This window comes from Ixodes scapularis, unplaced genomic scaffold (genome assembly GCF_016920785.2).
Source record: "Ixodes scapularis isolate PalLabHiFi unplaced genomic scaffold, ASM1692078v2 PGA_scaffold2__306_contigs__length_199485367, whole genome shotgun sequence".
In the NCBI taxonomy this organism is placed as follows: domain Eukaryota; kingdom Metazoa; phylum Arthropoda; class Arachnida; order Ixodida; family Ixodidae; genus Ixodes; species Ixodes scapularis.
In genome coordinates, this window is record NW_024609857.1 from 156,406,972 (window position 1) to 156,551,150 (window position 144,179).

Consider the following 144,179-nt stretch of genomic DNA (forward strand, 5'->3'; position numbering starts at 1 on the left):
CTATTCATGGGATACTACAACGAAATTTCGGCGCTCGGTTTTTGGTCTAAAAGTGTTCAAAAAAGCAGTATCACATCGAAAACAACAATATCTTGTTAAAAAAGTCACGAAAATAAATTTTAAAACGAATTGAACGATTAGCAAAGAACACCTGGTGGATGTCGGCAACGCCTCGCTTGTAATGCCCTTCTAGGAACCTTGACAGCTAGTGACGGTGAGTGTCTCGCCTCCGGCCACGACGAGAGAAGAGGGGACGGAGGAACTCCCCTCCTCCCGGGTATTCCTTTTGTGTGTCCCAGAAGTCGCTATTGTCCTCTACAAGATTATAGAAGATTAACCCGTCATTGAAAATTCGTACAAAAGCAGCCACTTCGGTGGCGGGAACGACTAGGCCATCCTCTCGACATCAGCATCGCCGTAGCTTTGCTCGTCCCGAGACGAACTACGTCACGATTGCGTCGGATATCACGTGGTCTCCGCTAGCTGTTCTGCGAGCGCTTGCCAGAGTGGGCCGTTTATAACGAAAAATAGAGCCACCAGTCTCAAAATACAAACGTGCGATTGTCATTTACAGATATTGTGGTTCATATTCAACCTAGTTTTGAACATGGCGGGAATATTTCAAATTTCGTTGAAGTATCTCTTTAAAGGTACCAATTGTAGGCTTAAATATACAACCCCCCGGCGACCGGTTTGTGCAGTTCTTACGGTGGTAGCAAAACGCCGGCTGAGGAATTGATCAATAAACGGAACCATTCATGCAAGTTCAGGACAAGCTGATGTTTCGTTTTGCTTGCATTTTTATTACTCGCAGGTATAAACACTCGAATTCAAGATTTTGCATTTAAAAAGCTTTCAATTCGTAGTATATAAAACAGCATGTCGAATTAACAGAGGTGGCACTCCCAGCAAACTTGGGACGTGCGCCAGCGTTGACGATTTCAGTGTATCGGGTTGGGTCCTTTTGCTGAGGGAAGCACTATATGAACCGCTCAACCTTGGAGACATGTTGGGCGTCATAGAGTCTTAACAGGCGTAAGAATTGACTAGAAGTGTTGTGAACATGTCAAATTTGAGTTTGACCAGGTGCGATCTTTTCGAAAGTTCGACGAAATTTCTACTGAAATTCATTCAGCTCGTATGCGCATGAGCAGAAAGTGAGAACAAGTTGATGCACCTTGCAGAAAAGAGCGAATAACTAAATAAATAATAAAACAATAGTTTTGATATTTACCTTGTAAGTAATAACATCACAACATGGCGCGCTGCTCCAAGCAAACCGTTGCTAGGCCGTTGCTCTGGACAAATGCATGGGAGCTCGACACGAGGTTAGAATTTGTCTAATAAAAAGGGGAATAAGTTTCCGTAAGCATGGTGTCTTCTCTATATCGAACTATTATTACTTTTTCTTTTTTCTTAGTCCTATAAAGCGATCATAGAAACCCACAGTATAGTTTTACAACCGTTTTTTTTTTTGCCAGCAGACAACGTGATGACTTTGCGGGTCCAATGGTTCTTTCTGATGAAGCACGCGACTGCGTTGCGTTAGGTTGATGACGACCAAGTTTATTTTCTCGGAAACAAAGTAGAGAGCTGGGCTAGCTGGTGGAACATAGCGGTCTGAGATAGCGGTCTCATCGAAGGACGGTTTGCAGTGAGGGACTTGCAGGTGCAAACCGTCCTTCGATAATACCGCTTTCTTAGGAAAGCGCCGAGATAAGGTGACAAAAAAAAAAAAGATATCTCATAATCTGAAAAAAAAAAAAGTAGGAGGCCGGTATGGCATCCCGGTTGTCCTTTCCGCCCCCCAGAGAATGAGTCACATTTGCTCGGTGGTCAACTCGAAAGCAGAGGGGCTGCCAAAAAACAGTTGTAGCTAAGAGCATGCCAAACCGTAATGTGCCTTGTACCTCGGATGTCGTATACAAGATACCCCTCTTTTGTGGGAAGGTATTTATTGGAGAAACCGGTAGATGCTTAAACGGCAGGCTCAGGTAGCACGACTATTCGCTGAGAGCTACGGTCCGCGGTAATCTATCGGTGCACTGCGGGACTTGCAAGTGCAAACCGTCCTTCGACGAGGCCGTTATCTTCGAAAAACACCGAGATAAGGTTTCGAGAAAAGTGACAGAGGCGTTTAACATTGTTAATTGCGGAGGGCAATCTGTCAGCATTTCATTGGTGTCGCTATCGAAAAAAGAAATGATTTTTTTTTACTATAACTGGGGGAAAACTGGGGGGAGGGGGGGGGGGGGGTAGCGATGCCCTGATCGATGATGTCCCTTTGTGACGAGACAGTTTGTGTGGCGCTTGCGTGATTGAGTGTGCCTTTTATGCTTTTCTGGTTTCTGTTTTCCCTATTAAACATTTAGTTGCGAGTCAGCGCTCGTCCTGTGTTGTGTGTTCTTTCTCGCAGTCTTCGTTGTTACGCGTTGTTACACTTACGCCATGTTATACTTCTCGGAGACAGCTTTCTGTGCTATTTTGGAAGCGCAAGAGTGCCCGGGCACAGCCTTGATCGACTCTCAAGTTACTCGAGTTAGCGCGCGGACTCTTGCGGAAGAGGCATCGATATCTCAGTGAGTAGGGTGAAAACAGAATGTCATCTTGAAAGTATCATAAATTACGATGACGACGTGAAGTGTATCAGCGTCAAAGTGCAGGCCAGCACGCGCTTTAAGTTATTATTACTGCACAGAAAGGGCTTCAGTGATCATTTGTGTGACCAAACAATCTGCCCGTAACATATGTCAACTTACCTGATGCTCGGCAAACTTGATGGTCGATGTTACATCGCGCTAAAAAAACTGTCGCTCCAGCTCATACACACACACACACACGCGCACGCACATGCACACACACACACACGCGCACAGGCACACGCACACGCACACGCACACGCACGCACGCACGCACGCACGCACGCACGCACGCACGCACGCACGCACGCACGCACGCACGCACACACACACACACGCGCACAGGCACACGCACACGCACACGCACACGCACGCACGCACGCACGCACGCACGCACGCACGCACGCACGCACGCACGCACGCACGCACGCACGCACGCACGCACGCACGCACGCACGCAGAGAGCGTTTTTTTTGTGTCTGGAATTTTGAGCGACAGTTTTTCGAGTTCGAGGGCGCTGTAACGTGAACCATCATGAACAACCAACGTCAAATCTGAAGTTCTATCGGCAAACATCTGTAGTGTGTAAGTGTGAAAACGAGGCTTCCTAAATCTATTTTTAGACGTTTAAATCCCACGACCGTTTTTGAACCAACGTTCTTACAGAACGAAATCCAATCCTATGTATTCCTCCATAACCACACCCCTAGAAACGGTTTGTGTGGAGCGGTGATGTCGAACTTACAATGTCCATTACATAAATATTAGTTTTCATATTCTGACACTTATAATACTTAAACTACTTCATAAATATAATACTTAAACTACTTCATAAATATAATACTTAAACTACTTCATAAATATAATACTTAAACTACTTCATAAATATAATACTTAAACTACTTCATAAATTTTTTTTCTTTCTAATATTTGACATTTGGAGTAAAAGACGAACTACATCAAGCTTTGCAAAAGTTTGAAGGTTTTCCGATCCTGCCAATCCTCAGGTCCGGCAAAAGTTTACCACATCCCCAGAGGCAGCTTTCACCAGTGCCTGCAATCAGATACCGATACTGCTGCTATGGGTGAGTGCTCGTGAGAAGCCCAGGCCTAAAGTCACGTGTGCATCTGAGAAGGTTGAAGGGTGGGCGACGGCGATTGTAAGTGGAGGGCTGTGAAGAGGAGGTGGCCGTAGGGGGGGGGGGGGGGGTGGGGAGAAAGAGATAACGATGACGTTAAAAGCGGGGAGAGGCGCGTTGTCTGGGATCCAGCTTGCCTTTAGATAGACGGAGTTTAGGAAAGGACTCGAGGGGTGTTTTTCGTGCTTGGCGGACACTGGATTCGGGTGTTTCTCACCGTGAATGTTTTATTTCGGCCGTTTATGTGACTACGGCTGATACCTGTTTGAGGTAGCTGGGAAGCTTCGGGTTTATTGAATGAGTTGCTGGTGTGTTTGCTCTTTGGTGAACTCTTTCATGTTGCGGGAACTCCAGAAGTGAGCTAGGTCCCGAGTAACTTGTCTAAGCATTACGAGACTTGCCTGCGGTTGGAGTCGGTAATTACCAATTTTTTCACCAGAACTGTTTCATTTTCTTAAACTATTTTTTAACAAATGAGGGTGAAGTTTGCAGAAGAAATTTAAAATTTGTGAATGTACGAATACTAATATTACGAAACATTGTGCATTACCTTATGTATACAACAAATGTATATTGATACATATTTATTTTTGTCACCTGCTCCATAACCGTTTGTTATAAATAGCAATTTTAATGATGTCTTGTTCTTTTGTAACACAAGCTGATAAGCCTCCCACGTTTTCCAGACCATGACAACCAGTGGAATGATGATTGTGCTGGCCCTTGCTGTGGCTTTTACTGAAGGTACGTGACCCAAAAATATTTTTTTTTTCTGATAGGAAATAATATTTTAGACATGAATTACAATAATTCATACTGAGCTGTTACCACTTCTGTACGGCTGATTGTGCAATACTAACTGGTCAGGGTGTGTATTACTGCTATACATCTTTGCTCAACGAAAAAATAAAATCTGCTATACTTAAAAAAAGAATATTTAAAACAATATCTTAAAGCCCATCCTTATATTCAAGTCACAATCTCTTAGTGGTGTTGCTCAGGATTTTATAACATAACATATATGAGCTATCAAGACTATCTCACGCACTTGGACATCTTTCTAGTATATCTATCATTCGGAGAGCGTCGCACTAGCCAGCTAGGCTGAAACACAGGATTCGTGCTCAAATCAATTACCAACCGTCGGATACGCCCACACGAGTGCGCACACTCAGTGCCTGTGCTGGCCGGAACATTTATTTTTCAAAATTCAGCCACACTATGCAAGGCCAAGGGTTGATCTCTCCACTAAGCGTCTTACCTTCACTCTTAGGTACGCGTTGAGTTCTGTCAATTTTAGAACGACTCCATCACACGTTCATTCAAGTCGCCATCCTAGGCATCTTAACAAATGTGTAAAACGAATGCCGCGGAAAGAGTGACAACGCTCCTCGGCATCTCATCTGCATATGAAGGCTCTGAATCTGCAGTATCAATGAACTTTAGGTATATGTTTTATCTGCACCTTAACGTCAATCGCCATTTCTTTAAGGTTTCGCAAATGATTGTTGTGCGCGCGTTTCGCGGAGAGTAAATCTTTCCGGAAGCCGCATATCTTCCCCCTTGAGCTTCCACCCGAACGCAGAAGAGATATCGCACGAAGTGACACAGAAGCATGCGACGAGAAGATAATTATACAAGGAGACACGGCGGCTGAGCCGGAGGCAGTGAGATAATCTGGAATGACCCTCAATGTAAATGCTGCATACAGTTTCCAGAGCTGAATGTGAGCCGAGAGGATAGTGCACACAAAAAGAACACGTTGATACCGAAGTATGAGGGCTTTTCACATTACTTATGACGTAACTTTGGTGAACATAATTTTGCTGAATTTACTTACCGCACACATCAAACGTTAGATGAGCATGTAAACGTCATGCTCAGTAACCTAGCGCTGCAAGACGTATTTGGTTTCTCTCATTGTATCCTACTCCTACCTTAAATCGCCAATAGCGTCTTTACAGTGCACTTGACGGCGGGACAATACGCACAAAGGACCGTTTATAAGGCGAGGGAATGCCTGACGGGCAGAGCATAAGGCCCGCTAGAAGAAGCCTACTTCGCGGTAAGCCACAGTATAGCGTTCTATTGCATCAAGAGGAAGTCATGAATAGTTACGAATAAATGACACAAGATGGCGGAGGGAACATACCATTTCCCGGTTGCCAGGCTTCCAACCGTGGTTGCTAGAATTTCAGCATACTGAGAAGCCTGCCAAACTGTCCCAGTAAAAGCAGCTTGCACGCTCAAAATAAAAAAAAAAAAACAACTTCGGTCGTAAAAAAAAAATATATGTAGGGGTTTCCCAGATTTTTCTGTTCATGTTTTTCTCTTGTAAGGGGTACGGACTACCTATGTGTATCAATATATAAAACAAAACTGACTCCTCACCGGTGATAGTGTTTCTCTTGGAAACCCTTTTCGGCAAAGAATGAACTAGCATGTCGTTCACCAAACATTGATATACACTGCGTGTAATTTCAGGTCTGATGGAACCGATTTTTACAGCGGAGCTGTTAATAGCTAGTTTCCCCAGTACCATGTCCGCCAGCAAACAAATAATGACACAAAACTCTTGACAGCTACCGCCTTCTATAAGCGACGGCGGCAACTAGACAACCGGCTTGCCGATTGTCTGGTTGCCACCGTCGCTTGTAGATTGCGGCAACCTTTCCAGCCTTTCCACTCTGGCTTGCCGACTTGCGGCAGGCCATTTCTTCATTCCCACCATAGAAAAGCCTCGCTGGTCTTCCTCCTTCACCAGAGTGCAAACGCTGAAAGTTTTTTACTTCCTAACCTTACATGATAATACGAATGTCTAATGCCTGAGTCCCACTAGAATGACAGACAGAAACAACCAACACCGAGAAGCCCAAAGCACGTGCAGCACGCACACGAGGCTTGCACCGTCTCAATGCTCGCTAAAGGCCGCCTGCCAGACTTGAGATTCTGCAATACAGAAGAGCCTCCTCACCCTGAAGGAGAAGGAAACAGGCAAAAATGAAGAGGATATAGAAGGGGGAAAGGGGGAAGCGAGGCAAAAGTGGAAAGCGAGACCTGATCGTCGATCTTTAAGTAAGCACGAGCGATGGGAAGCTTGGAAAATATACATTTGCGTGCTCGCTGCACATGCTTGGGGCTTTTCGGTGTTGGTTGTTTCTGTCTGTCGCGCTGGTGGGACTCGGGTTTAATTATTACGGTGAAGGCGACAGTGCTAACGACGATGCCAGAGTTCAGTTAGGTTAACTGTGATTACGCTAGGTTAGGTTACGTACACTTACACGGAGCTGTAGATAAGGTAAGGAAATGAGAATATCTAAGATTTGGTTAATTTAGATTACCCAAAATTGGATTAGGTTTTCATAGAGGTTAACTAAGATTAGAGTTGTTTAGATTACGTAAGACTACGTTCGGCTAGACTAGTTTAGGTTTGACTAGATAACTATAAGTTATGGATATCTTATGTGACGTAAGCTTATGGAAGATTAGGTTATAATATCTGTAATTGGGATATGTTAGATAAGGTGGCGTAAAGTTTGGTTTGTCTAGTTGTTAAGATTATGTTAGCTTATGCTACCTACGGTTATGCTAGATTTGACTGGAAAGTGCGATTAGTAGAAGTCAAGTTGTACAACATAGAACTAGGCAATCCACAACAACAACAAGAAAAGCTCCCTCCGCGTGCTCATACACCATGCATAAGTTATATTCCTACTACTTCCATTCTTGAGATTAACAAGCGTTGTATACAGGAGTACATTCGCGTACTCTGAGGTGCTCGCAAAATAACCCCACGCCGGCAATCGTACTTCACTGGCTGCACCGTCTCTCGATAGCACAAACGTACAAGACGCCCTCCAAAGGCGGACTGACATCCAGGTGAACTCACGTCAATACGGTGATTTTTCATCTATTCGGTGGCTATTTAGGAGCTGAGGTGACGTTTGTGCGCTGCCCCAACGGAGCCCTGTGCCCGGACCGCACCACCTGCTGCCTCCAGAACAGCGGACAGTATGGCTGCTGTCCGTACCAGTTTGCCGTGTGCTGCAGCGATCACCTGCACTGCTGCCCGGAAGGATACCACTGCAACATGTCTAACGGGACCTGCCTCCAGATAAGCACAACCACCAAGAAGGTCGAGACACTGCTGACGCCTATGGTACTCTCACAGCAGCTGGGTCCCAACGCGCCAGCGGGTGAGTGCCTTTTGAAGTGGTATCGTCGTATGAAAACCCTGCACAACCCTAGCTTGCTAGTGTTGATGTCGGTTGCATCATAGCAGGGCCATGGGTGAGGGTGTCATTCGTATGCGCGGCGGCATCTTAGGGAAAGTGATGCAGTTCCCCCAACGAAGAGGTGCATGAATGAAAAATTCTTTTCACAATACCTTCGCCACGTGTCCATTGCACACCATTCCCCTATCGGTAGAAACTGAGGAAGAGCAGAAGATGGAAGCGCGCGGTGGACGCCAGTGCACCCACCAGCCAGCTGCCCTTGTTGCTTCTCACTGTTAGAACGCATTTTCACGCGGACGCCAAACGTCGAACGCCGGCGTCCTCCGTTTGAACGTGTTTGGAGGGTAAGTGGAAGCGCGCGGTCTGCGGCCTCTAATAAATCGATGAGAAGCTAGTCTCCTCCTATAAAAGCGGTGCTTGTTCAAAGTGACTTTTGTGGCCAAATGTCCATTTTTGTTTCTTGGCCAACAAATTACCACTTCACAAACAAATGAGAAGCCCCGCCCACGAATGTGCCATACATTTGTGCAAAATTTAACTCGCTGGACTTGTTTCTTCAACAAGTTGGTTTCTGAATATGATCAGTCATCGTTGGCACATTGCAGTCGAAGACGTCCGGTGCCCCGATAGAAGTTTCTGCCGGGACGGGGAAACCTGCTGTATGTTTGGGGGTGGCTTCTACGACTGTTGTCCGTACCCTCACGCCGTGTGCTGCAGCGACCACGCGTCCTGTTGCCCGGAGGGCTACCGCTGTGAGGTGTCTACCCGCTCGTGTGTGGCCGGCAACTCAACGCTTCCCATGCTGAAGAAAATCGACACAATCCGAGAAAGCTCTTTAAAAGAACCCACCCCTGGTGAGGATATTCGTTTGATTTATCCCAGAACAACAACAAAAATATATCTATGGCATTTTCTTGGCAGCTTTATTTTTTTTAAAAGTGGGGTTGAAATTAACTTCATAAGTCAGGAATCTTTGACTTCACATGGCTGGTTTCGCATTGAAACGTTGCGACGAGTAAGATCAGCAAAGTATGGGAACCAAAGTTTCAGAGGTGAATCTGAGTGACGGAGTCAAACTTCAATGAATTCCGACAAGACTGAGGAATGCTATGCACCGCATACCGGAAGTGAGGTACCCGTGACAGTGATCTCTTTTTGAAGGCCTGGCCACTTCATGCTCGGAGCAGTGCCTCGTCAAGAAACAAAATACTACACGATCAAATCGGAAGAGTGGTTTTAGTTTCTCCTCGTCCAAATTCCTCACTGTTCAGAACGCCTGCCTGCTGCCTTAAAAGTAAGCATACAGATTAATTGTTATTATTCTAGGTCTCGTCACCAAGTCGGTTGGGCAATCGGTGAAAGAGAACGTTGCGGTCAGGTTCGAAACCGGCAACCATCGTTTAGGGCAAAAAGTAGAGAAGGAATGCTATAAGTGGGTGATTTCAGATAAAATCGACCAAAGGGTGGCTGGTCGACATTTTTAAATCAACTGATGTTTTTATATGACATTGTCTAGTGTCTGGTATAAACGAATCCACACTTAGTTTTGACCAGAAAAAAAATTTGGAGACAAGAAAAATCGTAAGGCAGGGAGAGGTGGACAGTTGCAATAACGCGCACTGATGGAGGGGGCAAGTTTGAAAGTGAATAATTAAAACAATAAAATTACGAGAATTTTAAAACTTTTTACAAACAAACTATGGGTACAACTTGCTTGTAATATAAAGAATATTTATTAAAAATTTATTTAGTTTTCTAAAAATTGCCAAACATGCCTGCTCGAACGACAAATGGCAAACTTTGGAAATCTGTATCTCATGAAATAATTTAATCATTATTACATAACTTGCAGACATTATTTTACTAATATATGGCTATTATTGAAAAAATAAATAAGGTATCTGAGTGACACAATAGTTACAATATATTTAGGCAAACATGGGAAAAAAATCAAACGAAGAAAAATTCCAATGCGAATAAAAAAAAAAACACCACCTTCGATTTTTTTAAAATTTGGGTACCCTGTGATACTCTATTTCGGCATTCATTTATATTAAAAACATGTTGCATCATTGCACTGTGAAAGAAGAAACAACTCCCCAAAGTAGGGTCCTTTTTCAAAGCCTACACTTAGCAGTGTCCTATACAAGAAGTGACTCTGAGTTCCAGTTTCATGAAACTTGCACAAATCTTTTATATACATTTATTCAGATGAGGTCATTGATAAAAAGAGCGATCGGTCACACAGTAAAAGGGAGGAGAAACTATATACAGCATTTTACATAAGCGTACAAAGTGGTATCATATTAGAGACTAATGATTTGAGAAAAGATGATGCAGTGTGAAGTTGTACCTTCCGGTATATTTTACATCTAGAGTAAAATAAATAACTTTACTTCCACACACAAAAACAAAGATATAATAGTAAGATATTTAGGTTGGCTGTGTATTTACGATTACAAACAATTTCAGGTGACGGATGCCATAGTGCCTAACTGGAGCAGCTTCGATGCTCTCGGTGTATGAATGAATCGTGGCAAGCCGATATATTTTATCCTGGTCGAGGATAACATTTTGGGATTTTTTTTTATAGTGATCAGATAAAAGTTATTAGTAACCACCAACAAAAACAGTAGGTTAAATACCCCGTGAAGAAAAATGTGATAAATAAGATGTCCCTGCATTCAAAATGAGCAGTCCTTGGGAAATCAAATTCGGCACTTTACGCTAAGGTTTTCCTCGCTGTACCCATTTAATAAAGTTGCTTCCAAGCAGATCCGACTGTCCGTGCTACATATACGTCACAGGTCCCTTCTGTTGATGACTTGCTGAGCCGCCACGCGTGCCAAGACTGAATGCCAGGGAAGGCGCGCAGCGTCAGCCACTCTTCTTTTTTTTGTTCACGATACCGAACAACCTCATTTTCGTCCAGATATACAAGATGCACGCCTTTCAGTTTCTTTGATAGAACGCTCACCATTGTCCTGGCCGTCTGAATTGCGCTTACTGAACGTTCTCTCAGTTGTTCAGCGTGGCCTGGTGCTTCACGAGTCCTCCAACTCCGTCACATGCATTTTTCCCATGTCCAGATGCAGAAAATAACCACTGGGCTTGTGGGCAATCGTCCTTTGCAAATTGGTGAAGCTGGTAGCGATTCTTGAAATGACTGGGGGCGCCGTCACTTACGTACGTCACGTACGAGTATACCGCAACGTTGTCTTCAACCCACTCCTTCACTTTTTCTAGAGCCAAGCAAGCGTGAGCGGCGTCGTGACACAGGTCCTCACTGATGATGGCAAAGCTGTTTGTAGATTTTCTTGTCGTCACTACACATGTAAATATCGAAACTTGTTTTTTTTTCCAGTGATATGCTTGCACTTCGTCAGGAAGCACGATGGTTCAGTTTTCAGCAAAGTCAAAATGAAAGACAATGCTCCCGCGTTGCAGGCACTGTTTTTCATCGTAGATCGCTTTACCTTGCGTTTGCCGGATATGGTTGTGAAGTAACCAACTTCCAACCGTCACTTTGATGACTTTTAGGAAAGCCGCAGGTTCCAAAGTTTTTTTCACAAGGTCGCCGGACTCCCATGTTGCAAGCACAATCTCTTCATCCTCCGGGATATCAAGTTCCTGGAGTGTAAGAAACTGGCCTTTTGGGCAGTGATCACAGTCTCCTTGAAGGCACAGTTCTGTTGCTGGGTCGCACAGAAATGCCGAGTTCATTTCACCAGTGTTGAATGTTGAGCCTGTAACGTTCTCTAGAGCGGCAATACAAAGATAATAATTGGCGCAGCGCACACAAACGCACACTTCCTGGTGTGGAATACATTGGACCCATCTAGGGCGCAACGAATAAAATTTCGTTAGCCCAACGCCGGAATCGGGATGCTTGTCTTTGTATACACGGAAGGCCTCTCGTATTGAGCGTGTCATGAAGCGCTTTGGCACGAACGTTTTCTCTCCGTTGAGCATGACAGAGATGACGTCCTTCTGGTTGGGACTTTGGCGCGAACGTTGTAGCTCGTCTTTCGTGAAGTACTCTAGGGCAGCAGACAGGTTCTCAGGGCTCACCTTGCACCTCGTGTAAGGATCCGGCTCATACCACACGCCATGCTTTTCCTTGAGTTTTCGGGATTTACTGATGAGGTACATTGACGCCTGTGGAATCATCTTTTGAACCTCATTCTTCGTCAGTGTTGACGGCAGGAGTGTAAGCAGTTGACAACGTTCCCGGAGAGAGGTGGCGGTTTCAAAGGCCTGCCGAAAGTTGTCCACCCACTCAGTGCATGTGGAGCATGTTGGTTCGGACGACCCCGACGGTGCGTCCCTGTCGTACGCAATACGTAGCCTTGAGCGTATATTCTTGACAGCAACCTGCTCCAGTTCTGTCTGCTTTCTCTTATAGAAAGCAGACAGAACTGTCTTTCTTTATATACAAAGACAAGCATCCCGATTCCGGCGTTGGGCTAACGAAATTTTATTCGTTGCGCCCTAGATGGGTCCAATGTATTCCACACCAGGAAGTGTGCGTTTGTGTGCGCTGCGCCAATTATTATCTTTGTATTTCCGCTCTAGAGAACGTTACAGGCTCAACATTCAACACTGGTGAAATGAACTCGGCATTTCTGTGCGACCCAGCAACAGAACTGTGCCTTCAAGGAGACTGTGATCACTGCCCAAAAGGCCAGTTTCTTACACTCCAGGAACTTGATATCCCGGAGGATGCTGCGATTTAGATCTTCAATTGCTTCTTCAGCTGGCACAAATATGTCAGGGCACTGCTCTGAGCTTCGCATCGAGATCTCCTTAGTGTTGTGCATGAAGCAATGGTAGCACAGGTAGTCCGTCGCACTCACTTTGGTGGAACAGTCAGGCGGAAGAATTTGCTTCAACGAGTTTAGGTCCAACTCGCCAACACTTCGAAAATTCCGCTGCTTTGGTATAGTCTTTTTGTGTTTGCAAAAGTAATCTGCACAAAACACTCGTTCGGAGCTCCAGGACGTCTTCATAATGTATACATAAATAATAGAAATTAAACCCCAACTGATGGCATATAATGGCCAAGTGAAAGAACTACTGGGTGCACAAGTGACAAGTCCGAGGCTGAGGAGCTCACTCACTGCAAACGTACATTTGAAAAGAGAGGTCACAACTGAGGCTGTCGGCAAAGCTTGATCAACGTCAAAGGAAGAAAGAGGGAAAGTCTCCAGACAAAAAATTGTGGTCAGCGGCCTTCGAAAAAGACTTTCCGGAATCGCACTGTCGTCCCTCCACGCGCTGATATGAAAGCACCCGAGCTTCTACCACGTGGTTCATGACACAGCCTGAGCCATGTCGGCGACCGGTTCGCGAGGGGTTGGCGGTGGGGTTACGTTGATGGTCACTCGGATTAGCCCTTGCTGTACTGAGCTACCGCCTGCAGTGCCTTATCGCCGGCTGGTTTCAACAACGAGAACACACACACCCTGTCTACACCAAAACTACAAGCGTTCACCGCACACGCGTCGCCGCCGGTTTTAAGCTTTTGTGAAATTGCTTTCTTTTGCCGCGGAGAACCGCCTTATCTTAACTACGCGCCTGAAATCCTTCCAGGCGGGCGTACACAATATCAAGCGTTTCGAGAAATGCCCGTGGAGTAGAACTATGGGAAAATTCGGAGCCCGCGATGTCGATATCGTCGCCGTTGTGTTAGTACGCCGTCGCGTACTGCAGTCCCCCGTTGGGGGAGGGGGGGGGGGGCGGTCTTACTACGATAACATGGCGACAGCGTTTACACTCTATGTATTTACGCGAGGCTCGAGTATTTGGGGATAATGCTGCCGGTTGGTGTGCCCCTTTGTGCCTGATATTATCGCCCGTGGCGCCAGCGAGTGAGATGGCGACAGGCATGACTGCTCAGTAAACAGGCGTCGGCGGCCATGTTTTGCTGGTTGAAGCGAACCCCCTTGTCCTTGACAGCGAGCGGGGAAATACGAAAAAAAGATTGTATCGGCCGTTTTGCCAGAACTAGCGACGAGTGTCGTCTGCGGTTTCCGGCAACTATTTTGCCATAATCGTGAGCTTAGCGAGGAAATGATTTTTGCTAGCCACAGAACACTACCACGCAGAAAGGGAATGCTTGAACATGTTTTTGTTCTGGATATATATCAGGGATATATATGAGAGAGAGAGAGAGAGAGAGAGATGAAGGTAGAGCGGAAGAGGGAATAGCATATAGTGTCGCAGGAGAATAAAGTAAACAAAGTTCCTAGTGGCCGATGGCTGCATGATCTTTTCTCGGATCACTAGTCCGTAATATGATACCTCTTTGTACACAGTAGTTTCTCCTTAATTTAAGTGTGTGAACGATTTCTTTAGTTATCATTGGCCTCATCTGAATAAAAATATATAAAAGACGTGTGTTGGTTTCATGAAACTGGAACTCAGAGTCGGTTCTTGTATAAAACACTGCTAAGTGTAGTCTTTGAAAAAGGACCCTACTTTGGGGAGTTGTATCTTCTTTCTCAATAAAATGATGCAACATGTTTTTAATGGAAATGAATGCCGAAATAGAGTATAACAGGTTACCTAAATTTAAAAAAAATCGAGGGTGGTGTTTTTTTTTTTATTCGCATCGGAATTTTTCTTTGTTTGATTTTTTTTTCCTGTTTGACCAAATATATTCTAACTATTGTATCACACAGATACCTTAGTTATTTTTTAAATATTAGCTATATATTAGTAGAATAATATCTGCAAATTATATCATAATGATTAAATTATTTCATGAGATACAGACCTCCAAAATTTGCCATTTGTCGTTCGAGCAGGCATGTTTGTCAATTTTTAGAAAAATAAATAAATCTTAAATAAATATGATTACTTTATATTACAAGCAAGCTATACCCATAGTTTGCGCCTAAAACGTATTAGAGTTCTCCTAATGTTATCGCTTTAGTTATTCACTCTCAAACGGGCCCCCTCCATCAGTGCGCGTTAATGCAACTGTCCACCACCTCATGCATTACGATTTTTCCTGTCCCCAAGTATTTTTTCTAGTCAAAACTAAGTTTGGATTCGTTCGTACCAGACACTAGACAATAACATATAAAAACATCAGTTGATTTGAAAATGTCGACTAGTAACCCTTTGGTCGATCTTATCTGAAATCACCCAAGTATATTTAATAGGTACTAAAGTTAAACAATCATATATTTATTTCTAAAAGATTTTGTTTTCCTTCAAAAATTAATCGCTTCCCTATATTGAACTGGGGAGTTTATATTTCAGATGACTGATTTATGACAATATATAGGTTTGGTCATCGTTGTGACTTTAACTGTTGCTACAACGGCTAGGTGGCGCAAGATTCCGCTAATTAGAGAAAGTATCCTTTACAGTTGCTTAATTATTTGTTAATATTTGATATATTTTCTAGCGACTACGACATCAAGTTCTATTCTAAAAAAGGCAAACCATTTTTTTTTGCTAAATTTTGTTTAGACGTTTATTTGACGCTTACAATAACTAGGATATGCGTTCACTGACGTCCCTACGTGCTAACTGTTTAGGCGAAAACACTAATACAACTAAGCAGAGTTAACCTACACAACTCCGTGCTACATCGAGGTTTCAGGTGTCTCGGTGCGGGCGCGGGCCGTCAATGTTGATTACATCTTCGTTCCCGACTTGGACAATGCTCAGAGCAAGTGCTTGTTATCGAGACTTTACTTCCACAAAAACGATCCCCAATTGCTTGCCGAGAGATGGATTCTTATCGAGGGTGTTATCGAGACTGGTGATACACGCTCCAGTTCCATCTTTGGGCCGTATTCGGTCACAATAGTCAGCAAGGTTTTCTGAGAGAGAAAACAAAACAAAACTCCGCTGTTACGTTCATAATTTCACTGCGGTAGTCAAGTATTTTGATACTTGCCCTCATCTGCTATTTGTCGTGTGTCCCTCTACGCAATTAATACTTCATAAAATTGCTGCATAATATTGTGTCATTTTGCATTTAACTTTGCTGGCGGGTTAAAATATCTTGCAAACCATGCCCTACTAGAAGAAGGGGATTGAGTGCGCAAGAAAGAAATAATACGCTCCACCCTGCAATGGTGTTTTTGATCTTTTTAATCATAACAATCTCCACTAATACATTAACGGTAACAGTAACAACGGCTCAATAGGTTTCCCGTTGAAACGTGGAGCAGTGACCAGGATACCGCTATGCCAATGATAATTTTACAATAGAAGGCAGCGGAAGAGCAGCTGAAGAGAAATTGTGCAGTACACAGAAGAAAAAAAAAACGAGAAACACCAACCACAATTGAACGGGAATCATATGAAACTTTCGCCATAAACAAGAAAGTCATGTTGGGCCTGCTTGAAAACTATCAGGGTAAATTACAAAACCGGTACGCCGCACCACTTAAAAAAATGTGGCATAAAAATATCTATTCAGTGCTATCGCGCATTCAGTGCATTTGACGGACTGTCAAGTCTAGCTGTTTTATTAGTGTCGATGTTGCCGTGTTTCTGCGCACACGCGCGGTCTGCGGCCTCTAATAAACAGATGAGAAAATATTCTGCTTCTATACAAAAGGCCTTGTTTAAAGTGGCTTCGGTCGCCAGAGGTCCTTTTTGTTTCTTAGTCAACATGTTCCCACTTCACAAACAAACAAGAAGCACCGCCCCCAAATATGCCATGCCTTTGTGAAAAGTTTAACTCTCTGGAATTGTTTCTTCAACACGTTGATTTTTGAGTATGATCAACTCTCTCTGGCACATTGCAGGCGAAAGCATCCGGTGCCCAGATGGAAATTTCTGCCAAGACGGCCAAACCTGCTGTCTGCTTTCGGGAGGCCGGTACGGCTGTTGTCCGTACCCCCACGCCGTGTGCTGCAGCGACCACGCGTCCTGCTGCCCGGAGGGCTACCGCTGCAAGGTGTCTACCCGGTCGTGTGTGGCCGGCAACTCAACGCTTCCCATGCTGAAGAAAATCGACACAATCGGAGGCAGCCCTTTGAAAGAACCCGTTCCTGGTGAGGATATTAGTTTGATTAATTCCAGAACAAAAACAAAATATATCTTTGACGTTTCCGTGACAGCCTGCTTTATTCTAAGCGAGGTTGAAGTTAACTTCATAAATTAGGAATTTTTGATCGCACGTGGCTAGTTTCACATAAAAGCGTTGCGACGAGTAAGATCAGCAAATAGTTCGATCAAAACAAAATAGGCGCTTATCCCGCCACCGGAGCTACTCTTCAAGTACATGACTGCTCGAGGGCTTGCATGTTAGTATGGGGAAAAATTTTTCAGAAATCAGTCTGAGTGGCGGAGTCAAACTTTAATGAATTCAGACAAGAATGAGAAGCGCCATGCACCACATACCGAAATGGCGGTACGCGTATCAGTGACCTCTATTTGAAGGCCGGACCGCTTCATGTTTTGTGCAGTGCCTCGTCAAGAAACAAAATATTACACGACCAAATCAGAAGAGATATCGTCGACGCTCTCATCATCAGCTGGCTCATAGGGCAGCATACTGTCCAGCATGGTCGTGATCTTCTGACCATGTACAAAAAGAAAAGCTGTAAATCCAGTGGTCTCTTGAATCGCCGTGTTGTTTTGAGGTGAACGTGACGTAGGGCGACACCTTGTCCCACATCTTGTGCTCGACGTCGACGTACATAGAGATCATGTCGGCGATTGCCTTGTTGAGACGCTCCGTCAGCCCGCTGGTCTGCGCGTGGTACGCAGTGGCATGACGGTGGCTGGTGTGACTGAGCCGGAGGTTTTCTTGTGTCAGCCATGCCATGAACGATGATCCACGATCTGTAATAGGAACTTCGGGAGCGCCGTGTCGGAGGACAATGGGCTCGATGAAAAACTTGGCGACTTCAAAAGGAGTACCTGAAGGAAGGGCTTTCATTTTTGCGTACCGCATGAGATAATCTGTGGCAATGATTATACAGTGGTTTCCGACGTTGACTGCGGAAAAAAACCAAGTAGATTTATTCCGATCTGCTGGAAGGGTGCAGTTGGCGGAGGAATTGGCTGTAAGAGACCTGTCGGCCTCGTCGGAGGTTTTTGACGTCGCTGGCACTCGTGGCATGATCCTGTTTATAGGTTGACGATTTTGGGGAGCCCTGGGTCAGTAATACCTTTCCCCAATATGGGCAAGCGTCCGGCTGTAACTGAGGTGTCCGGACGTCAGGTCGTCGTGACATGCTTGAAAAATCTCCCCTCGAAGGTCGGTAGGGATTACCAGCAGCCACGGCGAGCTGTTGTATCCGAAGTTCTCTTTGTAGAGTACACCTTGTCTAATGGCAAAGGGCGGCAGGGCTCGTGAGAAAACACGTGGCATGGCACACCCGTAACCTCCCAGGTGCTCGATTAACGCGCGCAGCTCAGGATCGTCTCGTTGACGTCGTGCCCTGTCGTCGGTGGTCACTGCTCTTAGGAAGCACTCGTCGTCATCGTCGTCGCTGCATTCGGCATGAGTTAGCATACGTTTAAATGCGACGTTTTATTTAACCTGCTGAAGCCGTCAACACAAAGCGAGTCTCGAATAAAGTCAAGCGTTCAATACATTTCAGTCGAGAGGGTCCGTTGCCCGGACGGCAATTACTGCCAAGACGGCCAGACGTGTTGCCTTACCACGGTAGGCCGCTTCGGCTGCTGTCCTTACCCCCACGCCGAGTGCTGCAGCGATTACGCCAGCTGCTGCCCCGAGGGATACCGCTGCAAGGTGTCTACCCGGTCGTGTGTGGCCGGCAACTCAACGCTTCCCATGCTGAAGAAAATCGACACAATCGGAGGCAGCCCTTTGAAAGAACCCGTTCCTGGTGAGGATATTCGTTTGATTAATTCCAGAACAAAAACAAAATATATCTTTGACGTTTCCGTGACAGCCTGCTTTATTCTAAGCGAGGTTGAAGTTAACTTCATAAATTAGGAATTTTTGATCGCACGTGGCTAGTTTCACATAAAAGCGTTGCGACGAGTAAGATCAGCAAATAGTTCGATCAAAACAAAATAGGCGCTTATCCCGCCACCGGAGCTACTCTTCAAGTACATGACTGCTCTAGGGCTTGCATGTTAGTATGGGGAAAAATTTTTCAGAGATCAGTCTGAGTGGCGGAGTCAAACTTTAATGAATTCAGACAAGAATGAGAAGCGCCATGCACCACATACCGGAATGGCGGTACGCGTATCAGTGACCTCTATTTGAAGGCCGGACCGCTTCATGTTTTGTGCAGTGCCTCGTCAAGAAACAAAATATTACACGACCAAATCAGAAGTGATATCGTCGTCGCTCTCATCATCAGCTGGCTCATAGGGCAGCATACTGTCCAGCATGGTCGTGATCTTCTGACCATGTACAGAAAGAAAAGCTGTAAATCCAGTGGTCTCTTGAATCGCCGTGTTGTTTTGAGGTGAACGTGACGTAGGGCGACACCTTGTCCCACATCTTGTGCTCGACGTCGACGTACATAGAGATCATGTCGACGATTGCCTTGTTGAGACGCTCCGTCAGCCCGCTGGTCTGCGCGTGGTACGCAGTGGCATGACGGTGGCTGGTGTGACTGAGCCGGAGGTTTTCTTGTGTCAGCCATGCCATGAACGATGATCCACGATCTGTAATAGGAACTTCGGGAGCGCCGTGTCGGAGGACAATGGGCTCGATGAAAAACTTGGCGACTTCAAAAGGAGTACCTGAGGAAGGGCTTTCATTTTTGCTTACCGCATGAGATAATCTGTGGCAACGATTATACAGTGGTTTCCGACGTTGACTGCGGAAAAAAACCAAGTAGATTTATTCCGATCTGCTGGAAGGGTGCAGTTGGCGGAGGAATTGGCTGTAAGAGACCTGTCGGCCTCGTCGGAGGTTTTTGACGTCGCTGGCACTCGTGGCATGATCCTGTTTATAGGTTGACGATTTTGGGGAGCCCTGGGTCAGTAATACCTTTCCCCAATATGGGCAAGCGTCCGGCTGTAACTGAGGTGTCCGGACGTCAGGTCGTCGTGACATGCTTGAAAAATCTCCCCTCGAAGGTCGGTAGGGATTACCAGCCGCCACGGCGAGCTGTTGTATCCAAAGTTCTCTTTGTAGAGTACACCTTGTCTAATGGCAAAGGGCGGCAGGGCTCGTGAGAAAACACGCGGCATGGCACACCCGTAACCTCCCAGGTGCTCGATTAACGCGCGCAGCTCAGGATCGTCTCGTTGACGTCGTGCCCTGTCGTCGGTGGTCACTGCTCTTAGGAAGCACTCGTCGTCATCGTCGTCGCTGCATTCGGCATGAGTTAGCATACGTTTAAATGCGATGTTTTATTTAACCTGCTGAAGCCGTCAACACAAAGCGAGTCTCGAATAAAGTCAAGCGTTCAATACATTTCAGTCGAGAGGGTCCGTTGCCCGGACGGCAATTACTGCCAAGACGGCCAGACGTGTTGCCTTACCACGGGAGGCCGCTTCGGCTGCTGTCCTTACCCCCACGCCGAGTGCTGCAGCGACCACGCCAGCTGCTGCCCCGAGGGATACCGCTGCCAGCTGTCCACCCACTCTTGCATCCTTGGCAACTCGACGGTGGCCATGTTGAAGAAGATCAGCACGTTCAGCGATAGCCCAGCTTCTGGTGAGGCGACAGTGCAATATTCTTTCCTTGAAGCGGCGCGCGTAATAGTTTCTGTAAACACATACTCCTGTGCCGTGATGAATATGGTGACACCTGGCGATTGTGACGTAATGTTAGACAACACGGAAAAGTCAGGGAATAGGTGATTTTCAAAAGTCAGAACCAACTAGGGTCCATCACAGAGGCTCAATGATTTTTGCTCTGATAGCCATAACTGAACAAATAAATCGCACAATTCACGCTTCTTTTACATGTTGAATAAAATGTGACGTAATAAACGCCTTAGAAATGAAGCCCTTTTACGGTCTATTTGAAAATAATGCGAATTGGCGTGCGCACCTAACACCAACAAGCTGGTAAGTCTATAACTGACATAGTACTCAATTACAAGAGACTGTATACAATTGATGGACTTACCTTTGGTTGGTGTCGTTTGCGCATGCCACTTTTCAATTTTTTTCGGATCCACCATAAGAGAACGTAATAAAAAAAAAAGTCTACAAATAATTTGCGAAATTAAAAGAAAAGAATCATGGGAACATGTTGAGGTTTAGTTACACGCTTTTGAAGTGCTCGCATTGTTCGTGAAAGAAGTTCAAATACTGAAATAACGCCATGACGAAGGCTCCTGCAAAGTGTTACCTGTTTTAGATATTTACATTAGAAAATTAAGTTTGAAGCCGCCTGCACGTGCGGTCTGTATAACACTGAACATAGCATGATTATTTTAGCAGTCACTTCTCCGTCATTTTTCCGCCACCTCCTCCCTGCTCTCATACACGTTCAGTTTTTGTTGTGTAAAAAATCTTTGCGGTACCGCCATTAGAGTGGCATCAATCTTTGGCTTAAGGCTCTGTATAACATGCTTCATGATAATTTTTAACTGTCTTAACCGATACGCTGAAATCAACCAAGCTATATTTTTTCTCTTAATAATGGTTCCAATGCTTTTGTTGTCAAAACACATGTTCTTGTTTCATTAATTCACGAGCGACCATGACAGGTTTTTACGTGAGAGACTCATGTCAGCGCTCGGGGTGGGCAAGAGTATTCTCTGCCCAAACTCCACGAATCAGCGATTTCTAAAAATAAATGTCCATTCTCCGAGCAACAAACACCCTGTCATTGCCTATCTATCATTGCGGCAAACTCCCCCATTGGCCACGAGCCCGACCGAAATTCGTCACTGTGATCGGCGTTCCACGATTGGCCAAACTCTTCAGTAGCATTCTTTCTGCTCTTCACGACGGAAATGACAGCAACGTCAGACTCTCGACTCCGACGGCGTTGATTAAGGAAAGGGATGACTATAGGCACACGACATAGATCTTGTCGCTCTCTACTAATAATATTGGTCGTGACGTGAGAGATAGAAAGTATAAGAGGGTACCACTGAAACAGCTAGTCACCAATATAGGGTCAGAACCCTATCGTCAAATATACTGGATATGGTGCTGTCTACGCACCCGAGCGTTATATTACCCATAACCTACCTACCCGGTATAAGTGAGCATTCAGTCTTCCACTTTGCACTACGTATTCTACTTGTAACTCAAAAGCTGGTGTAAAACTATTCGTGATTACACCAGGGGCCCTAAACTCGTGAAACACAAAGTTGGAGCTGAAAGTTCGCGGAGCGCGCCGATTGGATGTTGGCGAGAAAAGCGCCAAGTCATCGTCATGATTGTCCAATCGGTGCGCTCCCTCAACTTCGGCTCCAACTTCGTGTTTCACGAGTTTAGGGCCCCAGAGCTAACTTTTCTTCAATTAACTTGGCCCTGTCCAAGTTCCTTGACGATTCTTTGCCCGCTTTTTAGAGCGCTCCGTAGAGTCTAATTGGATTTTGTTTAAAAACTGTTAAAATGTTGATTAAAACATGCATACCATCTAGGAAAATTCGAGGCAATGCTAACGCACCTTGGTTTAGCGCTAACCTCCGGCGGCTATGAAACAGAAAGAAAAGACTGTTTCGCACTGCCAGGCGGCTGTCCTCTGAAGGACGCTGGACAGCGTACCATAATGCAAATAATGAGTACACAGCAACTATTAGTGAAACTAAGTCGCATTTTTTTAAAATTGTACCCTGCCTACCACGTTAGCGAATAATCCTAAACAATTCTGAAGTATCGTCAATTCTAACATTAGTCTAGCATTGTTCTGCGTTATTTTGATTGCGTATAGATATTTCAATTCTCGAAAGTTCTACTGCATTAAACTATGTTTTAGGATGTCCTTCGCGGCTTCAATGTTAATCCATGTCCAGCATTGCCCGTCCATACCTTTCTGCCAATGGACCCTGTAACCATAGGCGCGATTGGTGTCGCTGGCGTTATTGATAATATGAAACTTTCATCTGGTGCCGGAATCAAATGAATTAACACCAAGTTCTTAAAAAATTGTAATATGTATTGATTCATAACCTTCTCAACTATCTATGTGCAATCTCTTAACTTGGGTACAGTCCCAAGCGATTGGGAAGTTGGGAAGGTGGTTCCTATACATAAATCTGGTGAAAAGCATAACTCATTCAATTATCGACCAATTTCTTTAACAAGTGTGCCATGTAAATTCTCGAAGACATAACCTACTCGCAGTTAACTTTCTTGAATCGAATGACTTTTTCACAAACTCGCAGCACGGCTTCCGGAAACATTCCTCATGTGAGACGCAACTAATATCATTCACGTACAATCTTCATCATTATCTTGATGATTATTGCGAAATTGATTGTGTTTTTCTTTTAATTTCTCCAATGCTTTTGACAAAGCTGCTTGGGAAAAGAGCGTGTTGGTTTAAGTCATGGATGAAGAAAGAATAAAACAATTAAAACAGGGACAACACCAACCACATCTTTCAACTAGTAACAGACGAGTAAACTTTCATCAGCGAGCAGCCGACTATTGGGCAGGAGATCGAACTATAGGTGGCGCTTTATTGAGGTTGTTGTCCCCACAGCCCGGTGTTTACTAACACAGCATAACAAAGAAATTGAACCTCTTCATGCACGGCCGGGACCCGAGCGCTTCGCTCTGACCAATGCTGGCCTTCGAATCGTCATCTTCGATATCACTGATGAAAAACAAACAAGAAAATTCGGTTTGTTGCCCCCACAGCTGAAGCGTACCGCTAGAGGCGTGACTGTTCGATCTCCTCCCCAATACCCAGGAAGAGAAGGGGGGAGAAGGGAAGATAAGAAACGCGAAGTGCAAGTCCGAGTGGTGGGCTTATCTCGGATTTCAGAAATTCAACCTCTGTTTTCTTCAGCAGGAGGGAAGGGTTTGACACGTTGTCTTTTGCTGTGGTCATGGCGAATGATTCTATGATTTCCCTGGCGAATCTGCTGTCATGCCCCCCCCCCCCCCCCCCCCCCCCCCAGGATTTTTGTTCCATCAAAGAGGGGATGACAACGCAAACACGAACGGGCATGTAAGACTATGGGATGATAAGAATCTGGAGAGGCCTTAGAAACTTCGTTTTGATGTTTGCGGAGTCTGTGATTGGTGCATCTGCCGGTCTGTCATATGTATTGATGACCGCAGCTCAAGGGGATGGAGTACACTTTCTTCTCTTTGCATGGAATGAATTTCTTTTCGCGTTTAACAGTGCAGCCAATCGGAATCCGGTTGTTGTTCACTTGTTGACAGAGTTGTTTAAGACGCGTGCGGCACGAGAAGACAACATTCGTGTCGAACTTTGAGGCGATGGATTTTATCCGGTGGGCGGAATTGTGTACGTAAGGAATGACGGCCATTCGGGCTTTCTTTTTTGTGGCTGGTGACTTCGATCAGTAATGGAAAGGATGATTCACGGGCCTGATCGCTAGTCACCAGCCACAAAAAAGAAAGTCCGGTTCGCCGTCATTCCTAAAGCCTTTAAGGGGCGTAATATGCCCCTTAAAGGGCGGTGCAACGATTTTTGTACTTTGAGCAAATACCGCTTAGAACGGATTGCTGACGTTAATGACCTCTGAAACACCCGTTCGTTTTCCACCACTCGCAATCGAAGTCGCAGAAGAAATTATAGAAGAACGAGAAGCGTTCACCGCCTCAACCATTGCCACCTGGAAGACAAGGCCTGCGCGTTTCCTCGTCTAAACGCCATCACTACTAGATAAACTCAGCGCCTCCTAGGTAGCCCGGATGAGCACCATCGTCTGCGACATCCCCTGCTTCAGTGGTCATGATTAAAGCCACTAAATAAGCTACGCTTCAGACTAACGACACAAAAGCCATCTTGGTACTTAAAATCATGGTTTCCAGTTATCTGAAGCTTTATCTGAAATCGCAGAAAACGCTTTTACGCACTCCAGAAATCTTCAAACAGTTCACGACAGAGGAACATAATATCACCTGAGCTTCCTAACACCGTATCTAAAGCTCAGGAAGTCGCATTTTTGAATTGTGACGATCGACAGTTTCGTCTACTTAGCACCGAGCACCAAGATGGAGCCGCCCAATGTCAGATCAGGGAACAGAGTGCCCCTATTCTAAGCGTAGCTCATTTAATTGCTCTAGTCATGCTCGGAAGGAGTTTAGATTAATAGGTTGCTAAGCCTGGCGATTTGGATGGTGTGGCGTGCACGTTGAAAATGAACTGCGGAACCTCGCTATCAACTCGTGCTCAGCAGCAGTCGCCTACACAGATATTGGCGACATGAGTGATCGCGTTCCCGCGGTCGGCCTGCCGCAATTGGCTGAATGCTGACTTGACGTCAGCAAAGAATTTCTCATCGAGAGAAATAAGTGTAATGTTAGAACTGCAATTTGGACGCTGTTCGCAGTGTTAGTTTCAGAGCGGAGCGATTTCAAGCTTCCACTATGCTCACTACAAACACCATCGAACTTGTTCTTCGCGAGGTACTGACGTCAGGAGAGGGAACTATAGGAGGGCGCCACCGAAACATCTCGCCGCCGATGGCCGCCAGTGAATGCGACGTAGCTGCGGCGTGGCCCACACTCTCGTCAAGCTTCGGGGTGTTTGCCGCTTGAGGCGGGTCGGGATCAACTAACGATGACGTCGTGTGCAGTCCTTGTTTTCTAGCTGGTATTGCTTCAACTCGCAGCCAGAATAGCCAGAATAAGCGGCCATGTGACCTGGAGCCGATTATATGCCGCCAATGTTTAGCATAGCCACGCGCTGAGGTTTGCAAAACTCAGGACACGCCTTAAATTCCAGACATTGTTAGGATTCAGCTTTTGGCGACGTGCGCGACCGAAAGCGTCGCTGTGGTCGGGCTTCCACGATTGGCCGAACGATGACTATGGCGTCAGAAAAGGATTTATCATCGACGGAAATAAGAGGAATGAAAGAACTTTAGTTTCGTGCGGTGTTGGCAGTGTTCCTTTGAGAGCGCAATGATTTCAAGCTTCCACCATGCTATTTACAAACACCATCGAACTTGTTGTTTGTAAGGTAATGACGTCACAAGGGGTAACCGTAGGAGGGCGACACTAAAACATCTCGCCGCTAATTGTTGTCATTGAGGCAATTGGGCACGAGCCAGTGCTCGAATGTTTGTTTACCTATTGACTATCGCGAGCCTAAAGGGCTGTTTATACTCCGACGTTGAGCGCAGGGAGCGCAGCGTAGCCCAGAACGCGCGCCTTTCATTGGCCGGCGACCAGGAACTCGATTTCTGCGACCAATTTGTATCAATGTGCGCTGCGCTACGCCGCTCCCGTCGACGTTTCGTTTAAGTATAAATGTACCTTAAATCGAGTGTTAACGCAACGCTCGGGTCCGATCTATCAGCAGCGTTGATATACCGTCACTGTGGGAACTATGCCCTACGTCATCAAGTTTTGCGAAGAGAGAAATTGACTCAAGACGCTCGCTTTTCTCCTTGAAGTTACACCGCAACAAGGGAGTTCCTTGGTCAGTGGCGTTGCGTCAGGGTGTGCGTGGGTCTCACGTGCTAGTAAGCTCGTGTAAAGTGAAAACATTTTAACTGAATATCGTTTCACCGCCCCTTTATTGACATGTATTTGACAAAAGGAAACATTGTAACTGGCTGATATTTTAATTTACCCGATTGATAAATGTTCTAAAATATTTACTACGTTATAATTATTCGTAATATTTGCTCTTACAAGCAAGCACACAGAAATAATGCACTCGCTTTTATCCATAGAAATGCATTACTGGAACTTAGTTTTCGACTGGTTGCTGCCTGTTTTAATTTACAACAGCACACTAGTGCCAGCTGAACCTCTAGTATACATTATAGTAACTCTATGGCTCCTACCCTAGACATCAGGACAATGATAATCATTTTCGAGCGACAGGTTTGCTGGTCTATGTGAAAAGCACGATAGAGCTTAGGGCCATCGGGCTCCTAATCCAACACCGTCAAACTTGTCAGCTTTACATTACTTTATTTTATTTGATGAAAAGATAATACATCTTACTAAACACGCTATAGTGGGCGTTTGTCCAATCATGTACCGTGATGATACATTTTGTCGCACACGTCATCATTGACTTTTTGCAAAGGGGGTGGGTGTAAAAACACGCGCAGCAGAACACAAGGATTGCACCACAGACTTTTCGCCCTTGAGGCAGAATAACATTTCGCTACCCAAACATACCAGCAACACAATTAGCACAACTTTCTTGCAACGAGCTGCAAAAGAAGCGATTACTTTAGACCATGCATTTTCTTTGAGCAAAATCATGGCCGACCGTTCGTTGCCAGTATACATTCCCATTGTTGTCGTCCACTTTCAATGCTCGCTGCAGGCAATACGGTGTCGTGTCCCGACGGCAGTTCCTGCCTCGACCAGCAGACCTGTTGTCAGTCGAAAAACGGGACATACGGCTGCTGTCCGCTTCCCGAAGCGGTCTGCTGCCCTGACCACGAGACGTGCTGTCCGAAAGGAACCGTTTGTGTCGAGGCAATCCAGGCGTGCCTTGGCCTCAACGAGATGTCGCCTATGCTGAAGAAAGTCCCAGCCTTCAGAACTGACAAGAAGCCTCGCCTCGGTACGTCGTGAGATCTTCCAGTCGATTGCTGACTCACCGTGCAGATGATGTCTCAAGAGTTAGTTGGGAATGCTGTATTTTAACTCGTTATTTCTCTCAAAATATGCAAAACGTTAGATTCCAATGCTCCCAGTAGCATATATAATAATATCTGGTCAAGAAGTCATAATCATTATGGCGCATGATTTAAATGTAGTTTAAGTTGCCCTTTGTATGTTCGTTCTGGCGAGTTGCAAAGGTGCGCCAAAAAGAGGAAAAGAACAGGCAGCTCAAAGAAGGAAACGCTTTCAAATATTTATTTATGGTGACCTTGCAGAAAATACGAATCACTATAGTCCCTGATATCTTAAGAAACGGGTCGCTTATCTTGTTAGTGCTTTTTGTTTCATGACTCGTTCGTTAGAGTTCTTATTGTGTAATGCCACAACTTCATTGGCTGAGACGCTAAAAAAAAAAAAAAACTCCTTTAAGCAGTTAGTGACTGCTTAAAGTGACTGCCACGTATTGATCAGACTACGCTGTTTTTTTTTTTAAATTTCGTAGGCTACATATAGTTAATATTTGTTACAGACCAACGTAAAATACTTGTTTTTGCAATCAATAGCAAGGGAATAGGTGTCTTAGTTGCACCAACTCTACCCCATTTCACCTTACGTGCGACCGCAGCGGATCCTACCACCATGCCGGCCAATCCAGCTCTGTGAACGTAGTACCTGATACGCTCTTTGCCTGTTACCGCGCCCTCTCTCCAAGGTCCACTAACTCTCCCACGGCCTTGGGTTGAGTTCGATGGCTTGTGTCATCCGCTGCGACCGGACGTAAGGTGGAACGGTGTTTTGAGATTTCCTCAACTGTATACTTATATGCTTTAAACTCTGAGTCTACAAAACTTTTTTGGGGAAAATAAAATCAGCTAAGAATGTGCAGTTTTTTGGGTTTACGTACTCAGCTGCAAATTGAACTCTTTTTGTTTTTGTTTTCATGCTTTGTTTTGCGCTGACGTGGCTGGCTGGCTTTACTACACCAGGCCTTTTTGATTGTAACACAACGACCCGTGTCCCATGCGTACTGTCAGCACCAAAAACTAGCAAAACGAAATTTTAGTGCTTCAAGTCCTTAAAGGGAGTAAGGCGTGGTTCAGCGAAGCACTGAAGAATAAGCTCGATTACATTTCTAGTGCACAGCTTCATCGAAAGAAGCTTGCCTTACAAACATTAGCCTGCCTTCTGTCAAGGGCAGCATTAGTAATGCAAGTATAGTCAGTGCGCACGCGATCTGGTGGAAATTGACCACGACGAATTTATCCCGAGACTTGGGTACAAAAAGGAAACAGTTATACGTAGTAGAAAAAGAAACAGGGAGACATAACGTCTGTGTTAGTGTCAAGCGAGCCCGAGGGAACCTAGCTAGGAGCATGCAATGTACACAGTTATGGTTTCGGTGGCGCCATCTCGTGATTCCTACCCGCAATATCATGACCAGAATTTTTCTAGTAGAGTGAGTTAGGCTAAGCATTTAGTGACGCAATGCGGAGAGCAAGTCCTCTGCTCCTTGCGCAGGAGTTGTTGTGACGGCAGAGCACTGATTGGCCTTAATTAAAAAAATAGTGGGTAGACCTCAATGCTAGATGCCTTGAGGTCTACCCACTATTGTTTTCAATCAGTCAATCAGAGCTCAACGTCGTTCTGACGTCACAACAACTCCTGCGAAAGAAGCAGACGACTTGCTCTCTGAATAGGCACATGATAGTTATTTTTCAGGAAAACCATCCACTGGGGACAGGGATCATGGGGAATGGTTGTAATCCTGGCTACTTAATAATAGTTTCGAACGACAAGATGGTTAAAGTGAATGAGAGCATAAGATACGCAAGGTGATTATTCGCACGAGACTTGCTTTGTGATTTGTTTTTTGGCGTGCTTATGGGCGGCGAAATCTCATTGGCTGCGGAGCAGTAATAAGATGATCTCGCCACGTGATGAGTTTCCGTCAGCGACTCTACGTAGTGTGTGTAAACACCACGGTGGAAGCTTGTAGTCATCGCGTTTTAACACCGTCAATGTTGGCCCTTTGAGGGTGTTAAACACGCATTAATTTAATTATCATCGTACAATCATTTCCCTCAATGAAACCAGACACAACAGCACCAAAAACGTGATATCGATTCATTGGCTATTCATAAAAGTTTGACTCCAAAGGTGTGTTTGGTTGGGCACGACGTCAGTAACTCCAGGGACCAATATCCCCCTGCCATCGACGGTATAATCGAAGCCCAGCATATTAAGCCCAAGAGAAGAAAGAGAGGTGACACGCCACTGGTCGACACGAAGGTATCTTGGGCTGCTGCAGGCCGAACCGTGCAGTGCCCATACCGCGAAGGGTCAGCACTTCATTTGTTGCCATTTTGAGCACGGCGTTTACTGCGAACGGCTACTTGCACTGTTTGCAAAAGAAGATATGCGAAGGCCCAGTTCTTGGTGACATAAAATAATCGAAACTCACGTCTGAAAACTGAGCGTCTATCACAATCAGGTTTTCTTTCAATTTGTGCGTAACAATGGGTAATAGCGATACTTCGAGGAACACATTTGAAACCCCACACCTAGTTGACCAGAAAAACTTAGCACACACATAGGCATTATTGTATGGTTTGGAACCTAGTAGTTTCGTATTTCATATTTGATGATGATGATGATAATCTAATCAGTATTTCATATTTGAAAACGAGCCGAAAGCTTTTTACGAAAATTATTGAATGATACGTTTGTACTACTTCAAGCCTCCACGAGAGTGCACTCTCTAGAGCTTATAGGGTAGATGAATGCATCGCGTAAAATACCTTTGTTTTAATAACAATCGGATAACAAAAACAATCAACGGAACGTTGGGAAATATGAGCAGCGGGCAGGCACAACAACCAACTTAGGAATGGCGCAGCTACTTCGTATGCTTAGCGACCAAATGCATGCCGTGTTTTGTGTTCAGTACAGCTTTTTATACAACTTACGGATACAGCGGAGTGCACCCTAAAAGAGTGATTTCGCACTAGCACTAGTGCCGTGAAATAGCACCAGTAAGAGATACTCGAATCTGTTCAATGAAAGCATCAAGGGAAGTACCGTCATCGCCAACTTTGTGCCTGCTGCAAGAAAGAGAATGTTTTCGCACCCCCGAGCTCAAACTTGCTTTAAGTTCTCCTAAAATTGACTAATAGAAGAGTTTATGATGACGCACAGAATGTTCTTAATGTAACTATATGCTTATTTCGCAAACTAAAAAGGTTAATATTAGACTTAATTAATTATTTAGCTAAAACACGTTTCATGCAATCCCTGACGTCCGCTGTGGCTCGCAGTTTGTACCCGAAAGAGTTCCTTTTTTTTTTTTTGTTGTTTTCCTCGTTACTTTGATCGCAAGTGCACCTCTGTTTTCTCGAGCCATAATTTTTCCGTTAGCAATCAACACAGATTTGTAGCCATTCTCTTTTGCGCACAACTTCGTTTTCCCAAAAAGTTGTCACAGTAACTTTGTAAGGCTTTCGCTAGAAAATACCCATTCATTCGCCAAAGCTCTTCATTTGAAGACTCAGAGGACTCTAACCGCTCTGTCCTCGAATCGGACAATGATGGGCGGGATTCTACCCTCCCTTGGGCTCAATCTATGTATTGCTTGTATATTCTCGCGTGACGAGACCGGTAGGTGCACCTTAGCAGGGAGCTGCTGGATGGTTTCCACAAGGTTCTCTAAAACGTTTAAGGAGATTCCGTGAGTTTCTACTTTTTGTTTAGTGCTGTTCAGTGGAACCTACCGTAGTCTTGAGCTTCTGGATCTACAATTCGCCCTTAGCAACCGTCTGTTCCAATTCAGTGGTCCTATTTTTTCAGTTAGTTTAATTCTTTGTCTCGAACATTTACCTTCTCCAAAAGTTAATGTTACTCTTTTCCTATCACTTCCAACGAGTGCTGTATGCCTTTCAGTTTTCTCCTGAATAGTCAGCTTTATTATTACGGCGTCATGTTCGTGAGACTGCTCATCGATGGCCTTCTCGATGTTATTCATTCGGTCTAAAACTTCAGTTAGTTTTTTGCTCATATCAAGGATATGTTATATCAAAACCGCAACAATCGGTTCTTCCACTGTTCCATCTGCGATACTAGGTTGGCTATCTTCCTTAAAGCCCCTCGTTGAAAATGTGAACTGTCTAGTTTCATGAAGCCTGCAGGTTTCACACTACCAAGCAGTCAAATCCTCTCTAGTCAGGGTCTTAAGAGTTGTCTTCATTACCCCGGCACACTTCCCTACATGATAACTAGCCTTACAGTAAACACACTTCATACTTGGTAGGGCTATCCGCAGATATTTACATGATACAAGTTAAGCATTCAACAAGCGGCATTTTGAATAAAGAAGCAGTCCAGTGAGGTGGCATACGGAGAAAAGCAAGAATGAGTACCTAAAGAGGCAAACGAAGAGACAGGGTTTCAACTTGCCTCACCCAACCCGCTGAACTGTGCTCCTCCGTAGACCGCTGCTTGCTTTTGCTGACCCCTAAGGACGACTACCGCAGCGAGCGCCTTCACATGAACCAAGCGCGCTTCATGAATCGATCGTATTTCGATATATTAGGTATGGTTTAACCGTGTGAAAACTGAATGTTCGTTTCGATAGTGGAGCTGATACGCTGCGATGTCTCATACACGCTGGTGCAACGCGCCGATCCTTGCTTGCTTTCCTCGTCTGCTGTCGATAATCCCAGCTAAATTTCTTTGGCCCTAAAAAAGGCAAAGGAAAAGATAGCGTTACAATTTGCCTCATGCGCTCCGCTGGACGGCCACCTTAGTCCAGGTCGCTTGAAAAGGCTGCTGGGGAAGCCTCCGCGTGGTCGGCCAGGGCGAGTTGGGCTTCGGCTCTGGGGCTAGCCGGCCAGTCGCTCCGTGATATGGGAGTGTGTGTGGGGAAGGCGGGGTGTAGAGCCCTGGGCATATCCGCGGAATACTCACGGATAATCCGTGGATATCCGGAGTAAACTGGCGGATGCGGATAAATACGGATCAGATCTGGCAGATTGCTGATCAGGTGCGGATGCCAGGGGCTGCGGATAGGGATCGGATGCGAATATCCGACGGTCCGGATCTACACTTTTGCCCAGGCGGCCCATAAACGCGAGTGACCGCACAGTGTAGAGGGATTAAGTGAGTGATACTGTGAAGTGCATCATCGAATGTAATGTGGGAGCAAACTACTCCTTTAGATAGCCAGTACCAACTGATGCCTCGTCATGCATTTGGGTAGCGGCTTGTGCCCAATCTTTGCGACGATGGGAAGAGTCGAAGCTTGATAATGCGTGGAACTCAACACGTGTTCTTTCTCTGTGCCAGTCCCCAGCGCGTGATTATGTTAAACATTGCCGGCATAGAATCGGGCTCCCGACACATGGCCGGTTGTTCTGGCTGCAAGTTAAAGAAAAGGTGATTGTTATAAACGCTGCTTGTCTTTTTTTATTTTTTGGGACTGGCATTGCGTGGAGAAAGGAACGAAAGCGTGTCTCATTGGTCAAGAATGCCAAGGAATAAGTTGAGGAGGCAATTACTAAAAAGACAAAAATTGTTGTGTCGTCACTTTAAAGTTGCCGTGCATCAATGTGTGGACTTCAGTCGATAATTGTGGGAGCCGTTCCCTGCCACGTCTGGATTAAAGAAATGAAAACCAATTTTGTGAGCGCGCGTTAATTATCTTTTAAAATCTGGAAAACAGTTGACATTTTCGGCGCTTCCCAACCACTCTCAACCCTTACAGTGTCTTCCGAGTCACGTACGCTGTGACGTGTTCCCGGGTTCAATAGGGAGTATCCGGTCGGGCTCTCAATCAGAGCCTTCAACTCACGGCCTCTGCCTGCGATTCACATGGCGAACTTGAAAATAGGCCTGACCAATATGGATAATGGCCGAGAGGGAAAGGGAGGGGGGAGGGAGGGGGAGGACGAACTGCTTGCCCTGCCGCAAAAAGGTTGGAAGTCGCGGTGACAAATTAAGAGTTCAAGGGAAACTCCTCCTACCTCTTTTCACATTAGCAGAGCAAACGCTGGGGAGGGGGAAACACCCTCTCCTGCGTTTGATCCATTAAAGTAGGAAGAAGTGACAGAACTTTCTCCTAAACTCTTAAGGCCCGTTCACACTCTTGCGACCTCTTAAACCTGGGTTCCTTAAAACTTCATAAATCAGAGAACACACTGGCGCCATCTGTTGGGAAGCAGTGTAAACTCGGCGGTCCGGCATATTTTTATTATTTCTCGAGCATTATCCTTTGTTTCTTGGCTCGAAAATCTTTTGTCAATTTTATAAACAAGCCTTTCTATGGGTATTACGCACATTTGACCTCGGAAATCCCGCAAAACCTTCGCTCTTGTGAAATGCAGTTCCAGGGTCACCGCATAGATGGCGCCACAATGCCAGTGTGTTTTCTCATTTTCAAAAAATTTAAGAAGTTTTAAGAGATCTCGTTTCTCTCAGTCGTACTCGGTCGCAAAGGAATCACAATGTCTCAAAAGAACGTGGCGGTTTCTTCACTTTTTAGGGTGAGATAAACACGGTAAAAATAACAGCTGCATTCCTTTCGAAGTTAAAGCTGTTGCATCGTTTCTTTAGTGCATGATGCCCGCATTTGCAGCCTTGGTGTTGGAGCTTGTACTTAACGCACTTCAGATTAACTGGCTGGAACATAAATTTTTTTCATCTTGAGATACAGGGGGCAATGTTGAGGCTGTCTATGTTTATGCGTTGCGACGACAAAGAACAAAACGAGAAATTTATATTGTTTAAGACGTTATTTGGACGAAAATGTTCGCTTTACCAAAAGTCCGGAAAAGGCTTTGTGGGGAAAAAAATTGCAGAGGAAAGCAGGATCATATCCCATTTTTAGTTAATTGTGTCCGGTCAAGTTAGATTAATTCTATCTACAAAACGATTAATTTGAAATACTTTAAATCTCTTTTAAACCTCTACGTCTTTATTGCATTGATGCCGCTTGCCAGCATTATTTAGGATATGTTTATTGTTTCACATATTGTTTTTTGAGCACCTCATTATTAGAGCGCCCAATGTTTTTTTAACTAATAAATAAAGAAAAATTCTACCGATAAACGTTCATCGAGAAAACAAACAAAACTCGAAAGTAGCTTCATCAGGCAAGCATACAAACCGTGCGTGAGGACGACAAGAAGAACGCTATTTTCTTTGACAAAACCGGCGTCGAATTTGTTCACTGCAGTGTCGGACGTGCAGTGCCCCGACGGAGGCAGTTGCCCCGACGGTCAGACATGCTGCCAGCTACAGGGCGGGAGCTACGGCTGCTGCCCCTACGAGAACGCCACTTGCTGCTCTGACGACGTGCACTGCTGCCCCAGCGGATACGAGTGCGACACGGCCACGGCTTCTTGCCTCAAGGGAGACATCTTCGCAGCGGCCTTGAGGAAGCTCCCGGCACGGAGACCACTGTCGCCGGCCGTGAACGACGCAAGGCGTATGTACAGCGATCTCATACAAACTTGGGCTTTTAAGGGACCATGAAACCATTATCTAACCTTCGCTACTCACTGCTTCAATCGGTGAGGTGGCGTCCATACAGCAAAATATGAATGTTAGCGGTGTGCTTATTCTAGGATAACATAACATGCTCAGATACCAGGGTGGCGATAGCAGGGTTGGGCATTATCGCGATACAAATGTATCGCGATAGTATTTTAGAGATACATTTTGTATCTGTATTTCTGTATCGCAATACATTTCATTCACCAGTACCTGTATTCCTGTATCGAAATACATTTGGAATGTTTCTTTGTATCGCGATACAATCAGGATGAAATGTATTTCGTTACATTTCTTGAGAAATACTCTCTCCCCACCCCACCGAAAAAAGAAACAAACCCGAACGCATATTTTCTTATTTGTTTTTACTTCTCAGGGCATCATGTTTGAAAAGATGCTGGGGCATTGCTGCTATGCTGACCAAGGTTTCTTCCGATTCTCCAAACTATTTTTCTATGCGTCCTCTTCTCTCTTTTGAGAAATGTTGCGTAGTCGGGGACTCGAACCAGGTGGCATGCCAGGAGTGGAGTTAGAGCATCTTCTGCCGCAGGTCCTTAGCTAGGGATTTCTTCAGTCATTGTTTGCTGGCATCCAATGTACGCTTATAAATGTATCTCTTGCCTTAGCGTACACATACACCCAGGCGGCAAAGCTGAGTCACACACAGTCCTTTGCAGCACGAGCCTGGCGGTGGTTGACTTGAAATAGTAGGATGACTCACGCAGTGAAGTTCAACACCTGATCAATTGCATCTGCGGCTGCGTCCTTAATATTGCACGGCTCAATGGTACATCATCAACCGACATGAACGTGACCCGCTGCTCTGGGGATCCGAAACCCAGGAAGGAGGCCAGACGTGGCCTCGCTATGCCGACCCAGACTTCGTACACCTGCGACTCGTCTCGAGCGCGCTGTTTCTCGGAGAGCTCGCCCTTGTGCCGGCAATATCAGGTCGCAATCCATGAGGTCTCTGTTTGGGTGATGCTAGGCCAAACTTGATGACTGAAATCCATGCGTCGGTGGCGGATGGTCTGCAGGAAGGACCTTCACAACAGGGATGCCATCGTATCTTTTTTTCAACCGTAACAGAAGATAAGACACGTATTCCAGGGTGCTTCAGGTGGTGCACTATTCTCAAAAATTCCAAATGACACTGCCTGCACGATCTTTTAACGAGGTAACCTACAACAAAAGTACCTATTGTACTTTCGTACAGCAGCGTGGTAAATTTTAATGTTCAAGGCCACACCTACAGATAAAGAATATAAATTTTTTCCACCGTGACGTCATGTGATCAATGTTGGCAGGGACGTCCTTATTGGAGAGGGGCGTGGTGACGTTTTGATGGGATTTTGGGTGACGTAGAATTTATTTAGAGGTCGAAGTCTTTTCGCATCCCTCGCCAGACAGACAGTATGTCAGGGAAGGGACCGCGGTCAGTCGTTGATGGAACGTTTTTTTGAGCCCATTGAAGACTCCTCGTCGTCCGAAGCCACTACCTTCAAGGCAAAGTGCCAAGCCTACGGGAAAGTAATTTCGGGGTAAAAAACTTCCACTTCAAACTTTAAGATTCATCTCAGTTGCCGTCTCTAACAGATGTGAAAATGTATTGCAGTATCAGTATTTCTGTATTTGTATCTCTGCCCTCCCTAAAATGTATTCCTGTATTTGTATTTCCAAATATTTTTTGCCTCTATTTAAAATGTAAAATGTAAAACGATACGTATCGGGATACATTTTTGCAGATGTATTTTAGTATCAATATTTTGGCTACTTTTTTTAATGTATCCCAGTATTTGTATTTCCAAATACATTTTTGAGTATTTCTGCCCAACCCTGGGCGATAGACTAACTAAATATCGGAGCATGTGCAGTTACAGTATAGATGGCGACGCGCTTTGACCAGCAGGGCGGGGCCACATTGGAGCCTGTTACTTTGCAGTGTGCGGCCATAGTTGGTGTGCGGAAACACAGTTTTTTTTTTTTTTTTAGCGAAGGTCAGAGAACATTTACAAAATGTAGCGCCGACGGGTACAGTCGGAAGGTTGAGGGGAACAGATAGCCCGCCCCCGAAAGGTCGAGGGCCAACGTTAGGTGTGAGGGTAGAAGGAGGGGGGGAGGGGGGAAAAGGAGGGTGGCTTAGTCAATTTTACAGAGAAGGAACCTCACGCTTTTTGCTTTGTCTAAACTTGCAGTTTTGCCAGGTCCACGTTCAACTTTGATGTCTTGATAGGACAATTTTAAGCTCTTACCTTATTTGATAACAAGAATCAAAATGCCAAAGCCCACCAACGTGGTGGCACTTTTCAGTTAAGCCAAACGAGCACGCATACTGCCGTTCCCGTTTCTCAATAGACGACATGAAACTTTTTGGTGGCCTGGTTTCACTCTGTGCGCGGCCATATTGGTAGCGCCAAATTTCTTGAGATTCGGTTTCTCAGCATTCCCGGGGCAGAGACGCACTGGAACTGATTCTGACTTTTTAACTTTATTGTTTTCTGACTTCTAAACACCCAACGCGAAGAAAGGACTAGGCCGGCACTCCGTTCAATTCTGAGGAGACTTTCAATTTATTTTTCGGCGCGAAGACGCATGAAGTTGTACTCTTTTGCAGTAGAGTTTTCCACGCCAGTACATCTGATTGGAGGAATGAGTGAGTAGACGCAAAGGCTATCTGTCTCCCTCCAATGGGAACGTACGTCGTCTGCTCCTCGCGTAGTATGTCGCGTTCGAACGGCGGGTAGGGGGCGATTGAATGTTAGTTTGTTTTTTTTCGCTATTACTGGTGAAAGTTTAAATTTGTGGAAAGCTCTGAGTGCCCGTAAAAGAAACTGTGCCCTGGGCCATATTTTTCAGGCGTTGCAAAGAGCTCAACTTGGCTTCAGATAGCGTCGACCTCAAAGAAAGTTTATGAATTTCGCTCCGGTTAATGAAGATTTTGAACCCTGGCAGAATGACAGCACTGGCTTTCCCAAAAATACCCCCCGAGTTCCTTCGCACTAAATAAAGTATTGTCCCGGCAGCAAAAAAAAAAAAAAAACCGTGAGATTTATTTGGCATTGCCGTTGTTGCTCTACCCGACGTCTGCAGCGTAGCTTTTTACCGCCGCCTTCATGGAAGTTTTAGCCGCTACAACGAACCCAAAGCCTGGGTATCGCTGCTTATACATCATGCCATAGCCTGGCAGTTCGAGTGCCCGGTCGTTCGGTCGGACAGTTGGAGCGCGAAAACCTGGTAGCAGAGAGCATTTCTAGTGTTCAGCACACAGCTTTTGCAGCGGCGAGGACCGGAAACATGGTTTTTAAACTCGACGAGAAAAGAAGCGGTAGCGCGAGGGGCACGGGCCGAAACCGAAACACACATCACTCGGGAGATGTGTGTTTCGGTGTCACGCCGCAGTGGGGCGCCCGTAGCATGCCTCTCCTCTCATCCGTTGTCTTCCGCTCTACCTTTTCACTTTCGGCTGCCGCGTCTCGTAGCGATCTGCCAGGTTTTGTCAATATACATGGTTTGCACTGACGTCACATCGCATAGTTTTGACCACCATGTAAGAGGAGGAGAGGGAAGCTGCTTTTCTAAGAGCTCCCCTCTTATCAGGATCCAGAAAAGAGGACCCTGATTGGAGGGGAGCTCCTTGCCCTCTCCTCTGGTGGGCATCGGAGCGCTCTTTGAACGACGTCACGTGCAACCCATCTATAGCGGAACAGGCACCTATCCAGGATTTGGAGGGGCATGACAAAATGCTGTATGAGAGGGGAGGGGGAGAGGAGGCCCCAGCGAAGTGGAAGATTTCGGCGGGGGCCCGGGCACCATGAAGAACACCAAAACCTAAAAACGCGAACAAATTTGGTGTGTTGTTTCTGGAACGTCGTAGAATGCTGCGCGTGCTTTATATTTTTGTAAGGAGCGCCAATTTTGGGGGTTTAGATGATGCCAGGTCGTTTGTAATTGAAACCACAAGTTCAAACTTACAAATTAAAAGAGTAACTAGTGAAATACAATCAAGAGTTTTCCATTATATCCAATATTATTCATTTTTCTAAATAGGTCCCTTGGAGGTAACTAATAGGTCATCCACGTTTTTTTTTTCTGTGCCGTGCTTGCCTTTTTGCAGGGGGGCGGGGACAAGTTTTATAACACCATGTATAAAAAATGAATCGCACTTTATTGTCATTTATTTAAGTCCCTACATATTATCCACCGTACACAAGAGAAACCCATTGAGCATAAAACTTACGCAGTGCAAAACCACGAAGCGCAAAGTATGGTAAACATCTTATAACAACAGTCTGGCATTCAGAACGGTAATAAAGTCCCCTACGTTGTTGCATATGTCTAAGAGACGACCAATCGACGTCATCACACCTATGGTGCAAGCCACGCCTGAGGCATAAGACTTGGCCCTCGCACCCGCAAGATGCAAGGGTCGAATGATGACAAATTCGTGGGCCATGTGCTTGAGACTCTTGAACTGGAGCCAGTAAAAGTAAAATATGCTTTAGGTCAGAACGCTTCAGCCATCTTGGCGTTTAAAATTATTGACGCCACTTTTGCGAAATTTCTGAGACCGCAGGAAGCAGTTTTTTTCCCCTGCAGAGGTGGCAAAACGCTCAACGACAAAGCAAAATGATATTGTCTGATTTTCCTAGCATGGTATGTTAAGCTCTTGGAGGGCGAATGTTTTAATTTTAACAATCTTCACTTTGCGTTCGCTCTAGCACAAAACTTACTGCACCCACGAGAAGATTGGGCAACAAAGTGCAGATACTTGAAGCGTAGCTTTGAAGTAGATTTACATGCGACATTAATCTGAATAAATACTTATCAGTGAGGCAAAGGCCATATGGAATAAGTATACACGGTTCCTTTTTTGGGGCTTTTAAGGGTGAAATGCCAATTATTTCGAATTCCTATTAGCCCATACGTACAACTGTGACATTTGTATACGGTAATACCTAACCTTTAACTGGCGTACACCTAAGGGCCTCGTAGTTTACTTGTAGTTGGCCATATACAGATGTTGTCGATCGGTAATTGCTTAGAAGGATCGTGTACTTAAAGAACACCCTTTAATTTCCGGAAATTTTTAGTTTTACTTTAAAATTAATATTTTGCAGTACCGGAATTGTTTGTAAGCTTCCAATGATATTCTTAAATAAATTTTTTGCAATGACCCACCCCTCGGTTTCGGCCCGTTTCACATGCTGAGATCCTGCTTGCGATATTTTTTATTTCAATAGAACCATCGCTTGTGGGGCAAAAAAAAAAAAAAAAAAAAAAGAACATTAAAATAACTACATTCCCGTGGGGTAGATTTTTACAAATCATCTAAATGCCCGCGTATTACAGCAATCGAGGTGCGTGCAAAGGACATCTTGACACATGCACGTGTGACCCGTCCCTGGCGATGTGCACGTCTTTTTTGGTGGTGGAATAGGACATTTTCATTCTGCATCTGGTTATTTTCAAACGCTTTTTCGGCCTGTGAGGTTTTTAAAAAAAATTGCGCTTGCAACTGCAAACGGCTGACACGAAGGCCCATGGATATTAGTTGCATGACACACTCGCCATTATTGCTTCAGAGTGGCCGGGCTGGACTGGAGAATGTCATATCGCCCGTGCGGTCAAAAAGACGTGCAGGCCACACTGACCGGGAGGGGGGGAGGGTCGTGTTTTTTTAAAGGCTTTAAAGGGGGCGTGCAACGATATTCCGTTGGCACGAGCTTACTTGCACCTGTGGGACACAGGCAAACTTGCACGCAATGCCACTGACCTCAATAACACACCAGCTCACTTGTGTCCTCAAGTTTTGTTCAGTAATACTACTACTACTATCACTACTACTAATGATAATAGTTATAATAATAATATCAGTTACAATAATATTAGTAATAGAAAATAAATATAATAAAACTATTGTTATTAAGGAATGCGGATGTGGCAGAGTTTATGTCCGACTGGTCAAAGTCAGCTAGTGCTTGTACGACCAGGTCCAGAATTATGATAGAAAAAACCACTTGCCAAATGCAACGAAAAAAAAAAAGACGTTTACAGCATTCAAATATTAGGCCCATATTGAAACAGCGTAGAGTTATTAGCAATGTTGGAGATGAAGTATACAATGAGGAACTAAGTAAAGGAAAACATACACACGCGCGCCCATTGCCACGTGGAGAGTGTTAGTATGAAGAGGAGTGTGCTTGCTCGAGATGGTGGATGAGATGAATTAGCATCTCATCCACCATTATTTTTATTTGAGAATAAAAACTCTCTCGCGCACACACACACACACACACATGCATGTTCACTCTACTACGACGCAGTCTTCAATAAAAAATCTTACAGACATGCTGTCAGACTGCCGCGATGCGGTCTTGAAAGTTCGGAGAGGTCTCTGTAAATAGTTACATTTCAACAAAGAAAAAAAAAACAGTTACAGTTAGAGGAAAGGAACCTGAAATTCGCGTGTTAACCAGGGAAAAAGAAGGAAATACAGACAGTACAAGGACAAAAAGAAACAAAGTAAGTTAGTTCATTTGAAATTCCGAATCCGTTACGTCATTGAGTATGCTCGTCTGCAAAAATGACAATAAACAAGGTGAAAATAACTGCTCAGACAGGTTTCCCATTGCAATCAAGATCGCTGTCACAACACATGAGAAAACATGGATCTAAGAGTTTCCTTTAGTGCTTTGTTTGAAATCAAGAAAAACAATAAATCTGCAATAGTATTCAATGTTGAAAGTTCACCAGCTCGCTTGCATCTTCTCCGTAATTTCGGTATTTCCAGTGTTTGGCACACAGAATGCGTACACACTTTCACTATAACAATGCTCTTGGAATTTGGAAACGGGGAACTGCTCGAAGCTCACGAAGTGGGGCGGATGTGATTTTAAACTCGCTCTCCCGGAAGTGTTTTCAGATGACGGTTTGTAGGAATAGAAAGAAAAACAACGGCAATTCGAGTGAGGCGAACAAGTTATCACTCTATGTGTGTTCTGTGCGATAAGCAACATCCTTTATTTAGGATACCTTTAAAATTGCAATCGGTCCTTGTGTATCATAAGAGAGGACAATTGACGAAGACAGTAATGCCATACCTCAGTATACTAGAGCACGCGTAATGTTTCTACTTACAGATAAGGAAACGAAACACTTTATATTGTACATCAGACAAGAAACGGTTCTGAACCGTTGACATAAGACATATCTGTGCTCGACGATAAATTGCAATCATTGTGAATGCTTAGGCACTGAACTGGGGAGTTTATATTTCAGATGACTGATTTGTGACAATATATAGGTTTGGTCATCGTTGTGACTTTAACTGTTGCTACAACGGCTAGGTCCCCCAAGATTCCGCTAATTAGAAAAAATATCCTTTAAAGTTGCTTAATTATTTGTTAATATTTGATATATTTTCTAGCGACTACGACATCAAGTTCTATACTAAAAAAAGGCAAACCATTTTCTTTTGCTAAATTTTGTTTAGACGTTTATTTGACGCTTACAATAACTAGGATATGCGTTCACTGACGTCCATACGTGCTAACTGTTTAGGCAAAACACTAATACAACTAAGCAGAGTTAACCTACACAAGTCCGCGCTACATCGAGGTTTCAGGTGTCTCGGTGCGGGCGCGGGCCGTCAATGTTGATTACATCTTCGTTCCCGACTTGGACAATGCTCAGAGCAAGTGCTGTTATCGAGACTTTACTTCCACAAAAACGATCCCCAATTGCTTTCCGAGAGATGGATTCTTATCGGGGGTGTAATCGAGACTGGTGATACACGCTCCAGTTCCATCTTTGGGCCGTATTCGGTCGCAATAGTCAGCAAGTTTTTCTGAGAGAGAAAACAAAACAAAACTCCGCTGTTATGTTCATAATTTCACTGCGGTAGTCGCGTATTTTGATACTTGCCCTCATCTGCTATTTGTCGTGTGTCCCTCTACGCAATTAATACTTCATAAAATTGCTGCCCAATATTGTGTCATTTTGCATTTAACTTTGCTGGCGGGTTAAAATATCTTGCAAACCATGACCTACTAGAAGAAGGGGATTGAGTGCGCAAGAAAGAAATAATACGCTCCACCCTGCAATGGTGTTTTTGATCTTTTTAATCATAACCATCTCCACTAATACATTAGCAGTAACAGTAACAACGGCTCAATAGGTTTCCCGTTGAAACGTGAAGCAGTGACCAGGATACCGCTATGCCAATGATAATTTTACAATAGAAGGCAGCGGAAAAGCAGCTGAAGAGAAATTGTGCAGTATACAGAAGAAAAAAAATGAAAGCCGTTTACAACTCCCTGTAACGCAGAATTAGAGCGCAGCTCTTGAGGAGGAGGAGGGAAGAACACTGGGAGGTAGGGTCAAGTGATCTCGGGTGGCGGGGGGTCACGTGACCTTGGGGGGTCACGTGACAATGCTGATGACGTCATCAGTGACGTCACTGATGACATCACTGACGACATCATCAGTGACGTCACTGATGACATCACTGGTGACGTCATCAGTGATGATGACGATGACGATGCGGATGCCGGTGACGTCACGTCATCAGTGATGATGACGATGCGGATGCCCGTGACGTCATCCGTGACGTCACTGATGACGTCATCAGTAGCGACCACGTCAGCGGGGGTCACGTGACCTCGGGGGGTCACGTGACCTTGGGAGGGGGGTCACGTGACCTGGGTAACCATCGTGACTCTCGTGAAGGTAACCCTAGTAACCCTCGTGAGGGTAACTCTCGTGACCCTCGTGAGGGTAACTCTCGTGACCCTCGTGAGGGTAACTCTCGTGACCCTCGTGAGGGTAACTCTCATAACCCTGGTGAGGGTAACTCTCATAACTCTCGTGACCCTCGTGAGGGTAACCCTTTTGAGGGTAACTAACACTAGTAACCGTCGTGAGGGTTACGAGGGTTACGTGGGTAACCCTCGTGAGAGTAACCCTTGTAACCCTCGTAACCCTCACAAGGGTTACGAGGGTTACTCGCGGTTACGCCGACGCCGACGGCGACGGCGACGGCGACGCCACTCAAGCCGTGAACGGGCGCCTAAAAGCTGCGCTCTAAAAAACCGAGAAACACCAACCACAATTGGACGGGGATCATATGAAACTTTCGCCATAAACAATGAAGTCATGTTGGACCTGCTTAAAAACTATCAGGGTAAATTACAAAACCGGTACGCCGCAACACTTAAAAAAATATGGCATAAAAGATATCTATTAAATGCTATCGCACATTCAGTGCATTTGACGGACTGTCAAGTCTAGCTGTTTTATTAGTGTCGATGTTGCTGTGTTTTTGCGCACACGCGCGGTCTGCGGCCTCTAATGAGCAGGTGACAAAATATTCTGCTTCTATACAAGCGGCCTTGTTTAAAGTGACTTCGGTCGCCAGAGGTCCTTTTTGTTTCTTAGTCAACATGTTCCCACTTCACAAACAAACAAGAAGCACCGCCCCCAAATATGCCATGCCTTTGTGAAAAATGTAACTCTCTGGAATTGCTTTCAACACGTTGATTTCTGAGTATGATCAACTATCTCTGGCACATTGCAGGCGAAAGCATCCGGTGCCCAGATGGAAATTTCTGCCAAGACGGCCAAACCTGCTGTCTGCTTTCGGGAGGCCGGTACGGCTGTTGTCCGTACCCTCACGCCGTGTGCTGCAGCGACCACGAGTCCTGCTGCCCGGAGGGCTACCGCTGCAAGGTGTCTACCCGGTCGTGTGTGGCCGGCAACTCAACGCTTCCCATGCTGAAGAAAATCGCCACAATCGGAGGCAGCCCTTTGAAAGAACCCGCTCCTGGTGAGGATATTCGTTTGATTAATTCCAGAACAAAAAGAAAAATATATCTTTGACGTTTCCGTGACAGCATTATTTATTCTAAGCGTGGTTGAAGTTAACTTCATAAATTAGGAATTTTTGATTGCACGTGGCTAGTTTCGCATAAAAGCGTTGCGAGTAAGATCAGCAAAGAGTTCGATCAATACAAAATAGGCGCTTATCCCGCCACCGGAGCTACTCTTCAAGTACATGACTGCTCGAGGGCTTGCATGTTAGTATGGGGGAAAAATTTTCAGAGATCAGTCTGAGTGGCGGAGTCAAACTTCAATGAATTCAGACAAGAATGAGAAGCGCTATGCACCACATACCGGAATGGCGGTACGCGTATCCGTGACCTCTATTTGAAGGCCGGACCGCTTCATGTTTTGTGCAGTGCCTCGTCAAGAAACAAAATATTACACGACCAAATCAGAAGAGATATCGTTGTCGCTCTCATCATCAGGTGGTTCATAGGGCAGCATACTGTCCAGCATGGTCGTGATCTTCTGACCATGTACAAAAAGAAAAGCTGTAAATCCAGTGGTCTCTTGAATCGCCGTGTTGTTTTGAGGCGAACGTGACGTGGGGCGACACCTCGTCCCACATCTTGTGCTCGACGTCGACGTACATAGAGATCATGTCGACGATTGCCTTGTTGAGACGCTCCGTCAGCCCGCTGGTCTGCGCGTGGTACGCAGTGGCATGACGGTGGCTGGTGTGACTGAGCCGGAGGTTTTCTTGTGTCAGCCATGCCATGAACGATGATCCACGATCTGTAATAGGAACTTCGGGAGCGCCGTGTCGGAGGACAATGGGCTCGATGAAAAACTTGGCGACTTCAAAAGGAGTACCTGAGGAAGGGCTTTCATTTTTGCGTACCGCATGAGATAATCTGTGGCAACGATTATACAGTGGTTTCCGACGTTGACTGCGGAAAAAAACCAAGTAGATTTATTCCGATCTGCTGGAAGGGTGCAGTGGGCGGAGGAATTGGCTGTAAGAGACCTGTCGGCCTCGTCGGAGGTTTTTGACGTCGCTGGCACTCGTGGCATGATCCTGTTTATAGGTTGACGATTTTGGGGAGCCCTGGGTCAGTAATACCTTTCCCCAATATGGGCAAGCGTCCGGCTGTAACTGAGGTGTCCGGACGTCAGGTCGTCGTGACATGCTTGAAAAATCTCCCCTCGAAGGTCGGTAGGGATTACCAGCCGCCACGGCGAGCTGTTGTATCCAAAGTTCTCTTTGTAGAGTACACCTTGTCTAATGGCAAAGGGCGGCAGGGCTCGTGAGAAAACACGTGGCATGGCACACCCGTAACCTCCCAGGTGCTCGATTAACGCGCGCAGCTCAGGATCGTCTCGTTGACGTCGTGCCCTGTCGTCGGTGGTCACTGCTCTTAGGAAGCACTCGTCGTCATCGTCGTCGCTGCATTCGGCATGAGTTAGCATACGTTTAAATGCGATGTTTTATTTAACCTGCTGAAGCCGTCAACACAAAGCGAGTCTCGAATAAAGTCAAGCGTTCAATACATTTCAGTCGAGAGGGTCCGTTGCCCGGACGGCAATTACTGCCAAGACGGCCAGACGTGTTGCCTTACCACGGGAGGCCGCTTCGGCTGCTGTCCTTACCCCCACGCCGAGTGCTGCAGCGACCACGCCAGCTGCTGCCCCGAGGGATACCGCTGCCAGCTGTCCACCCACTCTTGCATCCTTGGCAACTCGACGGTGGCCATGTTGAAGAAGATCAGCACGTTCAGCGATAGCCCAGCTTCTGGTGAGGCGACAGTGCAATATTCTTTCCTTGAAGCGGCGCGCGTAATAGTTTCTGTAAACACATACTCCTGTGCCGTGATGAATATGGTGACACCTGGCAATTGTGACGTAATGTTAGACAACACGGAAAAGTCAGGGAATAGGTGATTTTCAAAAGTCAGAACCAACTAGGGTCCATCACAGAGGCTCAATGATTTTTGCTCTGATAGCCATAACTGAACAAATAAATCGCACAATTCACGCTTCTTTTACATGTTGAATAAAATGTGACGTAATAAACGCCTTAGAAATGAAGCCCTTTTACGGTCTATTTGAAAATAATGCGAATTGGCGTGCGCACCTAACACCAACAAGCTGGTAAGTCTATAACTGACATAGTACTCAATTACAAGAGACTGTATACAATTGATGGACTTACCTTTGGTTGGTGTCGTTTGCGCATGCCACTTTTCAATTTTTTTCGGATCCACCATAAGAGAACGTAATAAAAAAAAAAGTCTACAAATAATTTGCGAAATTAAAAGAAAAGAATCATGGGAACATGTTGAGGTTTAGTTACACGCTTTTGAAGTGCTCGCATTGTTCGTGAAAGAAGTTCAAATACTGAAATAAGGTCATGACGAAGGCTCCTGCAAAGTGTTACCTGTTTTAGATATTTACATTAGAAAATTAAGTTTGAAGCCGCCTGCACGTGCGGTCTGTATAACACTGAACATAGCATGATTATTTTAGCAGTCACTTCTCCGTCATTTTTCCGCCACCTCCTCCCTGCTCTCATACACGTTCAGTTTTTGTTGTGTAAAAAATCTTTGCGGTACCGCCATTAGAGTGGCATCAATCTTTGGCTTAAGGCTCTGTATAACATGCTTCATGATAATTTTTAACTGTCTTAACCGATACGCTGAAATCAACCAAGCTATATTTTTTCTCTTAATAATGGTTCCAATGCTTTTGTTGTCAAAACACATGTTCTTGTTTCATTAATTCACGAGCGACCATGACAGGTTTTTACGTGAGAGACTCATGTCAGCGCTCGGGGTGGGCAAGAGTATTCTCTGCCCAAACTCCACGAATCAGCAATTTCTAAAAATAAATGTCCATTCTCCGAGCAACAAACACCCTGTCATTGCCTACCTATCATTGCGGCAAACTCCCCCATTGGCCAGGTGCCCGACCGAAATTCGTCACTGCGATCGGCGTTCCACGATTGGCCAAACTCTTCAGTAGCATTCTTTCTGCTCTTCACGACGGAAATAACAGCAACGTCAGACTCTCGACTCCGACGGCGTTGATTAAGGAAAGGGATGACTATAGGCACACGACATAGATCTTGTCGCTCTCTACTAATAATATTGGTCGTGACGTGAGAGATAGAAAGTATAAGAGGGTACCACTGAAACAGCTAGTCGCCAATATAGGGTCACAACCCTATCGTCAAATATACTGGATATGGTGCTGTCTACGCACCCGAGCGTTATATTACCCATAACCTACCTACCCGGTATAAGTGAGCATTCAGTCTTCCACTTTGCACTACGTATTCTACTTGTAACTCAAAAGCTGGTGTAAAACTATTCGTGATTACACCAGGGGCCCTAAACTCGTGAAACACAAAGTTGGAGCTGAAAGTTCGCGGAGCGCGCCGATTGGATGTTGGCGAGAAAAGCGCCAAGTCATCGTCATGATTGTCCAATCGGTGCGCTCCCTCAACTTCGGCCCCAACTTCGTGTTTCACGAGTTTAGGGCCCCAGAGCTAACTTTTCTTCAATTAACTTGGCCCTGTCAAAGTTCCTTGACGATTCTTTGCCCGCTTTTTAGAGCGCTCCGTAGAGTCTAATTGGATTTTGTTTAAAAACTGTTAAAATGTTGATTAAAACATGCATACCATCTAGGAAAATTCGAGGCAATGCTAACGCACCTTGGTTTAGCGCTAACCTCCGGCGGCTATGAAACAGGAAGAAAAGACTGTTTCGCACTACCAGGCGGCTGTCCTCTGAAGGACGCTGGACAGCGTACCATAATGCAAATAATGAGTACACAGCAACTATTAGTGAAACTAAGTCGCATTTTTTTTAAATTGTACCCTGCCTACCACGTTAGCGAATAATCCTAAACAATTCTGAAGTATCGTCAATTCTAACATTAGTCTAGCATTGTTCTGCGTTATTTTGATTGCGTATAGATATTTTAATTCTGGAAAGTTCTACTGCATTAAACTATGTTTTAGGATGTCCTTCGCGGCTTCAATGTTAATCCATGTCCAGCATTGCCCGTCCATACCTTTCTGCCAATGGACCCTGTAACCATAGGCGCGATTGGTGTCGCTGGCGTTATTGATAATATGAAACTTTCATCTGGTGCCGGAATCAAATGAATTAACACCAAGTTCTTAAAAAATTGTAATATGTATTGATTCATAACCTTCTCAACTATCTATGTGCAATCTCTTAACTTGGGTACAGTCCCAAGCGATTGGGAAGTTGGGAAGGTGGTTCCTATACATAAATCTGGTGAAAAGCATAACTCATTCAATTATCGACCAATTTCTTTAACAAGTGTGCCATGTAAATTCTCGAAGACATAACCTACTCGCAGTTAACTTTCTTGAATCGAATGACTTTTTCACAAACTCGCAGCACGGCTTCCGGAAACATTCCTCATGTGAGACGCAACTAATATCATTCACGTACAATCTTCATCATTATCTTGATGATTATTGCGAAATTGATTGTGTTTTTCTTTTAATTTCTCCAATGCTTTTGACAAAGCTGCTTGGGAGAAGAGCGTGTTGGTTTAAGTCATGGATGAAGAAAGAATAAAACAATTAAAACAGGGACAACACCAACCACATCTTTCAACTAGTAACAGACGAGTAAACTTTCATCAGCGAGCAGCCGACTATTGGGCAGGAGATCGAACTATAGGTGGCGCTTTATTGAGGTTGTTGTCCCCACAGCCCGGTGTTTACTAACACAGCATAACAAAGAAATTGAACCTCTTCATGCACGGCCGGGACCCGAGCGCTTCGCTCTGACCAATGCTGGCCTTCGAATCGTCATCTTCGATATCACTGATGAAAAACAAACAAGAAAATTCGGTTTGTTGCCCCCACAGCTGAAGCGTACCGCTAGAGGCGTGACTGTTCGATCTCCTCCCCAATACCCAGGAAGAGAAGGGGGGAGAAGGGAAGATAAGAAACGCGAAGTGCAAGTCAGAGTGGTGGGCTTATCTCGGATTTCAGAAATTCAACCTCTGTTTTCTTCAGCAGGAGGGAAGGGTTTGACACGTTGTTTTTTGCTGTGGTCATGGCGAATGATTCTATGATTTCCCTGGCGAATCTGCTGTCATGCCCCCCCCAGGATTTTTGTTCCATCAAAGAGGGGATGACAACGCAAACACGAACGGGCATGTAAGACTATGGGATGATAAGAATCTGGAGAGGCCTTAGAAACTTCGTTTTGATGTTTGCGGAGTCTGTGATTGGTGCATCTGCCGGTCTGTCATATGTATTGATGACCGCAGCTCAAGGGGATGGAGTACACTTTCTTCTCTTTGCATGTAATGAATTTCTTTTCGCGTTTAACAGTGCAGCCAATCGGAATCCGGTTGTTGTTCACTTGTTGACAGAGTTGTTTAAGACGCGTGCGGCACGAGAAGACAACATTCGTGTCGAACTTTGAGGCGATGGATTTTATCCGGTGGGCTGAATTGTGTACGTAAGGAATGACGGCCGTTCGGGCTTTCTTTTTTGTGGCTGGTGACTTCGATCAATAATGGAAAGGATGATTCACGGGCCTGATTGCTAGTCACCAGCCACAAAAAAGAAAGTCCGATTCGCCGTCATTCCTAAAGCCTTTAAGGGGTGTAATATGCCCCTTAAGGGGGCGATGCAACGATTTTTGTACTTTGAACAAATACCACTTAGAACGGATTGCTGACGTTAATGACCTCTGAAACACCCGTTCGTTTTCCACCACTCGCAATCGAAGTCGCAGAAGAAATTAAAGAAAAACGAGAAGCATTCACTGCCTCAACCGTTACCACCTGGAAGACAAGGCCTGCGCGTTTCCTCGTCTAAACGTCATCACTACTAGATCAAATCAGCGCCTCCTAGGTAGCCCGGATGAGCACCATCATCTGCGACACCCCCTGCTTCAGTGGTCATGATTAAAGCCACTAAATAAGCTACGCTTCAGACTAACGACACAAAAGCTATCTTGGTACTTAAAATCATGGTTTCCAGTTATCTGAAGCTTTATCTGAAATTGCAGAAAACGCTTTTACGTACTCCAGAAATGTTCAAACAGTTCACGACAGAGGAAAATAATATCACCTGAGTTTCCTAACACCGTATCTAAAGCTGAGGAAGTCGCATTTTTGAATTGTGACGATCGACAGTTTCGTCTACTTAGCACCGAGCACTTGGAGCCGCCCAATGTCAGATCAGAGAACAGAGTGCCCATATTCTAAGCGCAGCTCATTTAATTGCTCTAGTCATGCTCGGAAGGAGTTTAGATTAATAGGTTGCTAAGCCTGGCGATTTTGATGGTGTGGCGTGCACGTTGAAAATGAACTGTGGAACCTCGCTATCAACTCGTGCTCAGCAGCAGTCGCCTACACAGATATTGGCGACATGAGTGATCGCGTTGCTGCGGTCGGCCTGCCGCAATTGTCTGAATGCTGACTATGACGTCAGCAAAGAATTTCTCATCGAGAGAAATAAGTGTAATGTTAGAACTGCAATTTGGACGCTGTTCGCAGTGTTAGTTTCAGAGCGGAGCGATTTCAAGCTTCCACTATGCTCACTACAAACAGCATCGAACTTGTTCTTCGCGAGGTAGTGACGTCAGGAGAGGGAACTATAGGAGGGCGCCACCGAAACATCTCGCCGCCGATGGCCGCCAGTGGATGCGACGTAGCTGTGGCGAGGCCCACACTCTCGTCAAGCTTCGGGGTGTTTGCCGCTTGAGGCGGGTCGGGATCAACTAACGATGACGTCGTGTGCAGTCCTTGTCTTCTAGCTGGTATCGCCTCAACTCGCAGCCAGAAGAGCCAGAATAAGCGGCCATGTGACCTGGAGCCGATTATATGCCGCCAATGTTTAGCATAGCCACGCGCTGAGGTTTGCAAAGCTCAGGACACGCCTTAAATTCCAGACATTGTTAGGATTCAGCTATTGGCGACGTGCGCGACTGAAAGCGTCGCTGTGGTCGGCCTTCCACGATGGGCCGAACGCTCATTATGACGTCAGAAAAGGATTTATCATCGACGGAAATAAGAGGAATGAAAGAACTTTAGTTTTGACGGTGTTGGCAGTGTTCCTTTGAGAGCGCAATGATTTGAAGCTTCCACCATGCTATTTACAAACACCATCGAACTTGTTGTTTGTAAGGTAATGACGTCACAAGGGGGAACCGTAGGAGGGCGACACTAAAACATCTCGCCGCTAATTGTTGTCATTGAGGCAATTGGGCACGAGCCAGTGCTCGAATGTTTGTTTAACTATTGACTATCGCGAGCCTAAAGGGCTGTTTATACTCCGACGTTGAGCGCAGGGAACGCAGCGTAGCGCAGAACGCGCGCCTTTCATTGGCCGGCGACCAGGAACTCGATTTCTGCGACCAATCTGTATCAGTGTGCGCTGTGCTACGCCGCTCCCGTCGACGTTTCGTTGAAGTATAAATGTACCGTAAATCGAGTGCTAACGCAACGCTCGGGTCCGATCTACCAGCAGCGTTGATATACCGTCACTGTGGGAACTATGCCGACACTGCGACCCCCACCCTACGTCATCAAGTTTTGCGAAGAGAGAAATTGACACAAAACGCTCGCTTTTCTCCTTGAAGTTACACCGCAACAAGGGAGTTCCTTGGTCAGTGGCGTTGCGTCAGGGTGTGCGTGGGTCTCACGTGCTAGTAAGCTCGTGTAAAGGGAAAACATTTTAACTGAATATCGTTTCACCGCCCCTTTATCGACATGTATTTGACAAAAGGAAACACTGTAACTGGCTAATATTGTAATTTACCCGATTGATAAATGTTCTAAAATATTTACTACGTTATAATTATTCGTAATATTTGCTCTTACAAGCAAGCGCACAGAAAAAATGCACTCGCTTTTATCCGTAGAAATGCATTACCGGAACTTAGTTTTCGACTGGTTGCTGCCTGTTTCAATTTACGACAGCACACTAGTGCCAGCTGAACCTCTAGTATACATTATAGTAATTCTATGGTTCCTACCCGTGACATCAGGACAATGATAATCATTTCCGAGCGACAGGTTTGCTGGTCTGTGTGAAAAGCACGATAGAGCTTAGGGCCATCGGGCTCCTAATCCAACACCGTCAAACCTGTCAGCTTTACATTACTCTATTTTCTTTGATGAAAACATAATACATCTTACTAAACACGCTATAGTGGGCGTTTGACCAATCATGTACCGTGATGATACATTTTGTCGCACACGTCATCATTGACTTTTTGCAAAGGGGGTGGTTGTGAAAGCACGCGCCGCAGAATCCAAGGATTGCGCCACAGACTTTTTGCCCTTGAGGCAGAATAACATCCCGCTACCCAAACATACCAGCAACACAATTAGTACAACTTTCTTGCAACGGCCTGCAAAAGAAGCGATTACTTTAGACCATGCATTTTCTTTGAGCAAAATTATGGCCGACCGTTCGTTGCCAGTATACATTCCTATTGTTGTCGTCCACTTTCAATGCTCGCTGCAGGCAATATGGTGTCGTGTCCCGACGGCAGTTTCTGCCTCGACCAGCAGACCTGTTGTCAGTTCAAAAACGGGACATACGGCTGCTGTCCGCTTCCCGAGGCGGTCTGCTGCCCTGACCACAAGACGTGCTGTCCGAAAGGAAAAGTTTGTGTCCCGCTAATCCACGCGTGCCTTGGCCTCAACGAGATGTCACCTATGCTGAAGAAAGTCCCAGCCTTCAGAACTGACAGGAAGCCTCGCCTCGGTACGTCGTGTGATCTTCCAGTCGATTGCTGACTCACCGTGCAGATGATGACTCAAGAGTTAGTTGGGAATGCTATATTTTAACTCGGTATTTCTCTCAAAATATGCAAAACATTAGATTCCGATGCTCCCAGTAGCATATCTAATAATATCTGGTCAAGAAGTCATAATCATTATGGCGTATGATTTATATGTAGTTTAAGTTGCCCTTTGTATGTTCATTCTGGCGAGTTGCAAAGGTGCGCCAAAAAGAGGACAAGAACAGGCAGCTCAAAGAAGGGAAAGCTTTCAAATATTTATTTATGGTGACCTTGCAGAAAATACGAATCACGATAGTCCCTGACATCTTAAAAAACGGGTCGCTTATCTTGTTAGTGCTTTTTGTTTCATCACTCGTTCGTCAGAGTTCTTATTGTGTAATGCCACAAATCCATTGTGTGACTGCCACGTATTGATCAGACTACGCTCGTTTTTTTTTTTTTTTAATTTCGTAAGCTACATATAAATAATATTTATTACAGACCAACGTAAAATACTGATTTGAGCAATCGATAGCAAGCGAATATGTGCCTTAGTTGCTCTAACTCAACCCATTTCACCTTACGTGCGACCGCAGCGGATCCTACCACCATGCCAGCCAATCCAGCTCTGTGAACGTAGTACCTGATACGCTTTTTGCCTATTACCGCGCCTTCTCTCCAAGGTCAACTAACTCTCCCACGGCCTTGGGTTGACTTCGATGGCTTGTGTCATCCGCTGCGACCGGACGTAAGGTGGAACGGTGTTTTGAGATTTCCTGAACTGTATATCTATATGCTTTAAACTCTGAGTCTATCAAAACATTTCTGGGAAAATAAAATAAGCTAAAAATGTGCAGTTATTTTGCTTTACGAACTCAGCTGCAAATTGAACTTTTTTGTTTTTGTTTTAAATCTTTGTTTTGCGCTGACGTGGCTAGCTGGCTTTACTGCACCAGGCCTTTTTGATTGTAACAAAACGACCCGTATCCCATGAGTACGGTCAGCACCACAAACTAGCAAAACGAAATTTTAGTGCTTCACGTCCTTAAAGGGAGTCAGGCGTGGTTCAGCGAAGCACTGAGAAATAAGCTTGATTACATTTCTAGTGCACAGCTTCAACGAAAGAAGCTTGCCTTACAAACATTAGCCTGCCTTCTGTCAAGGGCAGCATTAGTAATGCAAGTATAGTCAGTGCGCACGCGATCTGGTGAAAATTGACCATGACAAATTTAACCCGAGACTTGGGTAGAAAAAGGAAAGAGTTATCAGTGGTAGAAAAAGAAACAGGAAGACACAACGTCGGTGTTAGGGTCAAGCGAACCTGAGGGAACCTAGCTATAGCTAGGTTCCCTCAGGTTCGCTTGACACTAACACCGACGTTGTGTCTTCCTGTTTCTTCGCTCATCGAAGAGAGAAATTGACACAAAACGCTCGCTTTTCTCCTTGAAGTTACACCGCAACAAGGGAGTTCCTTGGTCAGTGGCGTTGCGTCAGGGTGTGCGTGGGTCTCACGTGCTAGTAAGCTCGTGTAAAGGGAAAACATTTTAACTGAATATCGTTTCACCGCCCCTTTATCGACATGTATTTGACAAAAGGAAACACTGTAACTGGCTAATATTGTAATTTACCCGATTGATAAATGTTCTAAAATATTTACTACGTTATAATTATTCGTAATATTTGCTCTTACAAGCAAGCGCACAGAAAAAATGCACTCGCTTTTATCCGTAGAAATGCATTACCGGAACTTAGTTTTCGACTGGTTGCTGCCTGTTTCAATTTACGACAGCACACTAGTGCCAGCTGAACCTCTAGTATACATTATAGTAATTCTATGGTTCCTACCCGTGACATCAGGACAATGATAATCATTTGCGAGCGACAGGTTTGCTGGTCTGTGTGAAAAGCACGATAGAGCTTAGGGCCATCGGGCTCCTAATCCAACACCGTCAAACCTGTCAGCTTTACATTACTCTATTTTCTTTGATGAAAACATAATACATCTTACTAAACACGCTATAGTGGGCGTTTGACCAATCATGTACCGTGATGATACATTTTGTCGCACACGTCATCATTGACTTTTTGCAAAGGGGGTGGTTGTGAAAGCACGCGCTGCAGAATCCAAGGATTGCGCCACAGACTTTTTGCCCTTGAGGCAGAATAACATCCCGCTACCCAAACATACCAGCAACACAATTAGTACAACTTTCTTGCAACGGCCTGCAAAAGAAGCGATTACTTTAGACCATGCATTTTCTTTGAGCAAAATCATGGCCGACCGTTCGTTGCCAGTATACATTCCCATTGTTGTCGTCCACTTTCAATGCTCGCTGCAGGCAATACGGTGTCGTGTCCCGACGGCAGTTCCTGCCTCGACCAGCAGACCTGTTGTCAGTTCAAAAACGGGACATACGGCTGCTGTCCGCTTCCCGAGGCGGTCTGCTGCCCCGACCACAAGACGTGCTGTCCGAAAGGAAAAGTTTGTGTCGAGGCACTCCACGCGTGCCTTGGCCTCAACGAGATGTCACCTATGCTGAAGAAAGTCCCAGCCTTCAGAACTGACAAGAAGCCTCGCCTCGGTACGTCGTGAGATCTTCCAGTCGATTGCTGACTCACCGTGCAGATGATGACTCAAGAGTTAGTTGGGAATGCTATATTTTAACTCGGTATTTCTCTCAAAATATGCAAAACATTAGATTCCGATGCTCCCAGTAGCATATCGAATAATATCTGGTCAAGAAGTCGTAATCATTATGGCGTATGATTTAAATGTAGTTTAAGGTTGCCCTTTGTATGTTCATTCTGGCGAGTTGCAAGGGTGCGCCAAAAAGAGGACAAGAACAGGCAGCTCAAAGAAGGAAAAGCTGTCAAATATTTATTTATGGTGACCTTGCAGAAAATACAAACCACTATAGTCCCTGACATCTTAAAAAACGGGTCGCCTATCTTGTTAGTGTTTTTTGTTTCATCACTCATTCGTCAGAGTTCTTATTGTGTAATGCCACAAATCCATTGTGTGACTGCCACGTATTGATCAGACTACGCTCGTTTTTTTTTTAATTTCGTAAGCTACATATAAATAATATTTATTACAGACCAACGTAAAATACTGATTTGAGCAATCGATAGCAAGCGAATATGTGCCTTAGTTGCTCTAACTCAACCCATTTCACCTTACGTGCGACCGCAGCGGATCCTACCACCATGCCAGCCAATCCAGCTCTGTGAACGTAGTACCTGATACGCTCTTTGCCTGTTACCGCGCCTTCTCTCCAAGGTCAACTAACTCTCCCACGGCCTTGGGTTGACTTCGATGGCTTGTGTCATCCGCTGCGACCGGACGTAAGGTGGAACGGTGTTTTGAGATTTCCTGAACTGTATATCTATATGCTTTAAACTCTGAGTCTATCAAAACATTTCTGGGAAAATAAAATAAGCTAAAAATGTGCAGTTATTTTGCTTTACGAACTCAGCTGCAAATTGAACTTTTTTGTTTTTGTTTTAATTCTTTGTTTTGCGCTGACGTGGCTAGCTGGCTTTACTACACCAGGCCTTTTTGATTGTAACAAAACGACCCGTATCCCATGAGTACGGTCAGCACCACAAACTAGCAAAACGAAATTTTAGTGCTTCAAGTCCTTAAAGGGAGTCAGGCGTGGTTCAGCGAAGCACCGAGAAATAAGCTTGATTACATTTCTAGTGCACAACTTCAACAAAAGGAGCTTGACTTACAAACATTAGCCTGCCTTCTGTCAAGGGCAGCATTAGTAACGCAAGTATAGTCAGTGCGCACGCGATCTGGTGGAAATTGACCACGACGAATTTGTCCCGAGACTCGGGTACAAAAAGGAAACAGTTATACGTAGTAGAAAAAGAAACAGGGAGACATAACGTCTGTGTTAGTGTCAAGCGAACCTGAGGGAACCTAGCTAGGAGCATGTAATATACACAGTTATGGTTTCGGTGGCGCCACCTCGTGATTCCTACCCGCGATATCATGACCAGAATTTTTCTAGTAGAGTGAGTTAGGCTAAGCATTTAGTGACGGAATGCGGAGAGCAAGTCGTCTGCTTCTTGCTTAGGAGTTGTTGGGACGGCAGAGCGAAGCCGAGCACAGATTGGCCTTAATTTAATAAATAGTGGGTAGACCTCAATGCTAGATGCCTTGAGGTCTACCCACTATTGTTTTTAATCAGTCAATCAGCGCTCAACGTCGTTCTGACGTCACAACAACTCCTGCGCAAGAAGCAGACGACTTGCTCTCTGAATAGGCCCGTGATAGTTATTTTTCAGGAAAACTATCCACTTGGGACAGGGAAAATGAGGAATGGTTGTAATCCTGGCTACTTAATAATAGTTTCGGACGACAAGATGGTTAAAGTGAATGAGAGCATAAGATACGCAGGGTGATTATTCGCACGAGACTTGCTTTGTGATTTGTTTTTTGGCGTGCTTATGGGCGGCGAAATCTCATTGGCTGCGGAGCAGTAATAAGATGATCTCGCCACGTGATGAGTTTCCGTCAGCGACTCTACGTAGTGTGTGTAAACACCACGGTGGAAGCTTGTAGTCATCGCGTTTTAACACCGTCAATATTGGCACTTTGACGGTGTTAAACACGCATTAATTTCATTATCATCGTACAATCATTTCCCTCAATGAAAGCAGACACAACAGCACCAAAAATGTGATATCGATTCATTGGCTATTCCTAAAAGTCTGACTCCAAAGGTGTGTTTGGTCGGGCACGGCGTCAGTAACTCCAGGGACCAATATCCCCCTGCCATCGACGGTACAATCGAAGCACAGCATATTAAGCCCAGGAGAAGAAATAGACGTGACACGCCACAGGTCGACACGAAGGTATCTTGGGCCGCTGCAGGCCGAACTGTGCAGTGCCCATACCGCTAAACCGAGTGTGCGGCCAACGAGAGTTGCGGCGCGAAGGGTCAGAACTTCATTTGTTGCCATTTTCAGCACGGCGTTCAATGCGAACGACTACTTGCACTGTTTGCGAAAGAAGATATGCGAAGGCGCAGTTCTTGGTGACATAAAATAATCGAAGCTCACACCTGAAAACTGAGCATCTATCAGAATCAGGTTTTCTTTCAATTTGTGCGTAACAATGGGTAATAGCGATGCTACGAGGAATACATTTGAAACCCCATACCTAGTTGACCAGAAAAACCTCGCACACACATAGGCATTATTGTATGGTTTGGAACCTAATAGTTTCGTTTTTCATATTTGATGATGATGATGACAATCTAATCAGTATTTCATATTTGAGAATGAGCCGAAAGGTTTTACGAAAATTATTGAATGATACGTTTGTACTACTTCAAGCCTCCACAGAGTGCACTCTCTAGAGCTTATAGGGTAGATGAACGCATCGCGCAAAATATCTTGTTTTAAAAACAATCCGATAACGAAAGCAATCAACGGAACGTTGGTAAATATGAGCAGTGGGCAGGCACAACAACCAACTTAGGAATGGCGCAGCTACTTCGTATGCTCAGCGACCAAATGCATGCCGTGTTTCGTGTTCAGTACAGCGTTTCATACAACTTACGGATACAGCGGAGATCACCCTAAAAGAGTGATTTCGCACTAGCATACTTAAGCGCCGTGAAAAAGCACCAGTAAGAGATACTCGAATCTGTTCTATTAAAGCATCAAGGGAAGTACCGTCATCGCCAACTTTGTGCCTGCTGCAAGAAAGAGAATGTTTTCGCACCCCCGAGCTCAAACTTGCTTTAAGTTCTCCTAAAATTGACTAATTAAAGAGTTTATCATGACGTATAGAGTGTTCTTAATGTAACTATATGCTTATTTCGCAAACTAAAAAGGTTAATATTAGACTTAATTAATTATTTAGCTAAAACACATGTTTCATGCAATCCCTGACGTCCGCTGTGGCTCGCAGTTTGTACCCGAAAGTGTTCCTTTTTTTTTTTTCTTGTTTTCCTCGCCACTTTGATCGCAAGCGCACCTCTGTTTTCTCGAGCCATAATTTTTCCGTTAGCAATCAACAGAGATTTGTAGCCATTCTCTTTTGCGCACAACTTCGTTTTCCCAAATAGTTGTCACAGTAACTTTGTAAGGCTTCCGCTAGAGAATACCCATTCATTCGCCAAAGCTCTTCATTTGAAGACTCAGAGGACTCTAACCGCTCTGTCCTTGAATCGGACAATGATGGGCGGGATTCTACCCTTCCTTGGGCTCAATCTATGTATTGCTTGTATAATCTCGCGTGACGAGACCGGTAGGTGCACCTTAGCAGGGAGCTGCTGGATGGTTTCCACAAGGTTCTCTAAAACGTTTAAGGAGATTCCGTGAGTTTCTACTTTTTTTTTAGTGCTGTTCAGTGGAACCTACCGTAGTCTTGAGCTTCTGGATCTACAATTCGCCCTTAGCAACCGTCTGTTCCAATTCAGTGGTCCTATTTTTTCAGTTAGTTTAATTCTTTGTCTCGAACCTTTACCTTCTCCAAAAGTTAATGTTACTCTTTTCCTATCACTTCCAACGAGTGCTGTATGCCTTTCAGTTTTCTCCTGAATAGTCAGCTTTATTATTACGGCGTCATGTTCGTGAGACTGCTCATCGATGGCCTTCTCGATGTTATTCATTCGGTCTAAAACTTCAGTTAGTTTTTTGCTCATATCAAGGATATGTTATATCAAAACCGCAACAATCGGTTCTTCCACTGTTCCATCTGCGATACTAGGTTGGCTATCTTCCTTAAAGCCCCTCGTTGAAAATGTGAACTGTCTAGTTTCATGAAGCCTGCAGGTTTCACACTACCAAGCAGTCAAATCCTCTCTAGTCAGGGTCTTAAGAGTAGTCTTCATTACCCCGGCACACTTCCCTACATGATAACTAGCCTTACAGTAAACACACTTCATACTTGGTAGGGCTATCCGCAGATATTTACATGATACAAGTTAAGCGTTCAACAAGTGGCATTTTGAATAAAGAAGCAGTCCAGTGAGGTGGCATACGGAGAAAAGCAAGAATGAGTACCTAAAAAGGCAAACGAAGAGACAGGGTTTCAACTTGCCTCACCCAACCCGCTGAACTGTGCTCCTCCGTAGACCGCTGCTTGCTTTTGCTGACCCCTAAGGACGACTACCGCAGCGAGCGCCTTCACATGAACCAAGCGCGCTTCATGAATCGATCGTATTTCGATATATTAGGTATGGTTTAACCGTGTGAAAACTGAATGTTCGTTTCGATAGTGGAGCTGATACGCTGCGATGTCTCATACACGCTGGTGCAACGCGCCGATCCTTGCTTGCTTTCCTCGTCTGCTGTCGATAATTTCAGCTAAATTTCTTTGGCCCTAAAAAAGGCAAAGGAAAAGATAGCGTTACAATTTGCCTCGTGCGCTTCGCTGGACGGCCACCTTAGTCCAGGTCGCTTGAAAAGGCTGCTGGGGAAGCCTCCGGGTGATCGGCCAGGGCGAGTTGGGCTTCGGCTCTGGGGCTAGCCGGCCAGTCGCTCCGTGATATGGGAGTGTGTGTGGGGAAGGCGGGGAGTAGAGCCCTGGGCATATCCGCGGATTACTCACGGATCATCCGCGGATATCCGGAGTAAACTGGCGGATGCGGATAAATACGGATCAGATCTGGCAGATTGCTGATCAGGTGCGGATGCCAGGGGCTGCGGATAGGGATCGGATGCGAATATCCGACGGTCCGGATCTACACTTTTGCCCAAGCGGCCCATAAACGCGAGTGACCGCACAGTGTAGAGGGATTAAGTGAGTGATACTGTGAAGTGCATCATCGAATGTAATGTGGGAGCAAACTACTCCTTTAGATAGCCAGTACCAATGGATGCCTCGTCATGCATTTGGGTAGCGGCTTGTGCCCAATCTTTGCGACGATGGGAAGAGTCGAAGCTTGATAATGCGTGGAACTCAACACGTGTTCTTTCTCTGTGCCAGTCCCCAGCGCGTGATTATGTTAAACATTGCCGGCATAGAATCGGGCTCCCGACACATGGCCGGTTGCTCTGGCTGCAAGTTAAAGAAAAGGTGATTGTTATAAACGCTGTTTTTTGTGTTTTTTTTTTGGGGGGGGGGGGGGGGGGGGGACTGGCATTGCGTGGAGAAAGGAACGAAAGCGTGTCTCATTGGTCAAGAATGCCAAGGAATAAGTTTAGGAGGCAATTACTAAAAAGACAAAAATTGTTGTGTCGTCACTTTAAAGTTGCCGTGCATCAATGTGTGGACTTCAGTCGATAATTGTGGGAGCCGTTCCCTGCCACGTCTGGATTAAAGAAATGAAAACCAATTTTGTGAGCGCGCGTTAATTATCTTTTAAAATCTGGAAAACAGTTGACATTTTCGGCGCTTCCCAACCACTCTCAACCCTTACAGTGTCTTCCGAGTCACGTACGCAGTGACGTGTTCCCGGGTTCAATAGGGAGTATCCGGTCGGGCTCTCAATCAGAGCCTTCAACTCACGGCCTCTGCTTGCGATTCACATGGCGAACTTGAAAATCGGTCTGACCGATATGGATAAGGGCCGAGAGGGAAAGGGAGGGGGGAGGGCGAACTGCTTGCCCTGCTGCAAAAAGGTTGGAAGTCGCGGTGACAAATTAAGAGTTCAAGGGAAACTCCTCCTACCTCTTTTCACATTAGCAGAGCAAACGCTGGGGAGGGGGAAACAACCTCTCCTGCGTTTGATCCATTAAAGTAGGAAGAAGTGGCAGAACTTTCTCCTAAACTCTTAAGGCCCGTTCACACTCTTGCGACCTCTTAAACCTGGGTTCCTTAAAACTTCATAAATCAGAGAACACACTGGCGCCATCTGTTGGGATGCAGTGTAAACTCGGCGGTCCGGCATATTTCTTTTATTTCTCGAGCATTATCCTTTCTTTCTTGGCTCGAAAATCTTTTGTCAATTTTATAAACGAGCCTTTCTATGGGTATTACGCACATTTGACCTCGGAAATCCCGCAAAACCTTCGCTCTTGTGAAATGCAGTTCCAGGGTCACCGCATAGATGGCGCCACAATGCCAGTGTGTTCTCTCATTTTCAGAAAATTCAAGAAGTTTTAAGAGATCTCGTCTCTCTCAGTCGTACTCGGTCGCAAAGGAATCACAATGTCGCCAAAGAACGTGGCGGTTTCTTCACTTTTTAGGGTGAGATAAACACGGTAAAAATAACAGCTGCATTCCTTTCGAAGTTAAAGCTGTTGCATCGTTTCTTTAGTGCATGATGCCCGCATTTGCAGCCTTGGTGTTGGAGCTTGTACTTAACGCACTTCAGATTAACTGGCTGGAACATAAATTTTTTTCATCTTGAGATACAGGGGGCAATGTTGAGGCTGCCTATGTTTATGCGTTGCGACGACAAAGAACAAAACGAGAAATTTATATTGTTTAAGACGTTATTTGGACGAAAATGTTCGCTTTACCAAAAGTCCGGAAAAGGCTTTGTGGGGAAAAAAAATTGCAGAGGAAAGCAGGATCATATACCATTTTTTGTTAATTGTGTGCGGTCAAGTTAGATTAATTCTATCTACAAAACGATTAATTTGAAATACTTTAAATCTCTTTTAAACCTCTACGTCTTTATTGCGTTGATGCCGCTTGCCAGCATTATTTAGGATATGTTTATTGTTTCACATATTGTTTTTTGAGCACCTCATTATTAGAGCGCCCAATGTTTTTTTAACTAATAAATAAAGAAAAATTCAACCGATAAACGTTCATCGAGAAAACAAACAAAACTCGAAAGTAGCTTCATCAGGCAAGCATACAAACCGTGCGTGAGGACGACAAGAAGAACGCTGTTTTCTTTGACAAAACCGGCGTCGAATTTGTTCACTGCAGTGTCGGACGTGCAGTGCCCCGACGGAGGCAGTTGCCCTGACGGTCAGACATGCTGCCAGCTACAGGGCGGGAGCTACGGCTGCTGCCCCTACGAGAACGCCACTTGCTGCTCTGACGACGTGCACTGCTGCCCCAGCGGATACGAGTGCGACACGGCCACGGCTTCTTGCCACAAGGGAGACATCTTCGCAGCGGCCCTGAGGAAGCTCCCGGCACGGAGACCACTGTCGCCGGCCGTGAACGACGCAAGGCGTATGTACAGCGATCTCATACAAACTTGGGCTTTTAAGGGACCATGAAACCATTATCTAACCTTCGCTGCTCACTGCTTCAATCGGTGAGGTGGCGTCCATACAGCAAAATATGAATGTTAGCGGTGTGCTTATTCTAGGATAACATAACATGCTCAGATACCAGGGTGGCGAAAGCAGGGTTGGGCATTATCGCGATACAAATGTATCGCGATAGTATTTCAGAGATACATTTTGTATCTGTATTTCTGTATCGCGATACATTTCATTCACCAGTACCTGTATTCCTGTATCGAAATACATTTGGAATGTTTCTTTGTATCGCGATACAATCAGGATGAAATGTATTTCGTTACATTTCTTGAGAAATACTCTCTCCCCACCCCACCGATAAAAGAAACAAACCCGAACGCATATTTTTTTATTTGTTTTTACTTCTCAGGGCATCATGTTTGAAAAGATGCTGGGGCATTGTTGCTATGCTGACCAAGGTTTCCTCCGATTCTCCAAACTATTTTTCTATGCGTCCTCTTCTCTCTTTTGAGAAATGTTGCGTAGTCGGGGACTCGAACCAGGTGGCATGCCAGGAGTGGAGTTAGAGCATCTTCTGCCGTAGGTCCTTAGCTAGGGATTTCTTCAGTCATTGTTTGCTGGCATCCAATGTACGCTTATAAATGTATCTCTTGCCTTAGCGTACACATACACCCAGGCGGCAAAGCTGAGTCACACACAGTCCTTTGCAGCACGAGCCTGGCGGTGGTTGACTTGAAATAGTAGGATGACTCACGCAGTGAAGTTCAACACCTGATCAATTGCATCTGCGGCTGCGTCCGTAATATTGCACGGCTCAAGGGTACATCATCAGCCGACATGAAAGTGACCCGCTGCTCTGGGGATCCGAAACCCAGGAAGGAGGCTAGACGTGGCCTCGCTATGCCGACCCAGACTTCGTACACCTGCGACTCGTCTCGAGCGCGCTGTTTCTCGGAGAGCTCGCCCTTGTGCCGGCAATATCAGGTCGCAATCCATGAGGTCTCTGTTTGGGTGATGCTAGGCCAAACTTGATGACTGCAATCCATGCGTCGGTGGCGGATGGTCTGCAGGAAGGACCTTCACGACAGGGATGCCATCGTATCTTTTTTTCAACCGTAAGAGAAGATAAGACACGTATTCCAGGATGCTTCAGGTGGTGCACTATTCTCAAAAATTCTAAATGACACTGCCTGCACAATCTTTTAACGAGGTAACCTACAACGAAAGTACCTATTGTACTTTCGTACAGCAGCGTGGTAAATTTTAATGTTCAAGGCCACACCTACAGATAAAGAATATCAATTTTTTTTCCACCGTGACGTAATGTGATCAATGTTGGCAGGGACGTCCTTATTGGAGAGGGGCGTGGTGACGTTTTGATGGGATTTTGGGTGACGTAGAATTTATTTAGAGGTCGAAGTCTTTTCGCATCCCTCGCCAGACAGACAGTATGTCAGGGAAGGGACCGCGGTCAGTGGTTGATGGAACGTTTTTTTTGAGCCCATTGAAGACTCCTCGTCGTCCGAAGCCACTACCTTCAACGCAAAGTGCCAAGCCTACGGGAAAGTAATTTCGGGGTAAAAAACTTCCACTTCAAACTTTAAGCTTCATCTCAGTTGCCGTCTCTAACAAATGTGAAAAATGTATTGCAGTATCAGTATTTCTGTATTTGTATCTCTGCCCTCCCTAAAATGTATTCCTGTATTTTTATTTCCGAATACTTTTTGCCTCTATTTAAAATGTATTTCCGACACGTATCGCGATACATTTTTGCAGATATATTTTAGTATCAGTATTTTGGCTACTTTTTTAATGTATCCCAGTATTTGTATTTCCAAATACATTTTTGAGTATTTCTGCCCAACCCTGGGCGATAGACTAACTAAATATCGGAGCATGTGCAGTTACTGTATAGATCGCGACACGCTTTGACCAGCAGGGCGGGGCCACATTGGAGCCTGTTACTTTGCAGTGTGCGGCCATAGTTGGTGTGCGGAAACACTGTTTTTTTTTTTTTTTAGCGAAGGTCACAGAACATTTACAAAATGTAGCGCCGACGGGTACAGTCGGAAGGTTGAGGGGAACAGATAGCCCGCCCCCGAAAGGTCGAGGGCCAACGTAAGGTGGGAGGGTAGAAGGAGGGGGGGGGGGGGGGGGAAGGGGAGGGAGGCTCAGTCAATTTTACAGAGAAGGGACCTCACGCTTTTTGCTTTGTCTAAACTTGCAGTTTTGCCAGGTCCACGTTTAACTTTGATGTCTTGATAGGACAATTTTAAGCTCTTACCTTATTTGATAACAAGAATTAAAATGCCAAAGCCCACCAACGTGGTGGCACTTTTCAGTTAAGCCAAACGAGCAAGCATACTGCCGTTCCCGTTTCTCAAAAGACGACATGAAACTTTTTGGTGGCCTGGTTTCACTCTGTGCGCGGCCATATTGGTAGCGCCAAATTTCTCGAGATTCGCTTTCTCAGCATTCCCGGGGCAGAGACGCACTGCAACTGATTCTGACTTTCTAATTATATTATTTTCTGACTTCTAATCACCCAACGTGAAGAAAAGACTAGGCCGGCACTCCGTTCAATTCTGAGGAGACTTTCAATTTATTTTTCGGCGCGAAGACGCATGAAGTTGTACTCTTTTGCGGTAGAGTGTTCCACGCCAGTACATGCGATTGAATGTTAGTTTTTTTTTTTTCGCTATTACTGGTGAAAGTTTAAATTTGTGGAAAGCTCTGAGTGCCCGTAAAAGAAACTGTGCCCTGGGCCATATTTTTCAGGCGTTGCAAAGAGCTCAAATTGGCTTCAGATAGCGTCGACCTCAAAGAAAGTTTATGAAGGTCGCTCCGGTTAATGAAGATTTTGAATCCTGGCAGAATGAATTGGCTTTCCCAAAAAATACCCCCCGAGTTCCTTCGCACTAAATAAAATATTGTCCCGGCAGCAAAAAAAAAAAAAAAAAAAGCCGTGAGATTAATTTGGCATCGCCGTTGTTGCTCTACCCAACGTCTGCAGTGTAGCTTTTTACCGCCGCCTTCATGGAAGTTTTAGCCGCTACAACGAACCCAAAGCCTGGGTATCGCTGCTTATACATCATGCCATAGCCTGGCAGTTCGAGTGCCCGGTCGTTCGGTCGGACATTTGGAGCGCGAAAACCTGGTAGCAGAGAGCATTTCTAGTGTTCAGCACACAGCTTTTGTAGCGGGGAGGACCGGAAACATGGTTTTTAAACTCGACGAGAAAAGAAGCGGTAGCGCGAGGGGCACGGGCCGAAACCGAAACACACATCACTCGGGAGATGTGTGTTTCGGTGTCACGCCGCAGCGGGGCGCCCGTAGCATGCCTCTCCTCTCATCCGTTGTCTGCCGCTCTACCTTTTCACTTTCGGCTGCCGCGTCTCGTGGCGATCTGCCAGGCTTTGTCAGTATACATGGTTTGCACTGACGTCACATCGCATAGTTTTGACCACCATGTAAGAGGAGGAGAGGGAAGCTGCTTTTGTAAGAGCTCCCCTCTTATGAGGATCCAGAAAAGAGGACCCTGATTAGAGGGGAGCTCCTTCTTGCCCTCTCCTCTGGTTGGCATCGGAGCGCTCTTTGAACGACGTCACGTGCAACCCATGTATAGCGGAACAGGCACCTATCCAGGATTTGGAGGGGCACGACAAAATGCTGTATGAGAGGGGAGGGGGAGAGGAGGCCCCAGCGAAGTGGAAGATTTCGGCGGGGGCCCGGGCACCATGAAGAAAACCAAAACCTAAAAACGCGAACAAATTTGGTGTGTTGTTTCTGGAACGTCGTAGAATGCTGCGCGTGCTTTATATTTTTGTAAGGAGCGCCAATTTTGTGGGTTTAGATGATGCCAGGTCGTTTGTAATTGAAACCACAAGTTCAAACTTACAAATTAAAAGGGTAACTAGTGAAATCCAATCAAGAGTTTTTCATTTTATCCAATATTATTCATTTTTCTAAATAGGTCCCTTGGAGGTAACTAATAGGTCATCCACGTTTTTTTTTTAATGTGCCGTGCTTGCCTTTTTGCGGGGGGGACAAGTTTTATAACACCATGTATAAAAAATGAATCGCACTTTATTGTCATTTATTTAACACCCTACATATTATCCACCGTACACAAGAGAAACCCATTGAGCATAAAACTTACGCAGTGCAAAACCACGAAGCGCAAAGTATGGTAAACATCTTATAACAACAGTCTGGCATTCAGAACGGTAATAAAGTCCCCTACGTTGTTGCATATGTCTAAGAAACGACCAATCGACGTCATCACACCTATGGTGCAAGCCACCCCTGAGGCACAAGACTTGGCCCTCGCACCCGCAAGATGCAAGGCGGTCGAATGATGAGAAATTCGTGGGCCATGTGCTTGAGACTCTTGAACTAGAGCCAGTAAAAGTAAAATATGCTTTAGGACCAGAACGCTTCAGCCATCTTGGCGTTTAAAAGTATTGACGCCACTTTTGTGAAATTTCTGAGACCGCAGGAAGCAGTTTTTTCCCCTGCAGAGGTGGCAAAACGCTCAACGACAAAGCAAAATGATATTGTCTGATTTTCCTAGCATGGTATCTTAAGCTCTTGGAGGGCGAATGTTTTAATTTTAACAATCTTCAATTTGCGTTGGCTCTAGCACAAAAATGACTGCACCCACGAGAAGATTGGGCAACAAAGTGCTGATACTTGAAGCGTAGCTTTGAAGTCGATTTACATGCGACATTAATCTGAATAAATACTTATCAGTGAGGCAAAGGCCACATGGAATAAGTATACACGGTTCCTTTTTTGGGCTTTGAAGGGTAAAATGCCAATTATTTCGAATTCTTATTAGCCCATACGTGCAAGTGTCGCATTTTTATACGGTAATACCTAACCTTTGACTTACGTATACCTAAGGACCTCGTATTTTACTTGTAGTTGGCAATATACAGATGTTGTAGATCGGTAATTGCTTAGAAGGATGGTGTACTTAAAGGGCACCCTTTAATTTTTGGAAATTTTTAGTTTTACTTTAAAATTAATATTTTGCAGTACCGGAATTGTCTGTAAGCTTCCAATGATATTCTTAAATAAATTGTTTTGCAATGACCCACCTCTCGGTTTCGGTCCGTTTCACATGCTGAGATCCTGCTTGCGATATTTTTTATTTCAATAGAACCATCGCTTGTGGGGCAAAAAAGAAGAACATTAAAATAACTACATTCCCGTGGGGTAGATTTTTACAACTCATCTAAATGCTCGCGTATTACAGCAATCGAGGTGCGTGCAAAGAACATCTCGACACATGCACGTGTGGCCCGTCCCTGGCGATGTGCACGTCTTTTTTGGTGGTGGAATACGACATTTTCATTCTGCATCTGGTTATTTTCAAACGCTTTTTCGGCCTGTGAGGTTTTTAAAAAAATTGCGCTTGCAACTGGAAACGGCTGACACGAAGGCCCATGGATATTTGTTGCATGACACACTCGCCATTATTCCTTCAGAGTGGTCGGGCTGGACTGGAGAATGTCATATCGCCCGTGCGGTCAAAAAGACGTGCAGGCCACACTGACCGGGAGGGGGGGAGGGTCGTGTTTTTTTAAAGGCTTTAAAGGGGGCGTGCAACGATATTCCGTTGGCACAAGCTTACTTGCACCTGTGGGACACAGGCAAACTTGCACGCAATGCCACTGACCTCAATAACACACCAGCTCACTTGTGTCCTCAAGTTTTGTTCAGTAATACTACTACTACTATCGCTACTACTACTAATAATAGTTATAATAATTATATTAGTTACAATAATATTAGTAATAGAAAATAAATATAATAAAACTATTGTTATTGAGGAATGCGGATGCGGCAGAGTTTATGTCCGACTGGTCAAAGTCAGCTAGTGCTTGTACGACCAGGTCCAGAATTATTATAGAAAAAACAACTTATTAACTGTATTAATGAACAAGTCTTCAGCAAGAAAGTCGTAAACGTAGAAAAATCTTCGAACAGCAGTAGAGGCTTTAATACACGACGTTTCGGGAAGAGACTTCCCTTCTTCAAGTGTGCAGAAAATACAGTTGCAAAGCGCTTTTTGGAGAGACCAAAGGAGAGGAGGAGCATTGGAAAAAGCGAAAGAAAAAAGTCATGTATAATAGTACAAGTAAAAACACTTGAGCATGAAAAAACTACATTCCAACAAAACACATATAAAAAAGAAAAAAGAGAGAAGTGGTAGTTTTAAGGGTAACATGGTCGCGGCACTCGTTAGCGAAACCAAGAAAATACATTACAGGCAACGGCCTCCGTCACGTTAGAGTTAGAGCTCCACCAAATGCAACAAAAAAAAGACGTTTACAGCATTCAAATATTAGGCCCATACTGAAACAGCGTAGAGTTATTAGCAATGTTGGAGATGAAGTATACAATGAGGAACTAAGTAAAAGAAAACATACACACGCGCGCCCATTCCCACGTGGAAAGCGTTAGTATGAAGAGGAGTGTGCTTGCTGGAGATGGTGGATGAGATGAATTCGCATCTCATCCACCATTATTTTTATTTGAGAATAAAAACTCTCTCGCTCGCACACACACACACACATATGCATGTCCACTCTACTACGACGCAGTCTTCAATAAAAAAATCTTACAGACATGCTCTCAGACTGCCGCGATGCGGTCTTGAAAGTTCGGAGAGGTCTCTGTAAATAGTTACATTTCAACAAAGAAAAAAAAAAAACAGTTACAGTTAGAGGAAAGGAACCTCAAATTTGCGTGTTGACCAGAAAAAAAGAAGGAAAAACAGACAGTACAAGGACAAAAACATACAAAATAAGGTAGTTCATTTGAAATTCCGAATCCGTTACGTCATTGAGTATGCTCGTCTGCAAAAATGACAATAAACAAGGTGAAAATAACTGCTCAGACAGGTTTCCCATTGCAATCAAGATCGCTGTCACAACACATGAGAAAACATGGATCTAAGACTTTCCTTTAGTGCTTTGTTTGAAAAAAAAAACAATGAATCTGCAATAGTATTTCCAGTGTTTGGCACACAGAATGCGTACACACTTTCACTATAACAAGTTCTTGCTCTTGGGATTTGGAAACGGGGAACTGCTCGAAGCTCACGAAGTAGGGCGGATGTGATTTTAAACTCGCTCTCCCGAAAGTGTTTCCAGATGACGGTTTGTAGGAATAGAAAGAAAAACAACGGCAATTAGAGTGAGGCGAACAAGTTACCACTCTATGTGTGTTCTGTGCGATAAGCAACATCTTTTAGAATACCTCTCAAATTGCAATCGGTCCTTGTGTATCATAAGAGAGGACAATTGACGAAGACAGTAATGCCATACCTCAGTATACTAGAGCATGCGTAATGTTTCTACTTACAGATAAGGAAAGGAAACACTTTATATTGTACATCAGACAAAAAACAGTTCTGAACCGTTGACATAAGACACATCTGTGCTCGACGATAAATCGCAATCATTGTGAATGCTTAGGCACGTTATGAAGCTAACGTAATGGACAGGCTCAAAATTTGTGCATAGGCAAAGGGAGTCATAAAGAAAAAGTGAAGAAGACAAGTTGACGCCTTTCAGAAGACTGCAGAAACATAAAAGTTTAGTTTTAAAAACGTTCACTCGGAGCTTGTTTGTCGTTAAACAGTCCATCGGTTTTATCACGTCTGCCTGAAGTATTTTAACCGCACGTTGATATTAGAGATGTTGAGGAAATATAACAGTGTCGTCAGCGTATTCCAGTACCGTGGAACATGTGGTTACAGTTGGTGGATCATTGACGTAGGTGTTAAACAATAACGGTGATAGAATAAAGCCATATGGGGACCCCAGATGTCAAGCACATTTGGGGGTTGCAAGAATTGCACAGAAAAACAACCTGGGTACGATTCATGTGAAAATGCTTGAGCAATGAATGGAATGGCCTATGGAAGCCCATCCTATATAATTTATATAAACGTATGTCATAGCTCACAGTATCAAATGTCTTAGCTACGTCAATGAAGAGCGCATACATGTGCATACTTTTTTTTAAAAGAGTAATGCAAAGCGTCTGATAAATTTTCATAAAGATGAATGGTGCCTCGACCAGCAATAAACCCATATTGACTTGGCGAAATTACGGAGTGTTTGTCATGGACACCAGTCATAATAACAAAGATATGTGTCTCGAAAATCTGGGATATGCAAGAAAGGATTGAAATAGGTCTGTACGAAGAAACTTTCTCTAATACGCCACCCTTGAAAAAAAATTTTTTTTTTTTTTTTGACTGGCATTGCGTGGAGAAAGGAACCAAAGCGTGTCTAATTGGTCATGAATGCCAAGGAATAAGTTTAGGAGGAAATTACTAAAAGTACAAAAATTGTTGTATCATCACCTTAAAGTTGCCGAGCAACAATTTGTGGACTTCGGTCGAATAATTGCAGGAGCTCTTCCCGCTCGGGACTGGATTAAAGAACTGAAAACCAATTTTGCGAGCGCGCGTTAATTGTCTTTTAAAAACTGGAAAACAGTGGACATTTTGGACGCTTTCCAACCACTCTCAACTCTTACACTGTCTTCCGAGTCACGGACACAGTGACGTGTTCCCGGGTTCACTAGGGAGTATCCGGTCGGGCTCTCTCTCAGAGCCTTCAGCGCGCGCGGCCTCTGCTTGCGATTCACATGGCGAACGTGAAGATTGGTCTGACCGAGATGGATACGGGCCGAGAGGGAAAGAAGAGGGGCGGGAGGGTGAAGTGCTTGCCTTGCTGTAAGAAGGTCGAAAGTCTCTGCGACAGGTTAAGAGTTCAGGGGAAACTCCTCCCACCTCTTTCCACTTCAGCAGAGCAAACGCTGGGGAGGGGGAAACCTCCTCTCCTGCATTCGCTCCACTAAAGTGGAAAGGGGTGGGCGGAGTGTCTCCTAAACTCTTAACATATCATTGACTATAGTAGCACTGGGTTCAGGCCGTAGATGAGGCTCAAGGGAGGGATTTTTTTTATTTTTTTTTTACCTCTGGCAGATGGCGCCACTAAAACTATATGAAGTACCATTTTGTAGAGGATATGAGGCTTTTGACGCATTTATTCATGTTAAAGGGACAATTTTTATCAAATTTAGCATTATATTGAATATATAAATGGCACATCTTGCCTACATACTACAATGCACCCAGGTGTGTGCCACGGAATAGTTCTCATGGCCGCCACCTCGCGGCAGCCCATCGCGAAATATTTTCGTTTATTTGGTTTGCTATCACGCAACGGAATCACAATGTTTCAAAAGAATGTGGCGGTTTCTTCATCATTTTTGGTAAGATAAACAAGGTAAAAATAAGAGCTGCATTCCTTTCGAAGTTGTTGCATCGCCCCTTTTAATGCATAATGCCCGCATTTCAGCCTTGGTGTTGGAGCTTGCACTTAACGCGGTTGATGTGAACTGGTTGGATCATAAAAACTCTTCATCTTGAGACACAAGAGGCAACGTTGATGCAGCCTATGTTTATGCGTTGCGACGACAAAGAGCAAGACGAGAAATCTATATTGTTTTAAACGTTATTTGGACGAAAATGTTCGCTTTACCAAAAGTCCGGAAAAAGCTTTGTGGGGAAAAAACTTGTAGAGGAAGGCAGGATCATGTCGTACCATTTTTTCTTAATTTGTGTCCGGTCAAGTTAGATGAATTCTATCTAGAAAACGAGTTATTTGAAATACTTTGAATGTGTTTTGAACCTCTGTGTTTATTGCATTGATGCCGCTTGTCAGCGTTATTTAGGATATGTTTATTGTTTCACATATTGCTTTTTGAGCACCTCATTATTAGAGAGCCCAATATTTTTTTAACTAAGAAATAAAGAAAAATTCTACCGGTAAACGTTCATCGAGAAAACAAACAAACTCGAAAGTACCTTCATCAGGCAAGCATACAAACCGTGCGTGAGGATGACAAGAAGAACCCTGTTTCCTTTGACAAAACTCGCGTCGAATTTGTTCACTGCAGTGTCGGACGTGCAGTGCCCCGACGGAGGCAGTTGCCCCGACGGTCAGACGTGCTGCCAGCTACAGGGCGGGAGCTACGGCTGCTGCCCCTACGAGGATGCCACTTGCTGCTCCGACGACGTGCACTGCTGCCCCAGCGGATACGAGTGCGACACGGCCACGGCTTCTTGCCGCAAGGGAGACATCTTGGCAGCAGCCTTGAGAAAGCTTCCGGCAAGGAGACCACTGTCGCCGATCGTGAACGACGCAACGCGTACGTACTGCGATCTCCTACAAACATGGGCTTCAAAGGGACCATGAAACCATTATCTAACCTTCGCTGCACACTGCTTCAATCGGTGGGGTGGTGCCCATAGAGCAAAATATTAATGTTTGCGGTGTGCTTCTTCTAGAATAACATGACATGCTCAGATACCAGGGTTGCTTTGAGGGTGGTGATAGACTAAACTATCGGAGCACATGCAATTACTCTATAGGTGGCGACACGCTTTGACCAACAGGGCGGGTTCACATCGGAGCCTGCTGCTTTCCATTGTGGGGCCATAGTTGGTGCGTGGAGGAACTGTTTTTTAGCGAAGGTCGGAGTACATTGACCAAATCTAGCGCCGACGGGTACAGTCGGAAGATTGAGCTAATACATCCTAGAGCCACTGTATTGGTCCGTGTATTTAGCTGAAAAACATTAAGTACATCTAAGCTCATGACCCTGGAGGGGTCTTAAACTCACTTGATTGTGGAGGCCAGATAACCCACCCCCGAAAAGTCGAGGGCCAACGTAAGGTGGGAGGGTAGAAAGAAGGAGCAGGAGGCGAGGGAGGTTCAGTAACTTTTATAGAGGGACCTCACGCTTATTGTTTTGTGTAAACTCGCATGTCTTTATAGGACTCTTTTAAGCGCTTACCTGATGTGATGACAAGAATTAAAATGCCAACGCCCACCAACGTGCTGGCACGGTTTCGTTAAACCAAACGAGCAAGCATACTGCAGTTCCCGTTTCTCCATAGACAATATGCGGAACATTTTGGTAATCTGTCTGCGCTGTGTGCGCGGCCATATTGGTGGCGCCAAATTTTTTGAGTTTCCGTTCCTCATTATTTCCGGGCCAGAGACGCTTTGCCACTGATTGTGACTCGGCAACTTTATTTTTTACCGTCTTCCGATCACCCATCGTGAACAAAGGACTTGGCCTGCATTCCTTTCATTTATGAGGACAATTACATATTTTTTTCTTTGATGCGAAAACGCATGAAGTTTCACTCTTTAGCGGTAGAGTGCTCCATCCAATACATGCGATTCAAGGTTAGTTTTTTTTTAAAGTTATTACCTGTGAAATTTTTAATTGTTGGAGAGCTCAGAGTTCTCCTAAAAAAACTGTGCCGTGGGCAATATATTTGAGGCATTGCAAAAAGCTCAAATTTGTTTCAGATAGTATCGACCTCAAGCATAGTTGATGGATGTCGCGCCGATTAACGAAGATTTTTCAACCCTGGAAGAATGAAAGCATTAACTTTCCCCAAAACTACCCGCCGTGTCTCTTTGCACTAAAAAAATACTGTCCCCATCTGCAAAAAAAAAAAAAAAAAAAAAAATTTAGCACGTGAAATGAAGTTGGCATTGCCGGTGCTGCTCCACCCGACGTCTGCAGCGTAGCTTTTTGCCGCCACCGACATCGTAATTTTAGCCACTGCAAGCTACAGAATTCAAAGCGAGTCACCGCGATATCCGGGCTTCAAATGCCGCATGGCAATGAGTTCAAGGAGAAACGTGGCATCGCGGCATTCGAACCACGGTGACTCGAGTTTGCAGACTGCCATTGTATGCTGTATGAGCTGAGTGACCCCGGATTAAGGGGGGACTCACCCCCCATTTATTTGTAGCCTTTTCCTCATAAACGGTGCAGACTTTTCCAAGAAAAAAAAGAAACAATTTGTATGCTCGCAGCTACGAATGCAGGTCGGAAGCTCGGGGTGGGCCAGGGCCACGGGCTGTTCGCCGCCGACCTAGGCGAGCTAAATTTTGGTCGTCCGGCGTCCTTCACCACCAGGGGCACGAGCCATATAGGGGGCTATTCACTGGACGCCATATTTGAGGGCGCTGTTAAGAGCGCTTGCTCTGAACGAGGTGACGTTAATAGGCTGCCAGGACCGGCAATATGGATGGTGTAGAATGCACGTTGCAAAAGACCTGCGGAAGCTTGTCATCACCATGCGCTGAGAAGTCGCGTACACAGCAATGGCCGCCGGTGAATACACCCTGCAGTCTAAATGGCTCTGATTTCCGAGTGGCTCCGGTGTTGAAAGTTGGCACCACGTTCGAACCATTCAAACGTATTTTCTGAACACCTTAGTTGCTCATGTTACTGTGCGTTGGCAGTGCACTCGGGTTTTCAGCGTTCGCGAGTACGTCATTACTGTGCTGATGACGTCAATGACGTAACTGTTGCATTGTTACTATTTATTGGCTTTGGCGGCGTCCATGGATTCTTTGTTACATGGAATTTGGTTTCCGATGAACACGCGGCGGCGTGCTGTAATACATTTTCTGAGGGCGAATTTTGTTGTTAATTTTTGCTCCACTGAGTTCGGCAATTTTCTACAGTTTTGTTTTTCGCACACTTCTTAATTTTGTTTTAGAGTCACCATGCCTCGCTGTATATATTGCACCAAACGATAAAAACAAAAACAGTTCTAGCGTGTGTTAAGCCGTTGGCAAGGCACGCGACTGCCACGTGGAGAACGGCGTTCAAGCCCCTCTCGTCTCTGTTTTCTTTTTTCTTGACTTTTCATCTTTGCTCTTTTGAAAAGGTCAAGACCATTTTCTGCTGTCATTGCGCGTTATGGTTCGAAACGTCCACGAACGTGCATGTTGTATAAAAGCAGCGGTTACACGTTGCTTCAAGGCAGTCGCTCTTCCGTCCCCAACGCAAGAGACTCATTTCTCTTTAGGATTACAGGCTTGAGGTTGCCCATTTGTGTATATCTTTAGTTCTATATTCAACTATTATTTTCACCCGGTTCAATATAACGCTCTTTCTACCCGCTAGCGAAAGGGGGACAATTATTTTCATCGTCTTAAATGGAAAGTTTTCTCAAATTATCTCTACGGTACTAGCGGCGCTGTATGTTAACGTGGTCCAGGTCCCAAGGTTACATTAAGAAAAAAAAATAAAAGATTAATTCAGTTTTTGTTTTAAAGTGCCAGTCATGAATATTCACAGATTTTGAGGAATCTGCTTTTATTTCCGGAAGTTGTTTTTTTTTTTAGTGATAATGTCTTTATTGCCCTTCCAATTTACAGAACTCCTCGGTGAGAACAAATCGTTTACCTGGGTGTCTGCGTCTAAATACGTTTTCTAGCAAATTATACAATTTATTATCGAGCCATCCTAAACCTCGATCCACGCGATTGTGAGAACTTTGCTTCAACTGAGATATACGCCTATGCTTGCGGGCTCGCTTTGGACACAGATCTCAGCTCACTTGCCGAGCAAGTCCAGCACTTACTGCGTCACTTACAGCAGTCGTACACTTACGTGATAAAAAAAAGAAATATGTCACAATTGAAAATATTTGTAGTTTAAACATTCCGTGAAACATCTGCCTATTTAAAAAAAAAAAAAAAGCTTTTTTTTAAAAATAACTATTTGTGTGTTTGTGTTGCACCAAACGTACACATTGCACGCATGAACTAATCGCCAAATGTGACGTTTGCTTCGTGGGAGGCGAACGACCTCCCAAGCAAGGCCAATTTTATTTATTTATGCAATTAAACCTACATCACCATTATGACCTACATCGCCCTCACAGTGACACTAGAACTGAAATAAGAAATGATTACACCACAACAGCTTTTCAGTAAAAGGAAAAAAAAATACAAATACGAGCACCAAAAATATCAACGGAGGTTAATCTAGCAATGCCATGACTAAAACAGCAAGCTTTGCAGTGCCGTAAAAACGAGGTAGGAATGGCAGATACAATTTCAGCTGGAAGGTTATTCTACTCATCCGCTGTTCACGGGGAAAAAGTTTACTTCGATATTTATTATGGGCATGTATTCACGAACTTTATGAACTGTACATGGGACCTATAGGTTGGCTCTTGAATGCATTGTATTTTATTGAAGGAGTTTCTGCTATTAAATATGTTATCAACCAAGGACAGTCAAAGATATTTGCTTGACTACCAAAGGTTTTGGAATTATTAAAACGATGCGCTTGGGTGTTCCCAAACCGAAATCTTCTCATTTGCACGCAATATGTCAGTAGCTGACGGGAGAAATTTCTGCGACTCCCCAGCGACGAACCAAAAGTGTCCGGACGGGGCCCAGTGCGACGACGACCAGACGTGTTGTGAGCTCACCGACCACAGCTACGGCTGCTGTCCTTACAACCACGCCGTGTGCTGCCCCGACCTCGTCCATTGCTGCCCCGAGGGGTACACGTGTGACACGACCGAAATGACCTGCGTCCAAAGCACAAACCGCTCGTCGATCCCGCTGACAAGGCTCTCCCTTCGTTCCTCCCTCAACTCGGTCGAAGTTCAAGGTTAGTGCACAACACTCCCTACTTCTTTCCCCTTCTGCTTCACCTGAAAGGGGCGGTGCAGCGATTTTTGAACCTTATAATGAATACTTGACGTCTATGACATACGAAACACGCATTAGCGTTTTTACTGATTTATTGGTAGTCATAAAAAAATGAAAAAAAAACGACTAACGTTCTGCCCCTCAATTCGCAACTAGAACAAGCGGCCACGTGACCTGGAGCCGAATATATGCGGCCAATGTTTAGCATAGCCACGCGCTGGGGTCGGTAAAGCGCATGACACGTGTTGAGTTCCGGACAATGTTAGGACTCGGCTATTGTTGTCATTCAAGCGACTGGGCGCTAGCCACTAGCCGAATGCTTAGTTAACCACTGATTATCGCGAGCCTAAATCTAATGCTCAAGCTACGTTCGGGTGCAATCGATGAGCAGCATTCAAATATTGTCATTGTGGGACAATATATCGTCACTGGTAGACACCGCGACCACCAAAATACGTCAAATTATGCAAACGAAAGATTAAAAAAAAACGCTCGCTTTCATTTTTGAAAGTACACAGCATCAAAAAGATTTCTTGGTCAATGGCGCTGTGTGCGAGTACACTTGGTCCCACTATAGTCCGTTGCAACTCAACAAGGTGGAGCGAGGGAAAGGAAGGCCGGGTAGGAGGAAGCAGACGGAACGCGGGAGAGAGGAGGAGGTTCCCTCTCTCCTCTCCAGCGTTTCGTCTGCTTCCTCCTACCCGGCCTTCCATTCCTTCGCCCTACCTTCTTGAGCTGTAACTTACTATAGTGAAAGTAAGCTCGTGTAAAGTAAAAACAAAGCAAAACAAAAAAAACCACAACAAAGAAACAAAACAACATTACAACTTAATATTGTTGCCCGGTCTCTTCAAAGTAAACCTAAAGCGTCGCAATAACGCTTTTTCAAATGTTTAGCCCTTCAAAAGCGGTATTCACACGGGGTAGAAATCAAGTAAGGGTTATGAGTAAATTCAACAGCGTGCGCAATTCTTGCAGCCCAATTTAGTTGTTTTTCCCAATGACATTACCTCAGACGAATTTAGTGGGCTCTACATTTGACATCGATGCGATTAACGCCAAAAATTGTTTTGTGTCTAAATTGAGATTGTTTGTGCTACCCGATCATTCCTCCGTCCCTCCGCCGCAGAGTCCAGGCGGAGGGGCGTGATGCGCGTGCTAGTGATAAATCCCCGACAATTCTTCCTCGTGTGCATACAGCTTAACTGACTTACATAAGTATATCAATCACCAATAGAAAGTTAGAAGCAATCGCAAGGTGTCCAGAATATGACGCAAGTATATTGTGCGGTACGATATTGTATAAGTAAGGTTTCGGCTGCCTCTTTTTTACTCTAGAATTTCCTAGCACTGCCCGTGGCCGTTACACAAGGGGCTGAGGATTGGAAAATGCAAACAAGTTTTCCTTTGAACGCCACCGGGTTAAGAAGCTTAGATGACCAAAATGATTCACCGATTCTCCCTGGGACTTTTCAGATGAACATTGCTGTTTTGAGAAGTTAACGCCCCTAAATTTACGCTAAATTCTAAGCAGGCTTACTCAATTTACGGTATTCTTTAACGATAATGCTGCGGGGGCTGTCAAACTAAACAAGATTCGTAACTTCTTTCTTGTACAGTTTCTTCAACTAGAAACAGTCTTCTGAGCTATGTTAGATTGGGGCTAAGACAAAAAGCAGGCTTCTTTTTCTGAAACCTTTACAACGTTGGCACTGTTAGTAGTGAAGCTCGAGTGCCGGTATATCAGCAGGCAGTACTATTGATATGTTCGTGGTCTGGTTCCATATAGCCCCTTGTTAAAGGTAAACTTTACTTAAACAGATTGTCGTCCTCATGTAGTCGTACTGCAGTAATCCAGAGCTTTTTGTAGCAGTGCGTGCTAGTAAACTTTTTCATAATGTCAGCATACGCGATTTCTTTTTGTGCCCGGGCGCACTGGACCCAAGTAGCAAAAGTATTCGTCTCCACATCTAGACAGTGTTGACAGGTGCTGACATTAATTACCGGCCTGCTGTCGGCATATCTCTGGCTTGGAGCATTCAGTGCCCTCCTGATTTTACCCGTTGATTTTTAGCCGACAGTGGACACGAAAGCCGGCCCAATATGAGGTTCTCAGTATTTTCCGATATGAGCCCGGCATTGATTGCAGACTCAGAGCCATGAGTTGCTCCCATGCGGTATTGTGTACACGTAACTCGAAAAAAAAAAGTAAGCGTAAAAAATGCTCTAGGTTAAAAATATGCAATTATATTCTTAATCACTCGAGAAGAAAAGTAATTGGCTATTACTTTAAAAAATGTTAATATATTTTCGATTACTTCAGGTATTCAAAACGACAAATTTTTCTGCCAGTTTCCAAACTGGTCTTTCGTACTTTCCATTACAAGATTAGAGTCAAGAAATGATAAGCTGCTTATCTTTTTATTTCATCAATTTTGATGTGCCATCTCCTGCCATTAACTTAGTTCCAAGATTTTGTTTGGTAGAAAACTTGTAGAAACATAGGTCACCATTAGAAAAATGAGGGAAAAGTAGCAATAATTATAAGTATTTTTAGTATTTCGAAAGTAACAAAATTAATCTTGTGACTACTTTCTAAATATGTATTAAATTGATTACAATTTTACTTCAAAATGTGATCGATTTAAGTAATTATATTACTTGTTTTGAGTGACGTACAAGTCTGCTCCCAAGGCAGGTTACTTTCTTATTTCTAGAATATACCTTGTCCCCAACATCCTGATTTGACATCCGATCTGGTGTCTCTTTAAGCCCCCTTGGCTCTGTGTTCACCTAAACGTCGGTAATATTTGAAGGAAACAACAGTGAAAGGCGGAAAGAAGATGACTGAGCAATACTTCAAGCTCCAGAAACGCCTATTTTTATTTCAAACTCAGAAACCTTTTCTCATCGCGTCGATTTTCCATGGCGTGACTGAGAGTGACAGTCTCAAATTTATGCTTCCAAGCAAAGTACAGATTAATTGCTCACCTTTAGCCGATTAATTAGCCTTTTAATAGGCCTAATTCCTAGAAGATAGATTTGCTGAAAATCTCAGAAATTAAAAAAAAAAGCTTATAAACTTTGGAAACAAAAGTGCTTAAACTCGCTCAGATATGCATAAAAGTAAATTTAATGTAGCCCTTTTATTTCCTTCATTGGTTAATTTGACATATGTCAACATTTTGTGACTTGATGTTTAGTTGTGAAGAAGAGGACACAATGCACATAATTACTGATATCAAGTTGCCAGCCACTAATTGCTCTTTGTGTAAATTAAAGTTTTGAAATACGCGTTATTTTCCTAGAGTTATTGTAATTCAAAACACAACGAACTACTGAAAAAGAAAAGCAGCGCAGTGGTTTAATCTCAATCTCTTACTTAGGCAACGTAAACAAAAAACGACAACGCATAAAAATATTCTCCTGCAGGAAACTGGGCAGGAAAGTAAGAAATAAATGTTGGACATATTTTAGACACACTATATATGTAGATGTGCAGTAAAGGTTCCTAATTACTCATACGAAATTAATAGAGATTTATACCCTCCTCTGTTTTATCGTTTTCTATCTTCATCGTATTCCTTAATGTTTTTCTTTTGGAACTCTCTCCCTCTCTCTCTCTCTCTCTCTCTATATATATATATATATATATATATATATATATATATAACGGGCATGGTAGCGGGGGGCCAAAGTCGTGGGTATAACTGAAAAGAAACAAAAAACCTCGGTAAAAACATCAACAACGGACGACTTATTCTTCGACGTTTCGGCCGGAGTCCGGCCTTCGTCAGGAAGAACTTTTATAGATGAACGCGGTTGGTATTTATACAATGCTACCGTCAAGTCAAAGTTCGAAAAAAAAAAAAAGAAGGCAGGATGACGGTTGGAGTTTTCCTAAAAGCGGAGGGAGAGTTAGAGTCCGGATGGGCATACGTTTATACAATGCTACAGTCGGGTCCGAATTTCAAAAACGGTAATATGACGGGACGACGGAATGACTAAAACTCTAACTGTGATCCCACCGTTTTTTTTTTTTTTTTTTTTTTGAGTTTGGACTTGATCGTAGGATTGTATAACCGTCTGCCCATCCGGACTCTAACCCTCCCTCCGCTTTTAAAAAAACTCCAACCGTCATCCTGCCGTTTTTTGAAACTGGGACTCGACCGTAGCCTTGTATAAATACCACCCGCGTTCATCTGTAAAAGTCCTTCCTGACGAAGGCCGGACCCCGCCAAAACGCTTAAGAATAAACCGTCCGTTGTTGCTGTTTTCACCAAGGTCTTTTTTTCTTTTCAGTGATATATATATATATATATATATATATATATATATATATATATATATATATATATATACAGGGTGCGGCCGTAAAAACTTTCACATTTGGCACCCCTAGCAAAAATCGAGTTTAAAATATACATACCTGAAATTGGGCACACGAACGTCGTATATTCCAACGTTTTTTGCCTTTTTTTTTTTTCAGACGTCAACTCTGGAGTAGCGAATTATTAGAAAGATAACAAAAATGGCAGACGTGCGTTTCCTATGGCCTATACCTGCTCGTTCGCCGTCTGCTATCTGGTTCGCGACGCCGCTCCCAGGTGGCGCTCTGAACGCAAAAACGCGGGAAACGCCGCACGAAAAGCTGGTGTCGGGCGAGATAATCACGATAAAAAGTGATTTGAACGAAATATATAAACGATTGTTGAAATTACCTGTTTCCAGTCAAGTTCTGACAGATCGTCATGCAAGCAAGAAGACACTATGATGCGACGAGATCATTTATTTACAGCTGCTCGTCTTGTTGACAATTGCGGGTCGCTCTCGAAGACAGCACGCACCGCTTCAATTAGCTCCTCATTTTTCAGCAAGCTCTCACGTTCACTGACTGGATTCTTCTTTTTAAAGTCTTCTCCACTCACAAAACGATCCGCCCAACTCAAAACAGTCGGGCGTGAAAGGCGGGCGTTTATGAAATGCAGTGCGAAATTTTCGTTGTGCTGTGGCCACCGAGTTTCGCTCCACGTACCACTTGACTGCCTGGGTACACTCACTTGCCGAGTATTGCGGCATCGCAGGGCGGCGCGGAAAATATTTTGATAAAAACTGCAGAAGATAGTGCAACAAAAACAATAAATAGGAACAATCAAGATGCCTCAGCAGCGGCACTCTTGATTCCAAAGTTGAGCTTTCACCGGGAACGGACCCGCCAACAGATAAGCAGACGACAAAGGAAGACACACGTTCGCCTGCTTTAGAACATATTTTCATTAAACGAGGGCGTCCGCCAGTTTCTAAATTTCAAGTAAAAGGGCATAATTGTTCACATATTTCGGTAAAATCAATTTTTATCGTGATTATCTCGCCCGACACAAGCCTTTCGTGCGGCGTTTCCCGCGTTTGTGCGTTCAGTGCGCCATCTGGGAGCGGCGTCGCGAATTAGATAGCAGACGGCGAACGGGCGGGTATAGGCCATAGGAAATGCACGTCTGTCATTTTTGTTATTTTTCTAATAATTCGCTACTACAGAGTTGACGCCTGAAAAAAATAGGCAAAAAACTTTGGAATAAAGGACGTCCGTGTGCCCAATTTCAGGTATATACGTTTGAAAATCATTTTTTGCTATTCGTGCCAAATGTGAAAGTTTTTACGGCCGCACCCTGTATATATGGGTCGTTTCATCTCAACTCAGGCACGAATTTGGGGTCGAATTTTTAATATTGACGAAAAAAGATATGTGTTTTGGGAAAAACCTTTCTGTGACGGGGAGTGCAAACCGCAAGTTCGGGCGATTTTTCGTTCTCGAGCTATGGACATTTTAAGCAACCTAGGCGCAAACTGACCTTTCTCTTGCCTGTCGGAGGTGTCATTTTTCACTCCTTTCAACTTTTTGCGTTTTTTTTTTTGATAGTGCAATGTAACACTTTTTGGCCGCTCTTAGAATAGCGACAATTTATGGTCAATAATTGTATCGTGATTATTTATCTTCAGTTTTGTTTTAAATATTGTCAAAGTGTCTCCCTTTGACAATATTTGTCAAAGTTTGACCGGCCCTTCCGTGTGACCTATTTGAAGTATCGTAACATATCTAGTATTTTCGGAAGGCTGCGAGTATACTCTTTCTATTGATGAGAAATTTAACGTTGTGGGTAAAAAAGAAAAGGCAGCTTATTCTCGTAAAGCAAGGACTATTTCAACATTTCTGCAAATTGGAGGTCGATTTTCTAAAAAAAAAATACACTTTTTATTTGGCTGATTTTTTTTCTCTAGCTAGCTATTGCAGTGCTTTATAAGGTAATATAAATAGAAAATCTAATATTTTGTTTGTGTGGCAGCTATAAAAGCTTGAAATTTGATTTTGTTTGACTGTTTTGTCACTAAATCAACTTAGTTGCAAAAATACACTAATTCAAAATTGGCGCCTCTTATTTTTAATATATACCTGTGAACAGACTTATTCTCTAATAAATAATGTTAACGCGATTAGTTACATAAAATATATTTATGAAAATTTGCCAATATGACGTTTTTGGAGGATATTTGTCCAAGTTTACCAGCTCCTCCGTGTGACCTATATGAGGTGTCTTAGCATATTTAGTATTTTCAGAAAGCTCAGAGTATACTCCTACTAATGATAACAAATTTGATGTTGCGTGTAAAGAAGAAAGGGCAGTATTTTTTCGTAAAGCAAGGACTTTTTAAAAAATTCTGCGAATTGGAGGTCGATTTTTTAAAGAGTCTACCTTTTATTTGGCTAATTGTTTTTTCTAGCCACCGATTGCAGTAATTTATAAAGTAAAGTGAACAGAAAATGTAATATTTTGTTTGTATGGCGGCTATAAAAGCTCACATTTTGGTTTTTGTTCACGTGTCGCCCAGTAATACAAGTGACTCACAGAAATACACAAACTCATAATTAACGCCTCTGAAATTTTTAGTAGCTACCTGTAAATTCCTTTAATAAACGAAGATGCAGACGGCGAGTTATGCTGATAAAGTGTTTATTTCATAATATCTTTAATGGTTGTTTTCTAATTGTCAAACCGCCTCTCTGCAACAATATTTGACGAAGTTCAGCAAGCTGTGCTGTGTGACCTAATCAATATATTTTTATGATCTTTACATCGCCGTAAAGCTCCAATTAAGCTCTTTCTTTTCAGTATAATGTGAATATTTTGCGCTAAACATATAACAAGGAACATTTGCCATATATATATATATAGAGAGAGAGAGAGAGAGAGAGAGAGAAAGAGAGAGAGAAAGAGAGAGATGCCCCCCCCCCCCCCCCCCCAAAGATAACCCCATCTTATTTTTGTCACGATTTGCTACTTCTTAGAAAGCACCGGAAGATAGCCCATTTATAGTAATTGCAGGGCCCTGGACAATGGTGACCTCGGCAAAGATGGTGTCACTTAGCCACGGCGGGAGATAAGCGAACATTGTTGACTTTAAAGGACAGTTGTCTTTAGTTTATCGCGCGTTCCTACGTTTACAACTCTCACGGGTGAAAAAAAAATTAAATGGAGCATTTTTAAAATTGTTTTGATCGCAAACCGAAAGTTAGCCCAGTTCTTGTTTTTATCCCATATGCTTTTGATGTTAGGTGGGCTATCCCTCAGAATAATACGGTACTTCCTTCTGTAAAACTTAGCACACACCTTATGTATATATCGATCTCACCCTCTCTCTCTTTATATATATATATATATATATATGTAAGGGTCAGTGAGACACTGACCCTTTCAGTAAATAGAGAAAGGGCAAGGTTATAATAGCAATGTTTTAAAGACAAATATATAATTAAGTCAAAGTAGATTGCTTTTTGATTTATTCTTTCTAACCATTAAAACGATAACAGTATACGTACGGGCATTTTTGCTTCTGCGGTCCTCACAAGCACTGTTACCTCTCGATTTGTCAAAAATACCAAATTGCGGGGCCTAAATTTTGCATTAAATTCCTAGACCGGTCCTGAATTTTCTCCAATAATGGCAGGTAAGCCTAAAGAAGCTTGAAGAAGTACATCAACTCATTTTGTCCGCGACAGTGCGTGCAAGCAGATACAGACACTATCTGTCTAAAAATGTCTACTGGAAAGAGGCTGCGTTTGTGACGGACAGTTTTGTAAACAAAGCAATTTATTTAATTTTTTTAGGAGACATGCGAAAGCAAAAAGCTTTCGAGTGATTAAAATAAGGTCCATGTGGAAAATTCGCCAAAAGCTGAGACTCTAGTAACATCCAGTAACGCTCCGGAGTCTCGTGAGCACACCAAGCCAAGGCGTAACGGAACGCAACGAGTGCCTTCTGGAGCCGGAGCTTTTGGCGGATACCTGACTTGTCTCTGGTAATAATCTTGGAGTCTGTAATTCTGATAACTACGTAAATTCAACTGGTGGCAACTCCATAAAAAAAATTTTGACCGATTAATACGAAAAAGTACAACGTAGACTCTAACCAATTTCTTCAATGTGCCCGACGTTTCGAAGCCAGCTCGGCTCCTTGTTCACGGGTGACTGTATATGGGCCCAAAGGTAGCAACCTGTCGTCGTTTTCTTCTCTTCTCTCCTAGCTTTGTTTTCTTCTTCTGTTTCTGTGTGTGGCGCATTTTAGTCCGTGTATGTAGCTGCTTGGAAGCGTTCCGGTGGATCGGTTCAGGTTGTTGCTTGTATTTTGTATGTGCCAAGATTCTATTAAGAGCCGCTTCCTTCAGTTTCTTTCTGTGTCGAGGATGGAGCTGCAGTCAAAGCCAATGGCGTGGCCGGTCTTCTGAGCATGTTCCGCCAGCGCGCTGCCTTGGATGTCATTCTTCTTTACGTCATACTTATGTCTACGCAGACGTTCGGGAAAGTTCTTTGTTTCCCCCACATAAGAGGCGTCGCATTCGGCACAAGGATTTTGTAAATCAGGCCTTGAGCTTTTTCTTTTGGTGGACGATCCTTTGGAAGAGGAAGAAAATGGCCCAGAGTTGAGACAGGTTTATGCGTAACTGCAATGCCGTACGGTCTCAAAACGCGGGCTAGGACCTTGCTCGTGCCATGGAGGTACGGGACGCACATGCGGCTGGAGGTGTTTTTGTTCTTGGATGTAGGAGGGTGACGAAGTTGTTTGTATATTTTGTTGACAAATCTCGTGGGGTAGTTGTTTTTCCGAAGGTCTCGCTTTATAATATCGACTTCCATCTTAAGTGACTTCTTTGTTGAGCAGACCGTGAGGGCGCGTCGAAAGAGCGCCGACACTACAGAGGATTTGTGAGTTGTAGGGTGGTCTGACGTGAAGTTTAGGTAGCGACCGGTGTGCGTTGCTTTCCTGTATACTTGGAAGGATAAATGGTTCCCTGTTTTTTCCACTGCCACATCCAGAAATGGAAGGCACCCGTTATACTCATGTTCAACGGTAAATTGAATGTCTGGATGGATGGAATTGAAATGTTTGTGAAGGCGGTCGACTTCGCTGGACTTGGCAACACAGAAGCAATCATCCACGTAACGCAGAAACAGAGTCGGTGTGGGAGAAAATGTGCTTAAGGCTTTTTGCTCGATGGCTTCCATTGTGAGGTTGGCTACAGTGACGGACACCGCGGCACCCATGGCTGTGCCACTACTTTGCTTGTAGTAGCGACCAGCGAAAGAAAAGTAGGTGTTTGTCAGGCACAGCTCTAGTAGCCGACATATCTCATTCACCGAGAGGTGTGTTCTTTCAGGTAGAGTCGTGTCGGCCTTGAGTGCCGTTCTGACAACAGACACCGCGAGTCGAATGGGAATACTCGTGAAGAGAGATACCACGTCGAATGAAACAAGGCACTCGTCGTCGTTCAATTGCAGGTCCGAAGCGAGTTCGATGAAGTGGGCAGTGTTCTCGACATGTGTGTTGGTCTTCCCCATGAGTGGAAGAAACAGACGATGGAGATAGTTTGACAGCGCTCGTAATGGCGACGTTGTAAAGTCAACTATGGGACGAAGCGGAACGGCACTCAAGGCCGACACGACTCTACCTGAAAGAACACACCTCTCGGTGAATGAGATATGTCGGCTACTAGAGCTGTGCCTGACAAACACCTACTTTTCTTTCGCTGGTCGCTACTACAAGCAAAGTAGTGGCACAGCCATGGGTGCCGCGGTGTCCGTCACTGTAGCCAACCTCACAATGGAAGCCATCGAGCAAAAAGCCTTAAGCACATTTTCTCCCACACCGACTCTGTTTCTGCGTTACGTGGATGATTGCTTCTGTGTTGCCAAGTCCAGCGAAGTCGACCGCCTTCACAAACATTTCAATTCCATCCATCCAGACATTCAATTTACCGTTGAACATGAGTATAACGGGTGCCTTCCATTTCTGGATGTGGCAGTGGAAAAAACAGGGAACCATTTATCCTTCCAAGTATACAGGAAAGCAACGCACACCGGTCGCTACCTAAACTTCACGTCAGACCACCCTACAACTCACAAATCCTCTGTAGTGTCGGCGCTCTTTCGACGCGCCCTCACGGTCTGCTCAACAAAGAAGTCACTTAAGATGGAAGTCGATATTATAAAGCGAGACCTTCGGAAAAACAACTACCCCACGAGATTTGTCAACAAAATATACAAACAACTTCGTCACCCTCCTACATCCAAGAACAAAAACACCTCCAGCCGCATGTGCGTCCCGTACCTCCATGGCACGAGCGAGGTCCTAGCCCGCGTTTTGAGACCGTACGGCATTGCAGTTACGCACAAACCTGTCTCAACTCTGGGCCATTTTCTTCCTCTTCCAAAGGATCGTCCACCAAAAGAAAAAGCTCAAGGCCTGATTTACCAAATTCCTTGTGCCGAATGCGACGCCTCTTATGTGGGGGAAACAAAGAACTTTCCCGAACGTCTGCGTAGACATAAGTATGACGTAAAGAAGAATGACATCCAAGGCAGCGCGCTGGCGGAACATGCTCAGAAGACCGGCCACGCCATTGGCTTTGACTGCAGCTCCATCCTCGACACAGAAAGAAACTGGAGGAAGCGGCTCTTAATAGAATCTTGGCACATACAAAATACAAGCAACAACCTGAACCGATCCACCGGAACGCTTCCAAGCAGCTACATACACGGACTAAAATGCGCCACACACAGAAACAGAAGAAGAAAACAAAGCTAGGAGAGAAGAGAAGAAAACGACGACAGGTTGCTACCTTTGGGCCCATATACAGTCACCCGTGAACAAGGAGCCGAGCTGGCTTCGAAACGTCGGGCACATTGAAGAAATCGGTTAGAGTCTACGTTGTACTTTTTCTTATTACTTACCTAACCAGGCGGAGTTCCGCCGAAATGTTTACATTTAACCGATTAATACGTTAAGCATTTGTTAGCGATAAATATATTCATTGGATAATTTGTAGGTTAATTGATTCATTTCACAGCCTATTGCTGTAATCTCTTGTGACTCAAAAAAGACATCTTAACTAGAAATTCCTCATTATGATCGCTATTAATTTGATACACACCTTTCATATTGACTCACATAAGTAGCCTTTAAGATTTACGAACCCTGAGTGAAAGGCGGGACTGCTGAAGAGCCTTTACACGATCACGCGGTTGTACGGTCCATAACAAGATTCATTTGTAACGAAACGTAAAGGCGAGCGATTTGTAAAGTTGAAAAATGCATTGCCCTTCGGTAGCTGGGTGTCACTTTTGCCGTAGACTCAGGAAGTAGTGTGATGCCATCAGTTGGTCCGAGATTCTAATTGTTGGCTTTACATGACTATTTAATTAATGTGATCGAGACTTTCCCATTACGCACTTCACGGCGATTGGATGTATAAAATATTGTATTGAGGGTGTCTTCCTTTGTTAATACCGAGACTTGCTACCTCTACATTACTAAACATTTTAGATTTAGTTTTCAAAGAATGTAGCATCTTCGCGTTAAAACACAAATCTGCTTGTATCTTGCCTTGTCTTTAGACAAAACGTATTTTTACTGCTCCATCAAGCTGAAAAGAACAGAAGCAGTATACTAAAAGTAAACACACCTACGATGACGTAAAAGCGTCATCGCCATCATTTCACAAAGGGCTAGGTGGCGCAAGCTGCCGCCCGTTACAAAGGGTATAGCCATTGCCATCCATCCATCCGGCACCAGCTCTTTTGGGGGAGGCGGTGCCTGCCGTGATAAACTTTTGTCTAGGATTATCTCGGTTAGAATCTCGAAGAAACAAACGTCCCCAGTAGGATAGAGAGCGAGAAACGTTTTTGTACTAACTCGGAGGCAAAATTTAAGCCACAATACGCACAAAACGGGAGCATAATCTAGGTCAACGTAGCTCAAGGGAGCTAATAAGATTTACCGTCCTTATTCAAACGAACATTCGCGCTCGCTCGTGCTGCGCCCGCGCAGCTTCGTATCAAAACACCGCCAAACTGGGCATCCTGAAAAATGAGGTGGTAATCTGAGTAACCGATGATATTACAAAACATCTTTCATATGTTCAACATTCTAATTTTGTTTTACTTGCTCGCTTTTCTTTTTATTCTATCTGTTCCCACCTTCCTGCTCAAGGTGAACTGGCTCCCCGTGTGGACGCGGACGACGCCCCTTTCTCTTTTCTACACCACGCCTCTCCTTTCTCTTCTATTCCTTTGGCCACCCTTGAAGATGACGCTTCAGATTCTCCATCAGCAGGATCCATCCTTTGCCCCAACAAGATCCAGCACTGTCCGGACGGTACTCAGTGCTGTCTGTCGTACGACACGATTAACTACTTCTGCTGCCCGTACCAGAACGGAACATGTTGCGAAGACGGACTGTTCTGCTGCAAAGCTGGATTTCGCTGCTTCGTTGAGACTCAGAGTTGCATACCATTGGACTGAACGGCGCCCGCATCGAGACAGAGACGACCAGAGGTTGCTCGCGCGAGCTTATACTTCATCCACCTGAATATGTACTTAAAGGGGTCATGCAACAATTTTTGTACTTTGCGCAAATACCGCTTAGAACGGATCCCTGACATTAATGACCTATGAAACACGCGTTCGTTTCTCACCCCACGCAATAGAAGTCCCAGAAAAAAATTAAAAAAAACGAGCAGTGTTCACCCCCTCAACTCGCAGCCAGAACAAGCGGCCACGTGATCTGGAGCCGATTATATGCCGCCAGTGTTGATCATAGCCACGCGCTGGGGTTGGCAAAGCGCAGGGCACGCGCTGAGTTCCAGACATTGTTATGGCTCGGCTGTTGTCGTCGTTGCAGCGATTGGACACGGGTCACAACCCGAATGCTTCTCGAGCTAGCAATTGTCACGAGCCCAAGTCGAGTGCCCACGCAATGCTCGGGTCCAATCTATGAACCGCATTCAAATATCGTCACTTGGGTGTACTGCGATCCCCGAGTTACGTCATCAAATTTTGCAAAGGAGAGATTGAATGAAAATGATCGCTTTTGTCCTTGAAATTACAGCGCAACAAAGGAGTTTCTTGGCCAATGGCGTTGCGTCTGAGTATCCTTGAGTCCCAGGTGTGCCAGTAAGCTCGTGTAGAGAGAAAAACATTCCAATTGAATATCGTTGCACAGCTCCTTTAAGTGCTCAGGAAAATAAATAATGTAGGAAAGAAAGCAATCCCGATTAAGCATTTTGAGTAACTTTGAAGTTATTGAGCCGCTGGTTAGTCTGAAAATGGGTTGTTACAGGATTCTGGTGCTGGATTTCTCTCGCTACTACCCGCCCCGCAAAATGACACAAAGTCACGTAGTCATTGACACAACGCACGTAGTCATTGCCATCAACTGTCATCGTTGGGCGCCGCCACCTGAAATCTCCCGCGCATAATCTTGTGCCCGCCTTCTGTCAATTAGCGGCGGTGTGCAGCTCGCTCAACCGATTTCACTTGGCCACGTCAAGGTGGAGGAGGCAAGGGATGGTTTAACATGCAGGCAACCTGGTCTAGCGCTTTGTGCCGCCACGTTACCTATAATGGTTAAACACTGTCGTACGGACAAAAAAAATCCAAGACACCGAAATACCATGAACAAACGACGACTCCTTAGACTGACTGACTACGTGTAAAGTCGAGTGTATTTTTAAGAAACATTACTCCCCTTTTTTGACAACCAACCCGAGTGTTTTCAGTCAGCTGCGAGAGCTATAGAAATGCGCTTTCCGAAATTCCGATTCAACAATGGTTAATTGGGCATCGCTAACGAGCAGTGAGTTTATATCTTCTTCATGACTGCGCCCGCGTGTGTGCAGTCTATACACCACAATAATCACTATATTTAAACCGATCCTCTGGAAAACGGTATTTCAATGGTCGTCTGTTGCGAGGCAGGATATAAACGAGGCCCACAATGAAAGTAATCGTGGTAGCAGTAAGAGATTGAGAGAAAAAAAGACAGGAGCAGGTAGAACGAGGTTCTTTGTAATACTTCCGAAAACAGCCTACTTTGGCGAAAAAAGATTTTAGTCCAAGTGTTTTTTACCATATATATAAGGCCACTGAAGTTAATTAATAAATTATTTTTTAACAGCCGGAACAGTGTATATTTCTCGAGCTCAACCCTACAAGTTCCTAAAAGTTTTTGAACGGGTGTCAAGTTGTACGCTGAACAACACTACAGTTTGTAATCGCTGTCATTCAATGGCACTCGGACAGTTCAGCCCCGACAATATGGTTTCATTTTCTTTGGCAGCCCATCCGTTTTTTAAACAAAAGAGGTTGGTGTGTGTGAACTAACCAGAGATAAGGCAATGGACATGATTGGAATTTATTTTAACACGAAGACGAAGCAGCTCCTTAGTTGTGACTTCCTTTAATTTTACATTTTATACCTTTATCCTATATGCAGCAAAAATTTGAGTGCGTTTAGAGAACACTTTATTCGGATGTGTATTTTTTTACTTCAAAACAATAAAAGAATAATATAAATACCGACTACTTTTTTCTGTTTGCTATATTGCACATGGATATCAAGCTTAGAAATAATTATTATTAACGGAAAATTTACAAAAGTGGGAATCAGCTTCGAGTTAGACTATCAACGAATTATGTCTTCAGTCTTTGGCCCATTAAAAAAAAATGAATGTGATCAACAGTCTTTTCTATATGAGTATAGTGTATACTTTGTGCACGAATGACAACAACGCCTTCGAACTACAAGACTAGAAAGAGCTGTATATGTTCTTTCGGTTCTTTGTCAGGACTAACTGACAGCAACACAAAAGTCGTCTTTTTTAATTTATATAATATTGTTTGTTGCCAAAGTAAATAAAATACGACATTCGTAAACACTATACTCCCTTACTTCCTAAGCTGACAGAGCGGAGGAAGCTACCAGCTCGTTGGACGATTCATGTGTCCGCCTTTTGCCAGGGGATGATGCTCTCGCACCCCCTACCTTCGCGCAGAAAGCGGGGCCAGACGATAAAAAGAATGCGGTTGAAAAGGCCGGCCAGTGTGTAAAGTATTTCCTTCGCACTTTCAGCTTAGATGGGAACGAAGTATATGGCGGCTCCTCTGGAACCTCCGTCAAAAACGAACGAACAAAGAAAAGCACAAAAACACACGCTGCACGCAAACAGAACACTAAAAAAAAAAAAAAAAAGAGACAGAATTTGTTTTAATATTTTGTGAAGAGCAACAGTAACTGCGACGACACTTTTCCTGCTCCGCAGTCCGGGACACCACGTGCAAAGACGGCCACATTTGCCCCGGGGACACCACGTGCTGCCCGACGCCCAGCGGCAGATACAACTGCTGCCCCTTCGCGTCCGGGGTGTGCTGCTCCGACGGCGAGCACTGCTGCCCACAGGGCTTCCAGTGCGACCTGAGCACGCAACGCTGCGTCCGCGGCGCCCTCTACCCGTTCCTCGAGAAAGTGCCCATGCACCCCAAGTTTCCCAGCGCGGCGAATTTGCCCTGAGCTACTCGAACTGCGTCCCCAGAGCTACCAGACAAGCTACGCGTCGGGGTAACGACGCGTCAGCCGCCTTTTTGAGCCAAAATAATTTTTAGAGTTGTATGAAGCTTTATTTAAAACCAAACTAAACGCTTTCCCGTCCCTGAAAAAAAATGTTAAAACAGCCCTGGCCAGGTTAAAGCGACATTACCGGGACTTGCTGACAGCCTAGCTAAAGCAGCCGCATTGTCGAATCGTAAACGTTGCCGATGGCGCCCGCTCTGCACGCAATAAAATGGCGGTACTCAAACGACATTGGGGGAATGGGCTGTTGACACTGTTCGCGTAGATTGTTTATGGGGAATTCCCTCGGGCGAGTTGGAGCGATCCAGAAGCGCTCCATGGTCGCACCCTTAGAGTGGTAAGTGCTAGCACGTACTTTTGCGCGGGAGAATATGATGACAGAAACGTGGTACAGAACCACTTTAAATTCACCGAGGAAATTTCCCATTGGTTGCTTTATACGCCTTGTGTACAAGGCCGTGAGCCCCGAACTCGTGATGTAGTGAGCGCGAAAGCATGTTCAGTACATTGCGAACTGCCAAGGGATAGCTACCTTATTTGTTTTTGTGCCGTACCGTTGCTGTTAAGCGTTGCGCCCTTTCGAAAGACAAGTTGAATAAAATGGTAATTTGTTAACTCTTAAAAGTCGCCTTAACTATTGTCTATCAATAAAAGTGGTTTTATACATGATAATAATTTGTTTCACCCTAACCACTCATTCACACTGGACGCGGATCGGCGATCGCGAAGTGGTTGCGAACGCGGTTGTATAAAGATTCAGTACAATTGCACGCGCGCTTGATGTCATCGAATGCGCGTGCAATTGTACTGGATCTTTGTAAAACCGCGTTCGCAACCGCTTTGCGAACGCGGATCCGCTTCCAGTGTGAATGAGCGGTAAGTGCCAACGTAGCGGAGGCAACAAGAGCGAGCTTCTGGTTTTTAGCGTCCTTGCCAAGCATCTCTCAAGGCAACGAGCTTGTGCTTGTAGCTTTAGCCTAGCGCGCACGTGTAATGAAACATACTATATTTGGCTTTTGTGTCACTTTGCGTCACCATGCTGGCAGTCATACCAACTTGTTCTTGCCGAGAAAAATAAATTTGGGGTGCATAGGAAAGTATGCTCTTTGCAGCAAAACTGCTACAATGGCAACTGCTGCGACGTTGCTGGAAGCTATGTATAGGCAGAGAAAATGTAGTTCGATGTTTCACTACAGTAACCGCTGTTGAGTTTTTTGTTTGTTTGTTTTTTAATGCGAAAACATTAACTGGCTCATGGAGCCAGCCACACCTACGACGCCTTAAATCCTTTCTCCAAGTGAAGCCAGCTCCGAGCTACGAAACCACGCGAAAAGCTAGCCAACGGCACCGAAATTTTCCGATCCCAAAGGAGCGGATAAAAGCTGAATGATTTTCGGCTTTCTGCCCCATTGGCTGGCGCGCGTCGACGAGGCTCCCATTGGCCGCTGCGCCCGTCAGTTTCCACGACCGCTCACCCCATGGCGCTGCGTGTCCGTTAGCGCGCCGTTAAAGGCCGACGACCAGACTCGAGATTCTGCAAGGCAGAAGACCCTCCTCTCCACGCCTTCGGGCGAGGGAAGCGAAGGATGGAAAGAGGGGACCAAGAGGGGCGGGCGTGGGTGGAAAGGGTAGGAGGGAGAGGAGGAAGCGGGCGAAAAGTGGAAAGCGCGAACTGGTCGTCGGTCTTTAACACGGAGCGTCCAAGGTCAGCGCGCCGAGGAGAGCGCGCTCGCTGACCGGCGACGAAAAGTACGCAGCAGACGTAATGAAGGAGCGGGCGAGCGCCTTTGCATGCTTTCGCATCCACAACTCATAAGAAGTGCTTAGGTGTACCTTTAGCCTTTTTTTTTCGGCCAGTGCGGTACGATTTGTGCGTTGACGAAGCTCTTGAGCTTCCTTCACGTGGGAGTAAACGAGCTAATCTACTGTGGGTCAGGACAAACGTCACTCGCAGTTGAACGCGCAAGGCTGATAATATCTAGCGCCTTGTGCAACGTTCGTTTTATCCCACGTTCTGCCGAGCAGCTCTTCTGGTGCACGACGTATGACAGACGCGTTCTCTTAGTTGGTAATTCTATCGGGTTGTCCCGTCTTAATAAATGGGCACGAAAATGATCGTCATGCTGAGTGCCAGCTCGGTCCATCCCTTGTCGGCCTCTTTGTCTTTGTCATGGCATGGGCGTGGCGTTGTTGGATGGCTGTGGAAGAAATTGCAGTCCACACAAAAAAAGGTGAGGTAAGTTAATGTTTCGAGGCAACGTGTTGTCACCTAAACAAACTAAAAAAAAATGTGGACCCATATTTTTGTTTTTGCGCGCAGTCAGGGCGTATTTCTCCCGTGTATATACCAGTCGCTTTGCTGTTACAAACGTTATCAGTGAGTATATGCGTCCTCCCACCCGTGCGCGAGAACGCATCTAATCATGTAGACTAAGAGTTTCAGTGGGATATAATACGTTGTTTTGCATTTATTCCAAGGTTGCTGCGTAACCTACTGAACTAATCTTAATTCGATTTCTTTATTGACTAGTGACGTCGTATAATTATCTTACTGAAAAAAGTTAGTCACGTCTTGGGAGAACAACAGCCACCTTAGTTGCTACGAGAAGGTACTAGAACAGAAACAAGTATTGCCACTAGGCTCAAAGTAAGGAGGCTCAAGGTCTAATGCAAAAAGATGCGATAACGAACAACATCCGCTTCGCTTCATTTTTTTTTTTTTTTTGATTCGTTGGTTTTGGCTGCTTTAAACGAAGTCAGCATCCTTGAAACCCTAAGTCTATCTTTCGGTACCGTGTATAGTGCTGTGCGATTTCAAAGTTCTGCTTCTGGGACTTAGAGCCAAGCTAAAACTGCCGGCCGGAGAGAGACCGCCACACTGTTATTCGATTTCCATGAGCACCTGCGCGGTCCTGTGACGTCATGATCGTACTGCATATTATTGGGCATGCTCAGTTTCACAAGCCTTATTAATAAGGAGGGAAGCTTGTTCCTAAATCACTGCCTCGGGTTGTACTCTACAGGGTGTTAGATTTTAATTTAGAACATTTTTTTAAGTGTAAGAATTAGTTGAATACCGTTTTCACTATGGATTTATCAGGCTGTGCGCAGATGGGATGAGGGGATAATAGTCTTAGCAGTGGACTAACTCGCTTAAATCTGTATATTAACATTTTAATTATTGACGTGAGGTGTCATTCTGCAGTTCCAGGGTTGATGGTGATTACTACTGGAGGACTGAACAATCAAATCGTTGATAACGCCAATAATGCAGTCCTCGCAACTTCACCATACATTTTTGCGAAGAGAAGACTGAACAAAAATGTCCGCTTGTTTTTTTTTTAAATCACGCAGATATACAAAAAGTTTCTTGGACAGTGGCTTTTGAGTGCGAGTACGCTAGGTTCCCACTCATGCCGGTAAGCTTTTGTAAGGTGAGAAGCAGTCCTATCCAATATTGTTGAACGGCCCATCTGAAGGCTGTAGCTGCGTTTACATGAATGGGACGTTAGCGCGTTGACTCTCGTTGTCGCATGCAATGCGGTAATGTAAACGGTACAGTGCGCTAGGGAAGCGCATCGCACTCGAGTCACTAGATAAAGGTGGGTAGAGATGGCGAATGCGCGTGCATACAGAGGGTTATGAGAAGGCACTCGCTGGGGGAGCGGGTGAACGGCTAAGAACACGGTGGCGATCAATCCCACCGGCAGGGAGCGGTACCGGGCACAGACCCAGGTGTTCACCCCAATTTTCTAGCGAGAAGAAACGCGAGCTTTCATTGCCATTGTAAGTGAAATGAATACAGCTGAGCTGCTCCGTGAGGGCGGCCCCTTGAAGGAAGTGAGATTTTCAACATGCGTCTCGGACGGAGTCCTGAAGGGATACTGAACCGAAATTTAGATTTCGCAAAATAAGGCGGCAGAAAATTGAACGGGACGCTACGAACTCCATAACATCAGTCATACATCGATATATCATACGGATGGCCGTGCTTTCGGAAAAGAAGGGCGCGACCAAGCGAGGGCAATCACGTCATTGCTCTCCTGGAAAATTTGAGAATGAGGGGAAGGGTACTCGCTTCTCTCCTCCTCTCTTCGATTCACCAGCTCGACGGGAAGTAGCGAGGAGGACAGGGAATGACAATCGTGACGTGACTAGCCTCGTAGGCCGTGTTCAATTGTGCCCTTCTTTTCCGAAAAATACGGCCATCCATTTAAGATATCGCTGTTTGAGTGATGTTTTGGGGTTTTGCAGCGTCTGGCCTATCCGTCGAGCCTTGTTTTGTGAGCCCTCAATTTCAGTTCACTATCACTTTAAAAGCTCCGGAGCAAACACGAACGGCGCTGAGAGCTCCAGGCGCTGGTACCACAGAACGATCAGTCCCTACCTTGGGGCCGCTCCTCCTTGCCCCAGAGTAACTCGGCTTCGTCGTTCGGCCACGGTTGGCGCGGTCTGGCGAGGCGAGATGCGACTGTGTCTTGCAAGCGGTTGGAAACAACATCGCTCGGTAGTGCGTGCGTATCAACTTCGCCTTTCTTCCAGAGTGACCCGGCCTGGGAGCACAAAAGGCTTTAATTTTTCAGCCGATGTTTCGCGCGCGAAACACCAGTGGGAAAACGTGGTCACGTGGTGCGGCTGGTCCAGGAAACGCAGCTGTACTTTGAGAGGTAACACGGCGTGGTGCCACGTTCGCGTAGGACCTGGATGATTGGAATACGCTTAAGTCGGATTCGTATAACCGCGGCCTGGCATAAAAACTGGTACCAGAGTCCAACGTGCTCGTTTTGGCCACCCACAATGAAGCAAATGTGCTGCGTAATACTTCAAATATGCCATGTATTTGGCCCGGCAGTGTGTTTGTTTTTTGCGCACTTTTTTAAGCAGCGGTTTTTGAAGTCACGGGCAACTTTACGCTCGATATCTGCAGCGAATAACCGGATTTCGTCGGTTGTCTGTCCCACATTTACTGCCTAGACTCCAACATAAAGGCAACACAACCTGGTGGTCACAAATACACCTTTGGTATGCACAAAACGCAAAAGAGTGCCGATATGGTGTTCTCGCTAGCAGTGTCGCGCCGATCTGACTTTAGACAAGTGCAGCTTCGCCTTCGCCTGCTGCTTTAATTTGAAGTCTGCTGGATCGTCCTTTTTTTCTAGAAGGTTGCTATATCCCTGATGCCCAAAATTAAGAACCCCCGTTGTGTTCGCTAACATAAAGTGACTCAGTTTTAGAACCACAGTGCCGTTATCCGTCGGCACAGCATTGCTCGGTTTAGCTTGGACGACTGCATGCATCGCCGGAAGATATAGTGGTTTGAGAACGAAGTGTGAATGCTACAGTGGCAGCGTCTCGCTGCTCTGCGTCAATCTAAATGACGAGGCAGGAGATATACAATGTGCACTGCAAACGGTTCTGTTCTGCACACCAAATCTGTGAAAGAAGAAGTCGGTGCAGCACACCATGAAGGGCATTGTAAAGGGTGTGATGTGTGATTAGCATATCGCTTTGGGAGGCATACTCATGAGCGTCGTCCATGAATACACATTAATGACATCAAACAGGGAGGTACACTGGTAACAAGAAACAACAACAAAAAAACAAGGATATTTTGCGGCTTTTTCATGCATTACACGAAGTAGTTTTTACAAGACTTATTTGTCGAGGGAAAACAATATTTTTGGCGTTTGAAATAGCAACGTCTTGATAAAACACAATAAAGAATCTGAGAAGTACTTATATACTAAGTTTTTCTTCAAATGTTTTCGAAATTTTGTCAAAAAGATGCTGTTGGAGTTAAAAAGAAACTCAGTGCAGGAACAAACTACCATCCTTGGCAGGCGTCAGGGAGTGCAGAAAACATACTAGTTAGCGAAATATTTAAGTAAAATTTACTATCTAACTTTTAATTAGCGCAGTTTCGCGGCCAGTACCAATGGCGATTTTGATGCTACGTACAAAAAAATACCATATCTGTTTCTAAAACGGAGGAAAAAGTAATTATCATAAGCACTGCAACGCAAGAAAATCTTGAGCGTTTTCTCGCAGAAAACCGCAACCCAAAGCACGAAAAACACCGGAAATCAAGTGGTAAGGAAACTTCCGCTGGTGACGAGTTCAAACGTCATCGAAACTACGACGCACTGCTTAAACCGTTTGCGTTATTTTACTTTCCTGCAAGGCCGGCGGCAGGCACTTGCTTTTGCCGCGTTACTCGGTACAAGAAAAGAAAGCCGTTTTATGGGCCCTGCATTTTATAGCCTTGATAAGTGTGAACCTTGCGCGCAGCCTGCCGTTTTATTTCAAAAAAAGAAAAGCTCTTGTTTTCGCTTCTTCTTTTCTGCGTTCATTACATAAAAAAAAAAAAAAAAATAAGACTCCAATCCACGCTATAAGTTGGTTGGACCGTAAAGCGCGAGACACATGCGCGAAAAATCCATCCGATCCGACGTCCGAACCGACAGTCCGAACGCCGCTCCGAAGTGCCGCACGCGACAGTTTGAGACACACGCTTCCGACCTTACATGCGACACGACGATCCGTTCGGCTCCGCCCAGGACCCAGGAGATCCAAGCGTTTCAGCGGACTCCGGATGTCATCTCTGGTCCCAGGTTGACGGTTCAACTCGCACGAGCGAAATTACGAGCTCGTTCTCAATAGCGCGTGCATTCTTTGCTGGGGCCATCTTTCTCGAATGGGCCAGCGGGATCCACGCGTCCGGCTTCCCCTCGCCTGTCCCGTTATCGCGTTCGCTTCGTCCCGCCAGACTCAGTGCGTCATCATGACGTTCGCGCTAGCTGTGCTGTCATTGGCTGGACGCATCCGACAATCCGTCCGCCGTGCGAAACTATCTGGCGCGTTGGACGCACGTCGGATCGCCGATCCGACGCCTGAAAGCGACCAAATTTTTCGGATCAGGCAGTCGTATTGCCGGATCGGACGTCGGATCGGATGGATTTTTCGCGCATATGTCTCGCGCTTGAAGCTATGGTATCACCTGCAACGATTGCCCACCGCGCTATAAAACCTTTTTATGGCAAACGCCACCAGGTGGTGTTCCAGTCTTAGACGTCGAAGAGAACTTCCGGTATTATAAAAAGAATGCACAAATTAACGAGGTAGAGGGGTTTAGAGCGATAAACCGGGGCTCCGGTTTGCCCTCAAAAGGGACCCCCTCCAGGCCCCTGCCGCTGTACGCAAATGTGACTATTCCTCACGTGACCAAACCAAATACGTGACGTCACAGAAAAGAATGGCAGCGTCCAGACAGCGGCTGGCCCCAGCTGGGCCGGAGTTTGTCGTATGCGCTGTTCGTTGTCGTTGGTCTGAGCGAGTTGATTTCAGATACGGCAACCGTCGTATGACAATGGTCGAAAGCGACTTCAGAGTTCAGCGTGGTCTCTCATGTAGGTAAACGTGGAAATACGGAGGAACGGTGTGCATTTCGCTTGTGATCGATGGGGATATTGCCACGAAACAAACAATCAGCTCTGCGTTATTCGGACCTTGGATTGATTCGAAAATCGCAAGGATAAATTTTAACGCGACGTTTTTGTGCTCTCGTTGGCCATCGGAATCTTTGAGGTCTGCAGTGAAGCATGTGCAATGTATTTGAATATACATTTTAGCTACGAAAATTGCGTGAGTAGTGTTTGGCAGTATGTAATCGTGGTGCCGCTTCGTTCAAATGATCGAAGGCTCACTTTAGTTTTGCGGCGGACAGGAGGACCGGTAGTTCCTGTGCCGTCCTAAGTGATGGTGTGCTGCTTCCTAAATTGTCCCGGCGTAGGCGTGCACTTTCACAGAGCCCAGGTGTGCGGCGCACCGAAGAGCTGCCTTTAAGCTGGTAATTCCCGTGTCGTGCTAGGTGATTCTGTGCTGCTTCCTAAATTATTCTGGCGTATACGTGCTCTTTCACGAAGCACATGTGTTGCAGTTGGTATTGAATCCGCTGGTCTGCCGCACGTTTTGTCGACACAAACGTTTCATCAACACTCGTTACAGAAATTGCAATCTGTGTAAATAATTCATCGCGCGTGTATCACTGAGGTGCGTGTTACCTGCCCAGCCCACACATTCACACCGCTTTGCAGCGACAGTCTGCAGCGGCTTATTACCAGAAAAGTGGTCCCTATCCATTTCAGTTCAATTCGTTCACGACAGTCTCCAAAACCCCAAAGGAAAGGACATATTCAAACAGAATGCCACTAAAGCAATGGAGCTTCTTTACTGGTCAGGATAGGCTCTCTTCTGTCAGTTTTGTTATATTGCCACGAATGCTTAGTCCAGTCCTTTCTTCTAACAATCTTTAGTACTCTGGAAAGCTGCAGGCCATGTTCGGCTGTCATAGTGTGTTCTGGTGGTGGTTCTGGTTACTTTACCCTTAGCCCTTCACTATGTGTGCACTCTGGCGGCTCCTCAGTCGAGTTTCCCGAGAGCAGGACACGGGTGACGGACTGTCCCGCGTCTTGCACCCCCGGCGAGTTGTGAACCAAGTCCAATTCCGAGCCCGGCAGAAAAACCGCAAGACGAGCGAGTACCCCAAGAGCAAACCCCGCAAATTCACCCCGAAGAACCTGAAACCCGAGCCAGTTGCTTGCTGGTACCAGGAAGAACCACCGGAATTCGGTCTCTTGCCAGAAAAAACGAAGCAGACTAATCTAATGATGAGAGACCCGTAGCAGCAAACCGCGTCCGCCCCCACAATTGTTGGCATGCCCGTTAACCTCGCACTCCGACGACGCCCTTTCACTGCAAGGTGTATGAAGACGTCGAGGACTGGATTGAGCAATATGACCGCGTCGCCCGCCATAATGGGTGGGCAGACGACCAGCACCTGCGGAACCTATACTTGTCGTGAAAGAAACTGCCAGGAACTGGTTTGAGAACCACGAATCCGTCTCAGCGTGGTGAGAAGTTTGCAAGATCGAGCTGAAGCGCATATCGACGAGAAGGGCCGAATACCTAATCCGGGTGAAGACACAGCCCTAACGAGAGCACCACCACCTTCGTGGAGAATGTTTTGCACCTGATCAAGCGCCCGCGCTGACCCTCATGCTACAGAAGAAAAGAAACTGACAATCATCATGTCCCTCATGTGAGGGACAACATTTTCGGCAGCCCTGTCCGCAACCCCCCGACAACAGTCGCAGGGTTCATCCCCAAATCTTCCAACATTGAACGTGCACTGCATGCCCAAGCCCTTCACAATCAACAACTTCCCAGCGTCTCGACACTCAAGTCGTCCAGCTGCAACTCCGACGCTAGCCTCCCAGACATCCGCGACATCATATACACAATGTTGTGCGGGAGGAGATCAGGAAGCTATATACTTTCTACGACCAGTCGCCCGGCTTTTATTGGGATTGCCAATATTGTTCGGGAAGAAGTTCAACAGGCATTTCAACCGGAGACTTCTGCGAGCGAAGCGGCATCTGACGAACCGAGGGTGAATTACGCCGCAATGGCACGACAACCGCCACCGGCTGCTTATTAGTATGACAATTCAACGGGACACCCCAACGCCGCAGTATTCCCGACATCGGAAAGAACTAGTGTAGGTTCGCATTGAACAAAGTGCAACGAGGAAGGCAGAAGTGTTGTGAACGGCCGACCGACGACCACTCTGCTACCACTACGTGAGGTCGACCATCTCTACCGGGAGTGCCCGTACCAATTAATAGGCCTGCGAGGGCTCGTGCCGAACGCCCCTTGACCATGTCTTGAGGAGCGACCGCGGGGCATTGAGAAGTATCTTCGGCGGCCTCTATCCCTGGTGCCGACACTTCCCTGAAGCTCTTGACCCTATCACCTCGACGGGAGGTAAGCACGAGAAAGCAGGTGAGCGGCAATGCGATGACACTTGATTTGGCGTCGGTCGTCGTCCAAGGGCTATAGCAATTTACCGACATCAATTATCTTTGTCCACTCTACGAAGCACACAATTTCCAACTGTGAGGAAGAATGCAGCTGAGTGGCTTGAAGAAAGAGAATGGTTGGTCGTTCTCATAAACCGAACACCAAGCATCACCCGACTTCACTTTGCCACACGAAACTTGAACAAGTTCCAGTGGTCGCGGCATATAGAAGAAATCGCCATTGCGCAAGTACACGGAACAGCAAAAGGCACAGCTCCTTATTCAATACATGCCACTACAATACAGTACATGAACTTGCTACATTGACGCAGAATACTGCCAGGAAGATTTGCGAATTAGAAGCCAGCCTTGCAGCTTCAATGCATCAGACGTCAGTGGCGGCACCTGACGTCTGATCACATGATGGCATCAGTCAAAGTCGCCACTTGACCAAACTGAACACCGACCTGCTAGGAGCGTCATCCGACAACAACGAGCACAGGTACTATGACTGAACGCCTGACACGGGACTGTCGCAGAAAGAACTTGTTAAGGAACCGTTTGATAAGAATCAATAAATATGTAATCAAGTGGAAATAAACAGATTTGATATACTAACTAAGTGTGAATAATATTCAAACTTCTGCTTTTAGGCCTTCAGAGTCTACATACCAAGCAATGTGTTCATTGCATGCGGTGCCAGCTTTTGAAAACATTCACATCTCTGACCCCCCAATATTAATAAATAGGACAAACCAGTCTGGCAGACCTGTTGCATGGGGCTGCACTCTTTCCACCTCTCCTGAACATGTGGTGCGCCCGAAAACAAACTCCAGTGATGCGAAAATGTTATTTTATCATTCACTCCCTTCAAGGACCCATGTAAGCATTGCGGACAGGATATTCAAAACTGCACACACATTCTAATAACAACATAGCCCACTCACATCAATCAGCTGAATATGAGTCCAGCTACAGAAAATAAGTGCTACACGCACAAGAACGAATTATTGCTGTAACTTGTGAATTACAAAGACGAACACACCTCTGAGCATCTAGTTTAATACTATGTTAATCGATACCTCAAGAAATACCCACAGCTTTTAGCTAGGCACTTTAAGAAATAAACAACGCCTTCCTGGAAAACAGTATTTTAAAACAAAACACTAGGACTGATAAAAAAAAGTACGACACAACGAGGTCATTCGTTTTTTCTTCAGTCTCTGGGTTTTCTCTTAAAATATGTTTTTACTTATTGGTGAAGGAAAAACAAAATTACACGAAGAGATTGACTCGGCGCTTGTTCTGCTTGGCTACCTCATGATTGTTCTACCACACCCGGTTAGTTTGAGTCGTAGCTTCTTGTTAATTGAAATAGTATTCTGTAACCTCCAGTCACTTTTATATTTTACAGCGAAGCTGTTTATGTCTAGGGTCCCGTGAATTTTTTGTGTGCGGGAACAGAAATGACGTCACGGCTTCGTGATGTCACATGAAGTCCCAAAGTCAATGACGTAACACGACTTCGTGACGTCACATGACGTCACAAAGTCATGTCACACGACGTCAATTTCCCCGCTAAATTTAGCAGGGAAATTTCCCCGTCACGCGTGTCCTGTTGCCTCCGGCTTTTCGGGGCGGCGATAGTCCTCGACATGTGAGTGCGTACCTTTCGTCACGAGGACCACCGATCAAGAGAATAAATGTGTTCGTACCTTTGTTCAAAATTATGCGTCAAGTCTGTGTCGTGTGCTATACAGCTTCGCTGACCATCCACCTTCGCAGAGTGGAATGGCTCATGATTTTTTATTGTATTTATCAGGCGAATAAATCGCCAAGCGTCGGAACCTTTCTAGCGGGTATTCTTGTCCACCTGTGTCTTAAAATAGATGGTCTGCTGAACGTTTCGGCCGAGAAAGTATGGTTTTCTGTTCACCAAAAATTTAACAAGGTAAGCATTAAGATCTTTTCAAGTTATGCCTTAAGATCTTTTCTAATTACTGCATGCACAGGAGCATGTAGTAATTACAGCACCGCTGATTATAAACCTGTATAAGAGATTAAGCAGGTTGGAATCCTCCGATAGGTGAGCTGGCTGGGCTGGCGAAGCAAACTGGGCAGCACTGACACCGCGTGACGTGGGCGAGAGCACGGAGTGAACGTGCAGCGCGCAATTGTCCGGTCAAATTTTGTGTTCGCGAAAACGAACACAAAAAAAAATGACCGCATCACCACGTGGTGAATGATGTTGATTGGGGCGAAGCTCTGGTGGTGCTTGTCTGCGCAGACGCTGAGCCGCAGCATGCCGAGCCTTTCGTTCGTTTTCATCCATGTCAGAAAGAGAATGTGTGGTATGGAACGTGGTTATATATGCATTTGAGCATTTGACTGCAGCGCCCTCTCGTCTATAAACGCTGAGCCACTGTACGCAAAGTTTAACGCGGTTATATACGCATTTGACCGCAGCGCCCTCTCCTGTATAGACGTTGAGCGGCTACATGCAACGTTTCATCCATGACATCATCAGCTTTTGAGTTACTACCAGATCTCAGAGCCCCCTACTCGTCCTGCAGTCGTGGCCGAGTGGTTAAGACGATGTACTACAAATCCATTGGGGTCTCCCCGCACAGGTTCGAATCCTGTCGAATGCGCAAACTTTTTTTTTTTCATCATTTTTTTTTTCGCCCTGCACGAGAACGTGAGCACAGGAGCTCACGAGCACGAGCACGAGCACCAGCAAGATCGATGTGAGCACGGACGCCGGACGGACAAGGCTAGACCCTAAAGGGGTATCCACACGAAGGAGAACTTCGCGGACGGATGTCGTGACGTCAACAACCCGGGAAACTCCGTCCCCGGCTCCGCCGCGTGCACCGGCAAAGCTTTTGTGCTGACAGCACGAAGCCTCCGCGCCTCCGCCACGGAGGAGAACGGCGGCGCGAGGCGTCAAAAAGGGACGACGTATGCCTCACGTGATGCACGCTCCGCGGAGGAAAGGAGCGGATTTCGTGTGGATCTCCCTCGTATGAATACCCCTTTAAAGGGGTATTCACACGAGGGAGAAATCCCGGGGATTTCTCCCCGGCACGCGCATCCCACGACGAAAACGTCAGGCTTTGCGATGCGCAAAAGCCTCGCGTTTTTATCTCGTGATGCGCGCGTGCCGGGGAGAAATCCCCGGGATTTCTCCCCGGCACGCGCGCATCACGAGATAAAAACGCGAGGCTTTTGCGCATCGCAAAGCCTGACGTTTTCGTCGTGGGATGCGCGTGCCGGGGAGAAATCCCCGGGATTTCTCCCTCGTGTGAATACCCATTTAGAAGCTTCGCCCCTAAAAATAGGGGATCGGTGGCCGAGTGGGTAGAGTGGAGTGGGCTGGTGCTCACCAGAGCCATTAAATGAGCTGCGTTTAGAGTATCGGCACTCCGTTCCCCCGATATTGTTGTGGGCGCCGCCATTTTGGTCTCTATGCAGAGCAGACGCAACTGCCGATCGCCATGATTGAAAAGTGCGACTTCCTCAGCATTAAATCCGGGGTTAGGAAGGTAATGTAATATTGCTTTGCTCTGTCGCGAACTGTTTGAACATTTCTGGAGGGCGGAGAAGCGTTTCCTGTGATTTCAGGTGAAGTTTAAGATAACTGACAACCATGATTTTAAGACACAGTATAGCCAAGTGTTGTTACTCTGAAACGGGGCTTACACGGTCAACATAAAGTTATTTTTAATATAGGTCCGTTTGCTATCGGCGAATCAGCCCGTGCTCTTGGATCGCGAGCACACGCCACGCGCGGAAGATCGTTAATTGATTGGCCGCAGAGAATAAGGTTTCTTTAGCTAAAGGCACCTTTACGGTCGTGTGAATGGGGCATGGCACTAGCGCACACCAGCTCAGAGCACGTGGAGCGAAAGCTCACGTTGCAGAACCCAGGATCCTGGGTTTAATCCCCACCCTTACCCATTTCGATCTGGATGAGCATCGTACCGGCGTGCGGTCGTGTATCACTACTGCGTGGTGCACGTTAAAGACCCCAGGCTAGGGGTTGTACCGCACTGGCTACATTTGCCTTCTACAGCTGGGAAACTCGTCGCCCGTTGAGGCAGACCAAGTTCTAGGCTGTTTAAAAATACACACAACCCAATATTTTGTTTCGTGAAAACAATCGATAATCATTGTTATTGCCTTGAAACGCATTGTCCGTTCAATATCTGAATGTTATATGCCCCGCTGCATGAGTAATTGATTTTTAAACTGGTCCAATAGCATATTAGCGTAAATGATGCTTTCGTTAGGAAATTTTGAAGATCGAACGTCGCATAACCCAAAGCGACCATTTTTGTCTCGTCGTTTACCTGTTAGTGCATCCCGAAGCCTGCTTCGTTTTTATCGTTGTGCTCGACTTGTTTCATGTGAGATTTTTGTTGCGCGGTTGGGTGGCACAACCAGCGGGCAGCACCTGCGAAGAGCGAGACGTGCAGCTACGAGTAAAATGGATCGTCGCCGTGCGTACGGAGGACTGGGTTCCCGTGACGATCCAGATCTCGTTTATGCAGCAGTCTTTCACAGAAGAGAGCTACTAGCTGAGCTCTAAGCGGACAGAAGGCTCGTGCACTGAGGTGTGATGCTGTGCCAACGATATTCAACTACCTCCACCCACTTCTCGCCCAAATCAGATCAATCGGTTTAAGAAACGAAACCGATACACACAGCCGTCTTGAAACAATGCCTAAACGTTATATTTAGCACGCGTGCAACCCATTTTTCGTTGGACCCGCGTGTGAAAATAGAGCGTGGCTACGATTCACCAGGCTCGTCCAGTGAAGTGACGATCTACAAATGTTACATGCATTTTCAACGATTCGCCGTTTGCCTTCGACCGGCGGGCATCGCCTCCGAGAGGACGACCCGCAGCCGCATCACCGATCCAGTGGATCCGCTGATATGTTGACCCAGATGCCGCTTCAGAGTCAAAATCTGCATCCTTCTTTTTGCAAGCGCTCCTTGCCCGATCGGTGGCCGTCGCATTTGTGTATCCGCGAAACGGCGTACGATTGCCAAATAACGGTTGTTTTCGAGTAGCATCCTGTTATAAAGCACGATGTGTTTGCACACGATTGGGAACTGCATTGAGAGAAAGGTTTTTCAGCAGGCTACAGCCTAAAAGACATTACAATTCGAAACAAAATGCAAGACATACATGGGCCAATGCTTGTTATCCCGATCATCCGACAATCCATTCCGCTATGCGACGTCACGCAGCCGTTACGAATATCAGCCACTGACACTGGCGAAATTCAAGGTGCAGTTTAGTACACACGGCCATCAAAGGTATAATTAATATTAGGACATAAAATATAAAAATTAAAATGACGTTGTTGATATGAAGGCCCCCTCGACGTAAGGAGTGTAAAAACTTGAGTACTTCCGGTTTTGACCGTACAATCCTTTGCAGTCCAGACGCAGTAGATGCTACAAGCTCGAGCTCCGGGCTTTCAGCGTCCCTGCAAAGCACGCGCGTTCGTTCAGTGCAAGTACTGTTTAGGGCCACATGCCCGCGCTTGAAGCATCGGCGGTGCCAAGAGCCATAGCACAGTCTCTCGGCCACACCGATCGGTGTCGCCATCTGCGTGTCAAAAAGCTTCATCAAGATGCCTCCATGGGGCATCCATTCTAAGAAGTTTCATCAAGATGGCCTCCATGGGGCATCCGCCTTAAAAGATAAGGTAAGCGCCTCGTGCTATACTCCGTTTTATCTTAACTTGTACCGCAGCGAAGGCTAGAAGCGAAAGCTCATATGGTTGCTCGTGCCGCAGAGATGTGCCCCAGAGCAAGGGGCTTGCGCTTGTAGTCTTTTCTGCAGCAAAACATGAGGTAAAATAAAGCGACGTGTGCAACCGAAAGCGTCGCTGTGGTCGGCCTTCCACGATTGGCCAAACGCTGACTATGACATCAGAAAAGGATTTGTCATCGACGGAAATAAGAGGAATTAAATAACTTCAATTTGGACGGTGTTGGCAGTGTTCCTTTGAGAGCGCAATGATTTCAAGCTTCCACCATGCTATTTACAAACACCATCGAACTTGTTGTTTGCAAGGTAATGACGTCACAAGGGGGAACCGTAGGAGGGCGCCACTGAAACATCTCGCCGCTAATACATAAAGGTAGTGTCTTTTCACCATCTGAACTAAAACGGAATGAGTAATGGCTCGTTCACACTAATAGTTCACACCTGCGAACTGGCTGCCGGATCAGCGAGAATTCTGACGCCCGGCGACGAAAGCAGGCAGAATTTCCGGCGGAGAGCAAGATCGCTTTGGGACCAATTTTGAACGCCGGAAAAAAGTTTTCTCTCGCCGCAAGCCAATCAGACCGCACGGGGGAAGTGGCGCTTGCTGACGTCAGATCCCCGCTGACGAGCTGGCGACGATGGCGACGACACGCGCGCGGGCAAGGCGGAGGTTTGGGGGCTCTCGTCAGCTCTCGTCTTTTCGGGAAACTGCGAGACACTGGCGCCGCGCACTCCGCAGGCGGAAACAAATGTGGACGGCCCGATCTTTTTTCGGCGAGCGAATCCAGTCGGCGGCGAGTGTGTATTTTGCAAGTGTGAACGAGCCATAAGAACTGGACTTTAATAAGCACCGTAACTTTTGTCCATCTGCCGTTAGTGTACCAGCCATGAGCACACAAAACCTTGGACTAATATTTCAGCAACAAGATGGTACTAAATTTCTGACAGTCTTGAGTTGTGTGAGATAAGGCGAATAGGGTGCTAGCGTATTTCTGGTAATTAAATTGCTAATTATCACCTTTCATTCGTACAGAAAAATGGGCGACATTTACCAACTTTACCGCAAAATAAATAATTAAATTATTTCGAGTGATAAATATATATATATATATATATATCCTCTGTCGTGGGTGAAACACACTGTACATGTCTTGAACTGTATGATGGCCCACTCACTAGAGTAAGTACAAACTAAACCAGCTTTGGCAGCTGAATGGGAGCTTGGCTATAACTAGGGTTCGGAGTTTTCGGTTTAAACCGATAAAAACCGATAAAAGTACGCCGAATTTATTTTCGAAAATTCGGTTATAACCGAAGGAGGTCCCTTTGTAGGTTCGTCATTTTCGGTTTAAACCGATTAAAATACATCTATTCCGTTTTCTAAAATTCGGTTTTAACCAAAAAGGTCAGTTTTTTAGTGCCGCGTCGAGGTGGGTGGGGGAGGGGGGGAGGGGGGGGGAGATAGAGGGCTTTGCAAGGATCGACATTGTTTGACGTCTTCATGATTGACCTTTTCCTAGGTTCAACATGCAACAAAAGAGGTCTTAGATTGGGCTTCGCGGGACATGGGCTAGTATAAGGTTTTTCGCTTCATGCACTTCAGAAGACATCGAGGAAAGCCGTTAATACATTTCTTCACACCCTCTCTCAAAGTTCCCTTTGGTTAAAAACATAAATACAATGGATTTTTTTTGCCATTCCGCTGGTTTTTATACGGTCATCCCCTCAGACGGTCACGTCGTCAGAATGGAAAGGAAAAAGAAGCGCGCTGAAGATTATGCCCACGAATTCATCGATTTTGAGCTGTGTCCTGACGTAACTTGTAGCGAAGATCACGTATGTACGTGTGCCGTTATTCTTTGAGTGATCACAAATATCACAGCTACAAGGATCATCTGATCGGGTGTCCGATGGACATGGTGTTTTTTTAATATTCACCGAAAAGTAACGGTAAACTTTCACCGAAAAAACCGAAATTGGAATTTTGAAACAAACACCGAAAAAATTACGCCGAATTTTGAAAAATAAAAAACCGAAAACGCGGAACCTAAGCTATAACCTAACCGAGTTTGGCTGCAGACGATTTCGAGGAGGCATATTTATCACTTGCCCGCCCATTTGGCAGCATCCGGGCAATCTGCTTATAAAATAACATCGAGGTTCATACCTAAATGACGAAAGCTATTATTTGAACCTAAATAAAAATGCGCAGTATAAATGGAGCAATTAGAACTTTAACGAACAATATTTTTTTCCGAAAAGAGGTTTGATGCGTAAGCGAGCTTGCCCACAGAATGTTCCTTTCTCAAGGAACATTGCTTTTGTTTTCATTTCAGTATTACGTTGTTTCGCAGGATTCTTAAAATGACAATTTCGGTTCTAAAAAGAAACAAAAATGTATTCAAATAATGGTTCGGTGGAACCAACGAGGTAGAGGGGCTTAGAGCGATAAACCGGGGTTCCGGTCTGCACTCGAAAGTGACCCCCATAAGGCGGCTGCCATTGTACGCAAAGTTGACCACACGTCACATGACCGAACCAAATGCGTGACGTCACAGGAAAGATGGCAGCGCCCATGCAGCGGCTGGCCTCAGCTGAGCGGGAGCTTTTCGGTTGCTTAGTTGGTTGTCGTTCGTCTCGGCGAGTTGATTTCAGACGCAGAAGCCGTCATATGAGGCCGGTCGACAGCGAATTCAGAGTTCAGCGTGGTGTCTGACGTAGGTACAAGGTGAAAATTCGGAGGAACGGTGTGCATTTCGCTGGTGACCGACGGGTATATTGCCACGGAAGAATCTGCCCTCCTTTGCTCGGACCTCGGATTGATTCGGATACCGCCAGGATAAAATTTAACGCGACGTTTCTGTGCTCCCGTTGACCATCGTAACCTTCGAGATCTGCAGTAAAGCGTGTGCAATATATTTGGATACACAGTTTAGCGACGGAAATTGCGTGAGTCGTGCTTGGCAGTGTGCAATCGTGGTGCCGCTTCGTTCAAATGCCCGAAGGCTCACTTTGGTTGTGCGGTGCACCGGAGAGTTGACTTGCCGCTTGTAGTTCTCGTGCCGTGCTGAATGATACTGTGTTGCTTCCCGAATTGTTCCGGCGTAGACGTGCACTTTCACGGAGCACAGGAGTGTGGTGCGCCGAAGAGCTGCCTTCAAGCAGGTAATTCCTGTGCCGTGCTTTAGGTGATGCTGTGCTGCCTACTAAATTGTTCTGGCGTAGACGTGAATCTTCACGGAGCACAGGTGTTGCAGTTGGTATTGATTCCGCTGGTCTGTCGCACGTTTCGTCGATGCCAAAGTTTCATCAACACTCGTTACGCGAATTGCAAGCTGTATGGACATTTCATCACGCGTGTTACCTACCCAGTCCACCCATTCACGCCGCTTTGCGACGACAGTCTGCAGCGGCTCATTACCAGAAAAGTGGTCTCGCATCGATTTCAGTTCAGCTCGTCCACGGTAGTTGCCGGACCCCGAAGGAGAGGCTTGATTCGGACAGAGTGCCACTAAAGCAGTGCAGCTTCTTTAGTGGTCAGGATAGACTCTTTTCTGTCCGTTTTGTTATACTGTCACGGGTGCTTCCTCTAGTCCTATTTTTTATCAATATTTACTATTCTGGAAGGTTCCAGGCCATGCTTAGCTGTCATTGTATGTTCTGGTGGAGGTGCTGCGCACTTTACCCATAGCCCTTCATTCTCTGTGTACCCTGGCGGCTGCTCAGTCGAGTTGCCCTATAACAAGACACGGGTGGCACATTATTCCGAGTCTTAAACACCCGGCGAGCCGTGAACCAAGTCCTATCTCGAGCCCGGCAGAAAAACCGCAAGACGAGCGAGTACCACAAGGACGAAACTCGGAACTACACCACGAAGAACTTGAAATCCAAGCCAGTCGCTGCTACCAGCAAGAACCATTGGAATTGGGTCTTTTGCCAGAAAAAAACCGAAGTTGACTAAGCCAACAATGACAAACCTGTAGCAGCAAACCACGTCCGCCCCCACCATCGTTTGCACGCCCGTCGCACCTCACACTCTGATGCCCTTTCTAGCAAGGTGCATAAGACGTCGAGGGCTGGATTGAACAATATGACCGTGTCGCCCGCCACAGTGGGTAGATGGACAACCAGCTCCTGCAGAACCTATACTTCTCATGGAAGAAACTGCGAGGCACTGGTTTGAGAACCACAAATCCTCCCTAACGTTGTGGGAAGTTTGCAAGATCGAGCTGAAGTGCATGTTCATCAGCCAACATTGACGAGAGAGAGCCGAATTCCTGATTCTGTCCAGGACACGGCCCCAACGAGAGCGTCACCACCTTCGTGGAGGATGTCTTGCTTCTGATCGAGCACACGCCAACTCTGCAGACGCTACAGAAGACAAGAAGCTAAGAATCCCATGCTCCTCATGTGAGGGACAACACCTTCAGCAGCCTTGTCCTCAACCCCATGACAACCGTCGAAGGGTTCATATCAATGAAGCTCTCAACATTGAATGTACACTGCAGGCCCGAGCATGTCACTATCAACTACTCCCCAGCGTCGAGACACTCGAGTCGTCCAGCTGCAACTTCGACGCCAGCCCCCCAGGCATCCCTGACATCATTCACTATGGTGTCGGGGAGGTAAGGAAGCTAGTTCCTGCCAGCACTTGTCCGGCTTTTATTTTGATCGCCGAGATTGTTTCAGAAAGTTCAACAGGCATTTCAACTGGAGACTTCTTTGAGCGAAGCGGCATCTGACGGAACGAGGGTGACTTATGCCACAAAGTCACAACGACCACCACCGGCTACCTGTTACTATTCAATGCCAATTCAACGAAACACCCCAACGCCGAAGCATTTCCGACATCGGGAAGAACCGGTGTAGGTCCGCGCTGAACTACTCCGAGGAAGACGGAGGTACTGCGAATGGCCGACCGAAAACTACTCTGCTACCACTGCATGAGGCCGACCATGTCTACTAGAGGTGCCCGTACCAATGAATTGGCCTGCAAGGGTTCGTACCGAACAACCCTCGACGACGTCTCGACGAGCGTCCGGGGAAGATTGAGGATTATCTTCGGCGGTCTTTGTCCCTGGTGCCGACATTACCCCGAAGCTCATGATGTACTTCATCTACACGAGAGGTAAGCAAGACAAAGCAGGTGAGCGGCAATGCAAGGAGAGTTGACCTGGTGTCGGCTGTCGTCCAAGGACACCCTGGTCCAAATGCCCACAGAGCACCCACAGAAAATTTGTGTGGGGTCCTAGAGGTCTCTATGGGGCACCCATGGGGTTGTATGGGTGTCCTGAAATCTCTGTGGGGTCAGGCCTGTGGGCCTATGGGACATGTGGGTTACTGTGTGGGGTCCTTTGGGTAACCCACACAGCCTGTAAGTGCTCCTTTGGGTAACCCACACAGTCTGTGGGGGCTTCTTTGGGTAACCCACACAGCCCGTGGGGGTTCTTTAGGTGACCCACAGAGTCTGTGGGGATAAAACCCTGGCTTTTATGGGACATGTGGGAAATTCTATGGGTTGATGTAGGTACCCTGCAGCCTGTGGGGATAGAGCCTAGCATCCCATAGGACAAGTGCGGCATTGTGCGGGCTGCTGTAGGGATGCCACATGCTAGGGGGCGCTCTGTGTAGCTACACGGGACATGTGTGACGCCTATGGGAAGCCTGTGAATGTGCCCCTCAAGATATATTCTACAGAAATCATGCAAAATATAACTTTTTTGAAAGTATTTTTTTTTTTAATTACATCGTTCATCCCAGTGCGCAGAACACTACGCCGACGACGTCGACCACGCGGGCTTTTCTTCGAAATGGGGCTTCTAATGCACAGGCATCAATACTTTATGTCAACATTGTTCCGAAGTCAGTTTCGTGTTCTGTGTTGTGACCTTATGAGTTCTGTATTCTAGCGAAAAAGCGTATTGCCAAAATGCAGAGCAATAAATCTATATGTTTATAGGCAACAGACAAATTAGATGCAGGACATGACTTATCTGGACTCTTATTAGGTTTGTTATACAGATATCCAGTGAAGCGCAAACAAAACAAGAAAAAAAGCTAGTGCACTGATGAGTATACATGAACAAATGCAATCATCTTGCAGCAGAATAGTGATTAAGTCTAAAAGAGGAGCATGTTTTAAAAAGACAAATATGGAGACAGACTGAAAAACAAAAAGCAAGCAGTTTTTCCTGAGCAAAATGCATGTACCCAGGTAGCACACCGCGTCGGTCGGTATCGGGACTACGCCGGCCGGTCCTGTAACAGGATGCGGCGCCCGGCCACGGGCGCCCTTGAGCTACCGGCCCCGTCCGGCGTTGGCGTCTCGTCTTACGAACTGGTCAGTTGAGCAGAGGTTACAGTGACTGGCCGGAATTGTGTTTTTGCTGTCTTTGCTGGCCAGTATTTTCATGGAGGTTCCAGTAACTGGCCGGCATCGGTATTTTGCTGTCTTTGATGGCCAGTATTTACATGGAAGTTCAGTAACCTTCTGGAATCTGCGCTTTGCTCTTCACGCTGGCGAGTCCTGCCGTTGAAGTTCCGTTTGCTGACCGACATCGTTTTATTTTTATTTTTTTGCCGTTTTCACTATGTAGTCACATCATTGAGATTCTGACCAACTGCGGCATGAATAGCATGAATAGCGAGGGGAAATGTTTGCGTTGATAAATCCTTCGTAAATGACTGCCGACGCTGGCGTATTTGATCCCAGCGTGCCAAGGCTGACGTGTTTTACCGCAAAAACGAGAAAAAAAAAAAAAAAAAACGCGGCGAGGATATTCAGGATATTGAGAATCTGAACACGTACGCCACGAAAAATAAATTTTACAACGCCGAACGATATTTTTTCAGGAATCTAGTTTAATTTGATGCACTATACTCAACGTCCGGTGGTATACGCACGTGTTTGACTCGGATAAAAAAATAAAAACGGTATAGCGGATCAGTGGCGTCGCGAGGTTCAGGGGCACCCGGGGCGGTAGCCGGCCGCGACCCCCCCCCCCCCCCCCCGTTGTGACGCCACTGTAGCGGAGCCTCCGAATGAAAAAAAAAAAACAAAACACGTGGCAGGATTGAGCACCCGCTTTGAGCTTCAAAAACAATAATAAACATTACTCTCCAGAAACCAGAAAAAGTAATTGTATTTATTGCTCACGACGCCACGAAAGGTACGTAAATCTCCTCAGACCATGTTATTAGTAATTTTAATTGAGTGTGAAAATATGCTGATTCAGGCAGGAATCAAATGTCTTAGTTACGATCATCTAACAGAAATATTTCAAATGTTCACATAGCCAGACGATCTGTCGCCCGAATCCCGATAGCTTGTGTTATAGACATACCGCACCAGAAAAACGGGAATATAAAAAAAAACTTCATTTTTTTTCTTTTTTTTTTTTAGCAGAAAAAAACGAGAAACACCAATGCGCTGTGGATGTCTGCCCTGCCGGGTTTGTGAACGTGAAACCTTGACGCTACGAAACAAATGTTATAACACCGAACGATACCGTTTCTGCTAGCTAGTTTAAGTATCCGCACTGTTCTTGGATCTCAGAAATAAAAACATCTTTAGGCCTAATAAAGAAGTAAAACTGCGGAGGGCAACCCCGATAAGTGAAACTAGGATGTACCAGAACAAAATTAAGTACTACTTTCCGGTAGTCAGAAAATTTAGAAATGTGCTTAATACGTAGCGCGCTAGTAGCTTAGGTAAATAACTGCCTTAAAGTAGCGGTATATTCGTTTGAATAGTGGGTAAAGATGACCGCCTTCAGTCAAACTTTGGCTGCCTCACTGTGGCTGCTAAATTGACCACTTACGCATTTTCCCATTTTTCTCTCAATATTCCCATTATTATTACCTTCCTTACTTCGTTGAAAGGATTTGCGGCGCTTGCCTATTACACTGACCCACCTATTAGCACAGACGGAGCGAATTATCTCGGCAAAACAAGAGGGCCACGGCTTGTGCATGTATCAAAATTCAAACTTGGGCTCGCACTTCCTAGTTTTACATTTTCAGTGATTTTTACCCGAAAGTAGGGGGCCGGCGACCGCAAAAAAAAAACATAGCAAATATTTAAATCAATAAAGACAAAAAAAGCATAATAAAAAAAAATGAAAAAATATTCAATTTTCTGGGATTCGAACCATCGACCATACGATTGCAAGCATAGCGCGCTAACAAGATAGGCTAAACGCCCCATTTTTTTTTTTTTTTTTTTTTCAGGAACATTTATTTACATTTAATGATTTTTACACGATGATAATTTGCGTTAGATTATATACAAGCAATGAATTATGGTGGATGATGTAGCGAAGTTGAATACAAGGAACATTTAACAAAGTTCTCAAAACGAGCACTCATCGCAAAATACTTTACAAGGAGGTATCACTTAAACTTTCATTTGGCTTGACCTCTTCAACGCATGACATCACAGCCTATATAATATCAGGCGAACGACTCAGGTTCTTTACTATTAATTTCCATTCATCACTTTCATTACAGGTGGCCAATATGCCTTGGCCTACCTGAATTGCAATATTTTTGAAATTGACCCAGGATGGCTTCGCAACACCTGCTTCTGTGTCTGTTTTGCGCGTTTTCCACAGGCTGTAAAGACCTAGTACTACTAATATATCTTGAACAGTGTCAAGGTGGTCAGTGAAATGCAAATACCTAAAGTTTGCCTCTTCCACTTCAAAATCCTTTCTGAGTGTTCTCTTGAAGACATCCCAAAAGAACACAGCGTCAACACAAAGAACGAAGGCATGGGTGAACGTTTCGGTTACGTGGCAAAGTCTACAATTAGTGCTTCCATATGTATCAATGCCTCGAGAGTCGAGCCACTCTTTAACTGGTGTGGTACGAGAATGAAATCTATAAAAGAACGTTTTACACTTCGGTGGTATCGGCATTGTCTTAACTCGTTTCAAAACATCAGTTATGCAGTTCAGGGGAGGGGCGTAAGGGTACACTCGAAACACTGGTTCTGGGAACAATGAAATGAGTAATTGAGTAACTAGTTTCTTTTTAGTGCACGAAGCCAAAAAGGCATTGTCGAATCTTGCTCTTAGAAATTCTAATGTGTCCGCGACTTCTTTATAGAATCCTCGTAATTTTGTTATATCGCTTGTGGTTGTTGCATCACCTAGGGATACCATATATTTCTTCAAAAAGAATTGTTTGCACAACTCTAAAAAGGGGTGCTGCTCCTGTGTGAAAAATTTCCACCTTGCGATCAGCTGTCTTACGAATATATGGCCTAGGCCAAGTCCTCCGTCGTGCATTCGTCGGAACAAGTTGGATCTTCTCATTGGCTCGTATGGTGACCTCCAGATGAGCGTCGCCATTATTCTGTTAAATACATTAACTGTTAGCCTTGAGCAGTGCATAACCTGCAGAAGATACGTTAATTTTGACAAAAGAAAAATGTTGCATACAGCGACTCTACCAAAAGTAGAAAGATAACGTGAGCTCCACATATTAGCCGCGGCTTTAACGTTTTTCCTTACAGCGTCCCACATAGGCTTGGGATTATCCATTGCGCTCAATGGCACTCCCAAGATGTGGGGTTTTGTGGTGGACCATTGGATATCTACGTATTTAGATGGAGTCGTTCCCCACTCTCCACACCACGAACCGCTACTTTTGTCATTGTTTACCGCTGCTCCTGACACGGCACAAAAATTGGAAACACAGAGCATTGCGTTTTCTATGCTTGGCTTGTTAGTACACACCAGCACCAGGTCATCCGCGTAGGCTAGAAGCTTGACCTCACAGCTGTGAAGGCGAAAACCTTGAATCTCGTTGTTGGTTATGATGTTTCTGCAGAGGGGCTCAAGGTAGAGGTCAAAGAGCAGTGGCGACATGGGGCATCCTTGTCTGACCGAGCATTGGACTTTTATGGCTCTTGTGAGAGTTCCGTTTACTAGTAGTCTTGTTGATATATCATTATAACAGAGCTTGATTCCACATTCGATGTTTTCTCCTACTCCTATGTGCTTGAGAATATCAAAAAGAAAGGAGTGTTGAACTCTGTCGAAGGCCTTGGCAAGATCAATCTGTAGAATGGCCGCTGGTTCATACGTTCGTTGACAAATCTCTATTATAGACCGGATGATGTGAATGTTGGTTTGTATGTTCCTTCCTTTTATGGAACATGTCTGGTGGTCACCTACTAATGTTGATATCACGTTCTGTAAACGACCAGCAAGCACTCGTGCATATATTTTGTAGTCGCAATTAAGTAAGCTGATCGGTCGATAACCGTCCACTCGTTGGAGCTTGTCCGGATCTTTTGATTTGGGAATCAGTACAGTGTGTGCTTTCCGGAACGATGGAGGTAAGAATTTATTTCTGTATGATTCTTTAAAAACATTTAGAAGTATTGGCGCAAGTTTTTTGCTCCATTTTTTGTAGAAGCTGGCTGGTAAACCGTCCGGTCCCGGAGATTTTCCATTCTTCATTTCTTTTATGTGTAGTTCGACTTCATTCACGTCGATGGGTTCGTCTAGTGTTTCGGTCATTTCTGTTTTAATCTTTAGCAACCCAGTTAATATAGATTCCTGCATTTGGGTTGTGACAGACAGCAGAGTTGAAGCAAATATATTATCATAATAAGAAACGAAGGCATCTTCTATTTCCTTCCTTTCGTTCAGTAGGCGACCGTTTTGGCTTAATAATGTAATCTGTTTCTTTTTTATGTATTCTCGCTCCGCGTTGAGGTATCTTTTTGTCGGTTGTTCTCCCTCTATCATTTCCAGAGTTCGTGTTCTTACAGCCGCGCCCCCATATCGTATTTTATCGTGTTCTTCAATTTGCTTTCTTAGATTCTTTATTTCATCTTTGTACTTTCCGGGCTCTCGGCATTCTAGACGATACAGGTAGAGGATGTCATTGTTCAGATGCTTTTCTTGTATTTTTTCATGATATGCGACAATTGATGACGTTTCTATCGCCATTTTTCTTATGTCAAGTTTAAAGGTTTCCCATTTCTGACCCCATCCTTCTTTGGTGCACTCAAGTACGTCAAGGGCTGATTCTACGCCTCGTTTAAAATCGTCATTTTCAAGGAGCCTTTCGTTCATTTTCCATAGTGACCAAGACTGTGGTTTTCTAATTTTCTGGTGTGTTTTTATACCTACACGAACTTGTACCATGCAGTGATCAGTAAAAAAAGCAGGGATCACGCTGTAGGTACTCAAAGCGGTACTAACTGAAGCCGATATGTATATCCGATCAAGACGTGCATGAGACGATCCTTGAAAGTGTGTGTAAGAGAGCGCGTGATTTGTGGCGGAGTCTATCAAGTCACAGTCTCGAATCAGTGATCTTAAAACTTCCGCACTTGGATCAACGATGTTTGTTGATGGGACCCTGTCTTTCTTATTTAAAACACAATTAAAATCGCCCAGTAGGATGACGTTAAATCTTGTGTTGGCGTGAATTCTGGCTTGGCAAAAAAGGCTTTCCCTCTGTGCTGGGTTGTTGTATCCATATATAACAATTATCCGCCAGGGCTGGTCTTCCAAGAGAACATTAGCTACCATGAGGCGACCACCGTCAGTCCCTTCGAGAATGCTGCACATTCGGTAATTCATATCCTTTTTAAACAGAATTGCGCACCCCGCTGAGTACTCAACAGCGGGACAGTGGAATACATCGTAGGAATCCTTCCATAAGCTGCATCCAGAAAATAGGGTATTTTGTTCGGACACTTTTGTTTCTTGGAGGGCCACAATGTCGCTGTCATATTTCTGTACAAAGCGAAAAAGTTGGTATTGTTTTTTTCTCGAATTTATCCCTCGCACATTTATCGTGGAAATAGTGAAGGGACTTATCTGGGTGGTCATGGTAGTGTTAGCTTCTATTCCTTAGTGTCAAGTTCGGAAGCTGCCGGAGAGGTGGTTTCCCGGTCCTTGAATTTGGGCTTCAGCCGCGGCTCTTTGGGCTCCAGTCGAAGTTGCGGCTCCGTTGAGTCCATTGGAATTTTAGCGGCCTCAAGTTCTTCTATCGAGTTGTCGCTGATGTTAACTTTGGCTCTCTTGTAATGCCTTCCTTCCTTCTTGCCAACCTCGGCCGACTTCTTGGTGTGTGTGGATTGCTTTCTCGTTTCTTTCCCTTTGTTCAGTGAAGTCTCTTCTGATCCTGTTTGTGGTGTTGGGATGATGTCTACACCGGACATGTGCTCCTCCATCAAACTTTCGTTTGAACTGCAGGAGGGCTCTTCGCTTTCGGTTGTTGGTTCCTTCCCCGCCAGCGTCGGTTGGATTTCCTCATTGCACATTTCTTCTACGTCCATTATGTGCTCGCTATGATCAGCTTCTGGTGTTACGATCCCCTGGAGTTTGGAAGCGTATGTCACAACGCATTCTTCGTTTGTGTGTCCAAATCTCCAGCACTGCGTGCACCGAGGAGTGCAGCACTGTCGACGGATGTGCCCGATTCCTTTGCACCTAAGGCATAGCGGTGGCCTTCCGGGGATGACGACGAGCGTGTTGGTGCCGTACACGTTTAAGAGGTGCGGGATCTTGTCGACTGTAAGGTCCTGCTTCAGGACGAGCGTCACTTCTCGGGTAGTAGTTTCGAGATCTTCAAGTCCTGAGAATCTCCATGTTTCTCTTTTCATCTCTTTGATTGTGCCAAAGGGCTCTAAAACCTTCCTCACCTCGGAGTCTGGCATCGGGATCGGCAGCCACAGGAGCTTCAGTTTGATCTCTTCTTTGCACGGATCGATGATTATGCACTTCTTCCCTTTGATGAGGAACTCTTCGTATGCCTTGATCTTAAGCTTGGCTGCAGCATTTCCGAAGGTCACCATCCATACGTGACTCATTTGGTATGGGCCTAGGCCCAAGACGTCCTTCCGATCAACGACAGAAAAGATCGCTTCCTTGAAGTCGCTTGCCTTGTAAGGCCTTCCGGTGATGTCGGCATGTAGAAATAGAGAGTTTGTGACGAGTATACCTTGCGGTAGTCTTGGTAGAATCACCTTGTAGTCTGAAGATTCCGATGTCTTCTTAGAAACCCGGCCGTCAAATGCCGTCGAACTGCTCCCGGTGGAGCTCATCTCTCTCCTCGTAGACGACGCTGCCGTCTAAAAATAGCGTTTCGGTAGACAGGGTCACCCGGGATGACCCCGGGCCCCTGTTATTGAAATAAATTGTAGACAGGCAAAATATCGCTTCTACTCACAATCACTTCTTCTTCCTCCCCTAGGCTAAACGCCCCATCGGTTCAAGCGGTTTTTTTTGCAACTTATACGTCTGCTGAATTCGTTTTTAAACATTGTGTGGCTAGTCTCGTATTTAATTTTTTGCTATCTGTTCAGGATTGTATTTCTAACATTGTGGTGATGTTGACATGCTCAATAATTTAATATTACTGTGTCTTCTAATCGTTTTAAAGCGCTTTGCTGATCGTTTTATTGCAAGCGTGTTGAATATACGCGAACATAGCCTCGGTAAAGTCGCTAGGCATCCATAATAGCCAACGAATGCGATCCAATATAATCCACAATCTTATTTTGCACGTTTTGCCGGTCGCGTTGTCCGTGTGTGTTTCAAATCTCCGTCATAAAGTAAATTTACCGATTATTCGTGATGCGTGGAGTGCACCTTAGTTTCAAATGTGTCTGAAAAAGAAGGAAGCTACTGTGAGCCGTGCAACTACGTCGAATCTGCTCAACAGCCCAGATCGTGGCACGGTCGTTCCAAAGTAAGTTCCTTTCTTTGTTCGTTAGGGCTAGATTATTCTTTCCTCCCTTCATAATGCTTGTTATTGTCTCTAGATCACTTGCTTGTATCGTTGTTACTAATTGTGCGCGAATGGTGTTATGCCAGGCTGTGTTTCTTCTTTTTTTCCCCGATGCAGAGCACTCCATCCTCGCACCAATTAGCGGTCACAGATGAGCGCTTAGGCTGCATACTCGCTCCAGGTCCATCAGTAGCGGCGGAAATTTTCGGGACATGGGGGCGGGCGGGCGGGCGGGCAGGCAGGCATGCTAAGACGGAAAAATAAAGGGAGGGGGGGGGGGGGTTGGTTTGATTGCCTCCCTCCACCGTACTGTTTACTGGTAAACTAGAATGTCTGGAAGAGCGCGGTGCCCCTCCATTGCCGAAGCTCTAGGTTTGACACCACAGGTGGATTCTGTGTGCGTATTTGCGTCCGGAGACCTGGACCAGGCAAAAGTCAGCGATTGATTGATCGAGCAGGCCCGTAGCTTCCGCCGCCCAGTCGCCTGCAAACGACTTCATTTTCTCGATATATAACCGGAAAAGAATTGCCAAAAATTGGTGCCGCGGTAAAATCACCCCATGGTGATTAATGCATAGCATGCCACTCCCGATCGCAAAAATTTGTGCCCGCGAAAAACTTTTTGACACCGCTTCTGGGGTAGTTTACAAGCGTGTCCTTATTTTGAATTGTGTCGCGCCAATTTATGGGAGGTATATTTTGTTCAGTGTAAGTATATAGTGTTCATACCTCACCCAATTCCTGTTTTTTTTCTCTTTGGTACTGCCTTTAGTGAATGGTGTAGGTTGTAATTGTTTTTGGTAGTAAGGGGATGAGCTGGGGCTAATTGAACATCTTGAAAATTAGTTCACAAAAAGTCATGGAGACAAGGAGGGTAACACATAGACCACATGCAAGTGCAGACTCAACTCGCATAAACAGAGAAGAAGGAAATAAAGAATGCGGAAGAAGCTCGAGCAGAGGCCCAAGTGGGAACGCGCTGATTTACCCATTCGCAAGTGCAGATTTTAAAACCATAATTTTCTCGTCGTTTAAGGTAACAGATCGATGGCTAATACATCAAAACAGCTCAATTTCTATCTAAAATTCACGATGGACTGTCAGCTATCTATGCACTGTTTACACTGCTCGTGTATGTCATCCTTAGAAAAAAACGTGGATAATTAGCATATACTATGAAAAACATAAAAGAGGATTATTTTAGGCGTTTATTATTCATAGTATAGGCAACCAATGTGTCTGCACATTCGTCTGTTACTTGAGCTAACAAGGAAATTGTTTTTAGCCTTGTGGCTATGATTGAATTAACACGTTCCACTTGGACCTGTTTAGACTTTTGCTAAAACTCCTTCCGCATTCTTTTTTTTTTATTTTTGCTATAATTTATGTGACTTGGGAGTCTGCAGTTGTATGTAGTGTATGTATTCCTCGACCCTTTATTCCTTGTTTTTTTGTGTACTATTTTTTTAATGTGTTCAGTTAGAATGAACTCACCACTTTACTACATGGAAAGGATGTTGTTAATTCTAGAACTTCTGTAAAACAATCTACCTGACATCTTTGCCTCGCGCCACGGTTCCTGAAGCTCAGTTCTCCGAGCACAGCCTTTTTGATTTCTCTGATGCTCTCTTCTTTCTTTTGTTTTTAATGGATTGAGTTGCTAGTGTGCACCTGTCTGTGTTCTACGTGTTCCTGTCCTTTTGTCCTGGTCTTTTTTTTTGTGCACTTTTTTCAAGTTGGTCCACAATATTTTTTATTGTATATTGTACTCTGTTTTCATCTTTATACTTACTGCAGCCCTTGCCAAGCAGAAGTTGGCATTCACTTTCACCATCCCGATGTGAGTGTCCTGGGACGACACAGGATGACAGTCTCCTCTGCTGAAGTCCAGGCTTCATGGAAGACTGCCAAGGCTGTTTATGGTAAGGCGCTCTATATATTGGGCAATACAATAGCAACTTATTGCTGCTGGGATTGTTCTAACATAGACTGTGTTTATGGGCTGGCCTTCAGCAATTCTGATGCCACTCGCCTGGAATGAAAGCCTCTAGGGAAATTGCACATTTCATTCGTAAGCGGAATGCAGAGTTGACAACAGAAGTGCATCACTACTTGCATGCAGTGTTGCTGGGTGTTGTATTTTTTTGTATTTCTTTATTTAGTGTTCCCAATAATGGCTAAAGCCTTCCCATTGGTGCGCTTGTTAGCCCCTAGTCCCACTAGAGCGACAATACAGAAACAAACGACAGCGACGAGCCTCAAACCAGAGTCTCTGTCGCGATTTCACAGGCTTGTGCATAGAATAAAAGAGGCTACACTCGGATACAAGTATTACGCACGCGAGGGTATCTTCGGCAGGCTTGCAATCACCCGGGGTCACTTCACGAGCACCGAACGACTATAAACGCCTGCGAAAGGTATACCATCGCGAGGATACCGCATGTGTTGAAGGCTTGTCGGTGTCGTCTGTTTCCGTTTGTCGCTCTAGTGGGACTCGGGCATAAGTAACAACACACAAACACAAATGAACGGCAAGAGTGGTAAACAGTGCCTCTCACGTCCTTCGCCACCGTGCCCATTGGTTTTCAGAGAAGTTTCCAGTATTAATATCTATAATATTTTGTCATATATCGCACAAGGACACAACCAGAAGCTGTACCTACAATTCAACACTCACAAGACTTGCGTGAATACACCCCATAGCTGGTCGCATTTTCAGAGTCATTTTAATGTTGCGAAAATAAATAATGACATTGGAATATTTGTCGTGCCAAATGCTGTCACACCTGTTCCGAACTCTGGTCTCCACGTACTGCGGACTTTTTGCATCGATTCTTGTACATCTCTGCCTCACTTATGCCCAAAAACATTTTACTCGGTCTATCAAGCCGTGTAGTCAAGAAGCTATAATCTGTAAAACTCTTCAGAACACTCCTGAGTTGCAAAGCTTTGCAGTAGATATTTATGAAAAATATTCCGTGCTATTTCCTAACCTCGAATACTTGACTGCAGGAGCATGGTATGCATTCAACATACTCTCTTTGACAAGCTAAAGCATCATAAATGTCATGTCCACGACCCTTACTATACCTATTAAGTTTTCGGCTGACAGTGTCATAGAAGCTGCGTATGGGCTGGACCAAACTGCAATCAGCCTTGTGTTGTGTGGCACTGCTCTCCATGTATACACAGGGGCGGGAGTGCAGCCGCATTGCTCCAAGCTGGTGGGTGGTTGGTTGACCCCACTCCCACTCTCAGCTTTTATTGTAGCATTGCACACATCATGTGGCAGTCCTGCACATTGTTCTGACTCATGTCATATATTTTTCACAAAATAAGTGGCAGCAGCACCAGCTCCTGTGATGCAGAGCATGTGCAACACAGATGCAGCCTTCGGTGGTGCAGCTGCAATACCTGCAACCTTAGATGGAGCAGCTGGTACAGTCGGACCTGCATCCGCTGAGGCAGCTGCTAAAGAGCCCGCTGAGGTGGAGCCATATCAGCTGCTAAACTTCCTAGAATGTGAAATGGTAAGTTGATTTGGTAAGTTTTTGCTTTATAAGAGATACCTCTGGAAAGAAGGCATTTCTATGCTTGCACAATGTCTTCAAGTTGAAAAGGCCTTGACAATTTGTCATTGACCATCTAGGTCTCGATAAATGTTGCTCAAATAAGATCTCTCTTTCAGCACCATCGCCACAAATTATTGTTTTTGGTGTTGCATCACTTCAGCAGTGGTGTAAGACCCAAGTTTTAGTGTCTTGAAAAACATATCTAAGGCGACATCTCTTTGTAGAAAGTTTAAACCTGCATCTCTAACATTCTGCTCAACATTTTGAGTGCATTAGGCGGAAAGACTTGGAGCATCGTATTCCCCATTAATTACCTTTGGCCCATACAATAAACCCTTTTCAGAAGTGTGTGCATATCCAAGGCCGCCATTTCTTAAAAGCGGATTCCGAGTACGCGTTGGAAACAAGCGCCGTGTCAGTGATTGGCGTGGATAGACGTGAGTGCAACGTCAGCATTTCACATGGTCTTCGATCCAATCACAGCTTTCGTGTCCAACAAATGGCGACTGTCAATGTTGCTTGCTTAGGTTTTGAAAATGGTCTATTCTTCCTATGTTCACCAGGTACATGGGAATGAAACTCAGCACTCTTGGAGCATAAAGTGACTTCTTCTCTTTTAAAGTGTTAGTTTTATCGTCCCAGCCACGCTCGAGGTTGCATGATAACCCCACACACAGGTAAAAAAGTGGCGCGCCTTGCACCGGCAACTCAAATCAGTGGGCGCATCTTCTCATGTTCTCTGTCCCTTACGCCGACCGAAAAGTTCGGGGGGGGGGGGGGGATTCATGAAACACCATCTAAGGAGGCAAAGGGGGCTGGAAAGGGAAGAGCGAAATCACAAGGCCAGCCAGTGATCGCACCGTCAGGTTTTTTTGAGCCGGCCAAATAATCTTCGCCAGCAGCCGACGCTACAAGAGGGCTTGCCACCCAGTACCCCTTGCAGTTGACAGCGGCAGAATCAGGGAACGTAATAAAAGAACTTGATAGCTCGAGCACCGTAGTAGTGTTGTATGGGAGCTTCGCAGGATTTTTGAAAATGATTCGACTGAGAAAGGAGTTAAACTAACGAAACTTGCTTTAATCAATATGCACGAAGCAGCATTTCATGAAAGGAGGATCTCACCACCGAATACACCGGTTTCGCTTCCTATTCTAATTTTTTATAGATGCATTTCTACGACGGTTGATATCAAAATAACGTGGAAAGCCTGGGGTGACAACATAGTGAACCAGGACATAAGGTCAAGCATTGCTGTGAAGAACCTGGCCATTGCTCTGTGGGGGTCCAGTGTCCTGTAGAAGACTGTGGTCGAAATGGCGTCGAATGTCAGTCTTAACAAGGACAGCAGGCTGCCTCTGACACCCAAGAAAGCGGCATTCCTAAGAGGCGAGTGCAAATTATCTCACGTAAGCGTAACCTAAGCAGTTATTTGAAAAATCTTCTCAATCAAGGCAGTATCTCGGCAGCTAGTTGGTATTATACTGGGAGTTCACAATGTTTCGGTGATCTTTGGATGGAACCGCACAAAACTGATAGGGTTGAGCACACAGCTGTGACATAATGGTGGAAGCTTTCAGTAAAATTATTGGAAGATTAGGTAACCTCGGTAAAACACAAAAGATATATTTTTTTTTTATTTTTTGCGTGCCAACACCAGATTTATATTTTTTTTTGTGCCACTGGCCTTTATTTCGGCTATATGAAGTAAGCAATGCGTAGGGCATTTCCTTTTTATTACAATCATTTGCAGTTGCAGTACATGCTATAGTGACCCTGAATAAACTGATGTCTTCACAAAAAAAAAAAGCTCTATGAAATTTTCTTTTCGTGGAGAGAATTGTTGCAATTTGCAACAATTCTCTTCTTTTTGACGCGAGGGGATTTATGTCCTTATCTTTGAAATATTAAAACCACCGCTTTCAGGCATTCTCTTGTAATATATCAGCGAAATATGCCCATTTATCTGGTCACTTCAATGTGCCCATGGAACATTGTTAACTCCCAGTAGGTATTGTTTAAAATTACAGTAGCTCAAAGTACTTGTCATGCAGTGGCAAATAAAAGCAGGGTTGTAATATGTGATGTATATTAGTACTCTCAATAACTGGTAGGATGTTTGAACACTCTTAATCACTTTCTCTAAACTGAATTCTGCATCAGCATTATACTTCTTTTTTAATGGTTTTATCTTGGCTTGCTCAAACATTAGATAGGAGAGGGCACCATATGTTGTGTCTCAAACACGCGGCCTGCTTGGCGTTTGCTAGCGCCCCGTGCAGTCAGGCATAAGTGTAAAAAAATTACATTAAGGGTATAACCAGCACTTTTTTCTAGGGTTTTTGATGGTGGAAAACGGTGACATTGTGACGGTATCTTTCATAAGCCCAATACTTGTCAAAACCAGGAACTGGACATAAAAAGCTTTCAAATGGCGATGATTACGAATTGCTATAGAGTCAAACCCACTTATGTCGAACTCGCAAAAGACTGTCTACCAGTTCGATATAGCGGGTAATTCTACATGAAAGTTTGAATGAATCTGACAACAAACAAACACGACATATTTAGAAAAGTTGTTTACTCTCGAAGGAGCGTCTGTACGTCATAAGGGACACTCCACGGTTATTCAGTGGCCGCTTCTTCGTTTTGCAAGATCTCACCGGATCATCCTCTCCCCACTTCCGGAAAGGCCGACGCGGTTGCCCCCCCCCCCCCCCCCCCCCCTCCCTCCCGCCCAAAAAAGGCAAGCCTTTTCTGCAAGCCGGCTTTCCCCGAATGCGTCGCCGTGCTGGGGGAAAGCCAGCTTGCAAAGCTAAACGGCGCTCTTGGCAGTTCTATCTATCGGAAGACGCTGCAATTTTCCTTCGACGTAACCGCATTTTTCGCTATGCATTTTTATAGCAGCTACTAGTCTGTTCACAAAGTTTGATACAAAGTTCGATATAATCGGGTTCAGCATCATACAGAATGTGCCATTTTAGTTTGACCGTAATTTAAAAAAAAGAGGGCGAGAGATTTGTGGGGCTCGGCGGACATAGATAAGGGGATAACCGTCACAATATGTTGACCAATTAACCCAGATTTGTTAATTAACTTTTTAATTATTGATTTTATAGGGCATGTTGAAATTGCATTCTTCAAGTGCGTCATTATTAATGGCTATTCCAAATGAAACTGTTCATGAAAGTGATGTGGCATGTGATTTTAATGAACATTAGTTCAAGCCTTACGTCTACAAATTGCGCTCCTTTAAATATTTTGTCATTGCATATTTTTCAGAATGCCTAATGATGAAGCTCCTTGGCCAAAAGCACCATGCAGATGTCATTGCTGTAATGTCGAGGACAGCAAAAGTAAACCACATACTGGGAGAAAAAATGAACGACCGGCGAAAGCAAGAGAAATGAAGAGCCAATCGGTAAATAAAAATAGAACCAGCCGGTTCTTGGCAATGGTCTGCAGTGAAATACGGTGTCAAGCATGCATTCCCCCAGAGGTTCCCACAGAGATTGCCCACAGAGCATGGGGTTATGAAACCCTATGGGTTACCCACACGGCTCCCACGGGACTTTGGTCCTACACAGCTCCTATAGGATCTCTGCAGGACCCACACAGCTCCCGTAGACCCACAGAGACTGTGCGGGGACCCATGGGGACCTATACACCCACACACTCTGTGGGGACCCGCACACCCAAACAAACTGTACGGGGACCCATAGGGACCCGAACACCCACACAATTTCTGTGGGACCCACACGGTTTCATAACCCCATGGGTCTGCGGGTTTTTGGAGCGGTGCAATACCTAATAATTTGCTGACTCTAATGATCTGTGTCCACGCCACGAAGCACACAATTTTGAACTTTGAGGGAGAATGCCGCTGAGTGACCTTAACAAAAAGAATGGTTGGCTGCTCTCAAAAGTGGACCGCAAGCATCACGAGACTTCAGTTTACCACACAAGGCTTGCACAAGTTGCAGTGGTCATGGGATGCAGAAGAAATCTCCATTACGAAATGGAAGTGAAATGGCTTAGATAGCAAACAAACATGGTTGCCAGCTATCAAGTCAACGGTACAGCAAAACCCACAGCCACATAAGCAATACATGCCCGAGCTTGCTGCATTGATGCAGAAAACTACCAGAAACAATTTGCGGATCAGAAGCCGGCCCTGCAGCTTCAGTGCATCAGATGTCAGCGGGCGCACATGACATATGATTACAAGACGGCATCAGTCGGTCAAAGTTTCTACTCGACCAAACTCAACACCGACGTGCCAGGAGCGTCATCCCACAACAAGGTCCACAGGTATTACGACTGAACGCCTGACAGGAGACTGTCGCAGAAAGAACTCGTTCTGGAACCATTAACTAAGAATCAATAATTATGTAATCCAGTACAAATAAACATATTTGATACACTAACGAGATAAACCTATTTCCGCTTGCCTTTACGCCTTGAGAGTTTACACACAAGGAATTGTGTTCACCACACGCGCAGGTCCTTTTAAGGACACTCGAATATCTGACCCTTCAATATTAATTAATGGGACATACCAGACAGGAAGACTTGTTGCATTGGGCTGCACATATTCCACTTCTCCTGAACACACCTCTGAGCATATAGTTTAATTGAATATGTTGATGCATTGTTATATAGCAGGACACTTCCTATAGGTATGACACAAAAGACCCATTGCAGAACCCCATCAAGCAGCACAACTGTCACCATTTTTTTCGACTTAAAGCACACAAATGGGTTCCAGTTCACGTTGAATGCTAATGCAGCATTCGAGTCCAATATGCGCTGAGCCGAGTTCACAGTGATGGCGGACGTAACATTCTTGTCGAACAAATTTGCAAAGTATGAAAGCCTGGGGTACTTAGAGTAATAGCTACTGTAATTCATTTCATCACAATTTGGCAAACAGCAAAGGCTACAGTCTCGGCGACCCAATATGCACGTTGGAGAGAGGCACATGACAACATGTCATTCAGAGTGCTCGTCTGCACAGATTTGTCACGCACCTTCGCTCTGTCTCTCTGATTGGCTCGAGGGGGCTGTGGCGGTTGCCCTTTTCCAAGTTACAATGATACGAAGTATGGGCAACCCACACTTTTCAAAAAAGGCTATTGAAGAGACGGAAAGGAATGGTCAACATTTTTCAACAAGACTGCTCTTCAGGCAAGGGATGAACACAACTATGTATCATCTTATATAGGTAATTAGAACAAGTAAATAATAGACCGACTAATACAATGCACTCTTGATGAAAAAAAAAAGTATTTCTGCAATAAATCCTACGAAAGAGAAAAAGGTGCAGTTAATCTATGCATACACCAAAACAGTTGTTCTTATTGTAAGTCGAATAGCTTTGAAGGAGGTGCCTCCAACGATTTATTCATCCCCACACTCAATAAAACTTCATCCTCGTAGCTGAAAATAAGTGTGCACTTCGCACTCACCAAAAAAGGAAGAAAAGCGATCGAATGTATAATCGTCGATTAGCACAAAGGGTTAAAGATCGCAAGAGCTTCCTCGCTAAAAGTTGCTATGGTTATTCGGTGACGCAGGCCTGAAACAACTTCTCCTAGTCCCTAACGCGATGTATACCCTTCGCGTCGATTCTCAGACATTGCAACGTTCAAACAAAGCTAAGAGAACGAGAAAATTTTATGCTAAAACCACTCAAAGTTCTATCGATCCTCGAACAGATCCCGAATCCGAGCACTGGTACGGTACGGCGATACGGCTGATGCTGTCTCACAGGTTTTATATCCAGATGATACAGAACGACCTTGCACAAAAAGGGTATAAAGTCTCATTCCTTCATATTTTCACATTATACCTGCGTCAGCGAGCACGAAAAAGCCCGAAATCATCGTCGGAAAGCCGCTGCACATCACGGCTGCCGCGCACCGAACAAACTCGCATCCGCCAGCTCTGGGCGCTGCCATCTTACCTGTGACGTCACGGCTCTTGTGTGGTCACGTGACGAGTGGTCACATTTGCGTAAAACATGGCGGCAACCGGGGGGGGGTGCCACTTCCGAATTTCCGGTTTATCACTCTAAGCCCCTCTACCTCGTTGGGTGGAACACTCCTTTATTTACTCTTGATTCTGCACCGAAGCAACACCCTTCACAGATGTTCACGCCCTGTTTTTCGTCGATCAGCATCTTGGGTGCCGTGTCTGGTGTATTTAAACGCAACTAAGCATATACTTGCGAGTCTACGAGGAATCAAACTTGCTGCGCAACGGCTGTATTACACCGTTGCACGCTGAGTCCGAGCGCCACCGAAGCTACGTTTCGATGGCCGAATCGGCGCTCGTCAGGCTCCTGCGTTTCTTATCACAGGTGCCAGTGAATTCGGCTTGACCTTGCGCTTGTTTGTGTGCGTAGTTGGTTTAGCCGGCTATAGGGCAAATTCGCAAAGAAGATGAGCGCCATGACAGTACACTTTGGCGCTGCTTGAGTAGCTCTACAGAATTGCGGTGTCGGTTGCGCTCAGGGTTTGTGCGAAACGGAGCATAGCAAATGGTTGTGCAGAGCGTGGATGGCAAAGGAAGCATCGTCTCTGGTTTGTTTGGCAAGCCCACGCATAAACCGTCACGCAACTTTTGCGGTGGGATAAGCCGTTTAAATCATAAAACTCTGCTTCAAAAATTAAATGCATACGGGGTGCGGGGAGTAGCCTCAACAATAATCAAAAGTTTTTTTTTTTTTTTCTAAATATCGGCATCAGTGTGTTGTGATCAATAGCCAGCGCTCTAGCTTAAATAAGCTAACGTCAGGGGTGCCACAGGGGAGCATCCTTGGACCCCTTCTGTTTAACTTATACATCAATGATATAGTAAATATAGACGACAGTGCAGATTTTATCATTTACACAGACGACACCAGTTTATACTTTTCGGGGAAAGTTGTCCACCAAGTTCTATGTTCGGCAAATAGCGTTTTGCAGAAGATCAGTGACTGGACAATCTCAAACTCTCTAGTAATTAATACAGATAAGACGAAAGCAATAGTTTTTCAATCCAAAAATAGTGTTTTCATCTACTCAAGGACTTTCTCTCCCAGGACGAAATATTGACTTTGTACAAAATGTGAAGGTTCTTGGTGTGATATTTAATGAGTACATGAGCTGAGACGCCGAAGTACAATGCATAGCTGACAGACTTTCAAGAGTTGTGGGCATTATTTATAAATCCCGTCATATATTCCCCCTTTCGGTCTTCATTCTTTTTTATAACTCCCTCTTTTACTCTTGCTATGATTACTGCTTCCTTGTTTGGGGTAGCACAACGGCTACAAATATGCATGACTTGCACGTTCTCCAGAAGAGAATAATTCGAATTATGTGCAATGCGAAGTTCAACGCTCACACATTACAACTTTTCCAAAACCTTCATATAGTTCCAATTACAGAGCATTATAATTATAAACTTCTTCTTACATATCAAACGTCTGTAAGGCAAAATCAACTTGTTTTTCTCTAACTCGCCAATATGAAGCGGAGAGTGCCTGCAGAGCGATCTAGATAAGGTAGCATACTGGTGTAAACAATGGAACATGAGCCTAAATATTGGAAAATGTAACCTCGTTAATTTTGCTAGAAACGTCTCTAAATTTTTTACAAGTTCTACTATCAAAAACCTGACAATCGGTAATGTCTCTGAATGTAAATATCTTGGCGTTTATTTTCACCAATCACTTAAATGGAATAAACATATTGACCACACAATTAATAAGGCCAGTAAAATGTTGTTTTTTATCCGTAGAAATTTCAAACACGTGTCCCGAGACGTAAAAGAAACTCTTTACTTCTTGCACGTAAGGTAAATGCTTGATTATGCGTGCGTTATATGGGATCCCTACCAGCAGTATCTGATCGATAGATTAGAGAAACTTCAAAATCAAGCAGCGCGATTTGTTAGTAACAACTACGATCCATACGCTAGTATGACAGAGGTTAAAACCATGCTGGGATGGGAGCCCTTGAGCATTCGAAGGCAAAAATTAAGATTGAAGTTTTTCCATCGCATTTATTATAATAATACTGGTATTAATAAGAATGAGTATCTTTTGGGGCCTACGTATGTTTCAGCTAGGCGTGATAACTCTAGAAAAGTTTTTGAATATTCCTATAAAACAAACAGCTTCTGTCATTCTTTTTTTGTGAAGACAATTAGAGAGTGGAACTTGCTTCCTGATGATGTGGTGAGCACCTTGGACAACAGTGTATTTTTTTTCTCGGCTGTATATCTAATCTGTGCGGACAAGTGATCACTTTGTGTTTTTTATGTTTGTGTGTTATTTCCTGCCCCTCCTACAATAATGCCCTCGAGGCGATGTAGGTACTCTGTAAATAAATAAATAAATAAATATGCAGGCCGTTGTGTTGACGCATGGTCAACGCCTCGCTCGAGAACAGGCTACGGCCTCCAGTTGTTGCAGTTATCGTTGCTTAATGTTATAAATAGTACACATAGACTGGGCACGGACTTGATGGGTTTGAGCAGAAAGGATATTCGTTCATTGTTTCTCTAGTGTTATTTGTGCCTATTCTTGATGGGACCTCCGACCTGCAAAAAATGTTCGTAAAGTACGTCAGATTTTTCTTGTTTTTTTTTTTTTTTGTTTAATGTTGTGTGTTTTGATCCTATGTAAACCTTGTTCTACGGGTCACTAGTATGTGACATGGTTTTCTTTCGTTGCTGGTGGAGAGGAGAAACTCTGTCAAGCGACAATAGTCTGCTTTCTTTTTCTTCCTCCCCTTCTCCCCTGGAGAAAAACAATAAATTTGGAGTTGAATAAAAGCGGGAACACACGCGCGGGAAAGCACGCACACTCTTAGAAATAAGGGTTTATACAGTACTCCCTAAAGGGGGGAACGCCCTTGTAACCTATGTTCCTTCGGAAAGAGTGAAACTTTTGCCCCGAGAGCGGGGTAGCAAAGTTCCACCGTCGTCTGCATCTCATTATGGCGCCCCCGAAACGAGCTAATCGGGCCCAATGAGGCTTAACGAGGACGCCATATCTATTGTACGGCGCGAGAAGAGCAGCGAAGTTTCTGCGAACTGTATTTATTTCCAGAGTCAGCTTCCCGCCCCATGTGATAAAACTACCGCTTCAAAAGCAGTCACTAAGTCTTCTCGTTGTAGGCCCTACGACGACAAACGGAGACGACCAATATGCGGCATCCAATCATTTCGCGCGCTTTACGTCTAACCTTTGCTATTCCTCGAGCCCCGATGCTTTTGTAAACATCGCATATCACGGACGAGTGGCGAAGTATTCGAGATACCAAAAGCCGCTCGCGAAAGATTAAATTCGAAGCGGCCTACTTGGCCAGTTGTTGGACGGAAACCAGAAAATACCGCGAAGCGTGAAGACATGTTAAATCGCTGGTCACTAGATGGCAGGATAAAGCAGATTATTGCAGTGGATTATTGCAAGTAGCTAGGCTAAGTGGCACTGTGTACAGCTTAATTCATGGACCACAAAAATACCTATATATGCTCAAGCCACTCTCCCGCTTCGGGCACCTTTGTCATTCACACATGCAGGTAAATTACGCGTACAATAACATCAGCACATCAACTGAACATATACAACAAGCGCACACACATACAGCTATCAACGTGAACGTACGATAACCCGATTACTAACTCCAACATTAGAGCTTTCACCTTTTATACTCTCCATTTTGAAGAAACAGGTTTTATTGACAAGCGCACCTAAGCAATAAATGACATTCCTATCATGTTGATTTTTTCTCAGTATGTACCTCGGAAGGTATTTTAAACGCCTCAAGAGAGAATTACTTACAAAAGAGTTAACGCTCATGCCGGAATTATTCGAAATCCCATAAAAAGAGCTGCTTCACTGCGGTTCCAAGCCACGCGTTTGTTTCCCCGCAATGCACGTCGTAGAATAGCGCTAAGGAACGCCAGGTTTTCTATTCCTAATTTTTTGGCGCTGTTTTTTGGCGCGGCAATTGTGGTCTTGAATTAATTCCTGCATAGAAGGTATTCACTTACCTGGAAGCGATGCTACACGGGCAGAAAAATCGCTTTTCGATCAACAGAAATGCGGCATGCGTTGTCTACGGAGCTGCGCCGCGGTGAGCTCGGAACCGTCTTGCGCTCATCTCAGCGCGCCACTTAGAAGATTGTTTCTCCAGGAACCGTAGTATATTTAGACAGCAAAATATATGATCGATTTTGTTTTGTCGATTTCAGCTATCATCTATTTTTAATGCTAAAATTCCACACTGTAAATATATGTACTTTCCGCCATATTTAAAGGCACTTCAGGGGGGCTATGTTGCGCTTTTTGCACTCCCAGGAGACTTGGAAGAGGGAAGTGACGTCAACGACTAGAGCAAACGCAGATTGAGTGTTGATTTCGTTTTCTTCTGTCAACACCCAATCTGCGTTTGCTGTGTCGTTGACGTCACTTCCATCTCCCTAGTCTCCTGGGAGTCCAAAAAGCGCAACATAGCACCAGATGGAAGTGACGTCAACGACACAGCAAGCGCAGATTGGGTGTTGATTTCGTTTTCTTCTGTCAACATCCAATCTGCGTTTGCTCTAGTCGTTGACGTCACTTCCCTCTTCCAAGTCTCCTGGGAGTCCAAAAAGCGCAACATAGCACCCCTGGGAGTCCAAAAAGCGCAACATAGCACCCCAGACTTCCGACCTGCAATACCCCGCCCCCTCCGATCACGGCCCGACCAGTGACATATATACTCCTCCCGACGGTTTACATAATCTCATATTGCTCTTAGATCGGGGACGACGACGAAGCGCTCGTTCTAACGGACGTGTTTTTCCTAGCTCCGCCGACATATATTTATAACTTCGAGTTTAAAAGGCACTCGCGCCCCGGAAAAAGGGCCCCATGGATCAAGGGCAACCCTCCGCCACCCTCCGACCGTCGATTTTGGATCCAGGAGGGACCAGTTTGGTGAATATGGAACCCGATACTATGGACACCTCGCTAAACCTAACGTCTGGAATGCGAGACACGGAAACTCAGGCTGCCGCTACAGGGACATCCGCGACCACGGCGGGCCCATCGACGGAAGGCCTTCAAATCGTACTGGACCTGAACACCCTCGGCAAATTGAACGAATTTGGAGTTGCGAGGGAAGATATAGGAAGACTTTTTGTAAGCTTCTTGACCTACCTCGCTACCGCACAGCAAGGAAAAGGCGCGCAACCAGCCGCAGCAGAAAAGGTGAGCTGAAGCCTTGGACGAGAATATCCCACGATAGCTCAAGCAGCACAATTGACAAAGACCCCGCTAAAGAGCCAGAATGCTAAACCTAACGGGGCAGAAGCCACCCCTTTGGCGGAAAATATCGAGGACAACTCCTGGACACTAGTCCAGAACAGGCGCCGCCGTAAACGCTCGCTGACATCAATCGAATAACCCGAGAAGAAAGCCGCTGCTATGTCCATCGATGAGAGGTCAGGCAGTAAAACTACCAGGGCCATATTCCTGAAACCGGTATGTAAGAAGGCAGTAAATGGCTTCAGAGCCAGGGACACCAGGCAGGCCGCGGAAACGGCAGGAATCGAAAGCCAAGAGGATTTCAAAATCCAGTATCACACTAAGACCAACACAATTACGCTCACTACGCAAGAAGAAGGCACGGCAGAAAAGCTGCTACGGCTTAAGGCAATAGAGAAGAACGGCAAGCAGTACACAGTTTGCCCCTACAGAGCAATGGAGAAGACCAGATCCGCGGTGTCATATACCCGCCGGGAGACAACAGCGAAGAGACACCAGAGACGCTGCTCGCAGACATGAAATGCGACAAGGCAAGGATTATCGCTGCCCGACTTATGGGTAAAGGCACAAGTGCGGTGTTAGTTACCTTCGAAGGCAACAAACTGCCTAAGAGGGTCGTCTTCTGCCAAGCAATCTTGAGCATGAAAGAATACCGCCCGCGCCCGATCGTGTGCTTTAGCTGCCACGAGCTCGGGCATAAGGCGGATGTCTGCCCTCACAAGGAACGAAGGTGCGGTCAGTGCGGGAACGCGCACGACGAAGGAATGAACAATAGTAAAATCGAAAAAAAAGCTACCCATTATTTTGCTGTTTAAATATACTACGGTTCCTGGAAAAACTGCCTTCCAAGTGGCGCGCTGGGATGAGCGCTAGAAGTTTTCGGGCTCGCCGCGGCGTAGCTCCGTACACTTAACACCTGCCGCAAGTCGCGGCTTTGACTGCATTCAAGTTGATCGAAAAGCGATTTCTCAGCCCGTGAAGCATCACTTCCAGCTGAGTGAATATCCGCTCTACAGAGATTAATTCAAGACGGCAATTGCAGCTTTGCGCGAACAGCACAAATAGAAAAACCAATAGAAATGCAGGCTACGACGTGCCGTGTGGGGAAACAAACTCATGGCTTCGAATTGCATTGGAGCGGCTTGATTTATTGGCTTTCAAATAATTAAGACATGATCGAGCGTTTACTTTTAATAAGAGATTCATCCCCTGAGCCATTCAAAATTCTCTCAGAGGTATGACATTGCTGGGAAAAAATCAGCATGCTGGGAATATTTCTTATTGCTTAGGGAGTCACCGAAAAGTTCCGTACGTTCAAAACGACCAGTATAAAAGACGCAAACGCAGAGCACGGGTGTAGTGTTCAGGTTAGTGTGGTGTTCCAATGTATTGATATTTGTGTGTGCCGTGTATGTGCTCTATGTATGTTCGCCTGGTATACTTGTAATAAGTGTAACGTGTATAGTGGAGGATCCCCAAGCGGGGTAGTGGCCTGAGAAAAGCTAATTATTTTTTTGTAGAACATGAATTGGGCGGTACCTAGCGCCACCTAGCCTAGCTACTTGCAATTACTCTGCTTGACTCCGCCATCTGGTGGTTAGCGATTGGTAGGCGATAAACAGCGGCTTCGAGTTCGTTCTTTCGAGGGCGGCTTTTTGTTTCGCGGATTGAGTTTACCCTTCTCCGTGATGTGTGGTTGACGAAGGAACTGTGACTCGAGGAACACCAAAGGTAAGACGAAAAGTGTGCGAAGTAACTGGGTATCGGTTGTCTCCGTTAACATCGCAGTGCTGTCGACGAGAAGACTGAGTAACTGCTTTCGAAACGCAAGTTGCTGGTCCTGTGGGGGGAATCTGGCTTCGGAAATAAACACAGTTTGCGCAAAGCTCGTGTTACGCTTTTATTTGCTGCTGCTCTCGTCCCGTACAAGAGACGTAGCGTCCTCGTCAAGCCTTATTGGCTCAATTTGCTCGATTCGGGGCCGCCATATTCAGATGCAAGCGACGGAGGGACTTTGCTCCCCTGCTTCAGGGACGAAAGTTTCTCCCTTTCTAAAGGAACATAGGTTACAAGACCGTTCCTCCCCTAAGGGAGGACTATCCATACCCTTTTTTTCTAAGAGTATAGGGAGCCTATACAGGAAATCTACGCTACTCTGCTCTGAACAAGAAGGTTATAAATACTAGGAGGGGGCACGTTGCAATATATGTGAAGCCTAGTCATAAAATGTTTAAACGATATTGTGCCCAACGTGACCGCAGATCTCTCTAGTAATTGGTGCGCGTGACATGTCACGTGCAAGAAGGATGGTTGATTGTAGGATTCCTTGCAGTCTTGCGCGCGCTCCGTCCGGTAGGTTTTATCTCATCGAAGGCTAGGCGTGAAGCAAGCAAGCAAGCAAGCAAGTGGTTGAGATTATAATGCAATTTAATGCAAAGGTGGAAGCGAGGTTGAGGCGGATTACGAGCGGACGATACACCCCTGCTGGTACGCGGGACGATCAGGGAAATCGCCGCAACGGATAGAATGAAAGCCTGGCGTCGCCGGGACCACGGTGGCCGGGACGCTAATTTTCTCCGCCTACGGGATGGGCACTTGCAGCGTGGTCGGCTGCCGCAACCGCACTAGATTTTCGTCAGCGGGGGTTACCTTTCACCGGTAGGCCCTTGGCGTATTTACACACACATAGTTTTACGATAAGAAAAATCGATCAACAATTTTCTTGCATTTCCGACGGTCGCCGAACTGCGGAAACGATGGATTTCGGCCGTTGGTCACGGCGGTGGCTGGATTCCATCGAAGTGGAGCGTGGTGTGCTCCGTGCACTTCTAATTGTCAATAAAACATCTCTCAGCCTCGAGTCAAGTTGAGTTGGTTCAATTTGTCACGACAGCGATAAAACGACCCAGTGGACGACCTGCATAGCGGCCGCAATGAAAAGAAAAAGCCAAACGTATTGTAGCGTGATATAACATATGAGAGCGATGAGAGCGCAGCTATCATTTGCAGGTGAGCGCGGAAATCATCGCCGTAAAAATGCGTAAGTATTGGTTCAATCTGTCGGGTCGACATAGTTACGCAATCATGTGTGTATATAATTTATTCTTGCTTTGGCTACTGAAGAAGTTGGTGGCCAGAAGATAAAGGGAATACTCCCCACAGATGCACGGTACATTACCCAAAACACGCCAAAAAACGTCCTTACAGCGCTGACGTTCCACGTTGAATACTATCGTTTTTAGGATGGTAACGATCTGTAGAAAACAGAAGGCATAACGAAGCGCAGCGAGTATAGAGTCGGTCGGCTGGGCGCGGGCCACACCTTCTGGCTGTGATGAATGATAAATGAAACCCACCAGCACCACGCTCCCTGCTACCCGCAACCATCAACACGCGTCGGTCACGTGATGTGACGATAAGTGAGGAGGGTAAGGAGGGAAATGAGAAAGAAGCGAGGTGTCAAGGGAGCATGGCTTGTGGAGGCTACGCAGCTGACGTCATGCCCCCTCCTACCTTTCTAATCTCCTTGGCTCCAAGGAGCTATATAGTGCTCAATTCCAGCCTTCGTTCACAACGCACAACACTGCCGTCGCGATGCTGCTGCCATGTTGCTGACAGGCGGAAACGCAAAACCCGGTTGATGTTGTCGGTTTGCACTCGGCACCGAAAACCCGAGCAGAACGGAGCACAAAAGGCACGTAGGCATTCGGCTGCGAAACCTGCCTGTTTTGGACGCAGTTTCCTCGATTTCCATAACTTTGTCAACGTCGTCACCTCGTTCCGTAATTCGAAGAAGAATAAGAAGAATCTTAGACCCAGTGTACGCAGCGTTGGTTGCACTGCTCCGAAACTTTGCCGTTTCTAACGGCTTGGTTTGCTCTTTTGACAAAAATAGCGGTAAACACTTGAATGCACGCGATATGCTCTGCATGTTTGGACTGAGAGGCGGAATAGACCCTTCTCAAAGGCGCATCAAGCAACATTGACGGTCATCATTGATTGCTAGGCTAGGTGGCGCAAGCTACCGCCCGTTACAAAGGGCATAGCCAATATCATCCATCCATCCATCTATGCTCACGACGGCTGTGATTGGATCAGAGTCCTCGCCGAGCGTTGACACAGCCCTCGTGTCCAATACTTGTTCAGAGTATTGGTTCAGAGTATCATTCAATTTTACAATATTTATTAAATAAGGCGTGCGACATACTCGAAGAAAGAAAATGACGGGGGGGGGGGGGGGGGGGGGGGGAGTTCCGAACTTTTTTATTGCCTGCTGGGAGATGGAGACAAACGTCTAGTTTCTCCCTTCTTCTCGTGTCCGCTTGGGGTTGCGTCAGTAGAAGGGAGAAATACTTGCCGTTGCTACCTTTTTCCTTAATTTTTTCCTTAGAGTGCGGAATTGGCACAGATTTAGTAACATGGGAAAATTGCTCCACACCATTCGTTAAAACACAAACCGTGGGCTGGTGTTCATTGCATATCAATCTTTAATATGCTTTCACCAAAACCATATCTTCTAGATTAATGAAATGAATGTTCTGGATTTTCGAAGGTGGCATGAAACAAGTTTCCTCCTCTCTTGAATACCTACGATGTTCGGTTGACTTATCGCAGATGTGTTCCAGCCCTGAAGTTTTCTCTTGCTTTGAAACGTTTTTTATGAGTCGTCTAAAATAAGCTTATGTAAGTTTCCTTTAGATCACTGATAATTTAAAAGACAAACCAAAATAATTTGCTGTTGCTATGAAGGATAATGTGGTTACTTCGAATCAAGTTGGAGCATGGCGTACGCGAAAAAAAGTGACTCTGCTTTAATTTGATTCCGACCAATCACATCATTCTGCATGGCAAGCGCCAATATTTTCACGCCAGAAACACACCAAAAATGTGAAATTTAACGCAGCAACATTTAGCTCTCCGCGTAGCTCTGCTGGTCGGGCACTTCGGCCCTGTAAGAATAGGTTGGCTGGGAGAGGAAAGGCTGGTTTACGAAGGGTGAGTAAACAGCTTAAAAATAAACACAAGTTTGTTTATAGAAGAGGTAAAAAGTTAAATAAGGAAATTCGGCTTTCAATTACAGAAGGAAGCACAGCACTTGGTACACTTAAAACAGACGCCGTACGAGGCGAGTTGAACGAACGTTAAATGTCAGTTTGTACTGCTTGCAGACATAAATTGTCTACAGAAAAAGGAGTATCACCCATAGAAGACGCGTAATCGAGGACAACGCTGGCTTTAACACAGTGGTCTTTCTATACTCCCAGAACCAAATGCCATCCAGGAGGAATCACAGTATGGTTCTTTGCTAAGATTGAATGCTCTTTTTCATTTGCGATCACACTCCCACTTGGTCTTCTGCAAGGCGCGAAGCAGACGACACTACATCGCTTGCCGATGTTCTCGCGAGTCGTGTCCACGATAGCACATCTTA

General features: G+C 45.2%; 1 protein-coding gene, 1 long non-coding RNA gene and 1 other non-coding gene across 13 annotated transcripts; all 3 read left to right on the forward strand.

Annotated features, from left to right (window-relative positions):
• Positions 1-3,891: 3,891 nt before the first annotated feature.
• On the forward strand, positions 3,892-95,094 carry LOC8042854 (progranulin). Of its 11 annotated transcripts, none has more exons than XM_040219365.1 (17): positions 3,892-3,996; positions 4,465-4,522; positions 7,708-7,974; positions 8,619-8,867; positions 16,788-17,036; positions 18,594-18,842; positions 20,399-20,635; positions 27,374-27,616; positions 34,883-35,134; positions 44,774-45,022; positions 46,577-46,813; positions 53,549-53,791; positions 56,150-56,392; positions 63,658-63,909; positions 73,929-74,180; positions 78,225-78,473; positions 94,163-95,094. In XM_040219365.1, exons 2-17 carry the CDS (start codon positions 4,468-4,470, stop codon positions 94,408-94,410), a joined length of 3,774 nt encoding a protein of 1,257 aa, XP_040075299.1. In that variant the 5' UTR covers positions 3,892-3,996; positions 4,465-4,467; the 3' UTR covers positions 94,411-95,094. The 11 variants fall into 11 exon arrangements, with proteins under 11 accessions (XP_040075299.1, XP_042148009.1, XP_040075304.1 ...); XM_042292075.1 differs by having other exon boundaries at positions 16,788-16,939; positions 18,746-18,842; XM_040219364.2 differs by having other exon boundaries at positions 3,894-4,194.
• Positions 95,095-106,896: 11,802 nt separating this feature from the next.
• On the forward strand, positions 106,897-106,978 carry Trnac-aca. The gene has a single exon. It is a non-coding gene; the product is annotated as a tRNA-Cys (tRNA).
• An 18,796-nt stretch (positions 106,979-125,774) lies between these two features.
• LOC120847533 lies at positions 125,775-128,986 on the forward strand. Its single transcript, XR_005717392.2, has 3 exons — positions 125,775-125,795; positions 127,213-127,403; positions 128,612-128,986. It is a non-coding gene; the product is annotated as an uncharacterized LOC120847533 (long non-coding RNA).
• The last annotated feature ends 15,193 nt before the right edge of the window (positions 128,987-144,179 follow it).

Bases quoted from the DNA above. Each gene is read 5' to 3' on its own strand.
- LOC8042854 (XM_040219365.1), top strand. From the start codon at position 4,468: ATGACAACCAGTGGAATGATGATTGTGCTGGCCCTTGCTGTGGCTTTT. The intron at 45,023-46,576 runs GTGAGGATATTC...AATACATTTCAG, and splicing joins TTTGAAAGAACCCGCTCCTG to TCGAGAGGGTCCGTTGCCCG. The intron at 78,474-94,162 runs GTTAGTGCACAA...CCTGCTCCGCAG, and splicing joins CAACTCGGTCGAAGTTCAAG to TCCGGGACACCACGTGCAAA.